Raw genomic sequence first — 144179 nt, forward strand, 5'->3', positions numbered from 1 at the left:
TTGTAGAAAAGTTTGTGGTTTATTCCAGGCTTTGATTTGCTGATTGGTTGTGTTTATCATAAACCGCAAGGGGATGTGAACTGCCATGCACTGAAGATCTTCATTTATATTACTACAGCATCCAAATAACAGTGTGGCTTCAAAAGCCTCCTGTAACGTGTAAACCACAGTCTAAGGCATTTCTACTCTATTACTGAAGAAAATGTAGTAATAAACTTTTAATGGATTTAGGTCAAGTCTGACCACTGTAGAGGAAAGTATATAATAGCTTTATGTACTTCTGTATATAGGTGTGTTCATGCTCAATAATATTTCTGATTCAGCCTCCCATTTAGTATAATTTCATTAATTGATCTCTGGGCTCCCACTTAAGGAAAAGTACAGTTCCACCAAAGGCACCCACAAGAGCTTTTTATATGCTGAAGGCCCACACAACATTGTTCTGTAATCAACACTAGATGTTAAAAAAAATCAGAATGCAGAAACAGAAAGAAACAGGGAAAAGGCAGTCCCTAGTACTAGGGGAAATTGTACCAGCATAATCAACACTCATCCTTAGTAAGGAGTGTGAAGGTGATGGAGAGGAAATGCAAAATGCTTTATACAGCTTCCAGTGCCAGCTGAGCAGCTACATATAAATGTCACGATATTTCTTTGCCTCCAAGACATTCTCTGTTTAATGAAAGTGTAAAAGTATCTCTGCTGATTAAGACAATGCAGATGTTTTGCATTGTGTTGTTAATATTTTTAACAAGAGATTTGAGGTTTTGTGTAACAATGGCAAAAACTGACAAACATGCTGTCATAAGCTTTTTTTTTAAAAAGGGTAGGGGGGTGTGGAAACCACTATTCACACCCAGAGCATGTCCATTATATATGATGAGGAAGGTGAATGGTCTATGAGAAAAAACCTCATCTATGAGAAAAAACCTCATAGTGACAGACAGGGCTGCAGTGTACTTCTGTACAGGGCCAAAGGAAAGGTCAGTGGTGGGCAGAGCACACTTCTAATGGCAACTTACACAAGTAGTGATAGGGCAATGAGAAATGGTTTGAAACTTTAGAAATACTTTTTTTTAAAAAAAGCGTGCAAGTGGGGAAATTTAGATTAGATGGTAGGAAGGAATTCTTTATTCAGAGGGTAGTGTGAAACTGGAACAGATTGCCCAGAAAAGTTGTGGATGCCCCATCCCAAGGCCAGGTCAGATGTAGCCCTGAGCACCTTAATCTATGGGTGGCATTGTTGCCCATGGTAGACAGGTCTGGAACTGAATGATCTTTTAAAGTCCCTTCCAACCCATGCCACTCTATGATTCCATGATAATGCTGAGGCTAGCAAAGATCAATTCCCAAATTTTAGCACTGCTCATTTTTGCAGGATTTTGTCATTAATCGTTTAATCATGCCTTGAATTTTCAATCTGTTTAAAGGCATTAAATATTTAATTAACATTATTAATTCCATTTGTTACAGCTCCTCAAAGCATGATTTCTGGAGGTGGTAAACATTTAACATTGTTTTGCTGAATGGAGGTCCTATATAGATTTTTAAAATACTGATAATTTATAGATAACCATGAAAAGAACTAGTAGAAGGTTAATTTTTTTTACTTTGAGAATGCCTATTTCACAAAGTCTTGTTAGATTCCTGAAGGGCATAATTTTAATGCTGTGCATTCATCTAGCCAGTGGGAGGAACTCCTGCTTGGCACAATCACTGCTCAAATCTCAGCTTGGCACATGAAAGCCATTGAAGATCTGGACCACAACATCTCTGAATAGGATTTTGATGCCTGAGTCATGCAGGCATTTAAGCATTTCCATCTAAACCTTTTACTTTTGAAAAAGGTAGGCAGGCCTATAGAGCTCCCTCTTGGTGAATCCTGAGTAAGAATCCCACTAGGTACATGGAGCTACTTGTGGAATTTTCATTAACAATCACACTGAGCCTCAAGGCTCAACAGATCATTGTGCCACAAATGCTAGATTTCAGGGTCCCCTGCACATGTGAAGGAATTGAACTAATAATGCTGATGAAGAAGATGTGAGTGTGTGTGCCATTGTTCACAAGAAGCAAGAAAAGATGCTGCTTTGTAGTCTGGACCTGTGTTTTTACTCAGGAAAACACCTCTGACTGTGCTTGAAGAATTTGGAACCAGTGGTTTACCAGAATGTCGCCATAGCTCCACAAGTGTCTGCAGACAACAGCCACAGTTCCTGCTTAGAAATTACAGGCCTGCATTAAAAGTTAAAATTAGCAACATCAGAGAAAAAAAAAATCACATATCCATGTCTTATGGCTCTTTTTCTTTGTTTGAAAGCTCCCCACCTCAGAAACCATGGCAGGAGCCTACTGTTGGCAGATCGTGATGGAGTAACCCCAGCAGGCAGCTAAAGCCCAAATATCCACTCCCATCAAGTGGGATGGGAAAGACAATCAGAAGTCTTAAAGGCAGAAAAATAATGTATTGTGATAAAAATAGTTTAATCAGTAAAGCAAAGTCTGCATGGGCAAGCAAAGAAAACCAAAGTATTCATTCACCACTTCCCCTTAGCAGGCTCTAGGAAAATAGAGCTCCATCTTTCCGTCTTTCCCCTATAATCATCACCAATGTACAAAACATAAATTAAAATTTCCTTCATAAATCTTTTCCAGCTACCTGGACCTTTTTGCTCCTCTCATGTTTAGTCAACTAATATGCAGACCTGCTTCTGATGTTTGGAAGACTAATAAACTTGTCATGTGAGGAGGGTTGTCCAATGACTTCCAGTTTCTCATCAGTAAATCCAAACTTGGTCTTCCTTGGCCTAAATGGAGGACTGGAGAAGGGGGAGAGTAAGCAACTTTTACTGCACTAATCAGCCCACATCTTCAAAATGAAGACTGTAACAGTCTTCATGGCTGATGTTCTTCTATGTGCTGAAAGCATGAACAGCATTAGAGTTCCTAGCACTAAGCTATAGCCAGCACTGTAGATTTGGAATCTGCATTTTGCAGAGAGCAGCACTCATCTGCTTGGGCCATTTTTAGTGATGAGCTAAGAAGCATCAATAAGCAGAGTGGAATTTATGACCCAGTTAGCAGTGATTATGACTACTTATTGGAAAAAGAAGTTTTGGATTTTTTTTTTAACCAAAAAAGGAACTGACATCTTACTTACAGAGAAGTTTTCAGAGATTATGAAGTTTCTACATATCCTTTGCTTCATCCTTTTATGCTTCTGGGCGTATTTGAGTACACACGTACCCGTAAGTGCATATATGTATTTCTGTATTTATGTATACACACAGCAGGAGTATATTCCATTATTGGTAGGACTGCTGTGAAATTCTTTCAAGAAAAGGCCAGGACTTCCTGTGGTCATATGCATAACTCTAGAAAGCTCTGCAGGTTTGACCAGAGAAGCAAATACAGAGGAGCAAATGCTTGTCTTACAATTTTCTCAGGAAAACAATCTAATCCGATTTTGGAGTCTTAAAAAAAAAAAAATGCTGCTAGATTTTTTGGAAGCTAGTTCAAAAACTGAACATCACCTGTTAAAAATGTGGTAGTTCATTCTTTGTGCCATCTAGCCTTGACATCTCCTGCCTCTTTTTCAGTTTTTCTGCTGCAAATAAAATAATTCTCCAGTACTTCCTGCAACCCAGAGGAAGTCCCTGTACATTTTTAAGTTGCCTCAGGGAGCTCCATTTGGTAAAGCTGCACAGGTCCTGAAGTTTCTCACTGGGAACAAGGTCTTCACATAGCATCAGAAATGAGGTGAGAGCAGAGATGAAAAATACGTACTAGTGGAACCTAGTTGGTTTGCTGGAGTCAAATAGAAGAGAGATTTGGTTTGTGCAAGAATGTTATACCACAATCTCTCAGAGCTTCATAGTCCTCCATGTTGTAAATCTTCCTGAATTGTAGAAGAGAAGAACTGGGGTGGAGAGTGGAGATTACCAACTGGAAACAGCTGGGACATGACATGAAGTCTCATAATTTCTTGATCTGCAGAAGACATGGCCAACACAGCAGCAGTTCCAGAGTACAGTTTATTAAATCAAATTCAAGAGGATTTTCTTAAATTTCTCTTCCTGCAGGACTGTCTGAATTGATTCTGGATCTTGTTCCAGTATCAAGCTCCTGCCATTTGCATCTTCTCTACAGTCAGTGAGGTACAGTGAGGCTTGTATAATGGAAGATATTATCAAGTACATGCTACATTGGATTTGGGGGACTTAGCTCTACCTCATAGCTGGGCTTGAGAGTTCTTATGCCATCTTGGGCACCATCATCCTGACCTTCCAGCAAGAATCCTTGCACATATTTATGGTCAGAGGGAGTTTTAGGAGCTTGTTCTTTCCTAGACTCAGTCAAAGTCTTTCAGCTGTGTGTCACACACAGAGAATGAAATGCCGATACTGCTGCTCCCATTTAAGCTGATGCTAGTTTTCACCCAAGTTTCAAGCATGGGAATCATAGTGGTGATCCTGAGCCTGGCAAGATTGTGGCTCAGGCACTCACCAGTCTTTGCTCTGCCTCTTTGCTTGCCCATGCCTTAGTTCAGTGGAAAACTCCAGTGAGGGTTTGTGCACCTCATGGATCCTGTGATGCTCTCTATAAAGTGCCCAGTACAAATGACTGACAGGCCTATCTTCAGGAATCTTTTGGCTATATGTCACAAACAAATCAAATGGCCCGAATCATACCTGTGTGTGACCTCCTCCCACTGCCCACTGGGATGATTTGTCTCTCTGTCCTGTCTATTGCTCTGTATGTACCCATGGCCCTTCTCACTGTGGACAGCTGCTGTCAGACCTACTTGGAGCCTGAAGTGAGGTTATTTGCACTAATGCATTGTGATGACTTGGCCAGGCAGATGTTTACAGGACAAGCATTTTCTGCAGGAATTTTAATTGATTCAAGCACCAACACCTTCCCAAAACAGTTAATTCAGGACCACAACAGTTGCATTTTCTTTTCTGTCTCCTGGACATGATGATGTAAGAGGCAGACACTATAGCAAACACTGAGTGGGTCTGATGTATTTCTTGGCACAAATGTGGAACCCCAACTGAGCTCTCCTCCCCACATCAATCCCCACAGCGAGCTCTCGATGTCTCTGATTTCAGCAAGGTTATTTCATCTTTGTGAAAAATATGTCTGATGCAGGGATTCTGGACTCTCTTTTGATATATTATTGACCACTGATACAGGAAATTGACCTTTGGAGACCCTTGAAGATTTGTATTCTATTGATACACAAGTGAAAGCTCTTGCTTGGGAGTATTTGCTCCTCACTGTCTGGATACATTGTGTGTTCTGTCACAAAACCCTCTCAGAAACTTGCATGCAGACTCATGATCTATCTATTATCTGTTACTGCAGTACCTTGCCTTGCACTCTGAGTCACTAAAGGCTGCTGCAAATCAAACATCAGCAAACAAACATCTTCTAACAAACATCACAGGGGTTGAGCTGCTCAATCTGTTTCAGCACCAGCCGTTATCACATTATGTTACTCATAACCCATGCTGATAAAGTGTCAAATGACATTTTGTTTTAGGTACTAATCAAGGAGTTGTGGTCCTTCAGTGTGTCCCTTTCATCTGGTAAGCAGAGTGGCTTTGTAAGGGCTCAGTGGAAGAACAGACATGCTGACAGTGATTCCAGCTGCCTCAGGAAAAAAGGCACTTGTTTGGCCAAATTCATCTAGAAAATCTACTATTGTGAGATATGACAGGGTTATACTGATCAGGAGGGAAAGGCACCTTAGTCAAAGAGGAATTAAAATATTCATTATATCTCAAGCATGTCATCCAGTGAGGGTCTTTTTAGAGCCTTGTCCTGCCTCCTTTAATCGAAGTATTTGCAGCACCTTGCTCTGGAAATGGTTTCACAGAAGAAAAAGGGCTGTCCACAGAGAGAACCATTAAGAAGTTGGGTAAGATACAGCACACTTAACCTATTGTACACTTCACTGCTTAACTGTCTCCACACGTTGACTGAATGCACCTGAGGGGTCTTTCTGAAAGTCAAAGCAGACAACATATTCTACCTCCCCACAGAACTATGTACATACCTCGTGGCTACAACTGTATACCACTTACATCACCCTAAACAGCCAGTCTGTGGCCATCTGGAGGATCTCCCCTGATCAAACCAAAAGGGGTTTTTGTCATGAAGGAGAAATTCAAATGGAAATTGCTCAGCAATGGCAATTTGTGACAGAGGAATTACCTGGCATAGTTCACAGGAAGATTTAACAGCAGAACTGGTTTAACTGGTTATCAGCTTTTTTGCTCATATGTCAGCCAATACTTTATCACAAAGTTTTCTTTTAGTTCCTTCCTCTGTATTTCTTGAAAAATGGGTTCTGGAATTGCCTGGAGTTTTTTCTTCTCCATCCACAAGGAGGTTTGTTTTTTCATTAATTCTGGATGGAAAATAGCTATCCAGACTGTACACATGGACATTCACATATGCTCATGCACACACAACAACACCCTCTCCCCCCATTACAGATATTTACCAAACTCCAACAGGAGCCTTAGTCTGAACCTATATTAACCCACTGAAATTAACTGGCTTTGAGAACCCCACACTAGTTCCAGAAGTTTGTAAATAGCAAAGCCTTCAAAGACTAGTAGGCAAAATAAGCAATGTCAATCTTTGCCACCTCATCCTAGATTTGTTTCTCTGTATGCATGGACATGATGGGGTCTCACTGGAGAAAAGAAGGAAACTCAGTACGGGTTCTCCTTAAGAGAGACAAATATTCTCCTGCTCTGTTGGCAGAATCCTTTCTTTTCACTGAATGCAGCCTGTCAAAGCAAAAAAAAAAAAAAAAAAAAAAAAGCACGTGCACCAATGAAATATGTAGCTCTGTCAAGTGAAAAGATAAATATCACAGAGTAATCAGTGTCTCTATAGTTGTGTTTTCTGGTTTTGGTGGATGAATAAATAATTTCTCTGCTTCTTGCTAAATATGCCTAAGAGTGAAATGCAGCCTCCAGAGGCACTGAGAGACAGAGCCTGTCAATTCTGAATGTAGACATCTTGTAAATTCTCTTTGTGCCTCAGACCCACACAGTCACTGATGATGAGTTCTGTCACTCCAACCTATTTTTAAATTCCTGGTTTTATTCCTCCAAGAAACTTTAGCCTGGGATAGGAGAAATTACTTCAGTGTGCATTTGATGGGAAACTACACACAAAGCCTGTAAAACATTAAACAAGGCAGATAATAAATTCTGTTACATATAAACAAAAACACCAGTGCTAATATTCTTCAATGCTCTAGCTCAAGCTTTATTACTCTTGCCTGTCCTCTTCTTGCTCTGTAACTAAACTCCAGTCACTATAATTGATAACACCTCTGTTCCAAACCAAATGGCTGTTCATTCCTCCCTCTTTTCCCGTACCTTTTAATTCTTTAGGGAAGGTACAATGATATTTAAAGGCATTTGGTGGAAAAAAAAAAAAGAAATTTGGCCACAGGTCAAGACTGCATACTGATTATTTCTTTAAACCTGGCTCTTAAGCTCTGTCAGTGAATAAGCAAATAAAAACCTAGCTTCCAGAGTACTCCTTGCAGGTCTTCCATTGATTATACATACATTTCTTATACACTACGATGCAACATCAGGAAGGAGATAGTATTCTCACTGGCAGGTAATCATTTAACAATTGATGTGTTAAATGTGATATATTTTTGACATGGAGAGAAAAACAATATGCAAATATAGCAGAACAAGAATATAAAAGCTAATAAAACAGAACACAATATTACAATGAATCATAGCATATAAGATGTAATATGCCAGATACAAATGGTGTGAATTCCGTAAAAATATCATACCAATGATGTCCAGCAGTTTGTTCAATTTCTCTTGTGATTCAAAAAATTCTAGCAGGTATTATGGCTGATTGCAATAGTCACTTGTTTTTGTTACATAATAGCCTTTTCATATCTATTTTTTCAGGTTTCTAGTTTTTCAAAATGAGAGCATGTTGTGTTCCATATTGGTCCTAAGGCTACAGGCCAAACTGAAGTCCAGAATTCTGCCAGCATTGATGTGAGCTTTTTGATATTTGGACCTCACTGTTTGCAGAATTTACCAACTTTTGTGGGTTTACAATGTAGAATATCAGACTTCTCAATGCAAGGGTTAGCATTGTCTGATACATGACGCTTCCTATCTTTGCAGATGTTGTCAACACTGTCTCCAGTTATAACACCTCATCATCAGTGTATTAATAAAGCTCCAAGGAACACTTAGTATACTTTCTAAACAGTTACTTCCTGTAGTATGCAAACCGAATGACAGCTTTCACATATTCATTTATCAGTTCCTAGTGGAGGAGAAAGAAGTCTTGGATTGTATCCAAGCCTCAGTAATGACTAGTTTCATTCTCAGTTTCCCTTATTCCTTTCCCTTGAAGTCCAGCAAAGTGACTCTGGTTTTTTTGAGTGATAGGTGTTGAATCCTCTCCTGATTTCCTGAATACCACACCAAGATATTTAAAGTATACTGCTGGTGTTGTTCAGTACATGCATCCTATTCATTAAGAATATTAACTATAGCACTTTTCCTGGGAACAGCTGCAGTGAGTAGTTCAGGGACACTGTTCAAGGCTCTGCAATCTACTGGCAGTCACCATGTGCCATGAGATTACCGTCAGCTATACAGGGAGAATGAGACTTGATAACAATTCCCCACTCCTCTAGTTCTTTTATCAATTATGATAATATTAATATATCAGTTCTTCTATCAACATAAATTCAAAATAATATAAATTCAATTATCTAATTCTTTCATCAATCCACAGGTGGATAGCATTAGAAGGAAACTTGCAACGTGAAATATCAACTAGATTGCTATGGGATAAAGGAGCAGCTGCTCGCAACAGATTGACAGCCAGGGATGTATTTGCATAAGGCAAACTGTGAGTCAAAGGGTGAGGTGCCCCTTTTTCCACTTTCCCCATGAGACCACCCGTGAGTGTCCCCTGAATACACACTAGCTAAAATCTGAGCAGGAGATGAGTGAACATAGTCCAGGAATCTAATTGCCTAAAGGTTAGCTTTTAAATCTGTAATAGCAGGTCCACTTTTCTTCAGTTTCATGTTCCCTTCAGTCTGGCTACACTCTTCTACTATTACTAGCTATGACAATCGTGAAACTTCACATTGGGTTTAAATATTAGCCACCATGTCTAACAGTCATTTGAAAAAGCAGGTCTGTATTTCTGCTACTGCTTGTTCAGAAACAAAGGGATGCATGAATGGTGTTTTACAGTGTGGGATAAAGCTGCATTACGTACTACAAACAATGTCATATTCTCCACTGTAACATGGAAGAGCTTCACAACATTCCTCTTTGATGGGCATTTTAATATATCTGAAGACTAGAGTATAAGAAATTTAGAGTGACTGAAGCTGTTTTACCTGGGTTTCTTGTGGAAAACCTGTGCCATCACAGGTCAAAAATCTTATAATCTACATAGAGCCTGACTGTCAGGGTTAATCCACAGCAGCTACTGAAAGGATGAGAAACATCCTGCCACTGACAAAATAAAATGCATGATGAAAACACCTATCCTTTTGACTGCACTGTCCCTTCCACACTGTATTTCTCATACGCATTCGAACCATGTATTTTTCCCTACAAATCAAAACTTATTAGAGAAAAGTCACTCTAAACCAAAGAAGGGTTAGTTTAGATTAGGTGCAAGGGGCTTAAAAAATGTGGGAAGAGAGTTTACCACTAAAAACTGAGGTAAAAAAAATGTTTTCTGTACTAGACCAGTTGTCCTGTCTTATTTATTGGAGGCTTACATTTTCTTTGGTCTCCTTTTCTGACCACATACCTGTGGAAGTCATTATTATTCTTATTATTGTGGTAAAGTTTCTTCTCTGGTTGGGCTATCACCTGGATTAAGACCTCAGTGCACTCCAGGAGTCTCCTGGCCTGTTTACGGGAGACAGAGGTTGCTGTGCTATTTTCCCAGTAGATGTCAGAGTAGTTGAAATCCCCCATCTGGATCAGAGCCTGGAGTGTGAATCTTCCTGTAGCTGAAGTAAAAACACTTCATTAACATCTTCCCCGAGGTCTGGGGGCCTGTAGTAAACATCAACCATGAGGTTTCCCTTGTTGGCTTGACCCCAAATTTTACCTATAAATTTTTACCCATTTCGCGTGTTCATTGCTGGTTTTCCATGGCAGCTCTCTGTAGTTCACCCATTTTCCACACAGAGGGTACCATGATCCCCACTGCTGCCCACTCCTCCTTCCTTGCCTGTCACTTGTGAACAGCCTATAGCACTGATGCAGTGCTCCAGCCGTGCAGTTTGTCCCTCAGTCACATCTCAGTGGCACTGATTAGACCACGGTGTTCCAGCTGCACAGAGGTTTCCAGCTGTTGCAGTTACCGTGCTGTGGGCATTGCTGCAGGGGCGCTTCACCTGTGCTGCAGATTGTCTCCCCTCTTCGGACAAATACTCCCCAGGGCCATTGAGGCATTCCCCAGGTCAGTTATCACATCAATTTTCAAGGTCCATTATCAGTTTTTTCAATCTTGCCAGCCTTGCAAATTACTTGCAGTAATTTTCTTTTTCTAATGATCAGGAACTTCAGCAGCACCAACAGAAACAAAACAGAGATAATGAAGGATTCAAATCCCATTGCAAAGTCTGGTTTATGCAAAGTTTTAAAACACCACTTCAGAGGCTATCAGATTTAAGAGATGCTCTGGGCACAGTGATGTTTAACTTTTTCAATTTCTAGTGAAACAATATACCTAATCCCACAGTTTTCAACATTGTATTACAGTAAGACCCTGAATATCATACATGTAGACTTCCATTTTTTATTGTTTTTTTAAGCAGCTTTGCAAGTTTGTAAACTTTATAACAAAAATCACAACAAAGGAGAAAAAAAGCTTTTTATAACTTTTCCCTGGATCTGTTCAATATAAACTACTAAGGAGTGTAATTCTGGATAGCCAGCAGTATGTTTATTTAGAAAAATGAGTTAACAGTTTTTTAAAACCTTAGACAAAACCTTGTGTTTAAGTACCTGAGGACCTTAAGCAGATTTGAAGGCTTTTTGTACACTGCCAAAAGCTTGCCTATTTTCCAAATATGGCACTTAGCCTAACAGGGTATTAGACTAAAGGTAGTATCTCTTATCATACTTGAGTAAAATGACTCCAGGAAAAAAAAAATTAAAAGCTTGGATCTAGCTTTTGCAATGATGTTATCTTGAAAAAGCTTTATTTAAATTTAGAACTAACAGGAAAATGGAACACCAAGGATCCAGAAGCAAATGAAGTGCAGTGCACCGCAACTGTCAGGTTATGTCTGCAAGACTCCTGCCCCAAATTGCACAGAAACAGCTTTCCTGAACTTCCAGACAGCCTGTAGTCTGGAGTGTGCATTAGACTAACAGCTGAAGTAACTTCATACTTCAGAAATACCTCTTCTTTACTTATTTCTGGAAGACAATCTACATACAAAAAGATTAGAAAGATTGTCTTAGCTGAAGGACTGGTGCTATTTTCACACCTTTTCCTGTAGGGTATACTTAGTATTCAAATCTGCCATTTTTGGAGGGCTCACAAAAAAGGAAGTCTGTGCCAAAAAGCACTTTTAGGTATTACCTTCAACATGAGAGTAGTTTTAAAGCAACTTCCCCCCAGGAAGTGAGTGAAAAATGAATCATCACAAAAGCAATAGTGGCTCTGTTCATCACTTTCTGCCAGCTGTGAACTGCCAAGAGTTTCATGCAGGCTGCATGTGCATGCCAGAGAGCAGCAATCTGAAAGAAGTGTAGACACCTCGGAAAGGTGAAGTGTAAGGAAAGTAATTCAGACCCTCATGTTTCACATAATCAGGAAATAGGAGCTGTTGAAGTTGTTTCCAATTTCAGGGCTAGAGACCTGAAACACTCCATGAAGCTTAGACAAACAAATGAAGAAATGTTCTGAACGACCTTAAAAATTGTTTGGACATAAGAATCACATCAATAGTCTGCTACAAACCCCAGAGTTGTTAATCCTCTGGGGAGTCATGATCACCTGCTCCCACATTGGATGAAAACCGCAACCAAATGATATGGAGTGACAGAAAAAACTGGCACAGTGGGGCAGGCAAATGCAGGATTTGTGGAAACATTTCCCACTCATAGCATGACACAGGAGAAGGCAGCACTGCTGTGATGTGCAAAATGAAACAAATTCTCTGCACATTTAGATCTCAGAGAATTACTGTTGCTCCACTGAAGACAGCAAGCACACCCCTCTGGCTAGTAAATTTCGCTAAGCATTTTCTTTTGTTAATGCATGTGTCATTTTTCCCACTATTGCATTCTTTCTGAGAACCAAACCCGCTGGGCTCACTCCACACACGCAGCTGTTCCTCCGCATCGCAGAAGCGCACGGACGCACCACAGAGGCATTTCCCTCACTTTCAGAGAAACTCTTAGCTGCGTCTTGGCTGCGTTCCTGGCGTCTTCTCATGCCAATGGATTTGCTCGAATGTTGTTCGTCTGACAACGAAACTGGCGTCACCGTGACAGCTTAAGGAAATCCCTGTCCTTAACCTATCCCTTTACCGACATCCTTGACTCTTTCGCACATTTACCGGCAGGCGCGGTTTGTCCCTGCGAGAGATCGGTACCCACCGCCCCCCGCTGACGCCTGGATGGGGCGGTCCCCGCTCCCTACACGTGCCTCTGGGGGCTGGCTCACCCCTCGATGGCACCCTTTGCCCCTGCCCCCGGGCCGTCGTCCCCGGAGCGCCGTGCCGAGTTGGGGAGGGGCGCCGAGCCGGACAGCAAGGGCGAAAACCCGCGGCGGTGCCCTTGCCCGCGGCGGCGGAACGCGGGACGGGGCGAGGATGGTTCCGGGCTCTGGGCGCAAGGGTTGCTCGGGGAGGGCTGCGACCCGCCGAGGGTCCCGGCAGGGACCCCGCTCTCGCTGTCCCGAGGAGGCACCGCCGCAGGGCGGAGCAGCCGCGCCTGTGCGCGCCCCGCGGGTCGTCACGCTTTGCGACAGCGCTGCTGCGGGCGGCAAGAGGCCTTGGGGAGGCGCCGGACTGCCTGCGGGCCGCTGGGGCTAGAGGCAGGGAGGGAAGGAGGGAGGCAGGGAAGGAGGAAGCAGGCGGGGAGACTTCCTCCTCCTCCTCGGCGGCAGCAGTAAGCAGCTGCGCGGCTGGAGCAGCCGGCACGGTTGGGCACCGGCCCCCCCGCCGGGCGGCGGGCTGCGCCCCGGCCAGAGGCTCCCCACGCCGCCCATGCCACCCACGCGTCCCCGCTAGCGCTGACCGCTCCGCTGTCCCCGCGGTGGGGCTGCCCCTGGGGCGGCGGCCGCCGCCGGCCGGCCGGAACGGGCAGCGATGCCGGTGGCCGCCCGCTCGGCAGCCCCCGGGGCGCAGCCCGACGCCGGCTTCCATGCCCCTGCCCGCCAGCGGGACCGCGGCGTCGCTCCGCGCGGCGAGGAGAGCGGCGGCGAGCGGCACCTCCGTCAGGCCGGCGAGGCGGGCCGGCGCGGCAGATGGGTGGCTTCTTCCGCCGCCCCCTTCCTGCCTGCCTTCTCCTCCTCCCCTCCGCCGCCCCCCGCCTCCTCCGTTGCCTCCTCCCCCGCTGGTGGGGCCGCCGTCGCCGCCTCCACCTCCCCCTCGGCTGCCTCCCTTCTCCCGGCACTCCCCCAGACCCGCGCCCGTGTCCGCTCCTGCTCCGGCTTCCCGGGACTCGCCATGAGCGGCGGTTCCGGTCGCTTACCGCCGCCCGCCGCCCTCTGCCCGCCGCCGCCCCTCCACGGGCCGAGCTTGCCGGAGGCGGGAGCGCGGAGCCAGGGCCGGGGCAGCCCCGCCGGGCACGGCGCGCCCCGCGGCGCCCCGGGCTCCAGAGCCCCGCCACCAGGTGAGCAGGAGAGGGGCCCCGGGGGACTGGGAGCGGGTCCGGGCGTCCCACCCCCGGCTGGCAGCGCAGCCGGCCCGCAGGGCCGCGGAGTTGCCCTCCGCAGCGCCTGGGGTCCGTCCCGGGTGGGCACCACAGGCGGGACGGGACGGGACGGGAGGGCAAACTCCCGCTGTTCTGAACACGGCGAGGCGAATCGCGGCGGCAGCTGGCGGCAGGCCATGTGTCGCCTGGCCAGCAGCGGAGTGCTCGGGGCCGCCTTTGAGCCGGTGCCCGGCGCGGCGATGGCTCTTTCCCCGACGGTCGGTCGGGATGCGGCGGTGCGAAGCGCGGGCAGCCCGCAGTGCTGGCGCTCGGGCGGGCGCCTCAGGCTGTGGCGCTGCTGCCGCCGGCGCTCCTCAGCCCCGCGCCCCTGCCCGCCCGTGCAGCTCCTGGGGTTGCGCTGTGCGGGGCACCGTGTGCCTGTGTCTTATCGCACTTTGGTGTGTCCTGGGCAGCGCCAGGGCCTCGGCGGTTCTGCCGCCCTGCCTCCGTTACGCTGCGGCCGCCGGCCTTCTGCTGCCTGTCGGCTGAGCCCCGCTCCTGGAAGGATTTTTGTGTGTGTGAGAGAGAGGGAGGGGGCGATGTGTCCGTATCCGTGCCCGGAGCCAGGCTCCGCCCCTCGCAGCGGGCTGCCGGTAACTGCGGGAATTCACGGAGCGCAGTGACCGGTCATAGCAAGTAATTTCGTGGTGCTCCTAAATGCTGATTGCAAGTCAGACTTTTGCCTTGTGAGACCCCCACTGAGTGTCTTCGGGGCTCTCATCGTCAGTTCCACAGACGTGTTTTTGCATTTCCTCTTAGAAACCGCTCCGCAGCAGGGTCCCTCTGAGGAGCTGGTTTCGAACATGTGGTTCGTTCATCCTGAAGCTTCGATGTTTTCAGGATTGTGGTCCTAACATATGGGTTGATGTGCTTGTTTATAGTCAAACACAATAGCCGCTTCCAAGGCTGTGCTGGAGTTTCCCACATGCTTATATTTAAACGCGTGTCTGTGTGGTTTTGGGATCAGGGCCTTAGATGTTTTCCTAAGCTGTTCTTTGTGAATGGCAGCCAGAATTAAGTTGTTTATGCGTATATGAAGTTACTAATTAGGAAGTGGTATGGGAGAAGGTCAGAAAACAAGACATTGTTCTTTGGGCCTGGAGGGTGAAAAAATGAGGTGTCTAATTAAGTCTTTTCTTAGAATATATTTTTAGTGGTGCTTATGTCTTGGGCACTTAGTTGGGTGTTTATACTGATAGAAATCTTGCTCTGAAATGAGGTAGAGTTTATAGACGAGCTCCTCTTGAAATTCGTGACTGACAACATAGTAAAGGATTACTTACAATGTGGAAAGTTGAGGGAGAACTTGAATTTTTACCTTTGCATTGTATTATATAGTGCAAAAGCAGCTTTTGCTGTGTCCTGAGACACATGGTACATGGGGCAGATTAGTCCCTCCCAGGCCTTCCACAAAAATATATTGGGAGAAAAATATTTTTCCAGTATACATTATTTGGAAATGGTGGTTTTGTCTGATGAAACTCTGTTTCAACTTTTTGTTTTAAAATTGCATGGGCATTCCTGGTATAGATGATAACCTTATCTTAATGCCTGATCTCAAAACCTCTCTTAATCTTCTTAAGCTCTCAGCAATCCTATAGACAAATTGACCTAGTATGCTACTGTTGGGAGATAAAAGCTTTTGTATTTTCCATGATTTGGAAAGTCACAGTAGAGAAAACTATAACCTTTACCATATAATATATTCATCACAGGCCTAGTGTACAAAGACGTTAATGTTGGATTAAGGAATACTGGATTTTTTTTTTTCTCCAGAAGGGGGCTTTTTTGGGGTTTGTTCTGAAGTTTTGGTATTCACTAGTATAGTTGCTGTGTTTAAAAGCCCTTAAAAGTCCCGTGTTAAATGGCAATTGCAATAACCAGAATGATTTTGCTCAAAAGAGTTCTTGCGGACACACAAATTGAAATATTAAGTTTTACAGTGTACTTAAGTCACAGTAGCAGGTCAATGCTTGTTACTAGTCATTGTCTGAAAAATATAAAGAACATTTTCAGATAGTGTGATATGTGATTCATCTTATAATTTTGAAATAGTGTCATAATTTAAAGACAAATCCAGGAGATTTCTAGATTGGGCATGAGAAATGCCTGTTTCTTTGCTTGCTTTTCTCCAAAGCAAAAGACTCTTCATGGAGGTCTATCTTTTTCAGTCAAGTATTGGTCACCAGTGGGAAAAACGATGAACTAAACTCAGGCAGCAGGGCCGAAGTTGGACTGTTTTGCTGAGCATACTCTTCGTTGTAGTCTTAATCCTAATATATTAACTTTTGATAAAAACCTGTATTGTGACCTAATCTTCAAATGTCGAGGGGCAGTGAAATTGCTGTACTTTGCATGCAAGGTTAGGAGAATGTTTGGTATTTCGTTTCTCCTAGCAGAAAAATGTGCAGTGGTAGTTGGGTCTCTTTTGGTGTTGTTTCTTTTGTGTTTTTTTTCCAGTATGTGTCAACAGAATGGAACATCTCCATTCATGGCTGTCAAATGTGAAAGGATATTGGACTAGAAATGCTGATGATTCTTTACTTCATTTAGAAAATTGATCCTGATCTTAAAAGGCATTTCACTGTCCATGAAGTAATTTGCCTCCAGTGGGGTACCTGCGTCTCCTTGGTGAAATAAAGTAATTCACCTAGAGGAAAGGTTGTCAGCTAGGAAAAGTATGTCTGTAGTGGAAATTCTTTTTCTTTTGTATGTTTATTTGTTTAGGTTTTGCCTTTTCATTTGTTTTTTGGTTTTTTAGGTCTGAATTGACATTCTCATTTCTGGAAGGAAAGATGGCTTTTGGAAGTTGTGCTGTATCTAACATTTGGTGTTATGTCCATAACTGGCGAAAACAGCTTTTCTCTTAAACATCTTTGTTACTCATATCAGCTATTTGGATGTCATCTGATGAACTTTGCTATGTCTACTTAATACTGCTTTTTCTCCTTCTGTGGCTAAGTCTTTAGTTAGTTTAATTGTTTTTTAAGGTACCCACTACGTTAAGTCCTATATTAACAGGGGTAATGGAAGGTGCTTATTTTGGCTGATAACTGTGTTTGCTAAGTCTTTCAGTGTGAAGAAGCTGAAACTTCTGTTGAAAGGATTAATCCCAGTTTTCAAGCCTAGCTGATTGTAAGAATGTGAGGAGTTGGACTTCTTGTGAAGATCATATGAAGTGTCAGTTAAATGCAGTAGAAAGCAGAATTATTAGTGATTCTGCTTAATTCTGTATATGCTGAGCAGTTGAACTAGAATTGTATGTTCATAGTGACACTTAAATTTTTGTGCTTTTAGCAGTTGTGCATAGTTATACCATCTCTGTGTGGTATTTGTGGTTTTGTTCTCAAACTGGAGAGCAGTTGGTGTGGCTTTACAGTGAGAGTCACATTTAATTCTGGCATGCCTGGTGATAGACGCTAGTTTTTTTATTTATGACATGGTGGTGCCTTCACAGCCTTATAACCATATAAAATAAAGTGAGATGGAAAAACAGCTTCTTGGTTGGAACAGGTGAAGCATATTCAGTATGTGGAGACTTCTCAAGAGTTATAATTGATTTTGATAGATTAAAGAAAAAATAAACAAAAAACCTCCCGCTGAAACTAGAAAGTATCATTAGAGCATCTCCATTTTAATTTGGTCAAAGTGTGATGTAAAAAAATGGGTTGATGGCACTTCTTGTTTGGAATTACCACAGTGTTGTAAATCTGTAACTTTGTGTGTTTGAACATATTCTGTTTTGCACATGAGATTGCAATTACCTTTAGCATACCAGAATTGTTTATTATAATGGTGGTATGTTAGTTCTGCTATTTTCGAATTATAAAGGAAGATAGGAGGCTATATCTTCACATAAATTAGTTGTACTTTTTAAATAGATTATAGTAATTACAGATTTAATGTTAGCAGACATATAATAAATTTTTGTTTCAAGAAGTTAGTTATAAGATATATGATCTGCATATTTATCGGATTTATTTGGGAAATAAATACAAATGTATTTCCTTAACAATTATTTTCAGATAAGGTGTAATGATTTTAAGCCATGCTCTGTGACTATCACTTTTTTATTTTTATTTCTCTTTTAACCTGTAGTATTTACAGAATCTGGAAATTTTGATTTTATGGTCTGAAATTGTTCTTTGGAGGTGTGCCTTTTAGGTGCGAGCATCAAGGCAGCTCAAGTGGATGCTAGCAAGTGTTAATATACTGCCATACCCTGCCCCCAACAGAAATATTTAAGGATAAAGTGAGGCTGAAACAAAATTTTTTAAAAGAAAATATAGAATATAAAATTAATATACAGTTCATTTGATTGTAGTTCACAGAATATGAACAACTTGATTGTTGTCTAATCCGGTATATTTTAGATGTAAAATGTGCAAAAGCATGGCAATTAAAAATTCAGAATATTCTCTAAAGTACAAATTTCAGTTTAATAATAGCAAGAAGACCAGAGATATGTCCTTAATTTGGAAATGCATGCTTTGCTTTGTAACATCTGCTTATGAAATAATCTAAATTATCCTTTTGGTCTAAGTCATCAAAATACTGAGCTTGAGAATTATATTTGCATTGTCACAGAAAGGTTAAAATGAAAAACTGTTTTAAAGAATATTAATGGGCATGATTGAGAACACTGTAAATTCTTGGAAAAGCTGTGTTCAATTAAAAAATAATGGTGGGGTTCGGAGTTTTTTCTTTGCCTTTTAATGTTTAGTTTTGCTGCTCATACAGCCCTTTATTCACCCACAAATTATCTTGGCAAAATGAAATCCACATGCAGACAGAACCTTTTTAACCAATTTTTTTTTTATTTCCTGAGAAAGATAGGCTTTAAATCTTTTTCAGTGGATCGCTTTGCAGTTTTTTTGTTAGTTCGTGCACCCTAGGTATTTTAAATGATCTCGTATGGCATCTGCTTCATATTAGAAGTTCAAATGGAGATGTGTCATCTGAACGTAAGGGTTGTCACTGTTAATGTGATGCAGGATGTGGATGGGTGAACAGGAAGGTACAGTACCAGAATAAGAGAATGTTACAAATTTTTCAGAGTCTTGGTTTTCGGTGGAATAGAGTTAATTTTCTTCCTGGCAGGCACTTTGGGCTTGAGCCAGTGTGTGGTGATGGTGGTATTGTGCATCATTTTTTTCTCTTGGGTTTTATTTCTGGGTCACCCCTTCCCCTCACCCCCTCATCTCCCTATTGATTATAATTATATCATTAATGTTGATTTGGTATTTTATTTTATTTCAATTACTAAACTAGTCTTATCTCAAGACATGACTTTTACCTTTCCTGATTCTCACTCACATCCCACTGGCAAAGGGGGAGAGTGGTGGAGAGCTGCTGCAGGTACCTAGTCAGGGTTGTAGTCATGGCACACTGAGAGCTCCCTTTACATGAATATTTCAGTAAGATAGTACTTTTCCCCGCATTTGTTTTACTGGGTTTTGTTTTGTTATGTTATACCTTTTTAGTGCCTTTTTTTTTCTTTACACCTTCTTGCTGCATTCTTCTATGCTTGTTCTAAACCTTTCTTTTCTTGTTTGTGTATGTGAAGTACAGTAAGTGCTTGGTTGTTAGAATTCCTTGCATAAAGAAAAGATCCTCCATTCTTGCTAGGAAAAATAGTCCTATTCTTGTATTTTAATGACTTAAAGCTTCTTTCAGGAGGTTGCTTGATGTGTAATGTAGGGCAAAGAATGCATACTTCACTTAAAGAAAGATGCAGGAAGTGTTTTAAATAGTAAGTCATAGGTATTTTCACAACTATTTTAAGCAGGCATGACATACAGTGTTTTCTGAACTTCTGAAATGCACACACATGCTCCAAATGTTCATTCTAAAAACACTCTTCTTTGGATTTTCTCAGTGGAGAGCCTGGCATCCCAGCCCTAAGCTCCTGAGTTGCTGTTCCTATTGTCTCTGGCATTGTGTTGAGGTTGAGTCTCTGCAGCATCCCTCTCATGCAAGCCCTTTGCAACCGCAGTGCATGAAAAAGTAACATCTGTTGTCAGTCTCAGGGTGGGAAAGTGTGTCATCAAGATGTTTCTCTAATGTCTTTTGTAATGACTGGGGTTCTGCATCCAGACAAATAATCTGTGTTGCTTGTTGCATTGTCTGGCAGCTGGTGTGGTTTTCTTGACTATGGACTGTTATAATAACCAGCCTTCACTGTAATATTTCAAAGCTCATATCTCTAAGCATTTGGGCTTGGTCACCAGCTTCTAGGACAACCCCAAATGGGAAATTAAAATATTAAAGGAAACCTACTCTAGCATTTCAATTACTAAAACCAAATGAAACCCAAACTTCCCCAAACAACAAGAAGATAATTCCAGCAAAATAACCCCCTGAAAAGCTTAAAGCATTTAACTGAATTTCTGTTCATCTGTGTAAGATTCACACGTGTGGCACAATGGTGTGCAGCCAGTATCAGTAAAGAATATTGCTTAAATTGTTAGAGGGTGTTTATGATTCTTTCTGATATCCTTTAATAACAGGAATTGCATTTCTTCCTATGATACTATCAATCTCTACTTCCAAAAAAAGTTATTTGTGCTTATGCACATTTTTCTGGAAGGAGGGTACAAGGAAGGTAGTGATGTTATAAATTTTCTGCCAGCCTATGGAGGAGTAAAGTATGAATTCTGTGAATCTTATTAAAATACTTCATAATCTGCATGCCTGGAAAAATCCATGTTAGGAACACTCCCCTTAAATAGTCTAAATAGCACTAAAAGCCATGCACTGTATTTGTTTGCATGACTTGTAGTTGTGCAAGAGCCCAAGGAATGGCTGTTAAACCACGAAGTATGGCTAGAAACATTGACTGTGTGTGTAGAACAGTTTTGTCTGTTGGAGAATACTTGGAACAGCCCCTGTGCCGTGTGATTGAACCTGCACCATGGAACAGCAACATACAGTTTGGAAACTTTTGCTGCCTATTTTTTCAGCATAGCTGAAAGTTATCTCCACTTTATCTTTTGCTGCTTGGCACCTAAAGTACATTCAGGATCTGGAGTGAAAATATTAGAGATTTATGTTTACTTTCTGATTGAGTTCTTGCTCTGTGAAGTTTTGGCTTTTAGGCACATGGATACTTCTGCTTTCATTAAGAGCCTTTGCAAATGTTTGTGGGATCTGGATTGTGGTGGATTTTTTTTCTCCCTACCTACAAGTCAACAGTCTAAAGTGATTTTTTGAATTTCCATTAAAAATGCTATCATCTGCTTTTTTAGTGTATGCAAGCTCTCTGTATATGTCTTTTCCGTGGCATCGCTTTTTTCCTGTTTATAAGTTGAAATGGCCCAAAGCCAAGCAGAGTAAGCAGTAGTTTTTGGAAAGAATTATCATGCAGATTTAGTAGTAGGATATCGAGCCTTTTGGCACAGAAACCCTGTGAGTCTGTAATTGTTGTGATTTGTGTGTGGTTTTGAGCAAGTTTACATAAAGTGTTTATGATATGATCTGAAATTTGCTTTTACAGCTTATTTTGGAGGTTGGCTACAGGTTAGACTTCTCAGCTGTTTCAGAAATGCATTTTGATTTTTGGAGGCTTGGAAGTGAAAGCTTTTAGCCAGCAGTATGACAAGTGTGTCCTGGTTTAATCATTGAAGACAAAGTGTCTTCAAACTTAAGAAATATGTGATTATGCTTATAAAGATGAGCAAACTGAGGTGCACACTGCAGGGATGTATTTCAAAAAGTTAGAGTCGAGATGTATTTGATTTTGTTTGTCACAAGGCCCTGTTGAGTTGGAAAAAGTGAATGAGATAGAAAAATACTCTTTTCTTTATTAAAACTTTAATTTTTATAACACTGGCAGTGTCTTGTGCCTGTACAGTATTGATTCTGCTTTTATGCACTGAGATACCAGAAAATATTAATAATGAAGAATTTGGACACTGAGGAAAAATAACTTAAAGGATTTGTTACATTTTGTCAGCTTTTTATTTTATGAGGCGTTCTGAACATGAAGGATTGGGGAAAAGCTATGAAAGTTGTAAATATGGTAAAAATTATTGGGTGGGTGGCACCCATTCAAGGATAGCAATCCCTGACATAGTGGTGGAGCTCGCTTGCTCTAGGGCAGCAAGCTGATGTAGGGGCTGTAGCGTGGGACCTGTGAGGAGAGGTAGAGGACACCAGGATTGCACAGCATGGTGAAGAGACGGCCCAGGCTGTGAGGAGAGGTGGAGGACACCAGGATTGCACAGCATGGTGAAGAGATGGCCCAGGCTGTGAGGAGAGGTGGAGGACACCAGGATTGCACAGCATGGTGAAGAGATGGCCCAGGCTGTGAGGAGAGGTGGAGGACACCAGGATTGCACAGCATGGTGAAGAGACGGCCCAGGCTGTGAGGAGAGGTGGAGGACACCAGGATTGCACAGCATGGTGAAGAGATGGCCCAGGCTGTGAGGAGAGGTGGAGGACACCAGGATTGCACAGCATGGTGAAGAGATGGCCCAGGCTGTGAGGAGAGGTGGAGGACACCAGGATTGCACAGCATGGTGAAGAGATGGCCCAGGCTGTGAGGAGAGGTGGAGGACACCAGGATTGCACAGCATGGTGAAGAGACGGCCCAGGCTGTGAGGAGAGGTGGAGGACACCAGGATTGCACAGCATGGTGAAGAGATGGCCCAGGCTGTGAGGAGAGGTGGAGGACACCAGGATTGCACAGCATGGTGAAGAGACGGCCCAGGCTGTGAGGAGAGGTGGAGGACACTAGGATGTGTGCGCAGCATGGCTGAAGAGATGGCCCAGGCTAGATCCCAAATGAGAGATCCCAATGGCCTCTGTTCTCTTATGGCGCATGAAGAAAAGATAGTGCCAGACTTTTGCATGTGCTGGTAAGGTGAGTCACTGGGAATAGGGCTCAGGCAGAAATACCTAAATATCTGGCAGATAATTTTAGGAAGAATCTTTCTTCACTCTGAAGCAGAGAACTGTGGACATTATGGACCTTACAACTTTGGAGAGATTCAGAACTTTGCCAGGCAAGGCACTGCTCTAAATTGACCTGGTCTGAGCAGAGGGATTGAACTATCAGGTATCCAGCAGTCTTTTGCAGCCTGAAAAACTTTGTTATGTGTAGTGAGCATGTTATCATTAGCCTGGGGATGCCTGCTTCAGGCATTTCAAGTAGAGAAGGAGCAGCAATTTGCAATTTGGGACTGGTTTAGTTGTGCACGGTCAGAAGTGATGGTGAGAACTCAGTTTGCTGAGTGTCGCCTCAATCTTGTGAGACTGCTTTTTTTTCAACCTCGATTTTTTTACATGCATCCTCCTCACACACTCAAAAGTCCCTCTTGTTATGGGTATTTAATATATAAATGCTTCTGGGTAAAGCATCAACAGCTGTTTATATTTAAAGCAGAGCTATACTTCTGCCTCTCATCCCTTTTCATAACTTACTTGCTGGTTAATGTACAAACTGTTTTCATCTGACAAACAAAAATATGCGCTTCAATTCTTTATTTTTGAGTCCAAGAAGTGTAGGGGATGTTGGGTTCTGTCTTTCCTGGTACAACTCTCAGAAAGTGCCAGATAAATTAATTGAGAGATGTGTTCAGCAATGAGAGGGATTTTTCTTCCCAAGCTTGGACGGTATGTAAAAAAATATAAAAATATATTCACTGATGTATTCTTACCCTTTTTTGTTAGTCTTTATCAAACCAGTGTTTGTAATATGATGACTCTCCTAGTGTTTTTATAGTATTTTTAAGGGAGAATGGTACAGACAAGAATTTAGTCAATAAGATAAAATATGAACGCAGCAAAAGGTAAGAAAAGAGTGAAAAATCATGGTATATGACCTCCTCAGGCTGCCTTCCCATGCAAAAGTGAAATGGGCATTCTTAAGTAAAGCTGTCATACTTGTTCCCTTAGTCCTGTTTCTCTGTTTCTCTCTCCCTTCAAACTTGAGGGAGGCTTTTTAGCGTTTTAAAACAACTTATAGTAAATCACTGGTTAAGTACCAGAAAAATTAGTCTGCTCTCTCAAGCAAACAGCTTGAAGAGATCTGATGCTGTTTTGTGTGACTTATTGATCTGTGGACACAGGTAGTTGCTGGGCAGTTAGACAGTATTTTGCTTCCAAACAGCTGCAGTGTGTGGTCTCTCTGACAAGGACGCAGGAAATAAAGGAGGATCTTGAGAGCTTGGGAAACCAAAGGAATTGCAGTGAATGGGAATTGTAAGGATTTGGAGGCAAAACGTTTTACTGCTGGAGAAAACATAAAAGTATGCAACAAAATTCCACTAACGCAGATTTTCATTATTTCTGATGTTTATGTAACAACTGATTTCTTTTGAGGATCACTCTTAAAACATCTGTGCCATAAAAGAGAATTTTTAAAGCAAGTGAGTTGCCCATATTGTTATGGACTTGTTTACTGTGAATTAACTGAAGCATCATTGTATCTCTTGTTTATGAGCTTTGTGGAGGCTGTGTGGCAGGGTGGGTAGTGAAGCAAAACGATGATGCCAGAGTGTTCTGGAGTTACCAAGTCTTCAGCTAGGTTGGGGCAAAAGTGGTTTTAGAGCATTTTTTAAAAAAGAGTAGTGTCAATTGTTTCATTTATTATTCTGTAGTGTTACATTTCTGCATTACATCAAGTTTTTGTTTTCTTAATTATCAGGCATTTTTTGAATGCTACATTTTCTGTTTGTGGCTGATGTCATAGAGAGGTAACTGTTTCTAGAAGTTAGTTTTTGTGCACTTGTGTGTTTCTCCATTTTCTTCTAGTTTAGCCCCTTGGGGTGTTTTTGTCTCAGGTAGCAAGAGAGGTAAAGAAAGAGTCTAATAGTTCGGATTAGCAAACAAGACATAGATCATTCTACCACTGTAGAATGCTGTAAAAGAGCTTTGTTTTCAAGGCACCATATGTAACTATGGCCTTTTATGTCTCTGTGGATTTTCAAAATAGGGTTGGTTATCCAGAAAAGAGATGCCTGAATGATTGCCTTCTGGAGTGGTTTTAATTTTGATCTTCTAAAGATCTTAAATTTACACAATTTGAAGAAGAAATGTTGTCTAAGGTTTACTGCATCTCTTTAAGAAGAAGGTCTAGCATAACCATTAAAGATCTTATGATCTCTATAGAAAGAAGTAGGTGAGAATACTTTAATACTGGTTAGTGCAGTTGATATGACTGTTGTTGAATATCTGCATACTGACATGCTTTGATATTTATCATGCAGTATCTTTGGAGTTACTGATTAGGGTGCTAGAAACTTACGCTGTGCTAACTCAATCAGTGTATCTGAAGGGGCAAGGATGGTTTTCTCAGACATAAAAGGGACTTTAAAATGCTCATTCTGGCAGAGTTTGTCCTATTTTGAGAAACAAGGTAACTCAACAGTACGACCATTTTGGTCTGATAACCCCATTGTTCTTGGGTTGTATACACAGTGCACCTGGAAAATTGTGGTTAACAAATACACTTGTGTGTTCTCTTATATAGACTATCAGCTTATAGATGCTTGAAATTTCAAGTTCCTAACAGCTGTGTGTGGTACTGAAAACTAATTTTCAGCCATGTTGGGGCCTATGTGGTGCCTGTTTGGAGAGTGGGTGTCAGCTGCCTCTTCTTTGCAGTCAGTCCATGTGATGAATTGAAGAGATGATTTCCTATAAAACGTTTGTGTTTTAAGCCTTTACCTTGCTTGCCTAGCTCTTGGTGTCTTGGGTTTGCTGCTCCTTGTGTTTAAAAACTTTGTGCACCCCTCAGCTCTTTTGAAGAGTCATGCTGGAACGTCCTGGATCGTTCTTACAGCTGTCCAGGCATTTTCTTTGCTTTTGCTACCTCCTTGGCAGATTAAGCTTGTCTATTTCAAGGCTATTGCTGGAGGAATAAATTTAAAAATGCAGTGAAAAATCTTTCACTGGTGGGCTGAATTGCACCACTTGCAGATTATTACATTCAGCATTCTTCTGACTACTGAAGCTTTTTATGTTATCATTGGAGCAGTGACATCAAAAGAGAAGAGCTATCACAAAGTCTTAAGAGAGGGGAGACCAGGACATGTGGTTACGTATTCTCCAGGGCTGCCCAGAGTGCTCAATGGAAAATACAGTTAGCAGGCTGAGGGTGAAGAATCATGTCCTGGGAGACACATTTCTGGGACATGAAAATGATTCTCAGCGCCGGTAAACAAAATGCTGTCTTGTTTCAACTGCTCGGATTCCTTGTGAGGATTTTATATGAACTGCAAAACTGGGCTTAGAACTTTCTTTTTATGGTGTTACCAAGAAACACTTTTGCACTTGAAGCAAGCTGCTGTTGTTACGACTGTGTTATGAAAGAAGGGGAAGTAGACTTTGGTTGTTGTATGCATTTAAAAGTAATGTGGCAGTCTGATCTCTGGTTAAATCTGAACTTGCAGAGTTCTGCTCTTGCTGTAGCATATTTTGTTTTGGAAATACTTGGGCAGTGAATGCTTAAATACTAAATTTACTCACCCAAGCACTGCAGATGTTGCTTTCCAGAAAGCATTGTGAAACAGAGCAGATGGAGGCAGGTTTTGAGAAGCAGATTTGCTCTATTGCCTTCGGAAGTGTAGACATAATTCTCAGCATCAACCACAAATAGTCATGCTTCAACTTTGCAAATCAAGTATCATGAGTTAATGTCTGATCTACTGGTCTGTGTTGATTTCGCTCTTTATGCTGATGTTTAACAAGTCATGTGCTATTGTACTCTAAAGTCTGTATTTGTAAAGAGAAGGGCAAGAGAAGTTCTTCCAGAAGTCCAGTGGCTGATCTTCATTACTATAGAGACGCTATTAGAAATATTTGTTTTGCTTTGAAGATAACCCAGAAGCTGTTGAAATTGAAAAGGGTAGTGTGCTGAAACAAAAAATTGATACTTCTCAAGTCACAAGGTTGTTACTCATTTGAACTCACCACTACATAAATATTTCTGTTGACTAGTCTCTATTTTTCCACTGGCTATTAATTTCATTAACATTCTGGTAATCTTAAAGAAGGCTTGAGAGTTCAAAACTGGTGAATGAGATGACTGATGTTAAATCCAGCGTCTTAAGTTCTAACATTTTTTCTTTTGACATGCATACTTTGAGTTTGTTTGCTTCTAGAGACAAACAGCACATGCATGTGGAAATGCTCACAGACGGATACACAAACTTAGATACCTCATATATATAAACAGTAATCTCTGTATCTCTAAGAATATCTGCCATTTGGTAGTGGCCACTGTCCTTTACTTCTAATTGCCTCAGTGCATTATGTAAGGTATAAAAAAAAGATTTGCTGAAACTGGCTCTGTGGTTTCCTAGAATTAATGTGTGTTGACTGCCTTGTAAACTTTCAGGGATTTTTTTATGAAACTTGTCTACAGTATGCGGTACTATAGCTAATAATTTGCTGTTGGGACTGGGTGACCCAGTTACTTTGAAACTTCTTTTCCAGTTCTATATGCTGGTTACTGAGATCTTGTGTGCAGCTGAAATATGCTTAAAAGAAAACCATACGATATATGTGTCTTCCAATATGTGTATATAGTTTTTGTGTAAATGTTGGAGCCCTGTGTTCTGGACTGGAGGGAGGTATGCCTTCATTAAGAGCAACAGTGGTAGTTTGTTCAGTTGTATAAAAATACTGGTGATAACAATCCCCACCAAAAGAAGTTAATCTCTAAAAATAACCTGGATATAACTGCAGTAACTAGTCCTCTTTCTCAAAGTTTTCATGTCAAAGGGGTATTTTGGCTGCTAAGCTGCTGGACAAACAACTGAAAACTGATGAGCTATGTGGATATGTCACAGGTACTGGCTGACGTGCATCTGTGTTGCTGCTTTTGCTTTCAGATGTTACCATGAGTATCAGTTGGAGCACAAGGAGCTATGGTAGTAGGAGAGTTTGGGAGAGCTGGGTCTTGTTTACTTGAGAAAGGTAAGAGTGTGATGGGGTTGTGGGAATTCCTGATGGAATAGAGTGAGAATGGGTGATAACTAGCCAGGCGAGATCACCCAGCAATGAGATGCTTTACCTTACTAAGTCAAAGAGGATATCACAAGCTGAGAATTGGCAACTACAGAGAAGGAAATACTAAATCCACATTGTCTCTGTAGCATGTAACTGAATTAGGAGGTATGAAGCAAATCTCAGAGTATAGTTCATTTCTGCAGAACATATAAGACAATATAGAAACTAAAGTAAAATTCAGTGAGGAAAGAAGGTTATATTGTGATGAGATAACTTTGAACACAAGGTGCCCACCAAAGCCACTCTAATCACTTACCTTCCTCATCTGGATGGTGAAGAAAAAGTATGACAGAAGGTTCAGCAAGTATGGTCACTGCAAACCAGACTTGGTTCAGAGAAATTAATTTAATTAACTGCCAATGAGAAGCCAGAGAAGGATAATAAGAAATAAATACAAACCTTAAAACATCTTTCACCCACCCCTCCCTTCTTCCCAGGTTCAACTTCAGCTCCAGATTGTTCTTCTCTTCCGAGTGGCTCAGGAAGATGGGGGATGGGAGCTGTGGTCAGTTTGTCACACTTGTCTCTGCTGCTCCTCCCTCCTCAGGTACTTTCTGTGAGGTCTCTCCCAGCTCCTCTAGCATGAGTCCTTCCCATAGACTGCAGTTCTTCATGAACTGCGCTAGTGTGTCTTCCAGCATGGTTACAGCCTCCATCAGGCACCTCCTTAGGTGTGGAGGCCTCCGTGGGCTGCAGGAGATCTCTGCTGCACCATGGACCTCAGTGGGCTGCAGAGGGGATAGCCTGCCTCATCATAGTCCTCAGCACTATGGCTGCAGAACAATTTCTGCTCCCGTGCCTGAAGCAGAATTTTCACTGACCTTGAGGTCTACTTCGCTGTTGTTGTGCAGCAGTTTTTCCTCTTCTTAAGTATGTTCTCTTAGAGGCGCAGTCACTGTCACCGATGGGCTTGGCCTTGGCCACTGGTGGTTCTGTTTTGGAGCTGGCTGCACTGGCTCTTGTACATAGAGGAAGCTTCTGACACTGTCTGATGGATGTTACCCTGTAGCCAGCCACCAAAACCTTGCCACACAAGATGGTCTGAAAAAAATTTCTTATTATCCACATAAGTAACCAGTACAGACAGACGTTGCCTGTATGTATGTGTTGTCTGACCTTTGTCTACACAATGATTTTGATGTCATGATTTATCCACAGCTCCAAGACAGTTGCTTGAAGAAGGAAACACAACTTATTTCAATAGGGGGTCCTGGAGCAAGATGAGTTATATGATGAATTGGGTGAAAAGGGTAATGCAGGGAAGTAGAGTGAATTCAGCATGTTTTATTTTCTGGTTTGTGATTGCTTATGACTTAAACTTTTCTGCCTAGAAAAGTTCTACAGCTGAAAAGGGTAATGTAGTTGGCCCTAAAGGCAGGTTTTTCTGGGTTTCACATCCTATACCTTGCATTTAAAATTGAAAGCGAACTGCATTGCAGCCATTATGTTGAAAAAAGAAGTATAAATATACAGAAGGAGCTAGATAAAGGCTGTGAATCCTACTAGATTACTCATTTGTCAGAAATAAAGATGCTCTTTATACTTGTAAGTTTGCCTATAGGGAGCGGTCTGGAATTATTAAAAAATAAAATAATGAAATTCCAATTGAAATGCTAAACCACAACTTCTTGATGTAGGTAGAGATTCATGTGTCATGTCTTTTGCTTAGCTTTTTGGGGATTTTGAACTTTCAACTTAAGATTGGAGGCTTTCAAAAAATTGTGGGGGCTTTGTGGTGGTGTTTATGTGTTGGGTTTTGTTTGTTGGTTTGGTTTGGTTTGGTTTTTTTTTGGTGTGTGTGTCTGTGTGTTGGTTCCCCTCCCTCCCTACCCACCTCTGGAGAGAAAGCAACTGCAGAGCCAACAAAGCTGCAGAAATAATCCAGCTGTATAAGTGGAATGGAAACAGTAGTGTTCAGACTAATCTGTGATTTTCAGTAAAATCTACTTATGACTGACCTGCTGCTTTGCCATTTGATTGAAATCTTTGCACTTTTTCTGTTGTCTTTGTGAATCTGGTACCTAGCGTGTTTTTGAGCGTGTTTTTGCAACAATCTTCCAGGTGGATTATGTCTATCTAATACCCATCCTCTGGTAAAATGTCAGTGGCTGTGATGTTCAGAGTAAACTTCAGAAAGCAGTTGCATCCATCACAAGAATGGAGGGAGCTTTGATAATATTGATAATATATTTTCATGTAAGGACAGAGGTCAGCAAGGTTGTTGACAGGAATAGAGCGTAATAAGCTTTACTCAGCAGTGAAACTATGTTTCTGGAAGAGTGCATGGGTTTATGAGTAAGGAGAAAAGGGAAATGACTGCTGTCCTAGTGCATGTAAGGAAGTGCTCCTTTCCCAGTAGCACTTGGTTTGCATACCAAGGAAAAACTGGTATTTGAAAGCATCAGCTGGTGTTGCTGTAGCTGACCCAGCTTGTATTTTGTACTGTGGTGAAAATGTGCCCATTTCTAGCCTTTCCAAAGTGATCAAAGACATCTGTATTGTTTAAAGAAAATTTTCTGATTTGCGTTTGAAGGGATCTGTTTTTCACAGAATGAGTGGGTATGGGGCCTCTCCAGGAGCTCCTTAGGTAGACTGTCCCTCTGTGAATCTTTCATCGTGATGATGCGGCAGTCTCTTTAAAGAACACCATCTGAACCCATTGCTAGAAGTGCTTCAGTGTTTCCTTTTATTGAGTGTGATACTGTGGACCTCTGGGACAAACAAAGGAATAAGGCAAAATCAAGACATGTGCAAGAGCTGGTTTGGGTGGTGTGTTAGGTTGGCCTTGGGTGCTCAAGGGAGATAAGGACAGCCTTGGTCTTTTCAGAGTTCATAAAGCATTTGGCTTGTGCATGTATGTTTTCTCTGCTTCATGTCATCAGGGATCTACCTTTTTATTAGCTATGTAGAATCAATACAAGGAATATCCCAAAAACTGTGTTTCTAGGGTAATAGAATGTATTCCTCATGTATTTTTAAGGTGCAGCTAGGAATAGCAGAAATAGCTGCACATTATCACGTGGCTTCTGACCACTTTAGAACCTACTGCTGCAATTTAACACTAGCAGTAGGTGTTAACTGAGGTAAACCATTGTCCAGGTCCACTGTGTTTTCTGACAGATACATACCTACATCTGGAAGTGTTTCCCTCACTGGTAGTGCTGCTCTAACATGGGATCAAGAAAAGAAAGCAAAGAGATTGCAACCACTTTTTTTCTGCCTGTGTAGTAACTTCCAGGTGGTATTTGTTTCCTCCTTTCATCATTCATTGTACCTATTACAATCCATTTGATACTTTTTAAAGGGCTACTAGGATATACATAGTAAACACAAATGAGTGCTTTGTAAAAGTAAATAAATAGTGGTGGCATTGATTTTTTAAATTTATGGCTATTTAAAAAATTCACCATGTGGAAACAGTGATAGAGATAGCATCAGTGATGAAGGTACATATACTTGAGAACTTGGGAGGAAGAGAAAAAGAGAGTAAACTTGTTTTTTCAGGAAGAAAAGCCAGATGGTTCATGAATCAAAGTCAATAGCTTATGCAGTCTGTAACTGCAATTTTGAATAATCCTCACATACCAGGTGACTGAAGCTAGAGACCTCTCAATTTGAGGTACTGATCCTTCCTGCCTGACCCTAAATAATATTGCAAAGCATAAGTTTGCAGCCTGGTAAATGTCAACCTCAGCTGCTGAATGTAATTATTACCTGACTCTGCAGTATGGTTTGGTCATGTAGCTTTCCCGCTTTACAGTAATAGTACAGGGTTGTTGCTCTTTGTCTGGTACTTGGCATGCTTTTTTCTTCATGGTGCAGAATCCTTTTACTTACATTTCTGTTGTGCTTGGAGAGGCTGTATTTTGCAGAAAAGAAAAACTGTAATCAAGCAGACTACTTTCAGACTACTACAGAAAGTGTCATATAGATTTTATCTGACCTGGGATCGGGAATGTTCTTTTGCCTTGTTGTTCAGGCACTTACTAGTCTTATAGGAACTACTAGGACTGTGAACAACTGCTTGTCTCCAGTAATTACACAATGTCTGTTAATGGGTTTCTTCTGAAAAGGTCTGCTGTCAGTCCTGTTGATGGTGCCCTGTTCTGTCTTGCAGCTTTACTGATACCACACAAAAGTACTGAAGAGGTTTCCAAAACCTGGAACCTGTCTACAGCTGGCCTTACAAGTCTGGAGGGGAATGTTTGTAGAAGGTGAACAATGGCTTTTGGAGCAAATTGTTCTTGTTTCGTCAGATACTGGCTAGTCATAAGCCAGTATCTGACAAATACAAGCTGACTGTACCTGTACCATCATATTACCAAGCTTCAAGAATCCTGGTCAGGGACTGCCAGAGGGGGAAGTTCTGCCAAGCATATTGTGTTCAGTGGGCTGGACTGTTTTTGAGGCACAGTGAGTGTTCTTCATCAACGTTCTTTTTGGCAGTATTATACTCACTCAAGCAATTTAAAAGCTGAAGAGTCCAGGTCTGTGTGCTGTCTTCTTGCTTTTCCCCACACTCATCTATTTAATCAGTGTTCTCGGACTAATTACAGATTCTTAAGAATGTAGTTATCAAGGTACTGGAAAACCCTGAGGTATTTTTCAGTCTCATTCTGTAGTCTTAACGGGACTACAGAAGGGGAGAAGGCAAAAGGAAGGTTTTGGTTCACAAGTGTAGCTGGAATGATCTTTCTCCTTGTGTGGACTCATTTTTAGTTACTGGCACTGTATTTCATCAGTCACTTTATTTGCTCCTCACTTGCTATTGTTAAATACTGTCATAATTCTGTTGTATATTTTTCTTCCATTTGACCCCAGGTCATGCCTGTTGCTGATTTTAATAGACTAGGAAATGAGAATTGCTTTGAAATGGATTGCTTTGAAACTTTGAAGGCCTTGTCCATTAATTGCAGAGCCATGTTAGACGGATGAGGATGAACACTCCTTAGTTGAACAATTCTGCCCACACTTAATCAAGTATATTTGCTGTCTGTGGAACTGGCTGGGTCATGTCTTCCACATTGACTTTACTAGCAGTGTGCTGCTCTGCTTGCTCCTGAATAGAGATGTCCTGAGGATATTCTGGAAATGTGGAGGCCATGCCCTGGCAGTGGGAACAAAGGTTGCACAGAGTAACTCCCTCTGATTTCAATAATGATTTTGTCTTCTTGTTCCTCCTTTCATCTCCTTAAAGGTATTTTTTGGCCCTCTCCCTGCTTCTACTTATGAAGTTACTTAAATTTGATTTTTCCTCTTTAAAATGATAAGTAACTGGGTCAACAGCCTGGATTTTTAATTGCTTTGAAAAATTTGGAAGCTTTTACAGTAACCCATCACTGCTTCTTCAGGATGACTTAGCAAATCTTCTGATCTCTCCATCCTCTGCTTTCTGGGAATGTGTTCACTCCACATTCCACTGCTGGGATTGCCTTTTTTCCATGTCATTCCTAAGAGATATCTTAATAGAAAATCTTGCTGTTAAGTCAGAGTGTACAAAGCTGTAATTGCACTAGAGTGGGATGGAGTTTGGAAGATCTTACAAAACCCCCACAAATCAAATGTTTTTTTTCAAGGAGCGCTTCCAGCTGTTACTGTATTCCAATTTTAGATTGTGTTTTTGCACCTGCTTTAGAAGTCTGGATTCTGTCCACTAGCTAAATCAACTTGTTGCTTCCTTGAAATTAGCAGTACCAAAAAGTATGCCTCATGTCTGCTTTGTTTGTGTTCTAATCAGAGAAGAAAAGTGGTAATTACACTGCAGGGTAAATAACTGTAAATTTCTTAAGTAAGATTTGAGCAATGCAATTGAGGAAAAAAAATGTCCTGAATATAACTGGCTAGTTACTAGTATTAGTACTGCTAGTAGTTAGTAATACTATTAACTGGTAGTAGTACACCTAGGACAGTCTCCGTGTTCTTAGAAGTCTGTTTTTTAGAGACAAAGTGAACTATGTTCTGAAAACATTCCTGTAAATATATTGACTTCTCATTGAAGTAGTGTCACAAAAGAAGAATGGACTAAGCTTGTATGGGCTTTTGCAGTAGTCCAAATGCTGGAGGCAGTATTTATATTTTGCATCTGCACTTGAGCTGGTGGGAAGAGAAATGGCAGAAGGATTCGCTCTGGGGAGTTGCTGTACTTCATGTGCCAACCATGTCCTTCATGTTTCCCAAATAAGCTTTGATTGGAGTTCTAAGCTTTCTGATACATACACAACATCTGCTTGCTGTCCAACTTAAGAAACAGGTGAATATTTGAGTCTTCTGATAGATGAGGAAGCTGAAGTGTTCTCCCTGATTAGCATTTACACTTTCAATTAAAAAGAAGTCTTTGGTGAGATGTACATTGTCATTAGCATGCTAGTTGGTCTACATTATTGGCTAGACATTTAATATCATGTTGTCAGGCTTATATTATTTGGCAGTATGCCTCAGATACAAAGGAGGATGAGTGAAATAAATTTTTAAAACTGCTGCATTGGAAGAAATGGATGTTTTGATATTTCTGTACAACGGTATAGCAGATCTAGTCAGAGAAGCAAATGATTATTACATATTTGGGGTTAAGAGAGACGGAAAAATGAACATTTAAAGCAATTATGTGTGATACCGAACCCTGCATGCTTCAAGGATGAGCTTCCAAGGGTACTCAAAAAACTTGTGTTGTGTGGTTTAATTTCAGCTACAGCCATGAAAGCATATCATAGGACAACTTTCCTGTTTCTCCATTTTGAGTTAGAAAAGATTATGTAATGATCACAGTTCAGCTCCTCAGTATTCAGGCGGCTACCTGAAGTTTTTCCACTGCTGTTTTTCTCCTGTGAGCAACACGTGCAGCTTCTTGTCCCTGTAAAGCCATAAGTTTTAAAACATCTTCTGTAAATTACGGAATGGCAGGTTAAATATGTGATTATCCCAAATATTATCTGATGTGTGATTAACGCAAAAATCACTGTCGTTATTTGTTAACTTTGAACATTATACTTCTATGATCTCTGTTTCATGTGAGATACACTTAGTGCTATTTCCAGTTTTTCCTGTGTGAAAGCTCCTTCTGGGTAATTTCTTTTAGAAGTTTTGCAAAATTGCCCTCCTTAATTTACATTATGCCCCTTGACCTTTGCCTTGTCTTTCAATGTGTCTTTCCTGTAGTCTTCAGAGATATTCTTCTTTGTCTGGTCACTGACTTTCATACTGTTACGTAAACCTATGGCTTCATGTTTTTGGGCTTAAGTGTTGTGTCCTTTAGTTACCTCTTCTCTAAGTTAAAATGTAGTGGTCTTTTTATGATCTCTTCATGTCCTGATCATTCTTGCTCCATGCTGTCTGCTGGCTTTGAGCATTACCTTTGATTCTTGCTTCTCTGCTTTGGCCTCCTTTATAAATTCAGCTCTCCTATAATCTTCACACCTCAGTTGCTGAAAGCTGGGGAAGAAGAGAAATATATTAATGTGGAACTAAAATATGCTGTGTGTTGCTGCTACCAGCTTACTCTATCCCATCCTTTTAAGCCTTGCTCTGGCATTGCCCTTGTAGCCTCCTAGTGAATGTGGTAAGCTGTTGCCCTCAGCTAGCCTAGCTTCGAGTAGCAGACTTTGTCTAGCTTAGATATGCTGCACTGAACACTAGGCAAATAACCAGTTACAAAAAAAGGTGCTCATCCCAGTACCTTGATAATTAGCTTCATTATGTGTACAGTTTTTTCATGTAGGGAGTGAATCAGAAAGCATATTAATTCTGGAAAAATTGTACAGTTGGGTTCTTTGTGTTCCTTCATTTCTGTATCAAATATCATCATTTGGAGCATACAAGACTGTCCTGACTGTAAGCAAAATTCACATTGTACTTTTAACTTCTTTCCTCATTTTGCCTAGTAATAAATAGTGAAGGCCAGGTCTCTGTCACTTATGTGTCACCTCTCAACAAAGTTTTGAAAGTCTGAACTAGCGATCAGTATGTGCAACAAATAGCACTTGACTCCCTTCTCTGAGCAGTGCTGAAACTTATCTTTTGTCTTCTCTCAGCATATGGTATCTTCAGGTTTTCTCTTTGAAGTTAATCAGACTGTTAAGTTTGCAAGAAACAGAATCTTTAATGCAAGAGTCCACCAATGTATATAATTGGTTTTTTGGAAGAGAAGCGTTTTTGTACAAAAACTTAATTTGCTTATTTCCAGTAGTTAGTCCATAGTTTTGATCACTGTATTGTGCTACAGCTTTTTCAGATGAGAGAACAGATAGTGAACAGTGTTGTAATGAATTTCCTTAATACGAATAAATTGTGCCATTGGCTTTAATGCTCCACTGTAAGAGCAATTTGGATAAGCATGTAAATTCTGTGTTTACAATAATTACAGCTTTGGCACTACATTCAGTTTGTTTTGTAGTCAGTTATGTAGGGTCCTCTTCTTGGTAACTGTGCTGCTCTTACTTAAACTTCTCAGAAAACAGCAAGCCGAAAAAAGGGAGCATTTGATGTAAAGCTTTTAAAAGGTTTTCAGGCTCTAATGAACCTGTTCAAAGTTTGTAGCTGTTCCTATTTCTTGTCACATATGTGACAGAATTAATTGATTGTGCATTGCTAAAATGGTGGATTTAGAACTCCTACTCAGCAAGTTTCTCCCAAATTATGCCTTTTTGAGGAGGAAGAAAGAGTTAGGGCATAGTCATTTCTAGTTCTTGCATTGCACTTTTCTAAGTTAGCTTTTAAATTGAGCATGGCTTTTGATTGTTTGAACATGTGGGGTTGGATAGCTAACTGGTCTTTTACTGTATGTTTCTTTTCCTCTGGTATACTACCTCCTACTGAGGATAAAAATGCCTTTTTATATTTTGGTGTTGCAACTGAGAAGATTGCAAATGCACATTGAAAAATAAAAAAAAAACAATTAATGGATTTTCTTCCTTGTTCTCTGAATAGGCAGACAGCAGTATGATTTTATAATTTCATTTTCTTTGGCATCAATATATTCTTGCCCTAAATCAAGTGGACAATATATTATGTTCTTGCATCCTCATTGTGGATTGCATGCTATCTGGAGAAGTGGCCAAAATAGCTGAAATTTAAAGGAAAAAGTAGTAGCTGTGTTCCCTTCTGTTATGACAGCTCTGGTTGTGGGATTGAGGAATAGAAGCAGTGAGCACAAACTGAAACACAGGAGCTTCCTTCTGAACATCAGGAAACTGTGAGAGGGACTGCACTTTGGAATAAGTTGCCCATGGAGATGTTGGAGTCTCCCATGTTGGAGATACTCATCCGGACATAGTGCTGAGCCGCCTGCTCTGGGTAGTCCAGCTGGAGCAAGGAGGTTGGACAGGATGACTGCCTCCAGTGGTCTTTTTCACAGCCGACTTGTTTCCACAGTAATCATCAATGATGGCAGATTATTTCTTCCACATTAAAAAAGCTGTCAGCATTTTTCTCTGAAGCATGAAATGAGAAGTACCTCCAAAAAATGTTATCTTTGTTCCAGAAGTGCTTCCTTTTCTAATACTTGGAAGTGACTTTTGAGGCCTTTCAAATTAAAACATTTTACCAGAAATTGATTTATACTAACTTCAGAAGGTAAAAATCAAATATTTGTTAAGTTTTAGTTGTGGGCTGAAGAGGAAAGTCAGTTTAAGTAGAGTATCCCAGCTTCTGTTTTGGAGAAGGCATCTTCCCATAGTAAACTCTTTGGAGGAGAGAGACTCCTGAAGCGAGTACGTATTTATGCCAAAGCATTTGTACCTTAGCAATGTATTTGACAAATTTAAACTTTAATTATTTTAAGAATATCAACTGTTGCAGTAATTTTGAATTTAAATAAGAATTGTCAGCTTTTCAGAGACTGGAAATACTGTTTTGAGGCTGTGTTTCGTAACATACCAGATGAATTTTATGAAGGAAGGTTAGGGGTATTCTTTGACTGAACAGCTTTGATTTGAATTTGTCATCCTGTTCATAACTTTTCATGTTGCTGAGAAGCATAAGCCCTTGAAAGCTTTGTCAGTAAGCAAGTGTAATCTAACTTGTAACCCACTGGGAAAATTCCCACTTCATGAAGAGAAAAGAAGTGACACAGGGTTTTGTACAGTGAGAGTGAGAACTACCTCACTCGGACAGCAGCAGCCCTCCAAGCAATCCTTTTTAGCTGGCTCCAAAAAAAACCCCCCAAAACAATAACTCAAACAAAACAAAGAAAGTACAAATTAACAAAAAATCCAAACAAAAGACCCCCAAACAAACAAAAAAAAACCCAAAGCCAAAACAAATCACCTGGCTTTATTGAAAAACATCTTGTTTTGTTATGACAGTCTTTTTGAGGGCAAGGTCATATGCTTATTATCCCATTGAGATGATAAGGTCTTGAAGCTCTTTAGTTTTGTGTGTTGATAAAAGGAGATTTTAGGAAAGAAGAAAAAAAAGAAGTTATTTGAAAAATGAGGTATTTCTTATGAATCTTAAAGTGAAAATCTGTATTCTGCCTCTGGAGTGCCAAATAGGTGAGGTAGTCCAACCAAGGTGCACATTCAGATGTGTCAGCAGTAAAAATTGCTGATAATTGAAAATTTGTTCATGTATTCTTTAATTAAGTGCTGAGGTAGTACTTTACCTTTCAAGAACCTTTCCCCTTCAATATGAAAGAAGAACTGCCATAAAAAGAGCTCATGTCATTCCAGAGTAATGTACAAGACAAAAAGATCTGTTGAGCAACTTCTACCAACTGTCACTTCTCCACATAGTTTTTGTTAAGTACCGCATATATGAATTTTAGGTTTTAGCAGCAAAAATTACTGGGGGTAGGTGGCGGGCTGGCAGTCTGTGAAGCAGTTTGCCATCTGGAGGTGGTATAAGCAATCTGTTCACCAGGGCTTTCATACAGAAATGAACTCTGGACATTTTTTCAGAGGACACTGGCAAAAGAACAGCTAGACAAAAGCGAAGCTCATCAGAAAAATTACCCACACCTTGCAACAGCTGCATGGTTTCCAGCCACAGAGATCATAACAAATTCATCAAAAAATTCATGGGCTAGCAAACACGGTGTTACTGAAAAAGGGGAACACTTTTTGTGTGCTGTGGAAATCCAGTGGTCACTTCTGACCTGGCTGTTTTGTGCATTGCTGTCAAAAAAATATCAGCTGGATGTCCTGTGTTTGGTAACTGGCCATTGCAGCTACTCTGACTGTGAAAGTTGTTCAGAAAACATGAGGAGAGAATAGGGGATTTTTTTTTGTGTCTGTGGTTGTTGGACTTCTGGTTCTTTGCTCCAACTTTCTGATAACTGTCTAACCTATGTAATCAAATGTTGACGAGGGTAGAATTTATGTTAGAAGTAATCTAAAGCCTTTTATTCTTCTTAGAAAACAAATGTTTTGCAACAACTTTTTGAAGGTTTGTATCAAACTGCTCATTTACTCCAGCAGAAATTAAGCAGACTGAAATGGTTCATTATTCTATTGGACTGGTATTTTCTTTGAGCTCTTTAAGAACATGTCACCAAAATTCTGCATCAACAGTTAAGGAACATTAGTGGGCTTTTGGATAAACTGGAGCTCCAGCTGAGTGCAGTGACAAAAGCTTGACTGAGCTCACTTTAGACTGCTCTGTGCATTTTTCCTGACCGCAGACATGTTACATACATGGCTCTTTGATTTGCTAGTAGCAGTTTAGGTTTCTGATGGCCAGTGTCCTCCTTTGCATGGTAGATTCACTGACAGATTTACCAGGCTGTGGAATTGCCAGGTTTGTACGCCACAGCTGATGTGCAGTGACTGACTACTGCCATGGAATAGCAGCTTTTAGTGCTGTCTGTGTCCTTTTCTATTTAAAAGGATTTAAAGTTATTTGTACAGCATTTTATTGCTCTTTACCTACACAAACCCCACTTCTTTCAGTGCAAGAGTCTGTGCATTTTATTCGAGAATGTTAGTGTAATATCGTAAGCATTTCTGAAGTGTTGGTGAATGTGTTGCATTACTGTAGAGATGCTTCTGATTGTAGTCTGTGTCAGGGAAAAGCCTTTTCTAGTGCTCTAAACTTTGATAAAAGTGAAAGAGACTCTCCAAACAACCTAGGGGCTTCCAGTTTATCAATAAGACACAAGCCCAGAAATTCTTGGTGTTTCCCCAACAGTAAAACAGAACTCACTGAAACATTGTAAAAATCAAATGATCCGAATGATTTTGACTGATTGGCAGATTTCAATTTAAATAATGCTGAGTTTGTCCCAGGCTGCTCTACTTCTAACCCTCAAATTATGATTCATGTTTTCTTGCCTTTAATGCTCTTCTGCTTTCCGTCTGCCCAAACAGCTGACTTCAGTAACTGACTTCCACTGTCATTCAAATAACATGTGGGGCTTTCTTACTATGTCAGGTGCACTGTTTTGCAACCCTTTAAGACTTTCGGATTTTTTGCTGAAGTCCTTCTCTCTCCCCTCTCCCCCCTCCACCCCTCCCCTCTTCAGATTACTGTTTTCTACTTGGCAAAAACAGGAAAATCTTCATATCATTCAAATCTTAGCTAAGGGAACTCTTCTGAAGCTGGTTACTGCCCCATGGGTTTATATGTAATTTTTGAGTACTGGAATGGCTTAAGTTTGTACGTTGTTCTTATTGATTAGAAGTCTTGGTTTTTATTAGCTGTTTGTCCTCTGAGGAAAAAACACATTTAAAAGAAAGATCAGTGGAAGTCTGAAGAGGCAGAGCTCAATCACATGTCTTTTTCAAAATTGTTTAAAAGTTAAGTATGCTTGACAGTAGTAGCTATGTAAATCAAAAAACTGTTGCTTTTTCTTTGGAGACCATGCGGACCAAAAACTAGAAGAGGTCAAGTGCATAGTTATTGTACCAGTCTTGGCTTGTACAGGGAGATCTTGCTCATTACAGAGCAGTTATATTAGCAACCTACCTGGGACTGTTGAGCTGTTGGTAAGCTCTGGTCCTTCATTAGACAGTTTTAAAAATTCTTAAAGCGTCCCATAAAGCAGTTTGAGTTACTTTAAGCCTACATTCTAGATGTGTGCAGTGTGGGAGGCGATTAAATGACTGAACCCTGCTGTCCCATGCTGTGAGTGAATTCCTTCACTTGCAATGTCTCCTGGCCAAAAGCAGGCATTCACTCTTCTAAATGCAGATGATAAAACTAAAGCAGAGCAGGATCATATTAAAGGTCTGTATGACATACCAAGAGAAGATAGCCTGCAACACAAACAAATGTGGATTCTGTGAAAGTGTCAGAGGAACTGGCTTAGAAGTTATAAGGCGGTGGCGGGGAGTCTCCTTAGCAAATTTTTTTTACTACAAGCTTATTACAAATTTACTTATATGATCAAACAAATTTTATAAAATATTTACAGCTTTTATTTCACCTTGGCTGGAGAATGACCTTGTGATATGGCTCTTTAATTAGTTAAGGAAAGAAACAGAACAGCACAATAGTTCCCATTTGGAAAGACATAAACTACATTGTTCTAAGTGGGATAAAGTCTCTTGAAGCAGTTTCTGGGTACATTAAGTAGGAGGTTTCATTAAACTGAATATCTTCTATGATGAAATTACAATATCTATGAATGATGGGAGAGTAGAGGCTGTCATCTGCCTTGATTCTTAGCAAGGTTTTTGCTGTGGCATCTCCCGTGGCATCATTGCACGGGGTTGGGATGGTAAAGTCTAGATGAATGAAAAACTACTAGATGAGATTAACAAGGACAGTGAAGGTTCTTGAAGGAAGCTGTCTGAAGAATGACCTCATTGCAGTTTCAACTTCCTCGTGAGAGGAAGAGGAGGGGCAGGCACTGTTAATCTCTCTGTAGTGACCGGTGAAAGAACCCAAGGGAATGGCCTGAAGTTGCGTCAGGGGAGGTTTAGGTTGGATATTGGGCAAAATTTCTTCACCCAGAGGGTGGTTGCACACTGGAACCAGCTCCACTAGAGAAGTGTCTGTCCTAAAATCTGTTTAATATCTTCACATTTCCTTGTTCAGCTGTTGGTCATGCACATCACTAAAATTTGTGAATGACTCCAGTCTGCGTTTGCAGTTTGTACACTTGAAGTAAGGGCTGCCGTCCAGAACAATCCAGACAGGCTAGAAGAGTGTACCAACAGGCATGTTGTGTAGCTGAGCTGAGACACAGGCAGTAGGAGATGCTGTTTGCCTCAGACAGGAGCTGACTGGCTGGGGAATTGCTGTGCTGAAAAGCTCTTAGGGATCCTGGGTGACGGTGGCCATGCATGAACAGAATGTGCTCTGCAGCTGATAAAAGCCAGCAGCATCCTGGGCTGTATTAACAGGAGCCTAACAAGGAAATCAGACCAAGCGATTCCTCTTTAGTTATCCCTTGTTAAATTGCGCCTGGAATACTGCATCCACTTTTGATGCCCCAGTACGAGTAAAAATGATGCAGAACTGTCTTGAGCTCAGTAGAGGACTATGAAGTATCACAGCATCTGGGGTGTGTGGTCTCCGAGGAGAGGCTGAGGGACTGGGGCTTGTTTGGCTTGGAGGAAAGACAACTGTAGAGCAGGGATCTGTAGTAACAGTCTGCCTACATTTATAAAGAAGTTGCTTACAATACAGGTACTGACTCTGTACTTGGACATAGAGCAGGAGAATGAGAGAGTGATCATTAATTGAATCAGATAGTATGGTGAATACCACGAACTATTTTTAATAATAGCTTTTTATGCTCTTTTTGGAAATTCTGTTATTATTTTTAATAACGGCATTTCATACAGTGTTGTCTCTAAAGTGGTGTGGCAAGCTTTAAAATACCACATACTTGCTTGGGATGGTGTAGCCTTTTCTGGAATAGATGGCTTCCCTAGTTAGCCAAAAGTAAGCTGTGTCATTGTGCACAGATCAGAAAAGCATTGGTGTTGGAAGGCATGTTTTGAGATCATCAAGTCCAACCTCTTTGCTGAAACAGGGTCATTTAGAACACGTTGACCAGGAGAGTGTCCTGAACTTGGATTCTTTTTAATATCTCCAGATCCTGAAACTGATTTTAGTATAGATGCTATTGTAAAATTTGATGTGGAGACAGAGCCTCTCTGTGACAGCACAGCTTGGGTGGAAAAAAACTACTTAAAAGTCAAGTAGTCCAAATAAGTTCAGTCAGCATTATGAAAAAAAAAGCAAACAAAAACCCAACAAAACCCTACACCAAAAAAACCACCTTAAAAAACGTCTCCCAAAGCAAACAACCAAAAATACCCCAGACACAAACAAAAAGCCCCAAATAATACCCCTTCATACATCATTTCTTAGTGAAAAGAGCCTGAGAAAGGGTAGCTTTTTTGCCCAAATTTCACTACTGTTAAGACTTTTATACTCTTTCCAATTTGTTTTTAAGCATGTGTATCCTTTGTTGTGGTATATAGATAGAATGCAGATGTTGCTTCTTTGACCTTTACAAAGAAGCAGTATTTATCTGCACTATTTCTATGAACTGTAATAATGAACTGTTATGTGTAACATTTAAAATCGACAAGTTTAGAAAGCAGTTGGGAGAGTTTGGAGTGTTTTTTCTAATTTGTTAACTTTAAGTACGTGATGACAGTTGACGGATGGAGTCTTATTATTTGAAACTTTAATGTACTTCCTCAGATCTTTTCCAGTGATCTGTTTTGTGTGTTTCTTTCATGTATCATTTAAGCAAGGATAATGTTGTTTTTCTGCTTATATGTGCAGTTACAAACCTACTCAGCAGCTGGTGTAGATACTCACATAAAACCTGAGTGTTTTTCACTATTTTTTTCTCCAATTCCATAGCAAATTTGGCCTAGTTTTTTAAAACTTGCTCAAAAGTTCTGTCTTGAGGTATGATTGTGAGTTTTAATAGCCAAAATGCATTTAACTGTTGAAAAGTCAGGGAGTCAAACTTCCTTGCTGTTTCTCTACCTACAGAGCTAAGGAAATGTGTCGCTTTGTGCTTAACTCAGACAAAAGGGATGCTGACCCTAATGTACAGATCTCATTGACATTTTCTAGGTTTGAAAAAGGAATTGTAAAGAACTACAATGTGCCTGAGTGCTGCCTGAGTTGTGTGTCAAGTGTGCATGTCACTGCAGCCCAATTACTGATGTTATCAGCCTACCAACAGGTGCCCGCCAGCGGAGAGGCTGCTGCTTGTATACACAGCGGGGAGCATTGTGAGGGCTGGGAACCCTTAGACCCTTCAATGGCAATTGCAGGAGGACATTTTTCACCCAAGGAGACTAAATAAACGTGGCACAGCTTTCTAAATGGAGGCTACGTATATACTTACTTGAATGCTGTTGGGATGAGAAAGGAGAGCTTGTATTAGGTTATTCCCAATGTAGCTTAAGAACATGTAGTTCCAACCCTATTGTGAATAGAGACAACTTCTGCTAGACCAGTTGTTGAGAGCTCTGTCCAGCATGGCCTTGAACAGGGATGGGGCATCCACAGCTTTTCTGGGCAAACTGTGCCACATAACCCTCACAATAAAGATTTTCTTCCTAATATCTCATCTAAATCTGCTGCCTTTGAATTTCAAGGTGTTGCCCTTTGTTCTGTCATTACACACCTTCATAAATAGTTTCTTTTCATCTGTCTTGGAAGACTCCTTTTAGGTGCTGGAAGACTCCAAACAGGTCACCCCTAAGCCTCCTTTTTCCCAGCTGAACAATTCCAGTTCTCTCAGCCTTTCAGAAAGAAGTGTGACTATTCTGTCCTGGTTGTAGAATGTTGAAGGAATTAGGGTGTGATTTAGTAATGATGCTGCATTCACTTACTTTATCTGTTTCATGTTATTAACATAGAAAGGAATTTCCAGAACTGAATCCTCAAGAGAATATCTTAGAAATAAACCTGGTAGCCAAATTATTGTTACACATGTTTCTTCAGGCTCCTGTCACATGCTAGATGGTCTTTTAGACTGGTACCGAGAGACAAAACTACTGCTGGTGTAGCTTTTTCAGTGGATTTCTTCATCTGGACATAATCTCTCTGACTGCCCTTTGCTTGTCCGTATACTGCATTCAGTTGTGTTTCTATCCTCGTTTTTTAGCTATGTTGTCATGATTCCTTGCTTATTTGGGAGTTGGGCTGTACTCAGATTGTGTGTGTGTATCCGTGTGTGTGGCTTTCAGTCTTGCTGTTCCTGCTGAGTAGAATACCAGTAAGCTATACAGTGAAGATGTCTTTGGATTGTCTTTGGCTAAGGGAAACTTGGAAGAAGTGAAAACCTTGAAAAACAATTCCGAATGCTGGTGGCATTTGGATTGAGAAATTCCTGGCTAAAGCAAGTACCTCCCCTAAACACAGCCAAGCACTACCCACAGTGTTGTCCCTGGATGTTGTATGTGCTGGTTTCAGTCACCATATTATCTAATTTATGTAAGTGATTCTCTGCCTTTCCACATAATTTGGAATAATTTGGAAATACAATTTAGCTTCCTTATAGAGTGTTTTTTACTAGCTAAAGGTTAGGTTAATTGTTAGATTTCCGGTCTTTAGGAAACCCAGTAAAATATTCTACTCAGTTTGTGATTTTATAATTGTCCATCAAATGTTATAATTAAAAATCATATTGAGGGTCATCATGTCCTGCATGCAACAATATTTGTGTGTGTCTGTGTGTGTGTGGGATTTCCTGATGTACAATTAATCACTGAAAAATGTGATTTATACAATGTAGTAGTCAAAGCCTAACAGAAGTTCTGTACATTGCTGGGAAAGACCTTTCTATTTTTACCTGTATATAATTTTGTCATTCCTTTTATATTTGGTTTAACATGAGGAGTTGTGGTAGTGTTGTCATTTTAAGGTTTGAATGTTTGCTGAGTTTCATTCAGCTTTTCTGAGTAAGCCAGGGTGGTAAGAATGGTTCATTGCATGTAGTCTACTGAAGCTGCTATACACCAAGGTTTAGTTTTGAGTTTAGACATCCAGTTTATTTCTCTGATTAATACGTCTGTGCTGGATCTACTGTACTAGTTTTTTTCTTTGGTCTGTATGATAACATGAGGACCTTCATCTTGGGCCTCCTTTCTTCTCTATAAGATGATGAAAATGTTATTTGCACTTGGTTTAAAAGGTTAAGGCGTAAGAACTAAGAAAGTTTATCAGCCTGATGAAGATACTTAATTTTGAAATTTTGCTCATGAAAAGCAGGTGTGGATGTGGTTTTCTTACATCCCAATTATTTGTAAAAGCAAAAAAAAAACCTACATAATAGGCCTAATCTCATTTAGTTTACCTTCTACAAAATAACATCAACTGTAAAATCATATTATATTTCAGAGACCCATTTTTCTGGCCATTTTTCACCATCATCTATTTCACATTAAGGCCACCATTGATTTCAGTATCTTTTCAATTTCTCTTGAGTCATGGGCTTGCTCTGAAATTTACTCCTATTCTTTAAGATGCATCCAGAGGCAGAGCAAATTAGAGCAATTTTTTTGTAGAAGCAGAGGAGCCCATTTCAGTACTAAAATTCCCAATGTTTCATAAACTGTTCAAATGCACACACCTTAAAACAAGTTTTCACGTTTCCGGCAAGTGTGAAAATGTATGTGCAAAATGCCAAAAATTCAAGACACATGTCACCAAAGTGCAGAAACGAAATATTTGCTCCTCTTTATCAGTTCCCAGTCACCTCCCTCTACTGATGACATACGTCTTTAAAGTGTTGTACCAGTTGTCCTAAGTTTGGGGTTGGTTTCCTGAAGTCCCCAGTGAGAAGGTCGGTGTGCACTGGAATTTGTCCAGCTGAGCCTGTTTGCTTGGAGTGGTCAGTCAACTTGGGCAAGGCACCCTGTCTGTCCCACTTGGGTTACCAAAAACTTGTGCCAGCTGTGGGCTCCATTCCCAGTTTGCAGCACCTACTCACACACCCAGGCGAGGTATTTCTACCTCTTATTCTGGTTTGTGCAAAGGAGGGAGCAGGGTGGTAGCCCACAAAAGACTGGCTCCCCAGTCATCAAAACTTTACACGATTTGTACATTTTAACAAACAAACATCAGCATTCATTGCTTACAGACTACGTGACTTTCATTAATTAGTGCTCAACCCCCTATTTGCCATGCTAATTAGTCTGCCGGTGCAGTTCTTCCCTCTGTCTGACTCTGGGGTCTGGTTGGAGTAGGTGGTCACTGAGTTGGTGGCCACTGCTGGAGTTACCTCTCCCCCAGTTACTGCTCAGGCCTGACCTTACTCCTGGTGGCTCTCATCCAGACAGGCCATTCATCTTGGGATTGCCTTTCCTTCTCCCTAAAACAAGCACTAGACAAGCATATAATGTTCACAATGCAATTGCTTAATCATAGCTGTCTAGTTATGATCTACATCTACTGATTGACAACAACAAAAATTGCAAAGTTGGCTTCAGATCTTGAGAGGCTTGATCCAAGATGTGCATATGCTTTTGTTTGGATTCTGAGATCTGCAGCTGGCCTCCATCATGGGAAGCAGTGCAAGGGTATGTGCCGATGGGGTGGGTGAGCTATGGGGGGTCACTGTGAGGAAGTAAAACATCCTTGAGGCTCTGTATAACTGGTCTGGGCATAATGGGAAGCAAACTGTCCCAGCCTACTGTAACAACAATAAGTGTTCCTGACTGCATACTTGATGAGGAGATCTGGGCTAACTTGGGTCCTCACAGCAGAGTTTTCTCTTGCCCTACACAGGGTTACAGCATTTTCCTGCTAGCTCTTGAGTATACCAGGAGATCTCTTTACATGTCACAGTTACTAGAAAAATCATCTTTGTGTGCTTCATTGTCCCATGAAGTCTGTGTGAGACAAAATACCTAACTTTACTTTCACTAGATAGCCTCTGAACTTTTTCTGGTCATTTTTATTTTGTCCCCTCTCACATTTACATCCAACCTTTGAACAGTGGGGGCAAAGAAACCCCAACAAACCAATGAAAAATAACCAACCATGTGCTCACAATATTTTTGAGACGAGATGGTTGTTTTCATTCATTCTCAGTTTTTCCTTTCTCAGAGTCAAGCCTCCAAGAGGCCTTGGTATGAGGAAGGAAGAGACTTTAGAAAGGATATTGCACCACAGATTCTGTTACATGAGCATGGGTTTTCAGTAAGTAATTTTAAGCCAGGTATGATACACAACCAGAACAATGTAGATGAAGAATGAGAGAGGATCTGTGTGACGCTGCAAATTGCTCAAAAGCTTTTTAGTGAATGTTTCTGGACAATAATATTGTAATGAGGGAGAAGCTTGCATTTGTAGAATGCAAGCCTCTTCTGTCTGAGCGGTGATCTGTGTCAGAACACAAGGGGTGCTGCTATGTTGTGCTTTGAAAATTGGGAGGATGCTGATGCTGAGGGCATCTCAGTTCCAGCTGAGTTCTTCAGAGCTACCTACAGCTGCCAGAGACAGTAATTTTCAGGCACACTTGCAAATATTCCTCTTTTTGAAAAAGAAAGCCTATTCATACTGTTTAAGAAGGTGTGTTGGGGTTTCTGTATTGGTGGATTTCAGTGGCAAAGAGTGGCTTGCAATAATACTGACAGTTTGGCATTTAAAAAAGCAGTTTCTGTCCTAAAAGCTTGAGACTTTTGTGGGCTTCCAATGGTAGTCTTCCTGTTGTTCTTCTGGTGCTTGCAAGTCTTATTGCTGGTGAGCTTTTCCTTTACTAATGCCATTCCTGCATGGCCAGGCAATGTATGTAAATGTTTCCTTTGTAGCCTAACTTTGCTTTCACCTCCTGTATACTGCCTTTTAGCAATGGAGTTCCACCATAAGTTCTTTGGCTGAGCTGGTTTTCTGATATGTGTACTTCACATTATTGGGCTGGACTGTTCTGTGCTCGGAGAATGTCCTTTGACCTGCTTGCTTTATTGTGATGCTTTACCATCATTGCAGCTTTCAGTGGGATCATAGCTACCAGTCACCAGATTTGCTTTCCAAAAGTCCATGGTCTGTACTCCACTGCTCACTTCCTCTCTGCCCCCAGGGTTTAGAATTCCCCTATGTCATGGGCATTCCCACTGAGGCTGCCAGTCATTTTTGTATCCTTAATTGGTACTTCCCAGCTAGTGAATCGCAGATGTGCTTAGCTGTACACCAGCCCGGGTTAGCCTGTATAGGAGATACTTCTTAATTGGAATAGAAATTCTTTCCCTTCCCTTCCCTTCCCTTCCCTTCCCTTCCCTTCCCTTCCCTTCCCTTCCCTTCCCTTCCCTTCCCTTCCCTTCCCTTCCCTTCCCTTCCCTTCCCTTCCCTTCCCTTCCCTTCCCTTCCCTTCCCTTCCCTTCCCTTCCCTTCCCTTCCCTTCCCTTCCCTTCCCTTCCCTTCCCTTCCCTTCCCTTCCCTTCCCTTCCCTTCCCTTCCCTTCCCTTCCCTTCCCTTCCCTTCCCTTCCCTTCCCTTCCCTTCCCTTCCCTTCCCTTCCCTTCCCTTCCCTTCCCTTCCCTTCCCTTCCCTTCCCTTCCCTTCCCTTCCCTTCCCTTCCCTTCCCTTCCCTTCCCTTCCCTTCCCTGAAACTTCCCTTCCCTGAAACTTCCCTTCCCTTCCCTTCCCTTCCCTTCCCTTCCCTTCCCTTCCCTTCCCTTCCCTTCCCTTCCCTTCCCTTCCCTTCCCTTCCCTGAAACTTCCCTTCCCTTCCCTTCCCTTCCCTTCCCTTCCCTTCCCTTCCCTTCCCTTCCCTTCCCTTCCCTTCCCTTCCCTTCCCTTCCCTTCCCTTCCCTTCCCTTCCCTTCCCTTCCCTTCCCTTCCCTTCCCTTCCCTTCCCTTCCCTTCCCTTCCCTTCCCTTCCCTTCCCTTCCCTTCCCTTCCCTTCCCTTCCCTTCCCTTCCCTTCCCTTCCCTTCCCTTCCCTTCCCTTCCCTTCCCTTCCCTTCCCTTCCCTTCCCTTCCCTTCCCTTCCCTTCCCTTCCCTTCCCTTCCCTTCCCTTCCCTTCCCTTCCCTTCCTTCCCTTCCCTTCCCTTCCCTTCCCTTCCCTTCCCTTCCCTTCCCTTCCCTTCCCTTCCCTTCCCTTCCCTTCCCTTCCCTTCCCTTCCCTTCCCTTCCCTTCCCTTCCCTTCCCTTCCCTTCCCTTCCCTTCCCTTCCCTTCCCTTCCCTTCCCTTCCCTTCCCTTCCCTGAAACTTCCCTTCCCTTCCCTGAAACTTCCCTTCCCTGAAACTTCCCTGAACCTTCCCTTCCCTGAACCTTCCCTGAACCTTCCCTTCCCTTCCCTTCCCTTCCCTTCCCTTCCCTTCCCTTCCCTTCCCTTCCCTTCCCTTCCCTTCCCTTCCCTTCCCTTCCCTTCCCTTCCCTTCCCTTCCCTTCCCTTCCCTTCCCTTCCCTTCCCTTCCCTTCCCTTCCCTTCCCTTCCCTTCCCTTCCCTGAAACTTCCCTTCCCTGAAACTTCCCTTCCCTTCCCTGAAACTTCCCTTCCCTTCCCTGAAACTTCCCTTCCCTGAAACTTCCCTTCCCTGAAACTTCCCTTCCCTTCCCTTCCCTTCCCTTCCCTTCCCTTCCCTTCCCTTCCCTTCCCTTCCCTTCCCTTCCCTTCCCTTCCCTTCCCTTCCCTTCCCTTCCCTTCCCTTCCCTTCCCTTCCCTTCCCTTCCCTTCCCTTCCCTTCCCTTCCCTTCCCTTCCCTTCCCTTCCCTTCCCTTCCCTTCCCTTCCCTTCCCTTCCCTTCCCTTCCCTTCCCTTCCCTTCCCTTCCCTTCCCTTCCCTTCCCTTCCCTTCCCTTCCCTTCCCTTCCCTTCCCTTCCCTTCCCTTCCCTTCCCTTCCCTTCCCTTCCCTTCCCTTCCCTTCCCTTCCCTTCCCTTCCCTTCCCTTCCCTTCCCTTCCCTTCCCTTCCCTTCCCTTCCCTTCCCTTCCCTTCCCTTCCCTTCCCTTCCCTTCCCTTCCCTTCCCTTCCCTTCCCTTCCCTTCCCTTCCCTTCCCTTCCCTTCCCTTCCCTTCCCTTCCCTTCCCTTCCCTTCCCTTCCCTTCCCTTCCCTTCCCTTCCCTTCCCTTCCCTTCCCTTCCCTTCCCTTCCCTTCCCTTCCCTTCCCTTCCCTTCCCTTCCCTTCCCTTCCCTTCCCTTCCCTTCCCTTCCCTTCCCTTCCCTTCCCTTCCCTTCCCTTCCCTTCCCTTCCCTTCCCTTCCCTTCCCTTCCCTTCCCTTCCCTTCCCTGAACCTTCCCTGAACCTTCCCTGAACCTTCCCTGAACCTTCCCTGAACCTTCCCTGAACCTTCCCTGAACCTTCCCTGAACCTTCCCTGAACCTTCCCTTCCCTGAACCTTCCCTGAACCTTCCCTTCCCTGAACCTTCCCTGAACCTTCCCTTCCCTTCCCTGAACCTTCCCTTCCCTTCCCTGAACCTTCCCTTCCCTTCCCTGAACCTTCCCTTCCCTTCCCTGAACCTTCCCTTCCCTTCCCTGAACCTTCCCTTCCCTGAACCTTCCCTGAACCTTCCCTGAACCTTCCCTGAACCTTCCCTGAACCTTCCCTGAACCTTCCCTGAACCTTCCCTGAACCTTCCCTGAACCTTCCCTGAACCTTCCCTGAACCTTCCCTTCCCTGAACCTTCCCTGAACCTTCCCTTCCCTGAACCTTCCCTGAACCTTCCCTGAACCTTCCCTGAACCTTCCCTGAACCTTCCCTGAACCTTCCCTTCCCTGAACCTTCCCTGAACCTTCCCTTCCCTTCCCTGAACCTTCCCTTCCCTTCCCTTCCCTGAACCTTCCCTTCCCTGAACCTTCCCTTCCCTGAACCTTCCCTTCCCTGAACCTTCCCTTCCCTGAACCTTCCCTGAACCTTCCCTGAACCTTCCCTGAACCTTCCCTGAACCTTCCCTTCCCTGAACCTTCCCTTCCCTTCCCTGAACCTTCCCTTCCCTTCCCTTCCCTTCCCTTCCCTTCCCTTCCCTTCCCTTCCCTTCCCTTCCCTTCCCTTCCCTTCCCTTCCCTTCCCTTCCCTTCCCTGAAACTTCCCTGAAACTTCCCTGAAACTTCCCTGAAACTTCCCTGAAACTTCCCTGAAACTTCCCTGAAACTTCCCTGAAACTTCCCTGAAACTTCCCTGAAACTTCCCTGAAACTTCCCTTCCCTGAAACTTCCCTTCCCTGAAACTTCCCTTCCCTGAAACTTCCCTTCCCTGAAACTTCCCTTCCCTGAAACTTCCCTTCCCTTCCCTGAAACTTCCCTTCCCTTCCCTGAAACTTCCCTTCCCTTCCCTGAAACTTCCCTTCCCTTCCCTGAAACTTCCCTTCCCTTCCCTGAAACTTCCCTTCCCTTCCCTGAAACTTCCCTTCCCTGAAACTTCCCTTCCCTGAAACTTCCCTTCCCTGAAACTTCCCTTCCCTGAAACTTCCCTGAAACTTCCCTTCCCTGAAACTTCCCTTCCCTGAAACTTCCCTTCCCTGAAACTTCCCTGAAACTTCCCTTCCCTGAAACTTCCCTGAAACTTCCCTGAAACTTCCCTGAAACTTCCCTTCCCTTCCCTGAAACTTCCCTTCCCTGAAACTTCCCTTCCCTGAAACTTCCCTGAAACTTCCCTGAAACTTCCCTGAAACTTCCCTGAAACTTCCCTGAAACTTCCCTGAAACTTCCCTGAAACTTCCCTGAAACTTCCCTGAAACTTCCCTGAAACTTCCCTTCCCTGAAACTTCCCTGAAACTTCCCTGAAACTTCCCTTCCCTGAAACTTCCCTTCCCTGAAACTTCCCTTCCCTTCCCTTCCCTTCCCTTCCCTTCCCTTCCCTTCCCTTCCCTTCCCTTCCCTTCCCTTCCCTTCCCTTCCCTTCCCTTCCCTTCCCTTCCCTTCCCTTCCTTCCCTTCCCTTCCCTTCCCTTCCCTTCCCTTCCCTTCCCTTCCCTTCCCTTCCCTTCCCTTCCCTTCCCTTCCCTTCCCTTCCCTTCCCTTCCCTTCCCTTCCCTTCCCTTCCCTTCCCTTCCCTTCCCTTCCCTTCCCTTCCCTTCCCTTCCCTTCCCTCACCTGCTCTGTTGTTTTTTCAAGGAGATTAAAATCATTCATAAGAACCAAGGTTGTGATCAAAAGCAACCCTCAAGTTGTTTAGGGTGCCCTATCTATGTGGGAGGTCTGTAAAAATGGCTTTTATCATGATGCCACGTTTCCTGACATCTTTTCTGATGTGGCTCCATAAACCCTCATCCACCTGTTGTCCCCTAAAAGAGCTTCATAAATCCACACTGATCTTTTGCATAAAGGCACCCTTTACATTCATCTTCCCTGTCTACATTTCCTGAATAGCATCTGTTTGTCCATCACAGCTCTGTCATTCCTGCCAGATCTCAATTATTCCAGTCACGTTGTATGGTGACTGGATGCAGAGCTCTTGTTCCTCCTCCTGTGTGTTTTCAGACTGCATGTGTTACATGTACACTTCAGACAGGGGCCCCTTCAGCCTGTAGTGTTGCTGCTTAAGTGCCTCTTTTTCTTGTTGCTCAGGGTCCTTTATTCTTTCTACTGCTACTCCCCAGTTCTTCACTTATCTGTGAGCGTCCCTTCCTAGCTGGAGATAATGTGAATTTGAAAGTAACTTGGCTGATAAAAATTGATGTATTGCCTTGACTGATGCTGCTGTGCAAGGAAGTAAGTGGAGAGCATAATATCCATTCACACTGACTATCTTCTGCCTGTTGCAAACACTGGTACCTCCTCTGTCAAAATCTTGTGTGTTTGTGAGTTTTTGGGTTGTTCGGTGGTTTTGGTTTGGTTTGGTTTTTGGTGTTTGTTTTGTTTTTGGTTTTTTTAAAGATTGTTCAAGAAAAGGAAGTGAGGAAAAGGAAGAGAGTTTGGTGACCAACTTCAAATCTCAAAAAGAATTAACAGTTTTATGAAATGTGCTAAAGGCTATTCCTGTTATTAGGGTTGTATTAGAGATTGCTGCTCATACTATAACCTCTTCTGTGGCAGGATTTATCACTTTGCAGTGAAAACATACTACAGGCAATAGAATTTGGCATTCCTGGCCTGAGTCCAAGTAAACGCTAACGTTTGGTTTCTTTGTTCCTTTTTTAATTTAAAAACATAATTTTCTTTTGATTTGAAAGATTCTGAGTAGTAGAGGTTTTGTGGATTTGGCTGGTGTTTATAGTTCCTGCAGCTATATTCTGTTTGTATACAAATTGCTGGGTAATTAATAATGTGATCTAATTTGTTTCCATTATATGTACACAGTGTTAAAATTGAACTTGAATGTTTACTGTTAACTAACAGTAAAGCTTATATTGAGAATGTATTGGGGTTTTTTTAAATATCCATTGGAATACATTTTCATGTTTCCCTATAAACACACAAACACACCATGCACACACACAATTTGTTGGAGTGGGAGAAACAGAGCTGTGACTTCAGCAACTTCAGTTTGCCTGTGAGTGCTCTGAACTGATTCCATTTAGACTGATAGCATAGCTTTGCCTTCCTGGGCTGCGTCTCCTGCCATCTGAGTGCATGCACATTTCTGATTGCTCTTCATTCTTTACAGTCCTTCTTGCTGCAGTCATTGTGTAGTGACCCAGTGATTTGAGCAGGTGATTAAAAGGAAGTCTCTATTTGTGAATTACTTTGCAAGAGGGTGTTTTTGAGAGAAGCCTGTTCAGCAGATGTTTACTGTATAATGGTAGGTAGCTCTGCATCAAATTCTAGTTTTGTTTGCTAGCTTCTAATGTTTTGGAGAAGTGCAGGTGAACCTTTTGTACCCATAAGTGGCCTACCATGTGTAGGTTGTGGAGAGAGAGTTTGAGTAGGACTATAAACAATAATTCATTTTGTAGTGAGTTGTGGGGGTGTTGTATGACATTTAGCTAGAACAAGTTTACTGGTGTGTTTAGGAAACCAAGGTTGCAGCTCTGAGGCAGTTCAAATTGGCAAAAGCATATTTTGCTGGGAAAAACTGCCTCAATTTAAGTTATGAAAAACTGTCTCATAGATAATTTTTATCTTTAACTTAGGATTGCTTTTGAAATGAAGTAGTGTATATTACTTACTTTTAAATTATGTTCATGTTTATGTGTATTGCCTTGGCCTTTTAAAGCTGATGTTAAAGTAATAAAGTTAAAATTTGTGTCTCACTAATTTTAACTTTTTTGACATGTGTTGAGGCATCTCACAGATTTTACAAACTATCAAATGGGCAGGTATAGCTACACACACACATTGAAAGAAAGAAAAACATGAGCCTCCCTCTGCTTCATTTAGGATTTTAGTTCATTTGTATGGTAGCCGAAGGCACTTTGCTCTCAGCCTAATGTCTGTCCAGTTCAAAACCATACCTAGTTTTACTGAGTTTTAGTTACCCTGCAACACCAGGTGGAATAGCACTGGGAAGGATTCACAAGCAAACTGTGCATTGCTTGTTTTTGTGAATGGAGCATTTATGGCTTCTTGATTTTCTGTTCCCTTATTTTTCCTAGGTATAGTGAAGTGACAAGACTGTTTCAATTATGATAGAGGACAGTTCTGCATTGGGTAACTTTTGTTAGGCAGTTTCTCTAGGTTATAGACTTAAAGTAGATGCGATCCTTAGGGTAGAAAGAAAAAGATTTCTTTATATCCATTATGCTTTTGATGCTTAAAAATGAGCAGTAGTTTAAGTTATTCTTCTCATGCTACACCTCTGTTTATAGTAGGAGGGCAAGGGGATGTACTTCTCATAGCAGAGAGTTGCACTGTGGCAACTTTGGTCAAAGTCACTCCAGATGTCCCATTCACAATTGAGCTTGGTAGTGTTATACCAGCTTTTCAGGTAGCACCCCTCTTGGTCAGTTAGTGACTTCGGAGCATGGAATTAAAGGATGTCTGAGAAGACTGGATGCATTCAGAGGAATATTTCTACTGTTGTGTCAGGAGTCACTGAGCAGGTCTGTTGGAGACTGATCATGGAAACTAGCTGCAAGATCCTGGACTTTCTGTGCACATTCTTGGTCATGGATCTCTCTCCTCATTGTGTGTGACCCAGGCTGCTTTTGCTGTTGGCTGAAGAAGTAGTGAAGTAGCAAAGAAAGGCTCAGCACATGTGTGGTGCCTGGCAATGAATGTAGGTGCTGTAGGATTGACAAGCTGTGTATGAGAGGAGCCTGGTAATTGGAAGGCATCTCAAATGTCAAACATCTATGGGTTAAATATCTGATACAGTTAACAGTTCAAACATTTTTACAGAACCATTTTTAATAATCATCTTGTAGTTATTTTAAAATAATTTATATTGTGGTTTCATAATTGTTCCATTCAAGGTCTTTTGTTTATCTGTAGTAGTGCTTCCAGCAACTACCGAACCTCAGTAACAAACCAGCAATTTGCTTTACATTTCAGAGAAACAATCTACTTAGGTTTTTCAGCTTCATACCTTGAAAACAAATGCTGTTGTAAGTAAAGATATGATGTCCCTTACTTTGTTGTTGGTTTTACTTAGCATATGTTTATGCTAGTATGCCTTACATCTTGCTGCTTTTGAATTCATAAAGGTTGTACATGCTTTCTGTTTACCTTTAACATGGGAGGAAAAAAGCCTGAAGCAAAACCCATAGGCTGCCACAAAAATGCCTTCACAGGGAAACTGAGTTAGGCTGGTTTTAATTTATTTAAATTGCCAATTAGGATACTTCTTTGATTCATGGTTTTCAGTTTAACTTGGAGCATTCATCTAGACAAAACTGGAATCTTAGTAGTCAATAAGTGTATTTCCTATTGAACATAACATTTGAAATCTTATTTGCTAAATTTTGTGAGGAAAGGAGGTAACTTACAGGCGCATTTAAGGAATTTATATAACTGCACATTATACTGGCTTCTTATGTTCTGTGTTTTAGGCTTTTGAAAAATTGTATGGTTTACTTTGTTTTCCTTGATAAGATTAATTTTTATTTCTTATTTGATGATGGGCTTCTATTTAATAGAAACATAAATTATATTTTGACAACAAGCTTGTTAAAACAGTCTTGAAAGGCAGATGTGTTTTGTCAGTATGTTGAAAATAAAGTGGCTTTGAGAAATCATGAAAGTAGAAACAAAATGATTTGGAGAAGATGCAAATTTAAGCTTTTTTTTCTTGATCAGTAGTATTTGTAGAACTAGTGATTTAGCATTCACTTGCACTTTGCCTTCTTTTTCTGGTATGTAAAAATTAGACTGTTTTCTCCTATAATTTGTAATACATTTCCTTACTTTGAATGGGCAAACTATTAAACTCTTTTCAATGGGAAGAGGAACAAAAGGCATCAACTTCTGAAAGAAAACCCTAAACATCTCTGACTTCATTTGATTGGCCAAGAACGTCCTTCAGAGACTTGACTGGTCCTAAAAGTTCAGGACTAATTTCACTCTCTGAAGTATTTTATTACCTTTTGGTTTTTGTTCTAGACAACTTAGGTTTGAATTTCTAGTACATTTGAAAATAGCTTTGATTGAGTTTAAATTCAGTATCTTAATTTAAATTTTTGTATTTTTACCTGCTGGTTTCCAATATTCAAAAACTTCCTTGGATCAAAGATTGTAATCAAGGTTGTGCATACAATTTCGTTATTGGCCCATCATGATTTTTCTTAGACAGCATATTACTATGGCATTCAATTTTTCTGCATTTTTTGCCCTTTGTTGTGAAAGGGTTTGGAATAGAAATGGTCTTCTGAGAACTTCTCAGTAATCTTACGTTTTAAAATACTGACAAGTAGAATGTACTTTCCAAAAAATGGGTCTGTGTGGCTATCTCAGTGGACCTCCAGGTAGAAGAATCTTTCTGTATGTGTATTCTGTATGCTGTGAATTAATGAGAAATGGCCTGTATGCTGCATATTTTATAGAGCCAAAGGGAGCTAACCTTTACCTCTGGTATTACTCATCCTGTTAGTTTTGATGTTCGCTATATTAGGCCATTTGATTCCAAATATTTAACACAGACAGATGGGTGCAATCCAGCTTGTGTTGCTTGAATAGATAATTGACAGAAAGGTAAATTACCTTGGTAATGGATATTACCTGCAGTGATTTCAAAATAGCATGTTAGTTAGAGTTAATTTTGTTAATATGCTCTTTCCAAGAAGAAAAGATTCTTTTCTGTTGAGAACCTTCAATGTGTTTTAGAAAATGCAAGGATTATCAGAAGTGAAAAACTTAATGGAGTTTAAATTAGTTATGAAAAGTAGAGGACTGAGAATAGCGCAAATTTATGAGGGATGGATCTGTCACTTTTCACTTGTCAGCACATGCAACCGGCAGATCCAGGGTCCCAGAACTATTGTTTATTTTGAGCTTTTTTTGTTGATGTTGATATTTGGCTATGCCAGATGGAAAAATGAAGTGCTATCTTCTGTGCTCTCTCCAGACGGAATTGCTATTGACCAGTACTGCAACAAGATTATCCATTTATTCTGAAGTATCAAAGCTTCCAGAGTTTCTTTTCTAGAGTTATTAATGTCTAACAAAGGTAAAATAAATGTAAACATTTGCTCCTATTTACAAATTTAACTCATTCCATGGCTGGCAGATTTCTAATCTGAGTGTTGAATATGTACCAGAAGAATGCTTATGTTAACATTTAATGATCTTGCTGAGACATGGTAGCCTGTGGAATGTAGATAGACCAATTTCTTTGTTTTTAAAAGAGAAAAGCCAACGTTGTGCAATAAATGACTTATGATAATGACTGATCCAGCCATAGTGAAAAGTTGCCCTATTTGGTAAAAATACTCAATAGGGGAGTGTGGGTGTTCTTCTTACACTGAAAAATAAGCATATTTAATCCTGGAAAGTTTTCACCTCTATCCTAGGGCATATGGTTGTTTTCAGAAGAGTTTTTCTGTCTGCTGGTATTGCTGGAAAAACGAAAGAATTTTTCCTGTGTTAAATTTGGGAGGACTATAGAAGATACATTCTGCAATCTCCAGGGTCCAGGACAGAGAGAAATGCATTTTGGCTCAAGAAGTGAACTGTATCCTGAAATGATTTTGCCCCTCTTCTCTGCTCTTATGAACCCCAGTGGGAATTCTGCACCCAGTTCTGGGGACCTCCATACACAAAAGGCATGGACCTATTGAAATGGGTCCAGAGGTCAGCCACAAAAATGGTCAGGGGCTGAAGCACCTCTCCTTGGAGGAGAGCCTGAGAGTTGGGCTTGTTCAGTCTGGAGAAGTCCTCTGGGAAGACCTTACTGTGACCTTTCAAAAGTACGAACAGAGATTTACTGCCAAGGCTTGTAGTGACAGGACAGGGAGCAAAGGTTTTAACTGTAAGTTTGTCAGAGTACTTCTTCCCTGAAAAATTTCTAGTTACCTAATATGCCTTTCAGATTTCAAACTTGGCACAGGCTTGACCTCCTGTTCACTGAACATTATGCCAGTGTTCTGATTTACTCTTCTTATGGATGTCCTTTTAAATTAACCTTTAAAACTCAAAATCATCAAAATAGAAACCAGATTTCTGAAAGGCTGGAAACTGAAAGCAAGAAACCCGATGCTTTCTGCCTACCTGATTGCTGGCTGAATTACTTGTAGTTTTACCTGTTGGTTATGCCTCTAATAACTGTCTCTGACATTTGCACCAGAACTAAAACTGGGGATTATATACCAGTTGATATCCTTCCTCAGGATAGGCAGTGCAGAAGAAAAAGGTTTTGAAAATAAGCATAGAGTGTGGACAAAGGCAAGTGAGATATAGGTGATGACAGGGAGGGAGAGCTGTGGAGATGCCTAGGCATCTTGGGAAAGGAATATCAAGATTGGACATAGTAAGCGGTAGTGTATCTTGGTTTTAAAAGCCAGAGTACACAAAAACAAGTTGCAAAGAGTTCCCCATGACAGAATTAGCACAGAATTGTTATTCTGTAAAGCTTAATGTAATTTACTTACTGAAGGTTACTCCAAAGACTTAGAATCTGCTTTTTCAGAGAAACATTCGTCATTTGATGATATGTAAATATCAAATTTTATTCTTATTTTCTCAGAAGCTTTTTCTTATTGATGATAATGATGCTGCTGCTTGTGATAAACCAAGTTGAGGTTCCTCAGAATGTTTCTGTCTTCAGAAAAGCCTTGTCAGCTTGAGATAGGACACATTCAGAAAGGGAGGAAAACTGTGATATTGTGGGATTGAAAACACAGAATCACAGAATTTCTAGGTTGGAAGAGACCTTTAAGATCATGAAGTCCAACCCATGTTCTAACACCTCAACTAGATCATGGCAGCAAGTGCCACATCCAGTCTTTTTTTTAAAGACATTGAGGGATGATGACTCCATCACCTCCCTGGGCAGATGATTCCAGCATTTGACCACTCTTTCTGTGAAAAACTTCCTCCTTAATTCTACCCTGTATCTCCCTTGGTGCAGCTTGAGACCGTGTCCTCTTGTTCTGTCTGTTGTTGCCCGGAGAAAGTTGCCTGGAAAAAATCTCTATTATAATTTACCACAAGCAGCGCTAGGTTAAAAGAGGAGTTCTGTTGACCTTCTGTTCTTTTCCTCCAAAGTAACTTCTATGTTATTGTCATAGCTTGCTTTGTTCAGGGGACAGAAATATTACTAAATATTTTCTATTAGTTTTTTGAGAAGTTGGTGTGGTGTCTCAGGCTTCTGATGGCCTTATAGTCTGCATGTATGAGAAAAAGACATAAAGTGTTGATTGTTAACATGGTTTTCTTTGAAACAAGACTGGGACAAATGCTTACTAATTGGAGCAAAACCGAGAAAGACAGGAAGAGAGAAAGTTATTTCATGGCCTGTCAAATGTAAATTAACTTTTTCATTTTGTTGGGGCAAGTAATTCCTTACTGATTATTAATGTAAGTTGCAGTTGTAAGCACTTAATGGGCTGCAGGGAGGTGAGGGATGTGGAGAGCTCATACACAGTAACAGAGCACTGTTAAACTCACTTCTCTGGATTCTCTCTTAGACCAGTTTTGATTGTGTTGAGGTTTTCACGTTTCATTAAATAAGCTGTCTTTGGAGGGAGCTTGGGCTCTGTGTTGTTTGAAACAATTTCCTAGAGGTTGCTTGATCATGCACCTTTAACCATGCTTTCAGAATTAATTCTGTTTCAAACAGATATTTGCAAATTCAGTTCCTAAGTAGGAAATACTTCTTTATTACCCTTCGCTTTATGGTTAGATTGAATATACAGTGGAAAAAAAGACAAAAGAATAAATAATTGAGGTGCATTTAAAACTTTGTTTCTGGGATTACACTGACATTGTTCTTTGCTATCTGTGTCAAAGACTACAAGAATTAGTACCAACGTTATTTTTACCACTGAAGCATTCGCTTCTCCAGGGTAGGCTGGATGGGAACTTTAAGGCTGTTATTAGGAAAACCTGATCAAAACTGAAAACCCCAACCAAACAACTACCACAGCCTTTCTGCAGATTAATGCTAAATTTCATAAGTGATACCATCAAGAAACAGGCAGGGGGTAATAAGGTTCAGAGTTAATACTATGCTTCTATGCCTGTTTAGTTTTTTTGTGGTAATGATGGCTGGTTTATGTTCGTATCAATAAATGTAAGCCATAGAAAGCCCTTTATTGATTGCATCCAGAAAGTTTTTGTAAGCAGTTTTTTATTTGTTCGAGACTAAATGAAATTCTCAAGAGTAGATTGATTTCAAGAAAATCAGTTTAATAATGTAGTTACAAATAGAGAAGAACAAATGCTTGAAATTTCAGGTAGCTTTTGAAAAATAACTACGATTCAGGAGGCACAGAAATTCAAGACAACTGAATCTTCAAAACCAGTAATTCAAAATCCTATAAAGATGGAAATAGAACAGTATAGAGGATATCTGTGTGATCTTTTATGCTTATACTGGGCCTTTAATGTAATGTAGTTGTGCTTGGTATTTGCATCTCTTGCTTCAGCTCCCACACAGTGGTTGATGAAAACTGAATTCCAGGACAAGATTAAAAGATTTTATCTTTTTAAAATGCTTTGTGGCTTGCCAGTTTTATTCTTTGTTCTACAATTGATTTACTTTCAGTAAAAGTCAGCCTTGAGTTATTGAAATACCTGTTTTATCTCTTTTTCTAGCTGTTTACATAGTAACTGTGTTTGGATGCCTTTTGGGCTTATGGTACTGCTGTTTGCCTCCTTTTGAAACACAACAAGAAGAGGCAAAAAATTTCCTTCTTTCTAAGTAGATACTGGATGTCCTTGAGGAGAGGCTCCTTATGAAAAGGCACTGCTATATTTTGGTCCTTCAGTACTATTTTCTGTGATGAGTTTCACTACACTCTTTGTCTATAAATGAATGTTACCGTTCTCTCTGGAATGGCAGTAACTGTGCATTGAAGGCTGTGAGCATCCTTTACTAGACTACACTTGCACAGAAGCAATCCTAATGAAACAGCCTTCAGGGAACAGCAAGGAAACTGTGACTAGCTACTAAGCAAAGCAGCCACAGAGACCGGCACCACAAACTGGAGATGTTGTTCAGAGTTTCTTAGCAATAGTGTCCTTCTCTTGCAGGATTTTAATGCAGAAAGGGCGTTTCCTTTTAGCTTGTTAATGAACTATTAATTGTTTTTGTTATGTCTCAGAGATAACTCCAGAGCTGTGAATCTTACTGTACACAGGGGACAATAGAATGGAAAATAAAACATTGCTTGTCTTTAATCTCTGTGTTTTAAAGCATCAAGCTTTGTGTCTCAAGTATTCTTTGTTAGGTGGGTATTGTAAGAGTCCTGCAGTACAGCAGTTAAGAGGAAGTGTGTTTTTGTGCTTTAGCTGCAAATGTCATATATTTCAAGCTGAAACTTAAATTTATGTCAGTTCTTCAGAAAATTACCTCAGAATGATTTTGTCATGAGAGAAGATCTAAAGAGAATGAGAGCTTAGAGGGGGAGGAACTGGTGATTATGTTGTTCACTTGGTTCAAGTACCTGAGTGCCATGTCCATGGGAGTAATCTCTTCTGAATCTGTACATCTTGTCTGCAGCAGCGTGGAATAATCTGCAGAGTGTACAGGTAGATTACCCCTTAAGAAACATGTACTGATTGTGGGACTAAGTCAGTTTTTGGAAAATGGTTCCCTTTCCCACACAAAAGTTGGCTTATATATTAGGTGTTATTTTTGTATGTCCTTAGAGCAGTTGAGATGGTTGAGATTCATGTACCTAAAATCAATAATCCCATAGGCACTTCAGGCTTTCTTTTGGACACACCCTTTTTAAAAGGGTTAAAAAAAGGGCCCTGAAATTACTGACCAGTGAACCTCACCTCTGTGCCCAGCAATATCAGAACAGATGCTACTGGTAGCTATGTCAAATCATAAGGAAGACATGGAGGTGCCTGGAGACAGCAGCGCTTCACCTAGGGCAAATCATGCCTGACTAATCTCACAGCCTTCTATGATGGAATCATGACTGTGTCAGTAGACCAGGGAAGAGCTACAGATATCTCCCTGAACTTCTGCAAAGCCTACAGTATGGTCCCACACAGTGTTCTTGTTGCTGATTTGGAGGGAGTAGGATCTGATGAATGTACTGTGTGATGGGTAAGAGATAGGTTGGCTGGCCATGTCCCAGAGTTACAGTCAACAGTATCCAAGTGGAAACCAGTAATGACTGGTGTCTCTTGGGGGTCTCTACTGGGACAAGTACATTTTGATACCTTAATCAATTGCATAAAATAATTGAGCAGAGCCTCAGCAAGTTTGTGGATGACACCATGCTGAGTGGTGCAGTTGATAGGCTTGATGAAAGGGATGCCATCCATTGCGAGATAGCATTGCGCCATGTGAACCTCAGAGGGTTTAACAAGGCCAAATGCAAGGTCCTAACCCTGGGTGAGTGTGATTCCCCATTCCCATGGAGACTGGTGAATGAATTGACTGAATACAGCCCTGCAAAGAAAGACTGTGGGTGTACTGGTGGATTAACATTCACATGAGCCAGCAGTGTGTGTTTGCAAGTCATGGTTTAGAACCATGTCCTCAGCTGTTGGAAGAGAAGCATGGCCAGCAGGTCAAGAGAGATGATTCTACGCCTTCTACTGCACTCTGTTGAGACCCCCATCTATTGTACTGCATCCAGCTCTGTGGTCTTTGTGGTTTTAAATGGAAAGAGGGTAGATTTCGGAATATAAGGAGGATAGAAGGAAGAAAGTTAACAATGAGGGTGGAGAAACACTGGAGCTGGTTGTCCGCGTGGATTTTGTGGAGAAGTTTTAGAAATTCCATCACAGAAAGTATTAAAGGCAGGTTGAACAGTGTTTTGAGCAACCTGGTCTAATGATAGCTAGACTAGATGGTATTTAAAGGTTCCTTAAAATCCAAATGGCTCTATGATTCTTTGAAATCAGTTTGCACCCTAATGAATGAGCAGTGAATTTTCTCAGTGGACTTGAACTGTCATCTGATGCAGGTTTTTTGGTTGCAAAGTTCTTAAATGATTTCCTGGTCCTGATTTATCGTCAGTCTTTCATGTTTGATACTTGCACAAGACAGCTGGAAACAGTGTGATTTTTATGAACTTAGTTCATCAGAAATAGGAGGATACAAAGGTAACAGATAGGGAATCGTCAAATTAGCTTATCTGACACAAATAGTACTTTTGCTGTATTTATATAGTTCTTTTTCTCCAATTGTGACCTTCTACTGGGAACCAGACTTAACACCTTGCTAACATTTTGTTGATGCTTGGCTGTGTAGCCTCTTCAGGTACAGTTCATGTCTTGACTTTTGAGTGTTAAGAGCACCAGTAAAATATTGGTACTGTGTTTATGGGTGTAGTAATATTTCTACATTAAGCTGATTTCCTGAAGGTTTATTGATGCTGTAAATTTTTTACCAGATGATTTCTTGCTGAACAGCTCCTTGAATAAGCAGGAGAAAATGATCCCCAGAGCAAAGCACTGCTGTCAATAAACCTACGGAAAACATTCCTTGCCTTTCTATGTGCACTGTAAAGATATGAAACCTCAAATTTTAGAATACTTCATGGTTATTGAGTCTTTGGTTATTCGGTAATGCTGCACTATTAGTTCAGGAAGAAATCTTTTGATGTACTTGATACTCGAGCTGTAGGGTATGTGGGTAAGCAAGTTGCTGGTGATTTGAATCCTTCAGACAATCGTGTGAAAGTGACTCTTTTTTTTTTTGCAGGTATGCGTTTAGCTTAAAAACATGCAAATATTTTCAGAATTTAGACCTTGCAAGATGAAGTTGGGTGGCTGCCAAAGCAGTGGCCTCTCTCCTTGTCCCAGACTGCTGTGGAGGGGATGAAACCATCTGGTTGACTCTGTGGGTTACCAGGCCATCTGAAGTGTAGTTATCCTCATTCTTCCCTAAAAAAACATGTAGCTGCTAAAGTTAGTGGAGAAGGAAGAAGGCAACTGCTAGGCCACAGTACTTCCTTGTATGAGGTGAGGGGGCCCTTACTATAAGTGTGTTCGCAAGCATAGTGTTAAAGAAATTTAGATGAGTTTTGTTCTCATCTCCATTAGGTGGTTTATTGCATGTCTTGTGTGACAGTCTGGAAAAATAGCAGTGTTAAGGTCTGGGATCTTGCTCTTCGCCGGTTCATTGTTACCAAGCCTTGTGGTCATCTTCACGCCTTAGGTCTTAGGTTGGTTTTGGTGGGGGTTTCTGTCAGTTTTATGGTCTGTGTTGAAATATGGCTGTTACAGTTCATAAACCACAATCTATGGCTGTCTACTCTAACTATTTATTTAAAAATAATATTTAAGTCACTGGGTTTCTCTTTACTAACTATTATTAATGTTCAGATTTTTAGCTCCAGGTTTTACTGTAATACCTCTTTGACTTACACAACATAGCCTTATAGTTCAGATAAAGTTCAGCTTGCATCCTAACAATTCAAGCTACTGATATCTACTTCCAAATAATATAACAATTTCAACACTAAGGTAAATGGTATGTGGATGGGGTTATATTCAGATGGCTGCTATAAGGGCCATTTTGTGGACAGTTCCTGGAGTAAGCTGTCCAGTTTGTACCTGTAAATTTAAATTAAATGTTCCTTGAAGTAAAGGTGTTTATGCCATCTTGTAGAGACACAACAGAAACTTGAGGTAAAAAGATCTTTCTTCAGTTCTGATTTTTAGACGAGTTTTGTTTATGAAGCTGAGACCTGCTTCATATTCAGGCTTTTTGCTGTACTAAAGTAAATTTATCTGTTCTTTTTTTAAGCTCTGATATTGTTATATGTCAGACTTCAGGGTTTTAAAATACAAAGAACCCTTTAGGTTGCTCTCCTTTTCTCTAGAAGTGTCTTGGAGGTGTCATACAGTCAGAAGTTTGACTGGAAGATACACTTTATATATATGCAATTAATGTAGGCCTAGATTTTGTTTTGAACTCTCAGTTTTGTCATTTTCATCCCATTTTCTTGCTGGTTAGTAAGCATGGTGTGTGTTTCTCTGATAGCTGCAGAAAAAAGAAAAGCTGAGAGAGCTTTTCTTGCAGAGTGTTACCATGCTTCCTGACGATTACTAGATATCTAAGTTTTCACTGGGTGTGTGGAATTGACGACAGCACTCCTTGGCTGAAAATTACAGTGGGGAAAACAAGTAAGGTTGACTCGGTCAGGATATGGAAGGGGACACCAGAACTCAGAAAACACCAGCAAATCTATGCTGGTTGCAGTTTGACAAGAGCATGGATTTCTTGACAAGTAGAAGAAGCAGGAGAAAAGGAAGGAGAGAAGTTCAGGAGGCATTTAACCTTCTTTTTTTCTGCTTTAGTGGCTTTAGGCTGCTTCCTGGCTAGAATGTGTTCCAGAGTTTTATCACAACGCCTAAGATAGGTCTTCTCCATGCTGAGGAGTTGCTTTAAATTATCAGTGTTGTGTCCCATACCATGCAACTGAAAACATTAGCTCTTCCTACAGTGTAATAGATTCTTTCATCAACTTAAGGTAAAGTGGATGAAAATCCATGGGAATTTCAATTTGTTGGAGTTTATAAAAGGAGGAGTGGAAGGAAGAGGGGAACAATGGCAATCCTAGTATGAATTCTATGCAGCTAGCATAAATGTATCGTGTTTCTTCTTTGTTTTGCACACGTAGAGAAAAAAGTTTTAAGGTATTATATACTTAATTTGCAGCCTTGTTCCTACTTGACCAACCTCAGTAGCTGTATCTTTTATTGAACTCACCACTAACTTTTCTGTCGTAACAGCAAAGTATTCTGTTTACCCCATTAACTAAGTTCTTTGTTGCAGTTTGAAAGATTCTTGGTTTAGAAGGTGCTTCTAAAATCTAAATAATATGCCACAGGTACAGGAACATTGTTGACTAGTACATTATAATAATCTGCAGAAGTGGTTTGCATTATTTTGTTGGAAGGTGAGGAAGATCACAGATAACTTAACCTCCCTTCCTTGTATCTTTTCAAATAGACTAACCATCCAAGGCTGTACCTCGCCAGATATACGCCATTCAACTCACAGGTTTTTTAAAGGGAGCAGTTAATTAAGAGTCTAAGGTTGATCCAATTCAGACTTTGTTTCCATGCATTTCCTACTTTCCAAACTCTAGTCTGCAAATCAAACACTTAGCCCAGAACTTGTCTGATTCATGCAAGTTAGTAAGACTGAAGAGATTCCCTCTATAGATAAAGTAGGTTTAATAGTATAGGTATTTCCTATGAGACTGATGCTGGAGAGTCAGTGAATTTATTAATCAGCATCATTCACTTAAGCAGTGAGATACTTCCAGTAGCACTGAAGTTTCTGAATTAAAAGATTTGAATTCACATCTCTTTTTCCCTTGGACCAGCATTGTGTGTGTTTGGATGGTTTAAATTGGCAAGCATGACACTGGCCTTTCAAACCTGATACTGATTCTCTTTATTACAATGCAGAAGTTAGACAGAACCATGAAATTCTGAAGATTCTTTTTGCTGTTCAGTTTAATGTGGGAGTTTAGGAAAAAAAAAAAAAAGCCCCTTTCCTATGGTAACTGGGAGGTGTAGCAGTGTTTCTTTCTTGCCTGTTCCAAAAGAATGGATATTTTTCCTGGAGGGCAAGTCATAGTACTAAGCTGGTATCTCACTTTATTTGAAGAAGGGTATGCAAAAGAATTTAACTGTGTTTAAAGAGGTTATATATATATATATATATATACATAGTGCATCAATTGAAGCGCATTACTCTCTACCCTGTCTGATACTGGTAATGGTGAAGGGATGCCTGATCTGATGTTTCATGTATGCCTGCTGTGTTTTGGTGGTGTCTCAGCATAAATTGAGGGTACTCTTTTGTCACCCAGGTATTGGAAGCTGTGAGTCTGAGAAAACCTGACTGTTACAAAGTGCCCTGTTACTTGCCCAGCATGGAAATTGCTTTGTGGGAGAGAGGAAGTTCAAACTAGGATTAGGTTTGAGAAAATGATGGGCATTAGACCTCACAGTTGCATCTCCTGAACACAGTAGCAAGGAAGTGCATGTGGGAAGGTGCTGTGGGCAGTGGCCTGTGTGCTGTGTTCTGCTCCTTACATAGGAGTCTTGATGGCATTTTCCCAACTCTCTGTCAGCTTTGCAGAGATAATTCTTCAGTCAGAATTAAAGCTTTGATTGTAGTAGCCCTAGGGTAAGCTAGCCCTGGACTGCAGTTGGTCTTGAGTTGGTCTGAAATTCCTGTCAATTTGGGGATATGAAGGCAGTTTAACGGAGTTTGTATTTACTCCCTGCAGTCGGTGCAATGCAAATTGGCTTTTGTTCCTTTCAGTCCTTGGGCATCTCTAACGGTTAAACAACAATTGAAAAGTCTTTGGCACAGACTAGAGAGCTGCTGAGGTCATCTTTTGAGATTCTGACTGTGATCTTCCTTGCAGGTAGGTGAAATGTGATTAACCTGTCTTCAGGTTTGTCTCAGTGCAATCAGTCAGAAAGACAATGCTTTAAAAACATAACTCAGTTATTAAAAACTGCTTTTATATTTTATGCATATAAATGTAAAAAATATTTTTAAGATCAGAGAAGTCCTACAGGACTTTCCTGACCATTGAACTCAACATTATAGATTGCACTGTCATGAAGCAGAGCCTTTAGGTGGTAGTCTGCTGTGTCAGTGTCTTCAGATCTGTTACCTCTGCTGGCCCATTCAAGGGACTGTACTATCAATGCTATCTTTGATGTAAACCCTTTTCCAAAGGCAGCTTTTGGTGAGGCTGTTGGTGAGGTCAGCCAGCTCACTGGTGCAAAGCAGCCAGGATGTGTGTAATGCCTTCACTTCTCGCAGTTAGGGATTGTGTCTTATATTTTGTTATTGTACTGTAGGGTAGACTGCAAATGAAACAAATGTGTCATAAAGGCCATGAAAATCCTTAAGAGAAAAAAAAAAGCAATTGGTTAGCAGGTTCTCTGCTAACTGCGAAATAGTTGAGTTTGACTGAAATATGCAGATAAAATCCAAGCTAGAATTTCTTTTTGGTAATGTGAATATTGTTAGAATTTAAGGTATAGCATCATGAAAACTGATGAGCTGCCCTGGTGTATTATGTTGCATTAACTAACTGGAAGCTCTGCTACTGGAGCTATGTTGCTTCTGCTGGTATCTGTTATAGCTAGAACAAAGTCAGCTTATCATCATGATGGTGCATGCGATCACGGTTTGTGAAAAGCCTGTCTGTAAAGTACATAATATAGCCTGTAATGCAAGGTCCACATTTATGAATTTTAATTTGTTAGAGAGTAAGTCTTAGGAATTTAACCTCTTGAAATTCCTTTCATTATCCACATGCGTGGATGCCTGAAACAAGTTTATGTGTATTTTTTGTAATTTGGCTGAATTTACCTATTTTTTGTTGGCTATTTCCTTATTTTAGACCAATTCAAAAGGTTGCATTTTACATCAATTCTGCCTCTGGTGTAATGGTCAGAAAGATATCAAGCTTTACCTTTAATACTGTGTTCTCTTAAGTTTTGTAGCTTGCTTTGCTTTTGAGCTTGAACTGATTCCAGTTCAAGAAAACATGTGGAGTGCTTATAGTGAAACACTTGCAGTTTGCTTACGTCTAAATCAAGTGGGAGGGGAGCACTGCATATTTCGAACAGTTTAAAACTAGTTCTTTTTTCCCTTTTCACCTTGAAACTTCAACTGTATAGTGATTTCTTCTTTGCCTTCTCTTCCTACAAAAAATACACAGTATGATCATGCATTACTGTTGTTCAAGCCAGTAAAATGACCCCTATTGCAAAATAATATTTTTTCTGAAGTGGTAAGTCAGAAAGAAGCTTTGTGAAATATTTTCATATATTCTTTGGACAGAAATCTCAGGACTGGAGTAAGCCTTTGTAGGGATGTACTGTCCCTTTTGTTCCTAGGCTTAAAGAAACTTGTATAGAAACATTAAGCAGGCAGAAATTCCACTACAAGAAAATTGTACACAATTAAAACTTTGACCTTGGAATTCTCCTCTTTTAGTCTTAATGTATTGCTGGAATGAGGCTGCTGGTTTGTGGTTACCAGGTAGTACAGTATATGAACTTGAATTGCATAGCTTCTCCTTATTTTTATATGCCTGTATGTACTTTAGTGCATTTGTTTGTTTTGGATTGATGAGCTAGCTATAATTTAATTCTGTTTAAAATTCTTAAAAAATATATGTGAAGACATTGGCACACTTATAAAATGTCTCTGATGCTTGTTCTGTTATCAAACCTAGCTGTTTCTTGAGAACTAAATCTTGAGAAAAGAAAGTTTGCTATATTTACCTTTATTTTTAGTGTTCACAGAATTTGGGTTATCATTTTAGTTATTTTTTTTTCTCCCTTCCCTCCTTGTTTTCCAGGTAGTATTGGTACAGCGTTTCAATGCCACACAATCCATCAAGATCACATTTGTACTGATGACAGTGACAAGGTGAGATTTATGTGAATGTTTCATTCACAAGATGAATATGCATTGCAGGGTTTTTATATATTGCTTTTACTACACAAACGTCATTGTTTTGCAGATATAGCAGTCAGTTTTCAGAGTTACTTTTTGAACTGTCTCTATCATAGTAAGATACATATTTTTCTCCAGACAATCTTTTAGACAGTTAATGAGAAATTTGTCTTTAGTACTGTATTTTTATTTTTGCTTGTGTTCTTTGCCATATTGACACCCTCAGTTAATAAATAATGGCAATGGCTTTGCCAATTTCTAGATAAGGTAACATGTCTTGTTTCTTCTGACTTTAGAGATTAGAGCCTAGCTAAGTGTTCAAAGCTTTTTGCTTTGTTTTGTTTTTTTCACAGTAGCCATATTTTTCTCTTTTTGAATTGAGAATTGAAGCTTTTACATGTTAGGACTTCTGTTCTGTCGTGCATCTTCAAAATAGCAACCTGTCTAGTAGTGTGCATGTGTTTTCCTAACCCTTTCTGGCATATTTGCAGATTAGCTTGCTTGGGGGTCAGTAGAGTACTGTGTATTAAATGTTCAGTGATACTTGGATCACTACTGTAAGTGTGGCATGCAGAAAAGAGTAGTTTTGACATTGAACTCCTTGTGAGACTGGATGTTGATGGTTTTACCTTAAGTTTTATTGTCTGTAAATACTGCAAATTGATTAACTTTAGTTCAACATGTAATGTATCTTACACTGTAGGCATGTATGACACGTTCATAGTAAACTAACTTCTTGGCTTGACATGTCTGGGAAGTGGTGGGTATTGGTCAAATTCTAAATAATTTTTCTTGGGAAATGAAAAAATCTATGGGGCACTGTCTTAATAAGTACACTAATAATTGTGCTTTGAAACTCTGGAAGAAGTTAATTATATAGTTGTTCCAGCTTATTGTAGAGCTAGAGTTGTTTTCAGAAAGAGCTTCTTTTACTGTTCTACTCCCTTCTCTCTCACTTTCCTTCCTCTAGTTTTATGGGGAGTGTTTTGTTTGTTTCTTTGTTTTGTTTCTAGGTGTTTTAGGGGGTTTTTTTTGTTTGTGTGGGTTTTTTGGGTGTTTTTTGTTGGTTTTATTTTTTTGTTTGTTTGTTCAGGATTTTGTTTGTTTTTTATTTAGAGTGTTTATATTTGTTTCTTGTTGGGTTGGTTTTTGGGTTTTTTTTTTTTTGTATGGTTTAGTGTTTTAGTTTAATTTTACTTTTAGGTACCACCCTAGATTTGGTTACTGGTTCATCCTACAGATACTGATCAAACATGCTATCTAGAGCATGGCTAACATTATTTTAAATTTCCACTTCATAATCTGGCTAGCTATATTCAACAGTATTTACTGCTTTGTTTTTTGGGCCTTGTATACTCTGCACTGGAAGATTCTTGGATGAGGAATGGGGTGGGGGAAATTTCATTTCAGAGCCATCCTAATGCTAATGCCTAACCTAACCATTTTCCTTTTGTGAGTCATTACATGGAATACCATTTCTTGTGTTACACTGATTGCCTTTCCTTAGTTTTATGTCACATCAAGGCAATTAAAGCTTGTTTAAATCTTGATGGAAAATCTGTTTGATAGTTGCTTCACTGGTTTGGGGGCAGGGGAGTAGGAAAGGGTGTGGCAGCTTGCCTGGTATAAATTTCAGGAGAGTGGTTGTTTGGCACACCACCTGCCTCCATATTAATAGAGGAATTAGGCCAAATGTTATTTTTTGCATATTTAGAGATGGTGGAAGAAGATAGTCTTTCTCCTTAGGGATGATTCTGCACCAATTGAGAAAGAACTTCCAACTATAAACTTTAGTTAAGTAGGACCAGTATAAAAAGCAGAAAGAATGTGGTTTTGGCTCTCTTTAAGAGACACGTTTTTCCCTCAGGTGTCAGGTTTATTTGGTAAGGGTTTTGATTTCTCTGTAAGAATATGTGAAGCTGTCTGACATGGATTTTGTAGGAAATTCTAGTTGATTCCTTGATTAAACTAGTCACTTGTTTGGAAAAACAATGAACCATCCTCTTGTGCAGATCTCTCTGGATGGCATCCTGTCTTTCAGGAGTGTCAACCACATCAGCTTGGTGTCATCCCTAAATTTGATGAGGGTGCACTCGGATCCTTTTATCTGTTTCACTAATAAAAGTATTGAATAACACTGGTCCTGGTACAGATCCCTGTGGGACACAACTTGGCACTGATGTCCATTGGGACTCTGAGCTTTTGGTCACTGCCCTTTGTATGCCCACTGATTGGGGTTTGTTGGTTTTTTTCCAAAGGATTTGTGTATATGGATAGACTTTTTTTAAATCATAAGTAATGCTTCCTTAAAGTAGCCTGTGCTAGGGCACAGTTGCAATCCCCTCTCACTCCTTGCTTGTATTCACATATGCCTATATTCTTGTGTTAGTTTTGGTCACAGTTTCCACTGTGAATTACTTTGAAAATCAGGTTCTGATTTATTCTGCTATTACTGAGAGATACCACCTATTCATTTTGGTATGAATATAATTTAAATTATACTAAATGCTGGATTTAATAAATTTTTCTACAAATGTATTAATTGTTGGGGCTTTTCATATTCATTCTGGAAACTTTATGAAAAGCATGCATTTAAAATAGTTTGACATACATTTGATTAGCCAACAGGCATATTTCAGCAAAGTAATTTACTACTTTTTGCCTGATTGTGCAGAACCAGTTTTTGCATTTTAGAAGAAATGTAAAGGTTAGTATTTGACTGGTAATCCACACATATTTTACAGTATTTTCTCCACAGGCCCAGATGTCATTTTCTGTACAACAGCATGAGAAAAGTTCCACACCACACATGCTAAAGGAATGTTGCAATCTTAATGAAAACAATTCCCAGGCTTCCAGTCCAATTACTTGATTTTGTTGACTTGGCACATGAGAATCTTGAATTCATGTTCAGTGACATCAGCAGAAAACCAAAGTGTAGATTTTTCATGTGTGGACTCACTGCATTAAGTGAACTTGTCTCATTTTGTAGCGTCAAAAGCAGTGCTTCTTGTATTACAAAGAAATCTAATATAGCATAAGTATAAAATACATTTCCCATTTTATTTGGTGTAGTAAAGTGAATAGAATTAAAATTTATTTTAAAATAATTGTTGCTTTGGTGGTGGGAGCTTTTAAACTTCAGTGCATGAGTCAGGGCAGTGTTTTTCCATGTTTTTCATTTCTTTGATTTTTGCTTTAAAGTAGAAATATTAAATAAAAACTGAAAAAGTCTCTTTATTGAGCACAGCATTTAGGGAAAGGTACTTGTAAGAAGGAACTGGTATTCCTTAGTATATCATTTTAATGCTCAAGCAGTGGATTCCTACTAGGGTTAGAGATATATCTCCATATACTCTGCAAGTATATCATCCTGCAGAGGCTTTCAATTATACGAAGTTTATTAGCTTTTAAAATACTTTTTTGTCCCTTGGGTGGCTGTTTCATCAGTGGTGTGCTTCTGTTAAAGAACGCTGACTCATTTTGAAAAGAAAATCCAGAGATGCAACCCTTAACTACTCTTGCAACATCCCTTCTCACAGACCTCATCAAGTTACCTATTCCATACAGTTAAAAACCAGATTGGCCACCTAGTAGTAATGACAAAAAAAAAAAAAAAAAACACTGGAATTTTTTCCAGGGAGATTTCTGGGAAAAAATCCCCTGGAATTTTTTTTTCTAGTACTAAGGGGTTGGTAATTATACTTTGCTTTTCTCCTTTTTAGCTTATTGTAATTTATTTATTTTACTTTCACAGTATGTAAATAATTTTTTTTTTCTTTTTAATACTTTTGACTGAAATACATAGCTACATGATTTATTTTACTATTTCTAACCTTTAAATTTCCTAGCTATAGTTGGTGCATCTTCCACACACATTTTGTGTCACCTGCTTGAGGTCACCCTGCCTTGACAGGGGAATTGGATGGGATGATCTCCAGAGGTCCCTTCTAACCCTAACAATTCTGTACTTCTATGGACTTCCTCCCATTTGCCTGTCTTAACAAAATTGTCATGGATGTGAGCTACTCAGTCTGTAATAAAGAGGCCTGTCAACTCATTAAAAAGATGTTTTCACAAGAAGGGAAGTATTTTTAAGTTCTAATCCTAAAGTAAAAATTAGCAGCTTTCTGTTCCACTTTGGATGGTGCAGCCTACGAAATTCACATGTAGTTGAACAAAAAGCGATTAACGAATTCAGGTATTTGGAGGACCCATCACATTTATTTGTATATGATGTATTATATAGGACCACATGCACCTCTTGTGGGGAATGTGTGAGGGGCAGTACATAGAAAAATGGGAATATCAGGAGGAATTTCTATTGTCCCCTCCAATTTCAAAACTGGAAAATTTTCTTGTCCAATTAGGACAGGTCAGATTCATTCTTCATGTGGTGTATTGTTGTCACATCCGCATGCCCACACACACTTAGTCCCAGTTCATTCTGTCTGTGTTTATTGAGCAGCTTTATGCCTTTTTCATTTTACTTTTGGCAGCTGCAAGGATGTCATTTACCGATTTTCAACCACTTTCATGCCTAGTGAGTCATCTCCTTTAGAAAGTTAGTTCTTTATACCTACAGCAAATGCTTGTTTTCCTGGTTTAGAGTTGGGAAAAAACCTTAATTACGCTGAGGTAGAGAGTGTAGGGAGGTTGGAAAGGTGAAAAGTAAGGCGGTAGTATATTATTTGAGGGGAACAGCTCGAGTAAATCAGTTCAGTGAGGCTCCGTTTGCTGCCTTTGCTGATCAGGGCTGCATCCCGAGCCGGCACCCTTGTGGCACCGTCAGCAAATCCTGTTTATCCAGTGACTCTCGAGAGTTAGGTGAGGGTCGGTCTCCTCAATCGACAGAAGCGGAGGTGGCCTCAAGCTCAAGGCCTCGGGCTGGACGTGAGGAAGGATTTCTTCAGCGGGTGGTCAGACACTGGAACGGGCTGCCCGGGGAGGCGCTGGGGTCGCCGTCGCGGAAGATGTTTAAGGAAACACTGGACGTGGCACCCATTGCCACGGTCTGGTTGGCAAGATGAAGATCGGCCCCAGGCCGGTCTCGGAGGTCTCTCCCGGCGCTCTGCGCTGTCGATCCTGTGAAACCGAAACTAAACCGGGGCCGGGCGGGGGGGCCGTGCCGTCACCGCGGCGCGCAGGCGCGTTGGGCCCGCGGCCGCACCGGGCGCAGACAAAGAACGCCTCGCGCCGGCCGTGGTGTGACGTCATCGGCCAGCGGGGAATGATGTCACCAGCCCGGGGGGCGGGGGCCGCGCTCCCGGAAGCGCTGGCGGAAGGGTCGGGCCCGGCCCGGGGCGGCCGCGGCGGCCCCGAGGTTGAGGCGGGGCAGCCCCGCGGGAGCCGCGGCCGAGGCGGCGGGGCCGCAGGTACCGGCGGGGCCGCACGTGCCGGCGCGGGGAGCGGCGGGGGGCGGGGCCTCGGCGGCGGCGCCCGGTGCCCGCGGCTCGTCAGCCGGGCGGGGGAAGGCGCGATGTCCCGGCGGCGCCGGCCGCCCCCCGTACAGGTAGAGGGTGAAAGAGGCCGTGTGGCGTGGGCCGACGGGGAGCCCGAGCTCCTTCCACGTGGGCGGCCCGCGAGGTGGACGAGAGCTGGGGAAGAGGTGTAATTGTCTGACGTTGTTAAAGCTGTTTTATCTGCTTTGGCAAAAGGCAGAACCGGAACCTGAAAATTACCGGCTTTCTGGGACTGAACTGCTGTGTGCTGTCTTCAGGACAGGCAGGTTAATGTGCAAGGCGGTAGCAAGTGTTTCTGAAGCAGTGAACGTCCTCCCATCCGTGTAGTAAAATGACATCTCTAGGTGTCTGTAATCCTCTTAAATTAGTCGAAAGAACAGCTGTTTAAGGGAACACTGATTTAGCAAGCATAAATGTTAGGGCATTCGGTATTTTTTTAGTGCACGTGACTTAATTCCTAAGCAACACAAACGGAATTTCTTTTTTTTTTAATGCTTGAACTGTAAAGTTATATCTTTTATCCTTACGAAGTGTGTTTTTAAACGTCCTGTGCATTGAGATCTTAAGTGGGGGCACCCATTTCAAATTGTAACTGCTCAGAGCAAGTAGCTTAGTTATTATTTACACAGAAGTTCATTGAACTGGAAGTCATGACGATGTTTATGAATGTATAGTATTTGCATTTTGAAAGAGATTTTTGAGGGTGGTATTTGAAGCAGACCTGTATTTTCTGGTAAGTTCTTCACATGTGGAGTGGGTCAAGCAGAATGGTAAGATGAACAGGATTAATAGAAGTCTGCCATATTCAAGTACTGAATTACATTAATATTTAATTCGATGTTGCTGATGGTGTGCTTGTTCTTAAATGTCATTCACTGAAGCAACTGCTTTGGTTTCATGTGCCAAATTCATGCTATTTATCCACATCCTGGGGATCTTGCTGTCTGCTGACCCAACAGACTCCTTAACTGCTTTGCAGCATTATATAACATTACCTTTCTTACATTCAAGGGGGTATTGTGGCTGTGGTATTAGAGACTTATTGCTCTGAGAGAAGAAAAAACTCCTTTTGGATACTAATGTGTGAAGTAAGAGAAGGGAAGGTGCAGTCATTAGACTATGAAGTCTGAGATGGAAGAGCGGATAGGTTTTGTGGCAGGTTTCATGGCTGGTGATAGTTCATAATCCTTACCAAATCTCTGGGCAAAAATGAACTATATGCATACATAGAGTAACATGTGAAGAAAGTTTTCAGGGAATTGTAACTTGGAGTTATGCTACTTGTGAAAAGTGTCAATTGTGAAAAATTGTATGTGAATAAAAGGGTCTTAAAAAGTAAAGATTTAATGATCTCCTTTGTAAATCTTACTTTGTTATCTCATGGATTTACAGAGTAGGTTAAACTTCATTTGATTCTTACCTGGTTCACTTTGTGGGGCTTTTATAATTAACCAAAGTATAATAAATACTGAATTGAAGTTGCATGTTGTTAAGTCCTTGCTTTGTACCTGCACTGGTGTTGAAGTAACAGTATATAATTGACTTCTGAAATACAAGGATTTGGCTCAGAAGCTTACATTAGTTGAATCACTTACTGTTGTGATTTGTCAGGTTTATGTATCAGCTATTCTAAATATGTTTTTTTAATATGGCTTACTGACATTATAATAAGAGAGAATTTTTATGATTTAAAGTGGACTGTTGAGGAAGTCAAGTTATTTTTTCAACTTTTTGCTTAAAAAGTCTTTAAGAGTTGTGATGGTTTTTATGTAACATCTTCCTAAAATATAAAAATTGTGTGATGAGGGAGGGAAGTTACTTCTTCAGATCTGGCTGCTGTTGAATTGTAGTCTTGTACAATGAAACTGGTCTTGTCATAAGTCAAATTTGTCATACGTGTTTGTTTGTAGAGACTACATGGTCTGAATTGCTGGGGATCTAATGAGAATCTGTACAGAGCAGGTCTTTGAGTTACAATGTTCTCAGGTTGTCTTTGTGTTATTTTACCATCCCCACCTTGCTTCAGAAGGATGGGAAAGGTGGAAATAAGGGTAGAGGAAGTGTATAGAACTTCTTTTTTCCTAATTTTAGTCAGAAAGTTGTTTTGCCTGTGGGAAGAGTGATTCTTAAAACTTGTGGAAGAAGATACAGGCTTGAGTTAATCAGTTCATATGGAAGTAGAACTTGTGGTTTCCTTTTCTATGTAAGAATTTATATCAAGTTAAATTATCTAATACAGAATATTTAAATTCTGCTGTGGGCAGAACATGATGACATCTGTGATTTAACAGGATGGTTTTAATATTTTTTACTCTTCAGTTTCACATGGGAGTGGGTAGATTCCTCTTCTAATAAGTTCTTTAAAGATAAGGAAACTTGTTTTGCTTTTTGGTGCCCTCTACTGATGCCTTTGTCAGAACATTGAAAACTGGTGCTGGTTTTGGCCTTTAATAGCAGTGCATGCTATTAAAGGGCAGCAACAGCTGCCCTTTAAAAGCACTGGGAAGGGGGAAAAGAGAAAAGAAGCCCTTTTACACTTTGAGTGTTTTGCTGTTTGCCTTCCGACCAGATTGCATTGGAACTGTACCTCACCTGGTAGAAAAGTAGGTAAGCAGCAGACATCGGACTTGCTACTGCCTTCTGTTGGCATTGTAGCAGTAGAAAGGCTGATTTGCTTTTCTCCTCTCAGGAAAATAGAGACTTTCTTACTTTAATGTATGCAGTTCCTGGTTCTCAATAAATACATTCTGGGTTTGCTGTCTCAGAATTTTTTATCTTCTTGTTTATTTTTGATAACTTTGCTTTTTTTGTATTTCCCACTAGTACCTCAGTTACTACAAAAAATAACCAGTGCTTCATGTGAGCACCACTACATAGGCTCTGCTTTGCTTACTTTCTGTTTAAGTAGCTGTTTCATCTCATCAGTCTTGCAGTTTTGTTCCTTTGCAAAATCTGTGAACACCTCCATTCTAAAAAAATTCAGAAATTGCAGTAAGTCAGGTACATTCTCTCTACAGAACCTCTTACCTTAGCCTTGTGGTCTGTCTTTGCCAGCTTTGTTTATTTCTGACTGAAGTGGGTATTTATTTTTTTTGTCACAGTGCAGTAACTGTAAATAGTGTGAGAAGGGATGGGAACATTCATGGCACAATTTATGGTGCTGCTGAGCAGATGCTCTGTCAGTCTTCATGAAAGCTTTAGGAGATGACTTTTTAGACAAAAATTGGGGACTTTTCTTCCTTATTCAGGTGACCTTATTAGATGACCTGTTGGGACTGTTCTTTAAAAAATTTGTGGTGTGCTGAATATTTTTGATAAACCTCATTTTGAAAATCTAAGTCTTGGAAATTAATCTCTTGCAAGACTGTTTTGTTTGCAAGTACTGAGGGGAGGGCATTTTTGATCTGTCTTCTGTGTTTGTGTCTTGGTAAAACATCAGAACTGAATACAAAGCAAGATGGGAAATGAAGAGATGGGAGACATAAAAGACTAGAAAATTCATTTAAAATAGCATTTGGAAGGCAAGTGAGTTCCAAGTGGCTCTGAGAAAAACATTCAGAGATGGGCACAAAGGACCTGGTAAGACCAATAGGCATTTAGTAATTTTGTATGTGAAGCTCTACTGAGCATAGGTTACAGATCATATGTGACGCTTTCTTCCTCTTTTATTTAATTTCCTTACTGTATCAGAGAACAGCCAGAGTACTTTTTCTCAAATTCAAATACAAAGACCTAGTATAGTTCTTGTATTCTTTGGGTCTGCTTTCTGTAAGTGACTATTTATGTGAATCTGTTTGTTCACCATTGGGCAGGACTTGAGAGTGTTTTATAAAAGGACATATCTCACCAAATTTCTTCATGGTTTTAAGTTCTTGACGCCTATTTTTTCCTCCTTATAAAAGGTGTGGCATAAGGTTTAAGAAGTGAGTCAGCAAACCATGCTTATTTGAGTGTGTTTGGGGAGCAAGGCTGATGTTCCTTTGCCTATCATCTAATGTGTATCGTGGTTTGTTTTTTATTGACCTTCCTTTGACTTCATATGAGAATAATCTTGTTTTCAAAAGTAAATGGAAATATCTGCACAAGTAGGAGCTGTTTTTTGAAGTTGAGAATCTGCAGTGTTTCCTCCTGTGTTCCTTGTTAACTTAGCAGAAAATGCCAATTCTTTCTTGGTTTTGTCATCTCAAATAATTTGTTGCTTATATTGAGGAGTGAATTCTTTGCCCATTACATGACCTGTTTGATGACAGCCTCCCAACATGTGTGTTTTGCAGGGGCAGAGGAACCAGCCACTGCTGCAGTAGTTAATATGTTTACAGGGCCTTTACTGGGTCTGACACATGTAAAAAAGGAAATTCTGCAAGCTACTAAGGGTAAAAGGTGTGTGTAAATCGGAGCTCTAGAGAAGAACGTTTTTTTCCCCCTAAGCTTTTTAAAGCAAGTCTTACTAATTTATCCAAGCTGTTAATAAAAACTAAATTATGTGTATGTATTTAAATCAAGTAGACTCTATTATGTAGCACATTGTCTAAATCGGATGAGCTTTGAAAAGAGTAAAAGAATCCTTTAGATTGAAAAGGACCCATAAGATAGATGATCAAGTCCAGCCATTAACCTTGTACTGTCAAGTCTAGCACTAAATGACCTCCCTATGTCTTTTTATTGCCTCCAGAGATGGTGACTCAACTGCTTCCCTTGCTTGTTCCAATGCTTGACAATCCTTTTTGTGAGGAAAATTTTCCTAATACCTGATTTAAGCCATTTCTGTTGCAAGCTGAGGTCATTTCTTCTTGTCACTTGGAAAACAGATCAACTGCCACCTTGCTGCTGCCTGTTTTTTCAGGTAGCTGTGGAGAGAGACAAGGTCTCCTCTGAGTCTCCTTTCCTCCGGGTTAAACAACCCCAGCCTCTTCAGCCGCTCCTCATAAGACTTCTGCTCCAGACCCACCACGTTCCAGCACCTCAGTGCTGGAACCCTCTTGTTGTGAGGGGCCCAGAACTGGACACAGCACTCGAGATGTGCCCTCACCAGTGCCAAGTCCTGCTGGCCACACTATTGATGACACAGGCCAGGTGCCACTGGCTTTCTTGGCCACCTGGGCACACTCCTGGCTTGTGTTCAGTGTTTGTCAGCCAGCAGCCCCAGATCCTTTTTGCTGGGCACTTTCCAGACGCTGTCCCAGCCTTAGGAACTGCATGGGGTTGTTGTGATGCAATGGCAGGACCCACCACTTGACCTTGTGAACTTTGACCTCAGTGCATCCTTTGACCTTTGGTACATCCTGTCCAGATACATCCGCAGAGCCTTCTTACCCTACAGCAGGTCAACTTCTGCCCAACTTGATGTCCTCTGCAAACTCACTGAGGAGTCATTTGATCGCCTTGTCCAGTCTGTTGATAGAGATGTCATGCAGGTCTGGCCCCAGTACTGAGTCCTGTGGAACACCACTTGTCACCAGACACCAGCTGGATTTAATTCCATTCACCACGATTTTCTAGGCTGGGCCATTCAGCCTGTTCTTTACCAAGGAAAGAGGACATCTCTGTAAGTCATGAGCTGCCATGACCTGGAGTCCTAGACTGTGCTGTTATTGAGGCTATTTCTGCTGTGTATCAACATTCTGTAGTGTAAATAAATTATTTTTTTAAAAAAGTTTAACAAAATATTATCACATTGTGCTTGGTGACCTGCTGTGTCCAGCCATAGGTGATGAAGAGTTTACTTGTCCTAAACTGTGTGAGGGGCAGAGTTAAGCCTTGGTATTTATTTCACCTTTGAAAATTTGCTTTTGTGTGTAAATTTCTATAGAATAAGGAAATAATAAATTAAGCATCATAAGTAGAAGGACAGAACTGATGCACAGGGTGAGAGGTTTGGTGTTGGAGGTTGCTGTGACCGTTAAGGACAAGGGTTGTAGTTGTGCTTTGTGCCATTTGGGATGTGTTTTCTCCCTTGCTCACTGGCATCTCCCCATAGAGAAAGGAATTTGAGGAAGGTTGAACTTAGCATGCCTTATTCTTAGAATTAAGTATCTTGACCTTTGAATTTTCAAGCCTGTGTTTAAATACAACTCTTTTAAGCTGTATCCTTTAAGAATTGCTTCTCTTGGTTTTTTGATTTTTTTTGCCCGCTAATACCAGTGTGAGTATATTGAAGAGCATTCTGTTGTTAACGTGACAGTTTGGTTGTACTGATTAGGTAGGTAGGTTTTTGTGGATTCATTGTGTAGTTTCTAAAACAGATGAAGAGTATTTGTTGGGGCTTCAAATTTCTAACAGTAGAGAGAGACTGAAGCAACGTAGAGAGAAAATTGTGGTATGAACTGAGAACACGTAAACTACATTACGCACAGAAATTTTTAACAGTATGGTGTGCTGACCAGATACTTCCATCTTCCTGTAATGCAGGTCAGTATTGTGATGACAAGCAACAGTGAAGGCAGGCAAGTGTAAATATGTGTTGTCGCAATAGAGGTTGAGTTATTATGCCATTAGTCCTCTCACTAGGAACAGATTTCAAATGCTGACTGATCCTTGTGCCTATTGCAAATGTCAGTTATAGTAGTGTGAGTAATGTTTCCATTGGTGTAAATGTTTGGATGTTCTTCTTTTGATACTATGTCAACAAATATGGTCAGCATAACATCCATTAAAACAAATAAAAGATGTCGGTCTTCAGTGCTCAAGTGATAGCTTGTCCATTTACTTATGCTGTGTTTCATATATGTGTGTGCATACCAGTGTGCATCTATATATCTGTAGTTTAATATAGGGAAAAATCTTAAAAGTGGAAAGAGTATGATTTTGGTTTTTTAACTTGTAATGAATGTCCTAATTAACCTGTCTCCACTGAGATACCTGTATTGTTAATTTCACATGTCTAAATTGCAAAATCATTAGTGAATACACACTGAATATGCAAACTATGTGTAGAGTAGTCTTGGCTATTAAGCAATTTTGAGCCAGATTCTCTTCAGATCCCTGGTCCCTTCAAAGCAGGAAGAGCAGAATTATGTTTAAAATTGAAAAGGTGATCTCTTTCAGATGTGCCTATACCTGAGCACCTTGTCTTGATTTCCCCACTTCACTCTTGCCCTGGCATTTATTTTAAGTATGTCAATTTCAGCACATTTTATGACATTTAAAGAAATTATTTTACAGCAATGAATACATTTTAATGGTACATGTGCAAAGTTTTATGTGTTTCAGCTTTATATATAGGAAAATGATAGTGATGATGATGATAATGATGTGTAATTCTGTAGTATAAAATTTGTCTTCTGCTTACATATGAAAGAGTGGATCAGGACTCTGTGGAGGCCCAGAGAAAGCTTTTAACATCATCACCTGAAATAACACTTTCTGTATTGTGTAAGATGGTGCAGATGTCAAAACATGGACACTTTACCTCAGATCTTAGTAGGCATTTTGGAGATTGACTGATAGAAATTATCAATGGAAAATATTTTTTTAAAGTCTTTTTGGATACTAGTACTGTTTGTTACATAACTCTTTCAATTTTCAGTTTTAAGAAAGCTTGAAATGTTTGCTATCATAGTACATACTAATTGCACGGAACATCTGCAGAAATAGCACAATTTTTTTTTCCATTTTCTATCACACGTATCACTGACTAAGTTGAAAACTGCAACCATAAATTGAGATTTTAAGGTAAACTTAATATTCTTCCAGCAATTGGATTTTATAAAATAGGGAGGTGTAGCTGAGGTTTCCTCCCATATTGACATTTGGTTGGTATTTTTGGATTGAGAGTTAAAGATTCCCATTCAGAAGAAATACAATGATGTGATACAAAAATAAGTACTTGCTAACATATTTGTGAGTTTGGAGCATTTAAAGTGCTTTGATTCATTCCTGCAAAAGATGATTGCAAAACCTTTTCATATTTCAAAGGATTGTTTGCATGCAGCAAGTACTGCAAGCAGTTACAAATACTAATTAAATTTAATATTTGAAGATCTTTGAGATGGTTATGTGCTGCCTCATTCCTTAAACCTGCTTCACTGTTAGAAAAGGAGGTGCTACAGTTGTGATATATGGGTTTTACTGTCCATTTTGTATGAGCTAGAGAGCTTGAATATGAGAAACATGTCGTCATATTAAAACACTTTTTTTTAATGCTGTTTAGTTCTGTAGTGCTAAATATGATGCTAATATTTTTACATTTTTCTAATGCCTTTATGTGTTTTAAATTCATGTGCAGCAAAGTAATATTCCAGTGTTTGGAATGAAAATTTGGTATCTAATAATCAAATTCTTAGGGCTGTTTCAAGTACTTACTGTGTGAAACTTCAGCAGTTCAGATGTAGTTATCTCTTAATGTTGATTTTTGTATATCCTAAATACTCGCTTAAGTGAGAAATGCATTTCAGAGAAAAAATGGAGAAAACACTGGAAAAACACAGAAGTGTCAGTCTGATGTAGAATAAGCAACAAATCAAAAATGCAGCTTATTAATGGTGTTTTGACCATAAGTAAAGCAAGTCTTTATTGGCTGTCCTGTGTGTCAGTGTTTCTTTTTTTTTTAGTAGGAGCCCAGAACTGCGCACAGTACTCCAGATGCTATCTCCTAGGACTTTTGCAAGAATTATCTCATTTTGGCCTTTCTTTCAGTCACCTGTTTTTTTGTTTTTTTTTTTGAAACAGTTCTGTAGATTGCTATGTGGTTTGCTATTGCATGCCTCAGATCTTCACAGATAAACTTTGCATGAAGTATTCCTTGTCAGTTCTGATTGCTGAAGAACAAATTGGCTTTTGTGCCCACTGTCAGTAAATAATGAATTAATCTTGTTAGCCAGAAATGAATTATGGATGGCCAGAAAGATTACTGAGGCATGTTCTTGGTACAGTTGTTACAGCTATAATTTATACATACCATCATAGCCTTGAAAGACAAAGAAAAAGAGATGAACTTGCACTTCTTTTTACCGCATCTGGTAATGTTGCTCTTGTTTCACAAATTGTGTTCCTTTTACTAAATATTGTGGAAAGTTCTGCTGTTCCACTCTCAGAAGGGCTCTTTAATTCAGAAAAATTACTTAGAAACCTGATATATATATATATAAAACTGCTACAGAAGATTTTGTACCAGCAGCCTGACACATGGCTATTGAACTTGGGTTTCCATTTTAAGGTGTAGTGGCTAGTTTTCTTCTTACCACATACTCAGAAGCAAGTTAAAGAAAATATTGTAGGCTTCATTTCAGAATGATGTGCCTTGCTAAGCACCGTTCTGTCCAAATTGATGTACTTTCTTCATAAATCAACAGAAATATCACCAGGAGCATGAAGTTTTTTAATTGCCTTTTTTTTTTTTTTTTTTTTTTTTAGATTTTGCTGTGGCTATAGGAAACAGTGTCATGCTTAGTGTTTTTTGTTCTCTGTGGAATTTTCATCCCAAGTGCTAGTTACAGATTCATTTTCTTAATTCTTGAGAGTGTGAGAATTAAGACAAAAAAATTAAGAAAAAAGTTCTGAAGTGCAGAAAGAAATTATCTTCCTTTGTGAATACGCACATGTATCTAGTGTTCAGTGGGGAACTGTAGATACAGGAATACTTCACACCTCAAGGGTACATCTTGAAGTACCCTGAAGTCCCACATGAGTTGCACTTTGCTTCTTTCACAGGAAAAAGGCTTCCAAAAGCCTTTGGTTTAGCATCTGCCGAATCACAGCAGCTGGAGTTGGAAGGGACTTCTGGAGGTCATCTGGTCGAGCTCTTCTACTGAAACAGGTTTAGGTAGAGCTAAGTGCCGAGGACCAGGGAGAGAGGCTCCACAGCCTCCATGAAACCTGTGCTGGTGCTCAGTCAAGTTACTCATGTTCGCATGGAGCCTGCGATGTCTCTCTGATGAGGTAGCCCTGAGCCTTCTCTTTTCTAAGCTCATCAGTCAGTCCAAGGCTGTCTCAGCCTTTTTTTTGCACAAAGGGTGCTCTAGGCGCTTCATCATCTCTTTGACCCTTTAGTGGAGTCTCCAGTATGTCAGTGTTTCTCTTGTGGTGGGGAGCCCAGAACTGCACACAGTCCTCCAGATGCTGTCCCTTAGGACTTTTGCAAGAGTTGGCTCATTTTGGCCTTCCTATCAGTCACCTGCTTTTATTGAAACCGTTTGCAGATTTGGGAAGGTCTGCATTTCTTTGCCAACTTTTTATTAGACCAGATTCAGATTTCCCTTACTGATCTTTCATCAGGAAGTTGTCTAGCATGTACCCAGTCAATCAAGTTTCCAAGTTTTATCCTGGTCACAACTCTGAAATAAAAGCTTGACTAGAAAAAAAAAATGCTCTGAATATTACTTATAATGAGGTTTTTAGGTAAAATTTGAATTATTAAAAAAACCCGAACACATGAAGCATTTTTTACATGCTAGGATTTCTGTCTAGTGCTTGGCAGATGCAGGGTGTCAGTATTAGATGCATGGACATCAATATTAGAATTTTTATTTTCTCACCATGTACCCATTTACCTTGACTTCATGACTGTGTTATACCAAGATTGTTCTCATCATCAACAGCTGTAACAGTTTGCATTTCTTACTGGAGAGGTCACTGTATCTGTTCAGATGTTCTCTTATTCATGAAAAGAGATATAATGGTTATGTGAATGGTGGTGAGTTGAAGCAAGGGTTCTGAATGCTCGCTACCCTGCAGAAGTTGAACGAGCAGTGTTACATGCTCTAATTGGACTGGCACGCAGTTGCCAGAATGAAAAATATCACTGTGTTGGCCAATGCAGCTAAGCCAGCAAAATACTTTGGGCAAATCCAATTATACTAGCAGAAGATTCTTATTCCTGGTGTTTATTTTGTCGGCTGAAGTTCCTCTAAAGAGCTTTTGCCAGTGAAAGACGTGTGTCATCACAGTATGATTCTGCCGGCAAATCTTCATACGCGGACTGGTCCTTTGTCGTGCAGCTTTGAGTCGAACTGGATAATCCTTGTTTATTTTGTCTTGAAAAAAGCACACCAGTTAGGCTTGGAAGTAGTCCACTTTTTCATAAAATCTGTTAATTTTTGCCAGTTTTGTGGCACAGGGCTTTTAATTTCCTGCCCCACCGTTGCTTCTTATAGTTGCTCCTTTCTGGTTTTATTTAAAGCTAGAATTTTAAGAATATATTAAAAGGTAATGTCAAACTTCATGATCCGCAAGAGTTTTTCATCTGCCAGCTTACAAGTTAATAAGATGCCACTTTTTCATCCTATTCTTTTTTTCCCCCCCTCACTGTTATACAAAATGTAGATGTGGATCCTTCAGGAATAAGGCAGGACAATAAGCATGTGAAAGCTTTGGCTTTCATGAAAGCTGAGTCACCACTGTGGAAGCCCTGGGACACCACTGCTCATCGAATGGGAACCTGATTTGGAGTGAAGCTCAAGGGAAAGCACAGCAGGGAAGGATGATAAAACCTGTGCTTATTAGTACACCATGAATATGCAGTGTCCTGTTTTGCTCATTAGGGACCTGGCTGATGAGTGCAGGTGCTGCTCTCTGAATTCCAAGATCTGCAGCTGGCATCTGTTGTGTATTGAAGTACATACAGATGGGGGTGTGTAAACTATCCTGGGTTATCATGGCAAAAAGATAAAATGTCCTTTGGACTTTGCATACCTGGATGGAAGAGACAAACTTTCCTGATTTACCATAACAAATTAATCTTGTCCCCTACACCAACCCTTTGATTCTCATTAAATATTCCTGTTTAGGGCGAGGGTGAAGGGCTGTTGTTTATTCCAATATTCTTAGTTTTACTGTTTTCAGAAGTAATCTTTATTTCACTCTTCCTGGACTGACCAAGTGATTACAGTTGTGCTCTGTATTGTTCGTGAAAGAGTTTTGTGGTCTGTAAGGAAACATGGAAGGAGAAGACCCATCAGCTCGTGTAAGTTGTGTCTGGTCAAGGAACATTTGAATGCCATAAGGGGATAAAAAAAAAGGAGTAATAAATAGGAACGTTTTTAGGCACAAATCTCTTGAACCAAAAAATAAGGGAGGTAGATAAAAGGACCAAACCTGATCAGTCACTTATTGAAGAGGGTATGTGGAATGTAGCCATGTTTAATTCAGTGAGATTATTTGATTGTAGACCTCATTGCATGGCACTATGAGAGAAAGGAGAGAGTCATAAACAGCTTATGGAGAGAGTCACAAACCTGCCAAGCAAACTTAATGGAGACAAACATAAGAAACAAAACCTGGTCTGTCACAGTAACTGATGATGAGCTATCGGAAATGTGTGCACAAACAAGGATTCTGTGATTTATCAGGATGCAAACCTGAGAATCTAGGATACTGGGGCAGGTCAGTGAGACTATGCCATCTGAAAAGGTGATTTGCAAGGGAAGGGAGTTGGAAAAGGGACAAAATGAGGCCAGACAGAAAAAGGGCCGATACAGATGAACTGTGGCTAGTCTTTACTGTTGTTTGGCTGAGCCCTGTGCCTGATCTCTGCAGTCTGTCCTGTTTTATTAGATCTCTTCTTAACTGCCTCTCTGTGTAATTTCACTTTCTGTACCATGTGTGTGAGTGCTGCAGGGGCTAGGTGAGACCAGCTTGAGTAGAAACTAGGCCAGCAGCTGGAGTCCCTCTGGAGATGTTGGCAACAGCCAGGTCTGCATTGCCCGTGGTAGAAGTGAGTGAGGTTCTTGGTGGCAGGAGCTGGAGGGGCTGTAGCTATCTGAATTATTTTGTTGGTTTCCTACAGAATTTGTATCTATAGTGACAGCTACAGGGGAGTTGCGTGAGCTTGTAAACTCTGCGTTGTAATGCCACACCAAAGTTAAGCTTCTGCAGCTTCTTGTTTCTGTGGAAGAGATGGAAGACAGTAATGCTTACAAAGCCATCTGGCCTGAAATGGCTTCATCTGTCACATAAGTGATTTCCCTTGCCTTGGTTTTAGGGTTGTGGGCAGAGCTTATTCGACCTTGGCCAAAAAATGTACTTAGGATTAGTTTGGTCTTGGATTATGAACAAGCCACTGCATTTGGATGTAACTGTCTGTTCAGCCCAAGAACTTACTGTTACTGTAGGTACCATCAGACTAACCGAAGTGTTGAAATGTATTCATATTACAGTTGTTAGAATTGTTGGAGCAGATAGGATATGCAGAATACTCAGTTTACTGTAGTTAAATTTGAAAATGCTTATAAATGTTGATGTTTACCAACTTGTATTGATGCCTTGAGAAAGCTGACCTAGAACAGAGGCTAGACAGAGTTAAAGAATAAAGTAGGTGTATGTTAAAAGTTGAAAAGAATACACCTTGGGCAGTGTAAGAGCCTGGCCAGGGCTACACCAAGATAAACCCAGACTGATCACCAAACGGATGACCAGTTACAAGGTCCCATACTTCCTTAAATTTTGATCTGTTTGCATATTGGGGTTAATTGCCCAATTACACCTTCAGATTATGAAGTCCCATTCTTCTTGTTTTCTCTCTACAGTTCACCCTTGTTTATGCTCTTGGGCATAAACTTGTTAATGGTTGTCCTTGGTCCCAAGCTAGAAAAAGAATTGTTTTGTCTACCTACTCTGTGAAGAGAGCTTGCCAACACTTGATATGAAGCTCAGAACTACACACCTAGGCAGCACAGAATCTGAAAAATATTAAAGCTCAAACTTAGGGCTTCAGTGTCATGGGGAAAAATACTTTCCTTTTCAGTATGCAGTCATGAAGAGGAAACATGCAGCTGATGATTCCTGGTCAGCCTGTGGTAGGGTTTTATAGGGCATGCCGATCAGATTATCCTTATGTAAAGCCTTCTATGGGCTATGCATGAGAATATTCCTGAAGTATTAGTTTGCTTTTAAAATACAGGTTTTTTTGTGGGCTACAGGATAGATGTACTTTATTCTCTGAATTTGAGATGGAGGGTATGGACTAGTTTCTTGTATTTTGCAGGACCAGTAAGTGGAAATATATAGGAGTTGGAGAGGAAAATGATTTTCAGATATTTGCAGTAATGGCTTTGCTAATAATTCCATTCTGTGATGGTTAATAATCAGTGTGTGGCTGCAGTATTTATAATTTTACTGGAAAAGGACAGTGGCAAAAACACACCTCAAAGGGTGTTGCCTTGGTGAAAATACCTTGTTTTTCCCCAAATAAAATGGAAAAGCTTTCAGATAAAACATAACTGCAACAAACCTATACAGAAACAGAACGAACACTTTTAAACAGTGTTTTACAAACAGGCAAACTCTGTATTCACCTTTATTACCATTACAGTAATGATAGTTTATGGGGTGCACAGATGAGTATGAGACAACTATACTCCGTATGTCAGTGAAATGATATCTTTTGGGAATGTCAGTGGAATGCCCACTTTTAGGGATGGGATTGTGTATTTTAGTGGTCTTGCTGCTTCTTTTACTAGTAAAAGTCACATATGCTACAAATAGTAGCATGCTGCTACTTTTACTAGTAAAAGTCTGATGACTTTGTCCTGGTACTGCTTTCTTTAAATATGAAGTAATCTATATTCCTGTTCTTCATGCTCTTTTGGTTCAGTGTATTTTAAAGAAGGGTAGTGAGTTTATGTTGTTAGTTAAATGCTAGGTAGAATGTTCTTGATAACTGCCATCAGTCTGTTCTTGTTGCATGTTGGACCCTGTATACTGTATGGTTGAAAAAATTAAGAATAGTGCCAGAAAATATTTTGAGTACGAACAAAAAACAATAAGAGCCATTTGGGATTTGGAGACTTGTCATTTTGGAAAGTGTCGTATATTCCACAAATAAACTACTAAACTTAGTGGCGAATAATAATAAGGTAAGCTCAAACAACTGTCTAAAATACTGTCAATATATAGTTATTCCACACGCTGATTGAAAATAATATGAAAACAAAATTATACAGGATTTGTGTCTTTTATTAGCTCCTTGTACTTTTGTACATGCTAGTATTGATACAATTACCACATGAGAATTGGTTTCTTATGAAAACTAAGACAAAACATGGGATCTTCAATTAATTAGGTCTATATTGCAGTTTTTATAGAATCTGTTTGCAAATAAGTTGAGCTTAGCTTTAGGTTACTTCTTTTTCAGTACAGAAAAAGACACAATTACATTTTAAATCTCTGTACATGTGGTTCCAAAAAATTGTTTTACCTTTATTTTCATTCGAATGGGAAACAATTTTGAGTAAAATTACTGTTGCTTACTGCAGAGGGCAGTTAGCACTTAGAGAGTTTGAAATATCTGTGAGCGTTAGTAATCTGGAGTGGTGATGAAGGCAGCTGCTTAGCAGTTTACATCTCCACAGTGTTTGGAGTGGTGCACTCGTGATGCAAAAGGAAAAAAAAATAATAATAGAGGAGCCGTCTTTCTGTGGGGCAGGGTATATTAGTGTTAATGCTTGGGAAGGGTGTCACATTTAAATTAGGGCAGTACCAGTGGGAGATCCCCAGCCAGCGGCAGGTATAGATTGTATTAGGATAGAAGTGGTTATTGTATTCTTTCAAGATTTTGTTTTCTGCCACCTTCACTAAATCCACTTTTTTTTCTTCCTCCATTTGCCATTTTCTTCTGCACTCACAAAATCCCAGCATACCTAATTTACCAGCACTTTTATTACCTGTCTTTCTCTTTGAATAGACTTAGTCATCATGGTGAAGAAGTTGGACCACAAATCATCCTTCTCTCACTCTTGTAGCACAGTTGCTGTAAGATTTGTCCTTTGGCAGTGTTCTCTGAAATCTGATAAAATATGTGTTTTCACAGAAGCCATGCTCTCAAGGCACTTACTGGGTATGTCTTCCAGTTGTATTTTTTTTTGGTGTTGAGCAGCTCAGGGCTAGCAACCTTCTGGAAGAGTCACCCTTTACCTGGACATCTACTGTCATGAACTATGAGGTGCATACCTGCCTTTTAACCTACTTTTCTCTAAAAAATTGAAGTGCAGTTGGTTAAGGAGTTCAAAAGAGATTGAGCAACAAGCAGATGCATGGGTTATCTGGATAGTTCTCTAAGGAAGATGACTGTTTTAGATAAGATACAGTAGGGAAAAACTACAATCTGTGTTAAAGTATTTGAAGACAAGAGACTGAAAAACTCTAAAATTTTGTAAAAAATGGCCACAAGTCAAAGAGAGGAAAAATACCTTTTGTCTCTTGAACACTTGAACAAAACTTCTCATTCTTAAAGGAGTGTCCTTGCACTGCAAAGAATGCTGGAGTACAAACTGTATGTTGATGGAAACCTACCAAGAAGCAACTAAATACTGTTCAGAAAACAAAATGCTCCTGTAAAGCTAAGAGGCAGGAGAGGTCCAGAATCCAGTCTGCAGATAAGTGTGAAGTGAGGCCTCTAACAATCTAGGGCGAGGGGGCAGTTCTGGAACACAAAGCCATTGCAGGCAAGTTGTTTTCTCTGCTTCAGCTATCTGCAATTACATGCAGATGTGATTGAAATAGTGCAGTGATGGACTAAAACAGAAGTGGTGGAGTGACTGGACAAGCTAGAGGCCAACTAAATACTAGAAGTTTGCTTGCACTAGGAATTCTGACAGAGAAGTTCATGTGATGCTTGGACTCAAGGGTAGTTCCACTGGTAGTTCATGTGGTTTTAGTTTTTTGTTCAGTTGCTGATCTCTGCAGTTTGATGTGTAGTTTTCTGTATTTTCAGTTGTCGTGTCTATTAACAGCATGATGTATTTTAATTTTGGCAGAATAGTGAGTTGGAGGGGAGGGATGTTTATTGCATTTTATGCTGGCTTCATAGGCATTGGTGGGAGCTTCTGAAAAGAATGACAGCTCTGTCTGTTCGATAGCATGGACACACAGTGGAAGTTGTGTTCGTAGCCAACTGGGAAAACATTGCTTGGAGGTGAATGACCTTCGCATCAGCCCTGGAAATTTCAGGCACTATGAAGGAATAGGCCTTGTGGAGTTAAAATTTAAGTTTTAACTGGAGATTGATAATTTTTTTTTCAGGTTAGGTGTATGAATGGTTATGATTACAGGAATAACTAGAAGGATGAAGCATCTCTGTGCTGAGTTAGCAGAAGTAAAATAGGCTGCAGTACAGAGCAAATGTCAGATTAGCTAGGAACAGACCTGATAGGAAGGAGGTCCAGTGCAGAGAGTAAGCTCTGTATACCAGCTGCTTACTGACTAGTACTGATTCCATTGCTGTGAAGTGTGTTTATACATCTTCCCATGCTTCTGTAGCCTGTAAGTGCTATTGCAGGAGGAATGTAAAATAGATGATAGTTTACTTTCTTCATGTTACTCTTTTCTGGTAGAGTTTTGATTTTGCATGGATGTTGGAATTTAATTTTTCTAGCGGTTAGGGAACCATAAAAAAATCAGCATTTATAAACAAAATATGAAGATGAGTGCTTGTAGGTGCTAAATTTCATGATGTCTTCAATTTTCAAGGAGTCACTTGTAATGCTAGGTGCAAAGTAATACTCAAGTATGGTTTGCAATTCACTCATCTGGAGGTTGGTTTTGTTTTTGTTTTGTTTTTATTTTCTTTGCACTGGTGTAGAGTGAAGACAGTCCTAGTCCCAAGCGACAACGCCTTTCCCATTCCGTCTTTGACTACACAGCAGCATCACCAGCCCCATCATCACCAATGCGACCATGGGAGATGACATCAAACAGGCAACCTCCTTTGGCTCGACCCAACCAACACCACTTCTCAGGGGAACGATGCAACACACCTGCACGAAACAGGAGGAGGTAAGCAAGCTGGGTAGCTTGGGAAAAAAGTTCTTATTCTTTCTGAGTTTAGCTCAAGGAAAGTGTGTTTTGGGTACACTGACTAGATTACACATGTTAAACATGCTAACATTTCCTTTGAGCTGTAATATAATGCAGTTGTGACTAAAAGGCTACTGGAAGTATTTCAGGCTTGTGCATCATCTTATCTGAAAAGTCAGCTTGAGGAAAAGAGTGCTCCAAACATTTTTTATTATGAACATAATTCTCTATTACTCTCTGCTGAGGTAAAAAAAAATGTAGAAAAGTGCAAGGAAAAATGTTTCTCATCAGGGTACTTTTAAAGGTGTTAAGAATTACTCGTGTAATACCATCATTTTCACTACAGTCACAATTATTATTGTACTTAAAACCAATCAAAATAAAGATTAGACACACCAGCTGGGGAGATGAGAAGGTTAGCATAGTGTCACATGTTTGCTGAGGTGGGTGATTCACGTGTAGTAGTAATTAGATTTTCATGTTGGTTTTAGCTTGTGGCTCATTAACTTCTCAAAGCAGAGATTTTGGAATAAGTTCTAGTGGTCATGGAAGAGAGAAATTGGAACTGGGACCTGGATGGATGACACTCTAGCAAAATATGAGCTCACAGATTTTTTTTTTTGCTATTCTAGTTAAATTATCCAAAACAGAAGCTTTCATTGCCTCACATTCTGCCTCAAATATACTGAGTCACCTTATGCAAGCTAAAACACACTGTCTCTGTTTGCTTCTAAGAAATGTTTTTGCTTGGTTTGTACTAAAAAAAAAAACCAAACGTGTCTGCCCTTTTTCATTAATATTAAATTTAGGCTTAAGATCTATTTAGCTAGTTTTCTTCAGATTCCACAAATAAAATTTGTCAACAATGGTCACCCAGTAGTTTTGCAGCAAGAGAGAGGTTACAGCATGCTATTTTTGTATCTTTGCTTCAACTTCATGAATTTGAAAACCCTCAGTCAGTGGCATGTAAAATGTGCAGCTCTCAATGCAGCTTGTCAGACTTAGGAAAGAGATTAAATTGTGAACTTAAAAGGGTTGTTGTGAAGACAGAAGATCAGACCTTTCATATAGTTTGGTACAAGGATGCTCTGTTAAGGGCATTTGGCCCACAAAATGATCTTGACCTCAAATGTTTTGAGCTGAGATGCCTAACTTATGTGTATTCAGTCATTTTTGTTTGGTGTCCAGTCAGCTTACACAAATTTCTTTGCAGTGTTCATTAACATCTGCAGAGTTAAACAGTGCTTAACTAACTATCTGTCTAGTTGTCTGGCTAAATGCTAGACAGCAGAATCTAGACAGTTTGGATATACCATGGGATGAAGGATAAGAGCAGAAATGTGTAAGGGCTGAATATGCACAGGACAAGTGTCTTGCTGTTCAGATGCAGTCAAGTGCTAATGAAGTAGTAGCCTGTGGCTTTTTATCTTCAGTCTGACAGGAACTGTTAGGTTGGCTGCAGCTTTATGAACACAGACATTACTCTTTATAGAGCCAGCTCACCTGCTCCTGGGTAATAACACAAGATTTTGCTCTAATCAGAGACACCTGAATGTATCAGTACTTTGTTTCCCTGCACTTGGGTCAGTTCATTTTTTAGTTTGGGTGCAGTGTTGCATTTGAGCTAGCTTCAGGTCAGTTCCACAATAACAGTGCACCTAGTTTCTTCTAGAACCAGCGTTTTTAGGGAGAACAATACATACATGTTTCTTGTTTTGCAGGAGTCTTTCTGAGTCTTAAGAGTGCTCTGGAGTCATACCAGAACTAATAGCCATTCTCATAGATCAAAAGCTTTAAGATCATTATGAGTGCCTCTGTTATTAATGCTTTAGGTGAGGTTATGCTTATGCTTTTGAAGCAATTTTTTTTGTTGTCCCTGCTTTGTTTTCTCTTCTCATTGCAGAATGGTTTCAGAGTTTGGCAGGCTTTCAGGTTTAAGATAAGATGAAAGGTGAACTCCAGCAGCAAATGGTCACTGAGCTCAAGGAAGCGGGCTAGGGCAAGTGCAGGCAAAACCTTTGAAGTGTGTCTAGTGTGGACATCACTGCCCTAGTATCATCAGCATTAACTCCTTCATCCTACCAGTTGACTCCTGTTGATCAGGACAATCTGTCTTGGGTATTTTTATTACCTGTATTTTTTTTTTTTATTACCTACCTTGCTATTTTGACCTTTCCTCTTGGTAACACCGATTTTGTACTGTGCCTAACACAAGAGTGCCCCGATTTGTTGTGGTTTTTAATTCTGATTTGTTGTAAGCAAACAAATACTGCATTAATAAAGATAGCCTTCTGGTGTGAATTTGCAGAAAGATTATTTTTGTCTAGATACTTATATATCTTGTCTAGATACTTAAATATCTGTACTTATAGTACATATAAATTATGAATGTAAGAGCATAATGCATGCCAGTGTGAAATAGAGAAGGCCATTCCAATTTATCAGTCATTGTGAAATGGGGGTATCTGTACCATTGCTGTGCCTTACCTTTCATCTGTGCTTCCTTTCCTCCTTGTCTTGAATGTAATTCTGAACTAAAGGGATTCAAGAATGTCTTACTGCAAAGAAATTACCCTTGTTACAAATACTAAGTTCTGCACATACTAACTCTGCAGTTATGGGTACCTTTTGATGGCTGTTCTTACCTGAGGGTAGGAATTCCTGCAACTTTTTCACCATTTTCATCCTGTCTCTTTGTTTTAACCGGGCATTTGCCATGTTTATAGTGTGCATGTAGTAACAGAGGATTTTTTGTGGCTGTTTTTAAAGACTTCAAGCCCAAATTCATTACTGAAGTTTATTAATAGTTTAGACCCATGTCTTGACAATTATTCTGAAGTAATTTCCAATAATTCAGAAGCTAATAAAGCCATGTATCCAGATATTCTGAATTTTGCTGACTGAAAGGATGGTATATTTATAATTCTGCACAGGAAAAAAATACAGCTTTGCTTTTTTCCAGAGAATGCTACATATTCATTAATTTTAAAAGATACTCCAGAATTTTTGCCAGCCTTTGTTGGCTTTTTCATAATTCTGGGTTCATGGAAAAGTAAAACCAGGCCTTTTAACTAAGACAGAGGCAAGATTAGTTTTATGAGAACTACTACCTTGTCTAAGAAGCCACCTTGTCTAAGTGCTGGTGGCAGTTAAAAGAATTTTGTTCTTCTGAAGCAGCTGTGCTGTCTTTTGTAACTTTTCTCTATTTTTGGAGCTTTTCCAAAGAAAAATCCTCACATAGGTATTTTTATGTTAAATTATTCAGACCATTTCTGTTTCATAGCAGGATATAGCAAATTTAAAACAACTGAGTACTCCAAGCAGTAGAACATCTTCTGCATTACTAGTTCCATGATTAGAAATTATATATGCAGTTTTACCTAAGGAGAATGTAGCAGTTATACCATATTAGTAATAAAGCAATGCAGCATGCAGCAGACACTTCAGGAGAGAAAACTGGATTTAAAATACACTAGTAAGAAGTAAAGTTTAGGTTTCTCAGTGGTTAGAAGAAAACAGTTTGTATGTTCTGCCATGGTTGTTTATAAAAATAAAGGTGGTTATGCATTTTAAAATTTGTTTTTTTCTTTGCTGTGTTACAGCCTGGCCTTAGGCCTTCTGCCTGACCTGTTGAGAATTACCATTTGTTTCAGTTCTAAGAGAGGCAGTAGTGTCAAAAATCTTTGTGAGGTAGGGTAGGAAAAGAGTGGCTTGAGACATTGTATCATGTGCTTACAGTTGCATCTGGGTAGCTGTTGATGTGGTCTCACTTTCCCCGAGTGTGTCTGTTTCATGCAGCACAAAAGTTGGACTCAGCCTGAGAAGTATCTGGGATTTGCCAACAGGTTGCAGGTTGATATGATTTTTATTTCATAATAGCAGAAATTCTGTTCCATGCAGTTGGAGAGGACATGTTCTACTAAGGGTCACAGATTCTTTTTGTCTCTTCTCTGCAGTTTAGGTCCTTTAGCCTGTTTCATAAATTGGAAACCATTTCACCCTATGTGGCTTTAATATGCTATTGCTTCTGGGACCTGTAACTTGAGTGTGTGGTGGAGATTGGAAGGCTTGTGCTGAAAGTACTGCAAGATCATTTTGTGCTCTCAGTGCTTTCCCTTTCCAAATAAATGAGAAGTGACTTGTTCAAAACTTCTCATCGTGAGTTTATCATATCTGTGTGCATCATTTTCTGGGTGCTGAACCTGAGCCAGTGGTCTCTGATTTCTAGAACTTTTAGCTCAAGATAGTTGCAGCTCTACTCAGAACTTGTGCACAATTATATAAGAATACATAATCAAATCCTACACCTGTAGATCGGTTGCTCTAACAGGTATGTGCTGTGGTCTAAGTCTGTCTACAGAAGTTCTCCACTCTGGAAAAGAAACAATGCCACGATCATAATTTTGTGGGACCTCCTGGAGAGAATTTTAGAATGCACTCAAGTTATGCAGTGGACATGTGAGAGCTGAAAAATTAATTTGTTTCTTCAAAGAAGTCTACTGTTTTGTCTGCTGTCACTAAGCAAGCAATCAATATGTGGTGTGGTTGAAACATAGACCCTGGGGAAATCTGTGATCATTTAATGAAGGATTTTTACTTAGATAGAATAAAGGCATGGGAATATCATGAAGATTGCTGTCTTGACTTTTGAGTACTACTGTGGCAATCCAAGTGTTATTTTTTTAATAAGGTAATATTTGCATTGCAGTTCTCCTCTTGGTTTCCCTAACAGCACTAAGTTATGCTTTGCTAAGCATTTCCATACTGAAAAAAGTGTCATTTATAAGGATTCTAGAAGTTCTGTCAGCAAAAAAAAATTATTCCAATCTACTAAACTTGTTCTAGTAAAATTTTCCAGTTCAAAAAATTCCTGGATATTTGATTCTCTTGAGGTTTTAGTTAGTAAGAAGGATTTATGTCATTTACGTAACCTCTAATTTTTTTAATGCATTTCCAGTCCTCCGGTTCGACGTCAGAGAACAAGGAGAGATCGTTTGTCTAGACATAATTCTATTAGCCAGGATGAAAACTATCACCATCTCTCCTATGGACAGCAGCAAGCAATAGAAGAGCCTCGAGCTTTTCGCCCACCGAATGTATCTCCTCGTATGTTGCACCCAGCTGCTCACCCACCACAGCAGAATGCAGTGATGGTTGACATTCATGATCAGGTAAAATTTTTACAGCACAATGAGAAGGCTGTTCGAGAGGTGGTGTTTGGTTTTAGGGGGTTTTCCCACCATCTTCAAGATCCCTCTCCTCACCAGATCATCTCGTCTCATGGTTGACAATGAAAGTCACAGAGCACTAATTTCTATTTGACTTCTTACAAAGTGGTGGTTTTTGTTGAATATTATGTGTATGAAGCATTGGAGTAGGCAGTGAAAAAAATAAACTCCAAACATTCACACTTTTAATAAAGAAGATTGATACTTAACAATTCATACTTAACACTTTGTCAGTACATAAATTGGCATATTTCTCTATGTCTCTGTCTCAAACCTTTGAAATGCAGTTATTTTGCTTTTGTATTTAGTTTCTTGCAAGAAAGATGTAGTGTGATACTTATTAATTATGTATTCTATTTCACATGAAAGGCTTCACCTTAGTTTAGGAGTCACAAAATAATACGGTTAGAATGTATTATTTAGAGGTAGAATTACAATGCCTATAGTTGGTTGTCTGTGTAGCAGCAGGAATCACAATAGTTTTGTTGCATAACTAAATCAGCTCTCCAAGCCTAATCAACTCCTCCTTAAATTATATGAAAAAGTTATATTCAAGTTGGTCCAGAAAGTAAATAATTCCTCTCCGTGACAGCACTTTGTATAGAATTCTGTAATTGAGAACCTGTAAAAGAGGTTTTGGGCCTCTCACTACAATAGGGACATTGCATTGATGGAGCATGTCCTTGGAAGAGCAGTGGAACTGGTGAAGGATCTGGAGCACAGATCATATGAGGAGTTGCTGAGGGAGCTGTGTGTTTACCCTAGAGAAAAGGAGGCTCTGGGAAGACTTTACCAATCTCTAAAAGTACCTGAAAGGAGGTTGTAACCTTAGCATTGGTTTCCCAAGTAACAAGTGACAGGACAGGAGGAAGTTGGACAATGGTAGTGTAGACTGGATATTACAAAAAATTACTGAAAGGGTGGTCACTGGCTTCCCAGGGAGGTGGTGGAGTCACCGTGCCTGGTGGTATTTCAAAGACATGTAGGTGTGGCAATTACAGACATGATTTAGGGGTGGCAGTGCTGAGTTAATGGTTGGACTTAAGGAGCTCAGTGGTCTTTTCCAGCCTAAATGGTTCTGTGATCCTGTTGAGGTAACCTTTGTTGTTGTCTACTAAATTAAGAGGCCCTAGCACAAGAACACTGCTTGCTGCATAGCTGCGAGTAGATCCTAGATGTCCACATCGGGAGCTGCACACGCACAGAATGCAGCTGTAACATCTGTGCTTAAAAGCTGGTTGGCATTCAGTGCAGATGCATAGCGCTAGTGTGTCACACTCTATGTGCAGAGCAGTTCTCAGCAGGGAAGTATTTGCATTTGGGACCAAGTGAAAGATAGATGCCAGTGCCATTCTAGCATCTCACAAACTTATATTTTTAGGAGTTCTGCTGGAGGTCTGAAAATGCTCTTGCTTTATGTCGTAAGCTCATTACAAGTCTGGCTGAACAGTTTTCCATTCCACTGCCAAACACCATCTGTGATTAGATGTATTTCCAGACTGACTGAAGTCTTCCATGGTGCTACTTTCCAATTCAGGGGCATGAACATTTTGAGAAGTCATTTCCTTATTATTATTATGAGCAACAAACATTCCAGGATCACATATAGCATTGAACTTAGGCCCAGCTTTTCATAGCAGAGCCAGAATTGGTTCACGTACAGTGTCTTTCCTGAACCTGGTTTCTGTCATTATTGATGTTTGAGATTTTAACCTGTGTTCAGTGATCTGTGTTCTATTTTGGTTTCTTTATTTGACTGTACACTACCAGTTTGGTAGTTTAGCTCTCTTTGCTCCTTCTCACCTTCATGAGGAGCTGTTCTTGTTCTGTTTTAAATAAGAAGGTTCTATTTTGCCTGATCATGAAGGAAGAGAGTACTTTGAAATAATTACTTTCAATTAATCTGTGCTTCCTGACTCTTAAACCTTTTCAGTTTTATTAGAGATTGAAAATGTTAAAAGATCGTTCAGTGTTATAAGAATCCAACAAAATTTCAAACAAACAAACATCCCATGTGGTTTCTAGGTGCAGAGTACCTTTGGATCTTGGTTTGATGATTAAATTTTACGGATTGCCACTAGTTAGAAAATTTGGTTATGTGGTTTCCTAATATGAGTCTGGACAGTTGGGGTCTGCTGCCTCTTAGTCTTGTTAACTTCTCCTTTTCAGCTTTCTAGTTAGCTGTTCTGTTAGTTAAGTTAGGAATTTAGCTTAAATGCTGGCTTGAAAATGAATCAAGAGAGTTGTCTCTTAGGAAGAAAGAAAATCTGGAAAATTGTTTTGTTGTTTAAAGATACAAATCTCTTGAATTAGTACTGAATCAGTCCCTTCAGAACTGAGAATTCTTGAGCTGCTTGTAGATTAGCTTTTTATGTGGAGTTACCACCTTCTTATTTCATAAGAAGGTTAATTTCATAATTATCTTGGGGAGAGAAGGGAGGGTAGGCAGGCTTAATGGTCTGACATGCTTCTGAGTGTCTGAGGTGCCACTGAAGTTTTAACATGTTAAGCTGAGAGCTCCCTCTTGCCCAGAAATTCTGAATTTTATCAGTAAATAACATTCCATTGATTAAAACATTTTAATGAACACAAATTACAACCATGCACCTCCTATTACACTTCCTTTGTGAATATATTATTTTTCTGATGTGTAAATAAAAGCTTGTCTTATTGTGCTGTACAAGAGTGTTAAGACTTTACAATAAGTTATTAAATACATTTTCTTTTCCTTTTGCTGCAGATCCATCAGGGCACAGTTCCTGTTTCATACACAGTGACAACTGTGGCTCCACATGGGATACCACTTTGCACAGGCCAGCACATTCCAGCCTGCAGCACGCAGCAGGTCCCAGGTTGCTCAGTGGTTTTCAGTGGCCAGCACCTTCCAGTTTGCAGTGTGCCTCCCCCAGTAAGTAGGTCTCTCTAACTACACCAGCTTCAGTCTGTTTTTCTAGTACAAATCTAAAATGTCATATGCACTACAATATACAGCGTCTAGTGTAGACTTTTGATGTTGGTATAATGTTGGTCTCTGCCAGCAGTGTGTAACTTTGCTTTTCCTGTGGTGCTTTCTGTGGAAAGAGTAAGCCTGTGTTGCACTGAAACAAAACCCTTGATATGACCCATCTATTTCTTTAGGCTGCCCATTGAAGAGTAAGGGTAGTTTGTGTTTATCATGCCCAGGTACCATTTATCCCCATCAGAGACAACAAGGTCTGCAGCATGATACTGGCAAGTCTAGATTATTTGTGAGAATCAGTTCCTTTCCTGTCAAATTGGTGAAAATCTGTTACATAAGTTGATGTATATCCCTGAGGCAGCATGAGAGACAGGCTTTTTCTTCTGTTTAGTGGTGATGGTAGTGGAACAAAGCAATCTCAGAATAAGTATCTACCCAGAGACTGGAACAATTCTTAGTAAATTCAGCAAGGAAAGATGGAACATATCCTAAGAAACAACAGAGAAAAATCTGAAAATTAGGGAAATCCATCCAACGCATACTAATAATCTTACCCTATGCTTTGAATAGATATATTACCTGTGTAATTCATAAAAAGTTTTCTAATTCAACAATGCAGTTTTCCTTTTAATACATATAGGAGTAAAGCTCTGGTTTTTGTTTTCAATGTACAACAGTTAATCAAGTGTATTGAGAGAATAGATCCAGTACAAATGAATATAAACAGTTAGGTTTCTGTAGCATCAGTGGGCAGACTTTATGCTTTCTTCTGTTAAAGCATAAAATTGAGGAATAGTTTTAAGTTAAGAGAGGACTCTGGAGGTTGTCTGGTGGTCACCTGCTGCAGTACCGGCTTCCAAGTATGGAGATTTCACAGAACCTGTAAGTTTCTGCTTCAGTGTTTGACTGTCCTTGTAATGAAGAACTTCCTTTGGATGTCTGGTTGAGTTTTCTTTGTTGCATCGTGGTCCCATTGGTCTTGTGCTCTTTCACTTTGCTTCTTGGGGAGGTCTTGGATTCTTCCTGTCCACTCTCAGGAAGTAGTTACACACAGGGGTAAGGTATTGGCTTACTTTTCTCTTTTTAAAGAAGAACAAGTCTAGTTCTGCCACCTCTTTTATGCAGTTCTCTCCAAGTCATTGGTCATCATGACTTTCACCAAGACCTGATCATCATGTTGTCATTGTGTTTGGCACTGACATGCCCAAAACCGGGCCCAGGAATTGAGATAAATGTTACAGTTTCTGAATGGAGGAGCAGAATCTACTAGTTTCACCAGTTGCTTTCTTAGCCATGCATGCCATAGGCCTTTTTGGGTAAGAACACTATGGGTATTATGTATGTGTCCGCGACAACTTCACTTTTTTGCTGCAAATCTGACTGCAACCAATTAGTCTCAGAGTGTCCTGATCCATGGAGTTACTCTTGTCCAGTGCCAGACTTCACATTTACCTTGGAACTTTAAATAGTTCCTGTCAGCCAATTTTTCCAGCCTATAAAAATACATCTCAAGGTAGCACGTGCCCTCCAGCATGTCACTTTGCTTCCCAGCTACATCTGTGAATTTCCCAGTTTCCTTTTGTCATTTCATAGTGACTGAAGGAAACTGGGAAATCTGTCTATCTCACTGCATGTGTCACTATGAAATAAACAAATGCCATTTATTAAACACCTTTATCAGTTTTAAAAGTTCTTCAGAGACCACGATGGCATCCAGAGGGACATGGACAAGCTTGAGAAATGGGCCTATATGAAATCTCATGGGGTGTAACAAGGCCAACCACAAAGTGCTGCACCTGGATTGTACCAACACAGGTTGGGCATGAGCAGATGGAGAGCAGCCCTGTGAGAAGGACTTGGGGGTGCTGGTGAGTGAGAGGCTGGACATGAGCCAGCCATGGGCACTCCCAGCCCAGAGAGCCAAACGTGTCCTGGGCTGCATCCAGAGCAGCGTGGGCAGCAGGGCAGGGAGGGGATTCTGCCCCTCTGCTCTGCTCTGGGGAGAGCCCACCTGGAACCTGCATCCAGCTCTGGGCTCCCAGCACAGGGAGGACATGGAACTGCTGGAGTGGGTCCAGAGGAGGGCCACTAAGATGGCACCTCTCCTGTGGGGAAAGGCTGAAAGAATTTGGTTTGTTTAGCCTGGAAAAGAGAAGGCTTTGGGGTACCCTAATTCAGATACTTGAAGGCAACCTAAAGGTATGGTGGACTAAGACTTCTTACAAAGGCATGTAGTGACAGAACAAGATGCAAAATGGCTTTAAACTGAAAAAGAGTAGGTTTAAATTATATGTCAGGAAAAAAAAGCTCTTTACTGTGAGGATGGTATGGCACTGGAACAGGTTGTCCAGAAAAGTTATGGATGCCGCATCCTTGAAAGTGTTCAAGGCCAGGTTGGATGAAACTCTGAGCAACCGCGTCTAATGAACGGTGTCCCTGCCCATGGCAGGGGGTTTGGAACAAAATGATCTTTAAGGTGCCTTCCAACCCAGGTCATTCTACAATATGTTCAAACTGAAGAAGTTTTCTAAAGCTTGAATGAATAAAAAGGTAATTTTCATTTCTTTCTGCTTTGAAGTTAGAGTCACCTCATTTGCTCTAGCTTTAAAAAGTGACATGGGCATAGCACAAATCAAACATTTGCAAACCTGTATAGGAGCTATGGTAATCTCCACCATGTAGAATTGTATTTCAGTGTTTCCCAAAGAATCTCATGTTTTGAAGAAGACTCTGAGATATTCTACCTGCAAATTTATCTTCAGCTATTTCAGAGGACAGTTTTCAATTTAAAAAAAAAGGTTATTAAAAGCATAGAAACATTTGTTTATGGTACTTATTTTTTAGAAAAATGATGTAGTAACTGAGGGAAAAGTATAGTCAGCATTTAAATTAAAAATAGTAGTTGGATCAAATTAATCTACTAGTATTCTGGTGCATTTGGAGGTTTATGTTTGGTCATGATCACAGCAAATTGAGATGATAGTTTCACCTCTGCTACTGAAATCTAATTTTAAATTAATTCCTTTTACCATTTTATGCTATTAGAGTCAATATGTAAATGTTTGCTGTGTGATATGACTAATAAAAAAAATGAGAGATCAAAACTGGGTGATTTTTCAAGATTTGATAATGAATATCTTAATTAAATGTTGTTGTAATTGTTAAAAGTGTAAAAGAAATGCCTGGCATTCTCATAACAGTTCAAAGTGCAGCAAAAAGGAGATTGCAGGTTCCTTGCTCCTCCATATATAAAGGTGGAAGTAAAACTGAACAATGCCACAAAGTACATTCCTCTTTCCCTGCTGTGCTTTCAGCATTTTATTGTTCAAACGTTAATGCTGAAAGTTGCTTTTTTGTCAGGTATTTGAAGGAGGAGAGAAAAAGAGCTATTTTCTGTAGTATCTGTCACTAGGGAGCTGCTTTCAGAGCATAGCATTCACCCAAAAGTGCAAAAGAAAGCAGACATGTGAATTATTCATAGTATATGAGGCAACAGGTTTTTAGGCACAGTCTGACAGCTGATTCCCTCATCTGCATCTAGAGCTTATAGTGCTTATAAGACCATTGCTTTGGCATGTTGTTTTGATGATGATATGAGGGGAAAATAAAATTACTAGGATAGCTGTATCTGTTCATCACTTGGGAGCTTGTCTGCTCCTGGAGTATGGAAAATCCAGTCTTCTGGCAACCCCATGAGCACCTAGCAGATATTGTACTATGCAGCTTCCTAGAGCCTGTTCTGTAGTAATCGCTGTTCCTTGGGTATTTGAATGAAATCTTATTTATGTGTATTTTGGAGGCTTTTTCAACAAGGGTAAAGAACTGTTCTGTTACAATTATATCTTTCCATAATGAATTCATAGAATATGGAACATTGTGTAGGTAATGTTTGTGCTACAAAAATGTATTGTTTTCATTGTATTTCAGATGCTTCAGGCCTGCTCAGTCCAGCACCTACCTGTCCCATATGCAGCATTTCCACCCCTCATTTCTAGTGACCCATTCCTTTTGCATCCTCCTCATCTCTCTACACACCACCCTCCTCACTTACCTCCTCCAGGACAATTTGTTCCTTTCCAAGCACAACAGTCACGGTCGGTAAGTAATGCTTCTTACCCCACTCTCAGTAGAACTGGTGGGCTGGATGGGCACATAGTACTGATACCTGATTGAGGAGACAAGGATTTTCTTTCAAATTGTAGCCGCTTGTTGTGAAGATGAAAAAATACTTCTGAAGTTCAGAGTTTCACTTCAGGTTTCATCATTGCCTGTGCTGTTTGTCCATATGCTTTTACTTCTCTCAGAAAGATGGGTATTTCCTTCACCATTAGGTATTTCTTTCCCAGGAAGCAGACTAGAATCCAGAGGAGGTTGTGAGAGCGTAGTAGGCATCTCAGAAAAGCTTAGCAGAGAAAAAAGCACAATGTTGCTTTTATTTTAGTTTCTTTTGTATTACTTCATGATTAATTTTTAAATAACCAGTCCTTTCCCTAGGACATTTTCTTTACACTTACGAAAATTACTGATGTTGCTTAAGCAGATTTGGGTTCATGAAATGGACTATGCAGACATGGAAAAAATGTGACCCTGTGACCCTGTTTTGGATTTAGAGGGAAATCAGGTTTACAGTTCTGGCCTACCACTCTTTCTGTGTGGTTATCTGAGTACTTATCCATTTGTTTGCCCCGGTGAGTAGAAGATGCAGATATTTCAGTAACACAGAGATAGGATATAGCTTTATTATTGCAAACATTGCTGAGACTCCTTCATGCCATGACTCTGGTGTGGATAGGATTGTAATCACCTCATTACAGTGATGGGAGAACAGTTTCCATCATCCTAACAAAATGGTTCTTTGTGGTAGAAATCTTTGCGAGACTTAGCTTTAGAAAATTTATGGACTCAGGTTTTACCTTGAGTTGCTTACTTAGATTTTTAACAAGGCTTGCCTCTCTGCTTTCAGCTTTGCCAAAAAGCTTGCATCATAGTGATTTAAGAATATTTTGTTCTATATAGCAGAAAAATAGTAAATTCCTTTGGTTCCACAAGGTGGCTTTCTTAGCTGAATTTCTTGAAATGGTGAAATTCAGTATCAATAACAGAATGGTGTGTTTGTGAAACAGAAAGAATTCCTAGTTGTTTCTTGGGCATTTTAACTAGATTTGACAAGCAACAAAACCAATCTGGAATCCCATGCTTCTGAAACTTCAGGACTGCTTGTTAGCACTGCTTGCATGACCCTCCTAGGAAAGCATCTGCTTGCTTTCTGGATATCATTATCAGTTTCATCTGCTGGAACCACCATGATTCCCCTCCACTTTTCAGTTTTTCTGGCACAATTTCAGTTCTTGTCTATGGTTGTTTATTTTTTTCTCTCGCATAGTTATACAGTGAGAGCAGCCTGGCAAGAAGGAGAACAAATATTTGTCCTGAAAAATGCAAGATACAGGAAATTACAGCCACTCCTATATTTGCTAGATCGCATAAATTCCTGGCCTATATGCATGGCTAGCTGGAAAAGGTGAATTTATATCAAATGTGTAGTGTTGTCTTTGCTATTTTGGGTAGTGTTAATGACCTAGGAATTGCTCACAGAGTTACTATTAAATTGATCATGGCAGCACAGAATATACAGCTGGGACCGCAGTTCTTTATTCGGGAGAAAATTTCATCTCTGTTATTGCAACAAAGACTATCTCTGTTTCTTTTGTAGCCGCTTCAAAGGATAGAAAATGATGTAGAATTGCTTGGAGAACATCTTCCTGTAGGAGGTTTTACATACCCTCCCTCAGCCCATCCACCAACGTTGCCTCCCTCAGCTCCTCTTCAATTCTTAGCCCATGATCCATTACACCAGGAGGTGTCATTTGGGGTAGTAAGTATTGTTTTCTATGCTACATTCTCTTTCACACTGCATTGACATTCTTGATCTTTATTCTGTAGTACATTTTGTTGAAAAGTCATGCTTTTGCAATCATATTCCATTATTGGAATAGCTGTATATTTTGGTATTCTCTTTAAGCCTAAGTTAATCAAGTTAAGAGTAATTTAATGAGACCAGCAAATTATTTCCAGTAACATTATCTGCAGAGTGCAGCAGCATTTACTTAGAAAACTTTCCATGTCTTCCCATAGTCCAGGATTTCTACTGCAGGTATAGGTTAGTACAGTTCAGAAAAATTGTTACCACTTTTAGTTAATTCTTCATCATATGTTGAGTTTCCACAGCTCAGGAAAGCCAGAACGCTTTAAAAACAGTTCTGTTTAAGCAGTTGTAGAGTGCTTCCATAATTTAGACTACACCATATATTATAAAGATAGCCACGTTCTAAAGCTTGATTTAACTCAGCTTTCAGGGGATCAACAGACAGTTCAACTGCAGCAGTACAAAATAAAATTAAAAGGGATGCAGGATAAAGTCTATGTTGAATTTTGTTGAATCATGTGCTTCTGTGGTGTGTCCAGTGGTGCTACTTCTAGGATCTTTGTCTTGTACTTCAATTTGCAATTATACTAGTCTTGAGATTTGTCATGGTTTTGTTGTTGTGGTTTTGTGTGGATCACTTCTTTAAAAAAACCAAAATTCCGCCTCTCCTGCCTGTGTGGTGCTGGGAGAAATAGCTAGATCCCAAGTTTAGATGCTGAAATTTTTATTGTCTGACACATTCATCAAGTTGTCAGTGGTTTATGGGCCATATTGTTATATAAATTTTAAATAATTATTAAATTTTAGGCCCTGCAGCTGCCTAGAATCTGCAGATACTTTGTCTTCAATTATTCTTCTTGAAATCACAGAACCTAATCAAATGGTTGCTTGCAGTTTTCATAAAGGTTCAAGTAAATGTCCACCATTTCAAAAAGTGATCAACTTCTCCTAATCTAAAGGTTTTCAATGAAGTCTTCATGCACTATGAGACACTCTGGAGTCCAGGATACTTGAAAGCTTCTATAAACTGTTTGTATTTTATTCAGTGTGCTTGTTAGATAAATTAATTAATCATACATGTTTTGCTTGGAGTCAGACCTTTTCATTTTTAAGTTTGGTTGTTAAATCAGATAGGAAACATAGTTACCATTTTCTGCAAATCGTAGCATTTGTCCTCACTGATGCTTCAACTCTGTGTTGTTTATTGCAAAGGAGTAGAATAGAGACATATTACAAGTAACCATGTGACCTTTAAGTAATACTAAATTTTTACAAAGCTTTATTTGCATTGACATTAGAATGGAATAGATGCATTTCTGATTCTTCTTCATTCCGTGAACACAATAGTTTCTAAATACATTTTCGGATTGTAGAATTCACAAAGCAGTAAAATTAATATTTCATATGTCTAGTTTGAGACTCCAACCAAAAGGAACCTGGCTCTTTTGTATTGTTCTTATATTCATATGTTCATATTCATACATTAATTTTATGTATGACCGTGGCTACCTAATTATAATGTTTCTGTTGTAAAATTAGGGGATTTTAGGTTAATCATTGGGAGTGCTGGGCTCTTGTGCTTTCAAGTTTCAAACATGTAAGAAGAAAAATGTGTTTGTAAAGGCTTAAAGTGTTCTTTGTTTCAAAAAAAAAGTCTTAAGGCCCTCAAATATGAATTTAATAGGGATACATGTATTTTGAAAAAATTCAAAAACATTAATTGTAGAAAATACAAAACCAGTTTTTAGTAAAAGATTTTAGTAAAAGATGACAAAAAGCGCCCTGATTTATCCATAGAATGAATGCATGGAAACTTTGGGCTTGAGTGTCTCTCTGTGTGTGGTTCAGCTGCAGAAGTTGTTCTGATTAAACCTTCTACATGCACCTGAAAGGCTTCAAGCCTTTAAGCCTAAATATAAGTATATACCACTGCTTAAAAGTTAGGTATTTTTAAAAGAGATTTTTTAAAAATTCTCATTTTTAAAGAGTTTTTTAAGGGCTTCTTTACTCAACTGCTTATGCACAGCCCTTAGCACCTGAGCTTTTTATATTTAGAAGAGCTTCAGCAATTCATGTCCTGTTTCCCAAACTGTACTGACTGTAGACTAAACACACAAAAACTTGTAGGGATTTCTGTTGTATATTACCACTTTTTCACATTAATTGATATGATTGTATATTATAGATGGGAATAGTAATTTCAAATTGAGGCTGAGATTCTGTTGGATTTTAGCAGAGGCAAAATTTTTTAAATAATGCTTTATTGAAAGTGAATGTCATTATTTCATTATTGATTAAGAATAGAAAATGTAGAATGATATGCTTACAGGATGGCTAAGGTTGGAAGGCAGGTCATCTGGTCAAGCAGGGCCACCTAAAACTGGGTGTCCAGGACTATGTCCAGCCGGCTTTTGAGCATCTCCAGGAAGGCAGACTCCACCATCTCCCTAAGCAACCTGTGTCAGTACTCAGTCACCCTCAGAGTAAAGTGTTTCCTGATGTTCACACGGAGCCTCCTGTGTTTCAGTCTGTGCCCAGTGTCTCACCACTGGGCAGAGCCTGGCTCTGCTTTCTTTGCACCCTCCCTTCAGGTATTTAGATACATTGACAGGATCCCCCCAACGAGCCCCCTCTTCTCCAGGCTGAACAGGCTCAGCTGTTTCAGCCTTCTTGCACACATGAAATCCTTCAGTCCCATCTTAGTGACCTTTGTTGGACTCTCCCCTGTATGTCCAGGTCTGTCTTGTGGTGGGGCGCCCAGAACTGGACACAAGTTCCACTTCTGCAGGTTGGAGTTGAAGCTTATTTTTCTTCTTTCTTGCAGCCTTATCCACCTTTTATGCCTCGAAGACTCACAGGGCGCAGCAGATACCGATCACAGCAGCCAATACCACCACACCCTTACCATCCCAGCCTATTACCTTATGTGCTGTAAGTGAAAAGTGCATTTGTTTGCTTCCATGTAGGCTATTAAGAAGTCAGAAAGCATCTTGGCACTTTTTATGGTTGGACTCTACCAGAGACCAGGCATATTTCACCTGTCTCAGAGGAAAACTTTGATTTATGTGTAAACTTTTCAGCCTACTTTTAATAACCAACACCACTGAGCAAGAAAAGATTTAAGTGAACAGTTTCGTCCAATGTAGTTTTGTAGGTATTTTGAGGTGCAGCAGCCTCTTGTTTCTGAACTCTTGGTAAAATCTTCAACAGATTTTAAATCATAGTTCTATGATACTCTTACAGAGGCATAATTACACTGTAGGATCAAGTTATAGGAGTCTTCATTTATGGAATAAATTAATTTGGTTTGGTTCTTGATTGTAAAACACAAGAGTGGGGACTTCTGTGATTTGTTATTCTTTATTGGCTTGAGTGCTACTCTGTCACAGCTGTCACATTTCTGTTCTGCCTCTGAGTAGCTGTTTCTGGAAAAGATGTGAGACAATTAACATTTAGGAATTATCTGTAGTGCGTTATGGTAGACTCTGGAAGAGAGTTTAGGTCTATGACATGTATTAGTCTTCTGTGTTCTGTACTGGAAGTAAGAATTAAATGTTTGGAAAAAAAAAGATTAAGTTTCTGGTGGCAGAGGTGACACTGACAAGGAAGTAATCAAGCACTGGCACCAGATCTTTAGATTCTCTCTGTGCAATGTCAAACGTGGCATAAGAATGGCTCCAGAAATCTGATTCAGCAAAGTTGTTCAACTTTTCGTCTTGTAATCTGAGTAGTGTCATAGCTTCTTGCCTATTCATTGAGGACATGATGTGGCATAGTAATTCCTGATTCTACTATATTAGTGCTTTGAATTTGTGATTTCCATGTCTGTGGATGAAGTTTTGACCCATTGTACTACCTTGAGGGGGGGGGTAAAAAGACTTACTGAATATACAACCAGAAAAACATCTCTCTGATCTCTCAGTCTGAAGGGATTCTGCTTTTACCAGTACATGAGAAAGTGAATTTGTGCTTGCCTTCAGGATGGGTTTGTCTGGTACAAATCCTATTTATCTTCACTTTTGTGGTTTAGGCTTGCAGAAGTTGCAAGACTTTTATGTGGGAGATCTAAATGGACTTAGTATTCCTCTTTGATGGTCTTTTATCCACTTAAGGAAATTTAAGCATATTTAAAAGCAGAATGTCAATTTTTTGTCAGTTTTAGGTCTCCATAGTCTGTGATAATTAAAAGATGCGTTTTTGTAATAAAACTGAGCTTGGTTAAAAGCGTCAAGCGAAGCACGCATGCAGTTAAAAAGCACTCCCAATATCAGTAAGTTAGCAAAAAAAGCATTTTTCTGGGACTCTTTCACTTCAAATGTCTGGTCTTGACTTCAAACACAACATTTTTGCCAGTTCTGAGAACATGTTGATTTGAGAGGCATCAGAAAGGTTACTTTACCTCTGCCAGATGTTTCTGTGCTTCCCTTCAGCAAGATGCTGAACCTTATCCTTGTTTGCTCTCATGGTAGATCAATGCTCCCAGTGCCACCGGCAGTTGGACCAGCTTTCAGCTTTGAGTTGGATGTGGAAGATGGAGAGGTAGAAAACTATGAGGTTGGTGTGTGAACTACAACTGTCTTTAAAGAACAGATGTTAGCTCAAGCAATAGATAACATTTTATTATATTTTGCTTTTAATCCTGGTTTTGCTTTTCAAATAAATGTAGTGACTATGAAGACAGAATCCAAAAATGGTCCTTTCAGATTTTTTTGTAATACTGAATATTAGAAGTGTTTAGCTTTCTTTCTTGTCTGTTTCTCTCAGAATTCACCTTTCCAGGCTAGTAATCATTAAATTGTTCAACTTTTATGTTCTCCATGCTACTCTTCTCCTTTCAAAATTTAATTGATTTTAAATACCAAACAGAAGTGAAGCACTTTCAAAAGAAAAGGGTAAGGTGCTGGTTTTATGAGTGTAACTTTCAGAGTAGTTTTAATATCATAGGAATAATTAATCTAAACATATTTATAAAATTACCTTACTGCCTTTACATCTCGCCCTCTGGAGGGGATGGTAATTCACATCTAGAGATGCAGAACCCTCTTCAATATCCTAGATAATTATGGGGCTGTTCCGACTGTTGTTTCTTTGCTGGTTCTGAAGCTAATGGATTCCATTTGATTTCTCTTGAGTTAGTCATCGTTAACCCTGACTTCTGCATCTCTTTGCCTGTGCTCTCATTAAGATATCTGTGTAGTTGCACATCTTCAGTTTAACAATGAGTGCTTCTTTAATAACTTCTGTGGTGATTCAGAAACAGCAGTCTCTTGTGAGAATTTGGGCCCTAGGTTCAGTAGTGTAAGAAATCAATACCATTTGCAGCTTTCATGGTATCTTTTTCCTCAATTGATTGTCTATTACACTGATGTTGTTTCCTATGCCCCTCATGAAGGAGTGTGAGTTAAATACATGACAGATTTCAAATTATATACATGAAAGGATTTTAGTTGCAACCGTTGGCTTACAGAAAATTAACATAAAAATGAGCAGCCAAAATAGCGCCTAAAGTTTGATGATATGTATTTGTTTTCCAGATTGAGGCTAAAGTCTCCATATTTTAATTCAACTAGCCCAAGACACAGAATGGGAATCATAAACTGTCCCATTAAATTTATGGTTTCTCTCACAAGACCAAATTCACATATTCTAATGAAGGAAATTAGTTGACAATTTCTTTCTGACAATTACCAGCACTGTTAATTTCATAGCAGGTTGAGGTGATCCCTCAGAAGTGAATTATTTATTCAGTCACAGGACTAATTGAAAATTGGGTTCTTGGATGAATCTCAATCCCTCTGGGATGGGATTTCAAAACCACATCCTCTTGGGAGGTGGGTTTTGAAATCCCAGAGAAAATATCTTACATCATTACAAGGACGGTTAAGCTCTGAAAGACTTTCTAAGGAGCTTGTATTGTGTGGGAGAACTAAGGTTCTAAACGTTCATTGATAGCAGGGTGTTTTGTGCTAGCAGCTGGTGTAGTGAGATGTGATGGTAGTGCCCAGCACTAATGGAAACAGAGCCTGTTTGATCAGTGAATTTTTATATGTCTGATTTCCATGTTTTGCAGGCACTGCTGAATTTGGCAGAACGTCTGGGAGAAGCCAAACCACGGGGATTAACAAAAGCTGACATTGAGCAGCTTCCATCCTACAGATTCAATCCAAACAATCACCAGTCAGAACAGACATTGTAAGTATCCAGTGGTCTCTTTCAAGGTTCCATAATTTAGGTGGCCTGATTTTAATTTCTTTAACTTGCAGTCACAGCAAGGTAGAAGAGCAAGAATACCTGATTTGTGATGTGAAAGCACAGTAAATTAAAAAAAAAAAAGAAAACACCCATAGAATCCCTCAGTCAGTTCTCAGTTTCCATTGTCAGATGTAGATCACTGTAGCTACTGAAGGAATAAAATAGCTACTGTGTTGCAATCATACCTCTAAGGTTTTATATGGAATGCATATTTGTTGTTCTTATATACCAGATACATTTGAACTTCATTGTCTTTTTTAGATGTGTGGTGTGCATGTGTGATTTTGAGTCAAGGCAGCTACTTAGAGTCTTACCCTGTAACCACGAGTTCCATGCCAAGTGTGTTGATAAATGGCTGAAGGTAAGAAAATGTAATCCTATCTTAGATGAAATTGATTATGTAGTTTTGTAGGAGAGGGTGGGGATATTTTGCTGTTATGCTTAATTTCATCTTGTTTTGTGTTTCTGATACTTAAGAAGCCAGCAGAATGGAATCACTGCCTACGTATTATATTATTCTAATAATTGATGAAGACTGTTTCTTCATAATATTTGGCACAATGGAAAATTAATATGAATACAGTTGTTCCATTGACAGCTCTTACTTTCTTCCATTTGCTTAAAACAGTAACTGTGCATTTGAGTATTACACATTAAAGAAGACTTGAGAAAAAGTAAATAATATAGGAGATATGATACAGAGTTTGGTGATGATGGTGGCTTCAACTGTTTTTCATAGCAAGAATGAGTACCAACAGATTTCCTTCCCCACTTTGCTGTTAATGTTGGTTTCTGGGGCAGATAAAGTGGGTTACATATGTACATTTATGTGTATGTATATATAAATAAATGTAATATATACAAATAGAAACTACAGTTTTACAAAATAATTTACCCATCCAAGAGGATTTGAGCAAAATAGAAAGGCTCAAGAGTCAGGACCAGCCAGGAAGAGTATTTATTAAATAGCAGCTGTGCAGAAGGTGAGAAGAACAAGAAATACAAGTAGATTATGGCAGACATTTCTACAGGCTACATTGAGCCAGATCTACTGCTAGCAAGGTATTGATTCCCATCTTGCCTCAGTTTTTTGACTATTTTATTCTATTCAGCTTTAATCCATTTAGTCTGTCATGTGGAACATTGGAAACTGCAGTGATCCTCTCTTGATATGGTCCCTAGAAAATTACAGATGGTGTTTGTTGTTTTGGAAAAAGAAATAAAACTCCCTTGCCTTTATGGCATGATAAATATGGCATCATATCTTAGGCAAGTGCTAAAATATGCAGTGCAGAGAATGAAAAAATCAAGTCACTATTCACAGTATTTTTTTTCCTAAGAAGATACCAAGAATAATGAGAAGGATTTGAAAAAATGGGTTGTCAAATTGCCCTTTAGCTACAGTACCCATAGTAGTCTAAGTCTAAAGCTCCTACAAAATCTAGGGCCAGTGTAACTGTTTGTAATGCTCTTACTTTTTGGTATAAATGGTTCAAAAGTGTTTGAATTCACATACGTGCATAAAAATGAGGAAGAGTAATCAAAACACCTGGTTGTTTTTTTGTCATACTAAGAGGCAGCATGCACACACTCCACATAATATTATTAGTTTTTCTCTGCTAGATGTATGAAGTTTTATTCACTTAGTACAAATTAAGACTAGAGTCTGTATGTATCAAAGTGGTGTTCTTCAGTGTTCCCCTTCTCTTCTCAATCAGCATCCACACTGTATGTGTCAGTCTTTCATTGCATGAAACTCTCTAAGTCAGTTGTGGTGGGGACAGTGAGAATCCAGGAATAGTATTCTCTCCGCTTTATGGAAAGAAAGAAAAAAAAAAATGTCACTTGACGTAGCTTGTGTGATAGTGGATGCTATAGGTTTATTATGTGGATTTTTTTAAAGACAGTTCATTCCAGGCTGTTAATGCAAAAAAAAAATATATATACCTCTGATCCATAGAACTCCTGATCTGCAGATTTCTGGAAGTTAGAGGAACACATCAGGAAAGTATCATACGTGTTTATCTTATTGCTCTTTCCTTACCTGACATCCCACTCAGGAGTTAGACAAGCATGTGGAGCTAGTCTCTTTTGGACTCAGTATGTTACTTTAAAAGTTAAAGGGTTAGTCCTTTCAATTGAAAATGGCAATAGAATTTGGAACTGCAAAGATTTTAGTTTAGTCTGTTTTCACAATCGTAGTGTATTGTTCTAGTAGTGAAATAGTTTTGCTGATGTGCCTGTCCCATCATAGAATCTGCATTTTCTCACAGATCTTCACCTGTAGTATTTTCTAAAGGTTGTCCTTAGAATGAGGTGCAAGATATGCAATCAAAATGTAGAGGGGTGCAGTTAAACCTAATAGAAGTTGCAGACCTGAGTGCAAAATAAGATAGAGAACTTTAAACCGTTCTAGTGTAAGTTCACTAAGACAATACTTTTACACCATGTGGGCTCAGTTACAGTGGTATGAAGATGATATTTGCAAATAAAGACTATTTTGCTTTGGAAGCTGTAACAAATTATCTGTAACACCAGTCTGTTTTAGTTACTGCCTCTGTCCAAACTTGGTTACAGTTACGAAGCTAATATCTGGAAGTGATAATAACTGGAAAATATTTTGTGCTTTAGTTTTGCTTCTGTCCAATTGTTTATGACTTTGAGAGCTTTGTTTTATGTATCTTGATTGTGTAATTATGTCCACATCTGCCTAATTCACATCATCCAGCCAACATCATAAATTCTACAAGGGAAAGTTAAAATTCTATCTTTCAGTACTTGTAATGTTATTCCATGAAGTAGACAAAGAAAACTATTATCAGTTAGTCACTATTTTTTACTGATTTCATTTAATTTCTTTGAAGAGTGTATTTGTTATCTAGGACTATTTCTAGAACTATGGAGTCAAATTAATTTTTTTTAAGCTCCATCATATGCCACTTCAGTGAAAGATATAAGTAAAAGGTTAGTGATTCAATCTGAGTACTTTAAAAATACTCTTGGGTTGCCTGTTGGTGATGATGGCAAAGTAAAAAAACTGTCTAAAAACATTTTTAGATAGTGGCTTGTATGCATGGAATATGTGACAACACTATCTTTTTAGGTGGCGAGCAAGTAAGAGGACGTGTTCTATAACAGTGCATTAAGCAAACTTAAAGACATGACAAGAGAAGATATAATACAGTGGAGGAAACAAAATAATTAAAAGGAGAGAGGTTATCCTTTCACTTTTTGTAGTATTCCTAGTTCCCATGTTTCACAGTATTTGGCTCCTTCTTACCCTATATCCTCTAGTCATGTATGAACACATGAGAAATGTGTTCTTCTATACAATAAAAATCATAATTCCAAAAGAGTACTTGACACCATGACCTATCTTCACCTTGAGGGTTGAGAACAATGTTAAGAGGACAACCTGCCCTTATTTTTAACCTACTAGGAAATGCTGTATTATATATAAGAAAAGACAAACTGTAACTATACTTCAACTTACTTCTGATAGACTAACACCAAAGCAGTGCAGTGATTTTTAGAGGATTCTAGTAGCCCTATAGTTTCATTATTCTAAATGCAGTTCACTTTAACTATAAATTTCTATAGAATATTTTTAAAAAATCAATTAATTGGGCAGCACTCTATAGTTACAGCACAAAATTAATTCTGCCTGGAAGAGTGGCAAGTTAGAAGATCATATTACAATGTTATGTCCTACTCACTCTTCTTTTGGTGTCAAAGGGTCATATAAAATGCCAGGAGGGGGAAATTAATTTAATGAAAGACAAGAGTGCAACTAAATTTAAAGCAGATGTTCATGTAGAATCTTGAAAAGTTACTTTAAAAGCAGTGGTTTGGTGTCCATGAGTATTCATGTTATCCTGGCAGAGTAGGTCTATGTCTGCAATTCCTGTCAGGAAGTTACTCCTACTGAATGCTGTTCTGTAGTGCAAGTGGTTGTTACTTCAGTACCAACCTAAGCAAATAGGTTTGATTCATTAATGCGCTGAACTCCATGTTTAGAACATGCCTTTTTATTTTAAACATTATATCAGCCAGGCTATATTTAGAATCAGGCACATGAAATGAAATTAAATGACTGACTAAGGACATTTTGAAACTGCTAGTGAAAAAGCAAGAAATATAAGTTTAATTGATAGTCCAATCCATGATTTACAAAAATTACAAAGCAATAAAATTTATGGACAGTGCTAACAGTTGGCAGCAGGAAAACTGACAGGAAAAAATATACTGTAACTTTAATTTCCATTACTGAATAATGCTTTTCAGTAAAAAATAACACAGTACTTTCATAGGATTGGTTATTTTTTTGATTTAAAATATTTGACAAAGAATTCTGAATTCTGGCCTACAGAGTCATACTTCTTGATACTCTTCACTTGTATTTTCATTGAAAAATCTGGTTGCCTTAGAAGACTTGGAGTACAGTGGTTGGTCTTGCAGTTTTGGTAACTATGAAATAGAAATTTGTGGCAGGGAAGAGCTCTCTTCACTCTTCCCTTTGCAAGGGAAGTATTGACTCATGGATGGTATATATATTTTTCTGGGCCTTTTTCTCATTGTTTGCTAAGATGAAAGTAGCCACTGTTTGAAAAAGGGAATGAGAAGGCAGAAATACTTTCACAGTAGCTTAAGGATCATTGCTTCTTATCTGCCTTACTTTTTAAGGAAGCTAGAAAAATAAATGAGTCACAGGACATATTTTCAATTTGTGCTTTACTAAAGAGCTAAATATAGGCCTGCTGAGGTGTGTTACTTGAATATCTGCTTGGACGGGTCATCTTTTCTTTCTTTATTTTATTCCCCTTCCCCTTTACTAAAAGCCCCTCCCTTTTCCCCCTGTTTGCTTTCAGCTTAGACCAAGTCTGTCTGATGTTTTTCTGTGATGATAACCAAATGAACAAAGTACGGTGTTATTCCTTATCAGTACAGTTTGTGACAATATGACATTCTCACACAAAATGTTTATTTGAGCCGAAGGTGTCTCAGTTTGTTTTGGTGGTTTTCTCTTCATCGTACAGTACAGGTTGTTAGTTATATCCATCTGACTGCAATACACTCTTAATTGTGAATCTGCATTAATGAAACCACCATCACTTAGCTAGAGCCTTATTTGTTGTCTTGCTTTGGCTTTAAAGGTAAAAGGCACAATTATTTTTTGGTAAATGTAATTTTGAATTTGCAAACTCACCACACCATTCAAACATAACTAAACAAGAAAAGACATAAGCACATTCTGTCTTCTCTTGAATTGCTGTTCAGCAGTCACAGATGTCAGTGTCACGTACACATTACTTTAACAATGTATTTGTCAGTCTGGTTAACCTTGTTTTGTTTTTCTGGTTTTACAGGCAAATCGCACCTGCCCAATTTGTAGAGCTGATGCTTCAGAAGTGCATCGTGATTCAGAATGACCAATCTAAGAGCACAAATCTGGTTTGGATGTTTCTGGTCACATGTATATATGAACTCTCTATTGAACTTACCTACCCATGTGGCTTCCAGCCTACCCTTTACACAAAAGGGTCAATGGACCTTACTTTGCACTGTGTGACTTAATCAATTATAAAGCTTATAACTAGTCTTCACAGTTACGGGATTGTTATACTAACAAGTGTGATTGGAACTCCAAAGATTTTTTTTTTAGCTTAATTTTGTGTGTGCACTAACATTCCCTGGGTTTTGTGTGATCATTCCAAGTATTGCTGCGAGATTACTGTGGATGTGATCTTTTAGCATGTGCTTTTATATAAAAGAAAAAGAAAAAAAAAAGTGGTAGCTCCAAACAATATAGCAATCTACCTTATATAGAGCCTTCAGATACTGTGAGTGGGGATGAATGGTATGAGTGTGTGTTTGCCTGAGAGAGGATGAATGAAGTGTGCTTGTGACTGGGTGTGCCTGCGTGTTTGAGAACCTATATACCAGCATGTATGTGTGTAGTAATAATTATGCTGCAATGTATAATCTTGTGTGTTATTTAAACAGTACTAGTACTGTACACTGGTTCCTTCCCTTGTGTTTGCAGTTGCACACTGAATGCAATGGGTGCAGCAATTACAGACATTTAGTATTTTGTCCCCAACGTACTTACAGGTGTAAAGACCTTTCTACCTACTACTATTCAAACAGCTGTTATGCTTCCCCTTCACTGGAGGCTTTAAGTGTGTACCACTAAAGAATGCATTGATTCTTCATACATGAGTAACCTTGGGGGTTTTATCATATGTTACAAAGTCTGGATTTTTAAATGGCTGATTTACAAGTTATTTTATCAATTTAGAGTCACAATATCACATTTAGCAATATTCATGTTTTCAATTGCTGAAATATGTCAATGTTTTTCTGTTTTCCTTTTAAATTTTTCTACCTGGGTTTACCAGTTATGTATTTCTTTCATGAAAGGAAGCAGGAAGTACACTGAGGGTGTCCTGGTCTTTTGGAAAAGCTCTTAACTTTTGCCCATTGTACTTGCTAAATACATAATCTTTTAGCTTATAAACACTGGCTTTTCATTCTTTGTCATCTGCAAGGAAGTTGGTATGTAACTAAAATAACTTGTAAAAAGTTACAATTTTATTCCTGCAACTTCATGAATAAAATGCATTTCTAGCGTTTTCTCAGAGAAGTAGAATTTCATATTTCTTTCACCCTATCACAAGAGGAGGTAGGTTTTGGTCATAACCTGCAGAACTCAGTTGCCCTGATGCTGCTTCTTTCCCTTCCTTATTTCATGATAAGTGTAATAGGAAGAAGGAACTCCTAGGTTTTTGCAATCAAGTTTCCAGAGTGCTCCACTAGAGGAGAAATTTGGAATACTTTCCAGAACAGTGCTGTGAAAAAAGGGGATAATGTCTATTCAAGTGCTTTGAATAATATTTTATTTGGGCTATGAAAAAAAATGAACTTTTTTTGTAATGTTCACACTGTTAACGTCTGTGATGTGTTCTAGCAAAATACTTAGGTCTGCATATGCCACAGTTATTAAAAGGATGCACTTTTTGCAAGGAAACTCTTCTCATAAATTCAGTGTCATTTCTGTGGTTGCAGTTGCAGCACAAGTGGCACAATTACCAGTATTGCTACAACTTGCTGCCAGTCTCAGCTTTAAGTTTATTCTTTATAATTTCTGATGCTTTTGTATGCTGCTATGCTTTAGTATCAGTTAAAATTTCAGTGTTAGAGGTTCTCCAAGCTGGTTTTCCTCTTTTAAGATTTTACAGACCAGTCACAGCTCTTGGTGCAGCTAAATAAAAGCACAATTTTGCCCTGTTTCAAATGGTTTTCCCTCTGTTTAGTTATGCAGGTGGTTCTCAAAAACAGTGATGCTTTCTGTACCTGTCCTTACTTAGGAACACTAAATAAACAAAAATGCTGTTATTTCCACTTCAAAATACTATCATTTCTTTTTCCTCTCTTCCAGTGGAGTTAAAGAATAGGCTTTTCACAACAGCACCTAGCAGGTTAAATTACATGTAATAAAATTTATTTTTTTAACAAATAAAATCATGTTTAAAAAGCATATGCCACATATGTCTTACAAAACTTAGCCTCTTTTATATAACTGCAAAAGAAAAAGAATCCATGTACAGATTTAAACATGACTAACATTTCTGTGTTTAGTATTCAGTTCAAAGCATAGAAAGAGGGTACTTTTTCTAAACTTGATACAAGTGAACAAGACACATACTTCTGAAGCTAAGGGAAAGTAGTTCTCTTTCTGGAACTGGAGAAATGTCCCTTTTCCCCCACTAAAATACAGTGAGACGATGGGGGGTCTAGGAGATGGAGAGTCTAAGTTGGTAAAATCCTGCACTTAATTGTTGCACTCTTATGGCTCATCTCTTCTGGAATTGTTCTTCGGTTTGCTTGGATGAATGGGGACTTGCTTCTCGTGGTCAGTGTGTACAAAGAGCACACATGCTTAATGTTTTGAATCAGCTCAGACAGGCTTCAACCACATCTTCTGTGGTGGCTGTCAAGGGCAGGGGATTTATGTTCAGCTCTTAACTGCCATGTATTATGCACAGCTGCCATGGTGCCTGACAGCACCGGAATTCAGCAACACTTCTTTATGTTCATTGCCTTTCTGCCATCCAGTTACTCTTTTCTTCTCCAAAAAAACAAAAATATACAACCTCCAATATGTTTGCTTTATCGTATTGGCACTGCTGTGTTTTTTTGCATAAACTGTCAATTTAATTTGACATTTTGGTGGATATCAAGGCCTACAGATAATTCCAGTGTCTCATTTTTTGGCTTTCTTTAGAAAAAGAAGTAAGGCCATGTGTTGTACGTCATTTTGTAGAGGCTCTTGAATGTGACTTCACAGCTCTTAATAAAATGCATAATACTTGGGATGAGACTTACCAACTGTTTTAATCTTAATTGTAGAAAACAGTTTCTGCTGAGTTATCTTTGGGCCTTTGTAAAAGCTGTGGTTTTTTCCTTTGGTACATTGTTACCTCATTTTGCTACTTGTGTTTCAGACTTGCTAATTATTATGAAAGCTTATGGGTTTTGTTGGAATCATATTTTTTAAGTGTTTTCTTTAAATCATATGCTATTGTATCATTTAACATGTAGTTTTAAATGTATTATAAATATCTGTAACCAAATCATTTGAAGGCTTGATAAATTTTTAACAAAATTTGTACATTTTTTATGAGAGTTACTAGTAATGCTTTACTAGGTAGTGCAATGAATTTTTATTTTTAATCCCTGTGCCCAATTTTGGAGTTGAGAGAGTTGTTCAGTAATAAATGTATGATGTACACTTACACAATTTTGTCCTGTTCTTTCTTTGAGAAGTGTATGGTTTTCTTTCATTACTGGGCGTATTTCTGTGCATCATTATGCAAATTGAAATATTACTGGCAACAGACACTTGTGTTGTAGGTGTTTTGCCACCTTAACTATAGCACACAACTTTTTCTTTATTCTTATGGTGAGAGAGCCTCAGAAACTAATCTGAAATGCTGTACCATATTTCTGAGGGTGTGAGAATTGAACTTACTCAAAGCCCTGTGCTCTAAAGATCTTATTTACTTAGCCAGAAGAAACTTCGCAGGGATGAAGGTGCTTCTTAGGCATACTGTTTGCACTGTGAATCAGCAGAAGAGATGTGTTACACTTGCAGTGCCCTGACAGTAGTAGGTGATACATCCTGAATTATAATGGTTTCATTAGCCAGGGTCACACAAGAAACTGGTAGTAAAACAAAACCAAAAAGAAAGGGGAAAAAAAAAAGGAATTGTGTGATTTTGGTTTTAAGATAATGTAAACTAAGTTGACAGATGTAGATTTTTAAGAGGTTTACATTACCATAGGACATTTAATAGCTGCATCTATAGCAGGTGTTCTAGGTACTGAGACACATTTGAAGATTAGTTCATACTTTTGAGAATCCTTATGCAGGTTCACACACATACCTTTTATATTTGGGAGATGCTGGAAAAGAGAAAGGTATCAATCTTTGATACCTTTGAGCTCAGATACTTGCAAAGTCACATTTTTTGCACGAGTATATTGCAGAGCAGCTTCCAGCATCATCAGTAGTTTGGCCATGACCAGTCCTAGCCTAAGAGCCGAATTGCCCTGCTTGTCTCTCCTCATCTGGTCTCTGCTCCCCACTTTTGTGTCACAGCATTTCAGTCTCTTCCTCAGCCTGTGCAGTGTCTGTCTTTGCTCAGAATCCTGTGTTACCACTCCTTGGGAGTCTCCTGGCATTCTCATTAATTACCTGACAATTTCTGTTGCTAACTTCTAGTAAATCATATCACTGCCACCAGATACCTCATCCTGTGTACTCTTTTGTGGTTCTGTTTTCCTTTCTTGCTTTCAACTACAGCCGACAGCTCTAGTTTGTCTATCTGGTGTGTCTGCTGTAACCCTCCTTCTCACACTGCAGTGCACATAACCATCTGACTTCTAGATGTGGTATTTCCTTGCAACTGATTTGCCTTGCAAATTTGTGATTTGCATGCTCACAGTGCTTATCAACTGATTCAGGAATGACAGCATGCTGAAGAAAAGATGGAGTTCCTGATTTCTTACTTAGTCTTATATGTGCAATAGACAGGCTTGGCTTTTCAGGAGCAGTGGCATTGCTGCAGCTTTTGTCTAATTCTGGCCTTTGCTAACCTTGGTAGGTGTAGATGTATTTATTTAACAGCATAAGGATCTTCCCTTATCTATGGTTCTTTGAGGAACTAGGGTACACTTCCAAATCAACTGCCCTTGTCTTTATAGGGGAGTTCAGCTTGCCAGAAATACACTGGGAGCCCTCACACACCTGGTACAACCCAGGTCATAACATTCTTAAAAACCTTGTAAGAGCTTTACAGAAGCAAAGGGAGCCAGCTGGAAAAGATTCCCTCCTTGACCTCTGTTTGTAAATAGAGAGGATCTCATGCATGGAGATTGGCTCCATCTTGGCCACAAAGTGGTTAAAATCTTCATTGATGTGAGAGAAAATCCCAGCAAAACCTCAGCTCTGGACATGAGGAGAGCAGACTGTTCAGGGAACTAGACAGTAAAATCCTCTGGGAGAATGTTTAGGCAGATGCTGGGGTCCATCAGTGCTGGTCACTTTTTAAACATCACCTAGGGGCACAGTAACAGGCAATTCCTAAATGTTGGAAGTCAGGCAGGTGAGGCAGGAGGCCAACTTGGCTGAGGAGACATCTTCTCTCGGAAATAAGGCAAAAAGTAAGGTATATGCCCAGGAAGTAAGGTCAGGTAACATGGGGAGAATGCAGAGATGCTGCTTCCCACTGTAGTGAGAAAATATGCAGCCAAAGCTCAACTGGAGTGGAAGCTGGCCAGAAATGGGGACAATAAAAACAGTCTATTCCAATGTATTAATTGCAAAAGGTAGTGTAATCAGCCTGTTACAGGATGAGCAAGGTCACCTCATGAACAGGGACAGGGGCAAGGCAGAGGTGTTAAATGCATTCTTTGCCCTGTCTTTAACACAGATAATGGGCCAGGGATGATGGACACCCAAGGGGGTTTCAGTGCCCTGAGCTGGAGGACCATGACTGTGAGAAAGATCCATTTCCTTTTGACCCTGAACTTGTGCAGGATCTTTTCCATCTGGATCCCTGCAAATCTGTGGGGCCTGATGAGATTCATCCAGGAATCCTCAAAGAGCTAGTTGATGTCATCACAAAGCCTCTCTCCATGGATTTTTAGTAGTCTTGGGAATTTGGAGAGGTCCAGATGATTGGAAGTTGGTGAACATTATCCTGGTTTTCAAGAAGGAAAAGAAGGAACCTCCTAAAACTACAGTGAAGTCTAATTTCACTGTCAGGTAAAATTGTGGAAAAGATTATTCTAGGAGTACTGAAAAACACTTGGAGGACGACTCAGTCATCAGTCAATCCAGCACAGCTTCATGAGGGGAAAGTCCGGCTTGTTGAACCTGATTTCCTTCTACAGAAACATAACCCACCTAGCTGACCAAGGGAAGCTAGGTAATGTAATCTTTTTGGGTTCCAGTAAAGCTTTCCATACTGGCTCTCACAGCATCCTGCAGCACACACCGGGGTGAACACATCACATGATGGGTGAGCAACTGGCTCATGGGTCATTGAATGGGGTGACATCAGACTGGTGACCTGTCACTGGTGGGGTTCCACAGGGCTCCAGCCTCAGCCCTGCGCTCTTCAACAGCTTCACAAATGACCTGGACACAAGACTGGAAGGGATACTAAGTGAGTTTGCCAACAACACTTCACGCGGGCCCACTGGAGCCTGGGCTAGCTCTTAGGGCTCTGGCGCTGCACCAGGAGTAGGGAACAGGCAGGGCTTGGGGTCTGCCCACGGCTGAACCTGAAGAGCCACTTGCTTTCCAGAGCAGACAGAGACAGTGACAGGGAGCGGGTGGAGGAGAAAGGAGGAGGCCCTTCTCTTGAGGTTCCACAGGGAAGAATCTATTACCAGCAAAGGGAGTAAGGTAAGAGAGCCCCAAGCACCATTCTGCACAGGTTTTTAATCAGTCTCGATTTAGGGGGTGGTTACAAACAATCATCCAACGGGGTATCTTCAGGGGCAGAGTGAGGGGAATACATCCCTGGTTTGGGACCCATCAGGACTCAGGGGAGGAGAGGGTAGGTCACATGGGCCAATGGGGTGTCCAGGTGTAGGGGAATTCCAGAGGGTGTCATGATCAGGGATTGGCCCAAGGGGAGAGTGACAGAGAAGGTTCCAGAAAAAGGGACTGGATTGCCTTCACAGGCAAGGGAAAAAGCTGGAAACAAAGGGTGGAGAAAGGCATGAGGGACAGCTTTGAGGGACGGTACAAATCAGGGGTGAACCAACTTTTGGGAGAACATAGGGGTACAACAGAACAAACCATTAAACAATAAACTAAAACAAACATGAACCGCAACAAAAGCAAACACTAAATTGAGAAAGCTGTCTACTCCCTCAGAGGCCTTGCAGAGAAACCTGGACAAATGAAAGGGCTGGACAGGCATCCCCTGTATGAAGTTCAATGAGGGAAAGTGCCTGATTCTGTGCCTGGGACATGGTAACCCTGTTGGAATTAGAGGCTGGAGAGTAGCTCCATGGAAGGGGACCTGGGGGTCCTGACTGAACATGAGCCAGCAGTGCCCTGGCAGCCAGAATGGCCACCCGTGTGCTGGGGTGCATCAGGCACAGCATCACAGCCAGGCAAGGGAGGCGATTGTCCTGCTCTGCTCTGGGGCAGCCTCCCCTCGAGTGCTGGGGGCTGTTCTGGTGACATAATATAAAAAAGACTTTGAGCTTTTCTAGAATGCTCAAAGGGTGGCAATGAAACTGGTGAAGGGTCTGGAGGTGAAGCAGCTGGAGGTCACTTGTTCTCTTCAGCCTGCAGGAGACTGAGGGGAGACCTCAACATCCTCAAAGTGAAGGGGCCAGCACTGATCTCTTGACTGTCATGACCAGTGACAGGACATGAGGAAATGGCATGAAGCTGAGTCAGGAGAGATTTAGGCTGCATTATCAGAAAAGGCTCTTCACCCAGAGGGCACTGGAACAGGCTCCCAGGGAAGTGGTCACAGCACCAAGCCTGTGTTCAAGAAAGGTTTGGACAATTCTCCTGGGGATGGTGGTGTGCAGGGCCAGGAGCTGGACAGAATGACCCTGATGGGTCCCTTCCAACTCAGCATATTCTATAAGTTTGTGAATTACTGCATCCACAAAGCTCTGTGCTTTTTCAAACACACAAATATTCTATTTGTGAGCAATCAGTTCTGAAATGCCTGTTCTGCCTAGCACAGTCTCACATGCTGGCCTTTGCAGTGGATTGCACTTTGCCACTTAACACATCACTGTGTCTCAAAGTGCAATTTCCAGTTGTGAAAGAACTCCAGTATCATCAGACTTCTAACACTTAGAACAAAATTCAGCAAATCTTCATTTTGATATGGATGTCTTGGAAAGGCTCATCCTGGCATCACTAGAAGAGTCTAAAGTTAACAGCTGTGCCCAAGCCAGCACAGTCCTCCATGATAAATGTCTTGGGAGGTACCCCACCAAGTTCCTCTGTCTCACTGTTTCTTCCCATACATTTGTGTGTGCAGGAGAATCATTTTCACCACACCATGTTTGCTAGGGTTTGAATAATGTTTATGTTTTTTGAGAGGTGATGAAGGAAAGAATATGGAGAGAGAAGTTAAGAAGCAATTCACGGCTCATTTGAGTACTAGGAGCTTGGGCCATCATATAGTCTTATTTAAAAACTGAAGATAAATCTGTGAGTTCAGCAAGAGAAACAAGACAAAACTGTAGTCAAAACAAGGAATGGAAATCTTTTTTTCATGTGCAACAGACTAGTAATGAAACGAGGTACATAGACCATAACATTCATATGGTCTACCATCTTCAAAAGAAATCCTTAGTGAGTAGCTGTGATAGTTTTGCATAGTAATTAGGAAGTATTTCCGTAAAAATTAATGAAACTATTGTGCTGATTGAAAGAAGAAAGAAGTAATTATGCACACTGGTGCTGTTAAAACACTTTTTTTTTGCAATATTTGAAGTATTGGTTCTCTCAGCTTGCTCTTGCTCTGCAATTTACTGACCTGCTGTTGATCATAGACTATCCCTTCTGTGTACAGAGATTATTTCTTCTCTGTTGAAATATACTTTTCCTTTCTACCCAGATCTAGTCCAACCTGCAGGGCCAGGAGCACTTTGGGCCTGTATGATTTAATTTTGCTTGGTCTTATGGCATTTTGCTATGTCTTTTCCTTCCTTTTGGCAAGGCCAAATTTAAAAACTAGTTACTGCAAACTGCTTTTCATCTTCCTCTGCATACCATTGCATCTTGGGCCAGCAAGAATAGATTTAAGGAAACAGAGCAGGGAAAGGAAGTTGCAGAGCATGAAAAGAAGTGATTGCATTTTGTCTTTAAGACTTCAGCATGGAGAATGATCCGTTTGCCACAAAAGGAGTAAATGCAGTTGAATATTACAAATGACACAGCATCAAAAAATAAGTATATCAGTTTTGGTCTTGGATGGTTGCTCACTCACATGCTAAAATAATTCTATGACCAGACCATCTGTCTGTTATTAATAGGGTGTCTCATTCCACAAATAATGTGCTTCTACAATGAACACAAAAGGATAGGAAACCTTACAACTTCTGTAGTGTTTGACATTTACTGACAAATATCAATACCAGGTGATGAGGGAACACAATCACAGTAATCAATCTGTATGGTCATTTAATTCTGTGTATCCTCATTTTTGTGTAATGTCCTCAACAAGGCAAGTTTCATCAGTTTACTAGTAGAAGAAGAGCGGAGCAGATAAAGAATTGTTGTGTGACTTCAGTTTACCGCAGGGCGGGAGCTAGGGATAAGAGCCAGAAGCAAAAGCCTTCGGGTTAACTAAAGGTCATGTGGGATGATTAGCTGCTAAATTCATCTTGAGGTAGCAGGTAGGAGTGCTATTTTGACAGAACTCCATACCTGAAGTGAAAGGTACAATCTGTCTAAATCCATTTAGAAAAGAAACAATGATCTGCTTTGATAAATCTTTCTCAGGGTATGAGACATTCAGAGAACAGACAAGATTTGCTGAATTAAGGATATTATTTGCTGATTAAGAAGACTATTCCTTGGGAAACCACTTATACCAAATGCCCCTGGGCTCTGGTTTTCCTGGCTTTGTCTTAGTGAGCCCATAATTATGCTTATGGTGGATTTTGCAAGATCTGACGCCAGGGGGAATCTCAACATCAAGTGTCACAGATCACAGCATCCCTGAGCTTCAGAAACACTGCTGAGTCTGTGGGCTAGAATTTCTGCCCTCATTTTATGGACTGTTAGGTAGGTGGCTCTGTAGGAGAGTGGAAATGGAAAGATAAACTTCCATTTAGTTCTTGTTTTGGGACCTGGAGGAAAAAAATGAGCCAAAGAGAGATTGAGAAGACTGTACCCAGGCACAAGAAGCCCCTGCTGCTCTGTGCCCTTTGGATGAGGCAAAATGCATTCACCAGCAGAAGGCTTCCAGTCTCCCTAGGAACTGCAGATGGCAGCAATTCAACAACTAATTCTTTCTCATTGCTGCCACTGCCCTGTGCATCTAACTGTGTCTCATGAGGAGCTGCAGTTTCAGAACACAAAACCTTCAAACACAGCGCGAGTTCTACAATTCCCAGTCCTCCTTCTTCTCTTTTGTCTTCCCCCACCTCCTCACATGGCGTTTCACCTTCAGTAGTGGGAGGGATCATGGTTTATTGCCAAGCTAAACCAGTTTCCTGCCCGTTGTGACACTGACAGCGCAGAACAGACAGAGGACAATATTGCAGAGCCAAGGACAATATTGCTGCCAATGTGGCAAAGCTCCTTGTGAGCTGTGCAGACAGCTCAGCCTTGCTGCCACATGGTACTGCTGGGGGAAACCAGTCTCTAAGCTCTTTCTTAGATGCTATGGAGGGTGCTGTGGATGTTGCAGAATTGTGTTGAATCTTTTACAGTGAAGCTCTGCTGAAGCTCTGTGGCACAGCCATGACATTGTTACATTAGGTAATACCTTTCCACCTCAGAGATATTGCTGGCATTGCTGTTAGGTGAGACTGGGAGTGCTTTTCTCCTCAGCGGGCTGTGCAGAGGGACAGGGTCACTGTGGCAAAAATGGGCTGCAAATTGACAGCAAGCAGACTGTGTAAGGCACAGTCCTCAAACAGAGAGTGTTCTGCTTGGCATCCTTTCTGCCCTGTAGGTACCAACATTCTCCATGAAAGCCAGACTCTGTGAAAAAGAAAGTGGTGTGTAGGAGCATATTTCATTTTGAAAGGGTGGTTTCCATTCATAAATGGCATCATTTCATTGACAGGACATCTAAATTATGGCAGATTGGTTTGGTTTTGGGTACAAGTGAGGCGGGACTAAATATGTATATGCAGCTGTGGCTACCACTATTTCACTGTAATAATTACATTATTGTTATGGAATAATTCAAGTTTTACATAGTAACTCATCTCTTGCACCTCAGATAGTACATAAATGGTACCTACATAGCTGCTGATATTCCTCGACTCTTTTTCCAAAAATCTGCAGTTGTTATCTGCCGCAGCTTGGTGAGCCAGTTTCTATTTCCCTGGAAATTTTCTGGGGAGGTGTGTTACATGCCTTTTGGGTAGGAACTTCAGCTGCTGTACTTTGGCCTCTGAAAGACAACCATCTGTTACTCAGGCAAGAACCACCTGCTCTGCAATTGGCAGTGTTGAGCAAGTAATACAAAGAACTGATCACCAGGATAATATGGGTAAGCAGAGAGAACACCTATTGTAAGAAAATTTCAGTTCCCAATGAATGCAGATGGATTTCAGTGCTATCTTTGCTGGGCTGTCCTAGGAGAGTGTCCTAGGAGAATGCTACTGTTCATCAATAACATGGTGAACAAGCAAAATAATAAAAATAGAACGTGAAATCAGAATGTTGTCATAAATAGAGGTAGATGGGAAAAGATAACACAGGGAAAAAAAGATCTTTGCCTTGTTGCCAGTTAGAGCATTCTCTGTAGCAAACAGGATGTCACAGAAAGAATCCATGGCTGAAGTAAGAGAAAAAGTAAGAGAAAAGAAGAAAATAAAATTAAGTCAGTACAAAATAGGGTTAGTGGGCATGTGGGATGCATAGATAAGAATGCCAAGCAGAAATTCTACATTTCCTTTCATTAAGCGGCAATCCCTTTCCCAGCTGCATATCCAGACTGTGTGTTTACATTGAAACTTGCTGTCCCTTCCTAGCTGTTTTCTTCCAACTAAACCACATGAAACCACATGAAATCTTCCTTGATCTGAGCATCTCCATGTTGGATATGCAGCCTCGATCCTCTCTGGGACTGGTGTCACGATCTGTCCTTAGGAAAGGGTTTCATGATGGCTCATTGAGTGATCTCAGAGTGCAAAAACCAACACGGCACAGGGGGTTTGCAGCAATAATCAAAAACCAATGCACCTTTATTGAATGACCACAGCAAAATGTGTTGGGGGGAATTGGGAAAAAGGGAAGAATAAGGAAAAAGAGGGAGGAAGAGAAAGAAGGTATGTAGCTACTGAATATAGAGATGAAGTCCATTGGTCCAGTCCAGCTGGATCCAGTTGGAGCCACCTGTTACACTGGGGAGATCTCAGAGATTCCAGTCGATTCCAACTCCTGTTATACTCTTTTTTGATGGAGGAAGAGGATGAATCTGGAAAATTAATTAAAACTAGTAAATAACAGTCTGTTGTAATTTTGGGGGGAAAGAAAAAGGGTACAAACAGTCCATATTCTCAGCAGTGGGCAAGAACCATTGTCTCCTTGGTCCACTGCTTGCACCTGCAACGTGCGCCTCGCTTTGGTCAGCTCGCCTCCCCACACAGCTCCTCTGGCTTGGGGGTTTCAGTCCCAGTCCTTGGAAGGAGGGGGTGTTTCCACATAGGGGTTTCATGTCTCAGTCCTTGAGGGAGAAGCTTCTCCCATCTCAGTCCATCCATCTTGGTGGTTGTAAAACAGGCGAGGGGTCTTCTGTGGGGACCACCAAAAACTACCAAAGGAAAAGTCCAGCCAGGCAGAGAGGTGGGGAAATTCCAGGGCCATTGTTGTGAAGCAGGTGCCATCAAAGAGAGGGCAGAGTGCCTCCTTTCTCCTTTCACCTGGCTCAGTGTTGCATAGAGCAAACACGCCTGTGAGCAATGACTTGGCAATGCCAGAAGCTCTGCTCAGGCCTCGGGGTCTTGGCAAGCAGCCATCTCCAACAAGGCCAGGATTCCAAACAGAGTCTTTTTGGTGGCCCCAGTTTTTGTCCTTTCACAACGATTGTGAGGCAGATGAGAGAAACTTCAGACAGAAACTTACAACTTGGAACACCAGGTGCTAGAGAATCCCTCTCCTGCCTGTGACAGCAGGAGCATCACTAGGGCTTTGCTGAGAGTTGTTTGCCTTAAACCTGGGAGCTGCCCTTAGCAGAATGTCATCTTCCTAAGCCCTCAGCTCACACTCAGTGAAGAATGATGCAGCTTCCTGTGCTCCAGGCCGTGGTTGCCCACACAAGGCACTTGGGTGACGTGGGACTCCTTGCAGTGGGGCGGGCAGGTGGGTCTGAAACTCTGCCTGTCATCAAAAGGCAAATAAGCAGGAAGTCTGCGGGGATGCTGGGCGAGTGTCATGTGAGAAGCAAGAGCATGTGACTGAAGAGGAAGGAAAGGAGCCAGTTCCACTTTAATTCTCTCCTGTCAGCTAGTTTTCAGTTGTGGTACTGTGCTTAGAAAGGTGGCTGGGAGACCAGAGAGCCTATGTAATAAAAGTGTTTGCTTGCAGCACAAAATCTGAAGTAAAGCAATGAATTAGAACTGATCTATTTTATGTAAGTATTGAATGCTGTGTTTCACAGGGGGTCTGGGACAGTGCTCCTCCTGCTCTGAAGGCTCTCAGTGCACAAGCCAAGGATAAACTCAGATAGATACTGCTAAGGCAAATCCTGGCCTTATGGCCTGAACTGTGGCCCAGGTGCAAGAGGAGATGTTCACTTGTCTGTTGTCAGCACAGAAGTACCTTATGCTACCCTACCTAATGTAGGGAGGCGCAGGAAGAGGGGTGAGGAGCAGCAGGGTTGCAAAGAGATGCTCTTTTGAGATGCTGAACACATGGCTGGGGATACTCGGGGATACCCAAAAGCTAACCTAACCCTTGCTGGCACAGGTAGCCCAGGATGGAGCAGCATCTCCCTCTAAATTTAACTGGGGAGGTTTTTTTTTAATCAGACCCCAAAACAGGGAAAGAGAAGGGAGATGCAGCTGAGGCTGCTAATGTGCCCCTATTCCCTGCATGTGTGCTGCCTCCCAAAGGAGGTGGGAGCTAATCCCAAGCCCTTACACTCTTCTTTCTCCCCTTTTCTGTCTTCAATTTCCTGTCCTCTGTCTGAGGTCACTGTGCTGCCAGCAACAGTTGTCTGGGCTGAGAAAGACTTGTTGGGTCATACTGTGGATGCCTCTGCCCTTGCTATTTTCAGGGAAAGCTGGCAAGGAACACCCAGGAATGCATTCCCAGGTGCCAGAGAGCTGCTCTCAGCCCTCACACACCCAGAATGAGCATGAAGTGCTGGTGTGTCAGAGTGCATTGGGGAACCTTGCCCAGACAGGGTAGCTGGCTGCGGTTGCAGGCTGGGCTACCGCCTCTGCAGAAGTTTTTCTGGAGAAATACCACCCTTGAAGGAAGATCCATGTCTCTTCTGCCCTTCCTCCCTCACCAGCTGATGGATTGGGGCTTCAGGGTTCAAAGGAAATGTTTTCAAGTCTCCACCAATATGTCCAATCCCATGGTATTTGGCAAACTGGGAGACTTTGGTGTTTGGTGCCTGTTTCTGTACAAGCAGCCAGAGAAGCAGCTCAGCGAGGCCAGTGGCCATGGCACGTACTGAGGTGCCAGCTTCTGAAAGGGTCATACAGCACCAGGGTGGAAAGGCTCAAGGAGCTGTTAATGAGCCCAGCTGTGGGCTTCCCAGGACACAGGAGACAGGGACATGGTGGAGAGAGCCCAGCAAAGGGCCACTGAAAGGACGAAGGATGAAAGCTGCCATGTCACAGTGTAGCAAACACCTACCTATTTGGAGGTAGCAAATAGGAGGGGAAGGAGTTTAAAGTTAAAAAAATCACTTGTGCTTGCAAACCCCAAATGCCCAGCTGTGGTGCACAGTAAATCGCTTCTGCTGTCAGGCATGCATCAGGGCTCTGGCTCCAGCTACAAATGCCAAATGCCCCCTGTGCCCCAGCCAGGCTCAGCTGCAGGCTCCCAGGGCCAGCTAGTGCTCTCAGGGCTGCTGCAAGGATTGCTGCCCTCCAGTGGGCCCTGCCAGCAGTCCCAGAGCAGCACATCCTGCTGGCACCCATGCTCTCAGGTCCCTGTGGGTCTTTCCAAAGCCAGAGGAGCCTTGGCCCAAAAGAGCCAAAGGCAAGACTTGGTGCTGTTGGGGCTGTGCAGAGCTGCCTCTCATGTTGGCTGAGGGGGCACCTGCAGCTCAGCATCCAGTGCTAGGGATTTTCTCTAGGGCCACCATTCAGCTCACAGCCTTCCCAGCTGCTGGGGACTTCACTGGGGCTCTACAATGCCTAGATGCAGGGAAAATTGCCTGCAGAGAAAAGCCCAATTGCTCTGGCTGTACCCAGCAGGCCTTTGCACCCACCCTCCTGTCCATGCTGGGCATCCTGTCTCTGCTTCCCACACCTGCCAAGCCTGATTGACCAGCATGCTTGCCCCAAGCCCAAGAGCCTGTACTTGGAGCTTCTCTAACACATGGAGACTCTTTCCCATCCCTCATAAGCAGGCAACTTCTTCTGAAGCAGAGGCAGATGTACTTGGAGCACAGAGCGAAGCTGTCACATGTTCTAGCCCTAAAGCTTGCAGGGAAATAATACTCCTGAGCCATGTTATAGTCTCTCACTGTGGCTCAGGTTAATACTGAAATCAAACCAAGTTAAATTTTTAACATAATTTGAAGCATTAGAAAGCAGGCAAGTAAGGTCCTGGAAGTTCATCAAAAGGGGTCTCCGGTGGTCATATTTCCTGAATGCTTCAATATTAAATGCTTCAAAGGTGACCTTCCCTCAGACTTTTTCTTTGGGCATGCACTGTTGCTTCCTGTTCCATAACTTGCTAAAAAACCACTGTAGGCCTCTTTATCTGCACTGATTCCAGTTACACTTATAGTCCTTTGTGCATACCTTTACACCCTTTTATCTTTTTTTTGTTTGTTTGTTTGTCAGTCATTAAGCTCAATTCAGCAACTCCAGGGCAGCTGAGAATTTCTATTATCTATGTTACTTATCAAGGAGTACCTGAACTTGGTCAGGATGACAATGAATCTGTTTTCTTTCTACCACAGGGAGCAATGGCAGCTCATTTTTCCTTTTCTTCTCTGCCTTGAGCTCTGACCCCCTTCGGGAGAACTCTGGGACTCAAATGAAGGTGGGCTCTGCCCAGCTGCCCTGCCCAGCTGCAGCCCAAGACTTCTCAGGAGCCTAGAAGTTCAAGCTCATGGACAGCTAAGTGTGTGTCATTGAGAAACCAGCAAGCCACTTTGATTCTGGATGTTTTCAAGCTGTGAGAGATCAGGACTGTTCTCCTGTGACAAGGAAGGATCTGGATTAGTGAGAAACTCCTGGAAGGACAGCAGTCCAGTCAGCATCCATTCATGGTGCAGAACTAGAGGCTGTGGTTACCCAAGGAGAACATGTTTATGCCCACTTTGGCTTGTCCCAGTGAGCACCTTACCCTGTGTTTTGTTTAACCCCAGCCAACAGCAAAGCCCCACACTCCCACACCAGAGGGATAAGGTAGAGAGTCAAAAGGGTAAAAGGTGGAAAACTTGTGTGTTAAGGACAGTTTAACAGGGAAAGCAAAAACCACCCAAATAAGCAAAGGAAAATAAGGAGCAGTCCCTCCCTCAGTACAGGCTGTGGGATGAATGAGTTGTGACCAGTCCTGCAGAGAAGGACCTGGGGATATCAGTAGATGAAAAATTAGACATGAACCAGCAATATGCACTTACAGCCCAGGAAAACAATTGTAATCAGGGCTGCCTAAAAAGAATTTGTCTTCCTCTGGTAAACCATCTGAAAGTAATTGCATAGACCTCAGCCTTGAGGGAAGACAACAGTACCAGGTGGGTGAGTAAAAAACCTAAGAGCAGTGCATTCCCAGCCTGTCCCCCTGTGTGGCAGCATCCCTTCTCTCTAGCACATTGACTGCCCCACACAGCTTGGTGACACTGGCAAACTTGCTGAGGGTGCCCTTGGTCCCAATGTCCGTGTTGCTGACAAAGATGCTGAACAGCATTCTCCCAACACAGACCCCTGAGGGGGTACCTGATCATCTCACAGTCAGATTCAAAAGGATGCTGTGAGGCACAGTGGGCCTCACTAAAATCCAGAAAAACTACATCCATTGCCTTCCCTTCATCTCCTAGTTTAGCTGGTGGTGACATCATCATAGAAGGATAGCGTGCTAATTAAACAGGACTCTCCCTTTGTCAGTCTACGCTGACTGTGCCTGATGATTGCATTATCCTTTAAATGCCTTTCAGCAGCACCCAGTAGGATCTCCCCCAAAATTTTTTTCAGGTACTGAAGTTAGACTAAGAGGTCTGTAGTTCCCTGTGTCATCCTTCATGGCCTTGTGAACTGTGATAACACTGACTGGTACCACTCAGCACGCACCTCTCCAGACTCCCAAGAACTTAGTAGGTGATGAGAGGGGTCCTGCTGGGACATCCACCACCTCCTTCATCCTTCTGGGATGGAACCAGTGTGGGCACAGAAAACCTACAATCTGTCAACTGGTACAACTGGTCCCTGACAATTTCAGTGTCTACGAATGGGAAGTCACTTCCCACTGACATGGTCCTCCCAGCTCCGAGGACCAGGCAACACAAGGTTTGTTGTCACTATGAAAAACTGAGGCATAAAAAAAAATGCACTTTTTTTACCTCTATTTACCTGGGATACTTTTCACTGCTTTAAAATGTGTGTGTTGAAAGCGCTTGCCAGTACACAGCCAACTCAGTGATACTACAGGGAAAGACAAAATTTCCATGTCGGTTTGAAGTAATTCTGACACTTCTTTAATGCATACTATCTTTGCACAAATCTTTGCACTTTCTTGCAGAAAGTGTATTTGGAAAAGTATGAGTTTGAAAATATATTCTGCTAAAAATTAGAAATAAAGATATACATTGATTTTTTTTGATAGCCTAAAATGATCTTCTGTCTTTTTAAATGAAATAGTGGATAGCTAAGCCGCAGAAGGATTCTTACTTTCATTTAGTTTCTTAATGAAAATGCCAAAAGAGAGAGCATCCACTGCCAGTAAAATTAGGAGTTTCAAAATTGTATTTATTTTTCAGGAACAAAAAATACTTGAACATGAAAACTGAACTCACGCAGCACTGATAAAACATTTTACTAACTGTACAATTAAAATACTTAAAATACACACATGTATGCATATGTTTTCAGAAGGTTCTCTTGACTCAGAATAAAATAGATCTTCCCTGTGTGGTGCCTCTGGAAATGCGTAGCAATGAGGCAAACAAAACCAAGACAAACTCTGATTTCTGCAGGAAAAATTATTTCTCTTCTTAAGCCGGTGGAAAGGGTGACTTGTATTGAAAACAGACCACTTTGATGGAGGATTCTTCAGTTCAGGCTTATTTAACATTCAGCCCCTGTGTGGCAGGGACTAAAGGCTCTTCACGGTGTACAGATGGTGTATTACTGCCACGCAAATTACAGTCCTCAATGTCTTTGCTGAAGTGGTGATTCCCCTTGGTTCTGAGTGGGCTAGTTGGTTGGTTTTTTGTAGATGGCTGCAAAGATGTCCAGATCTGCACCAAGACCTGTAAATTGTATGCTCAAACAAACTTCTCTCCTTTACCCCTTTACCCACCTTTTCCTCCCTTACCCCTCCCATACTTCACACAAACCGATTCCATGAAGATGGAATCAGAGCTTGTTTTAGAAATCTGTACAAAGAGGTAGAGGATGCTACACCTAAACAAAAGCTTGGTCTCTGTGTATTGTATCCTGCCAGTTTGCAGAAACACTTTGCAGAAAATCTTCCAGAAATGTATCCCTATTTTGTAGAAGGCTTATATTAGATCCAAGTCAGCAGAAGGAAAGTATCATTTCACCTCAGAACTAACAGGTGAAGACTCGGGCCCATTCTGACTCTACCAACACACTCCACCCACTCTTCCTCAGCTGGCTTTTACACTGAGACTGCGCTGAATGAGGAAAACATTATTACTTCCTGTTTTCTTATGATTTAACTCTTCTCTCCACTGCCTGTACTGGAGGATGAATCTTCTTGGCAAAAACAGCATGAGGCACACTCTGAGACATTTAAAACCTGTTTTGAAAGACTAAAGGTATTCCCTCCAGAGAGATGAATGTGGGAGTTGGATGAAAAGAGAATCTTCAGACCTCTCACAACAACAGTGGAAGAGTACTTTCACCCCCCACTGTTAGTAAAGTACTGGGGAGAAATTATATCTTATTTTGGTGCATTGTAGCAGCACCTGGTTGTCCAGTAATGTTTACACAAGCATTATTTAGTTTTATCACAACTCTCTTCTCCACCATAAACAATTTAAAATGCTTGAAAGCACAGAGAATCTAGCTCTCAATGAGGTAATTTGTAATAGGAAGTGCCCTAGGTATTAATAACTTACAAATTCTAATGCTGCAAGTAATAGGCCTTGAAATGTCCTTACAGCCAACCTTACATTTGAGTTTGGATAGATAGACTAGAACACCTGTACTGGGTACTAGTGCCATTCCTCTGGGACAGAAGATGAGCCCAACGTGCCTTAATGTTCTTATCAGCAACCAGGGCAAGAGGATGGAATATGACCTCAGAGTTTGCTGTCATTGCAAACAAGGAGGGTATGAAACAGAGGATGATGAAAGATTAAGTGGCAGGCAGAGTCAGTCTTCTGAGGGACTGTGAGGTGTTGCAGAAAGCAGCAGCATGAACTTCACAAAGATCAAGATATGTCTGGGTTTATCCAGCCCATAGAGTGACTCTGCAACAATTAAGACTGGGGATTAACTTTGCCAGAAAAGGAGCCAGAGTCCTGAGCTGAGTATCCTCCATCACCATGGTGTGGTATTGTGGTGATGAAGACCAGCCATGTGTTGAGGAGCACATTCAGTGCAGGTAGCTCAGGGTGCTGTTGCAATGAGAGCTGCAGGCTGAGCTCTGGATGGGAGCCTGAGGCAGGAGACCAGGAACTGCCAACCCTTGGCACGGGAAGGGGCACAGGGACCTGTGGCACCAGCCTGGGGACTGGACACCGAGACACAGCAGGAGCCAAAGACTCAGTTAGAAGACCCCAGACTTTCTGGCACACAAACTGTGAGGGTATAAAAGCCCAGGTAATCCTTTGTTCAGGGTTTCTCCTTGGGGCACCAGTTCAAACCCTTACTCTTTTGCTACACCAGGATTAAATTACTTGTAACCAGAGACCTGGCTGAAACCCTCAGGAGTGACAGGCAAGTGCCATTCCGAATGAATGAGCAATGACTGCCCAGCCCTCCACCAATCAGTCAGGTGCTGCATTCAGATGCCTGCATCCAGACTGGCGGAGACGCCTGTCCTGGGGCACCCAGCGCAGTGGCACAACCGATCAGGAGCTCTGAGGAGAGCTCTGGCAGCACCAGGGAAACAAAATGGGGTTTTCCCACTTTTTTGGGAGGGAGTGTCAGTCTGTGCTGGGCTGTATCCATACCCACAGCAGATCTCCAAGGTGATCCGTGCATCTCCTGACAGTTCTTTTTTGAGGCAATTCCTGCACAGACAAAACATGTCTTTAGAGAGTGCACAAAACATTATATAAAATAGTTCACCCTCTGTTGCTATTATGTGCACATGGTGTCTCCAAAATGGGGATTCAGGGAGATCTGCATATAAAGGAATGTTCATCTTCAAACTGTGTGTTGTTGTAACTATTTGAATTGATTGTTGTGGTGTAAACTTGAAATACCAAGAGCAGGTTCTCCAGAAAGTTTAGGTCAGCTGGAAACACTGCTTTATTTTTTGTACATATATGAGATTTCCTCTGGACTAGTACTTGCTTGTAATGGTGATAAGTCTGTGTTTATTAAAAACAACCAAACAAACCTTGTAAACATGAAAATGCTTGAAAGTTCTGTTATGGTCTTCAGGATATAGAAGATTAGACCCATTGAATCCGCAGAGAATTTTGGCACTTAATGCACTACAATAAAGTTATAAAGTTACTGGGCATATTGGTTCTTGTACAATATGTAGATGATCTGTCATGGCCTAATTGTGACATGAGTGTTTATAGACATTATGTATTTATGTATTGCCAAAAGAGGGAACAGCCTGCATCTCCATCCAAACTTTAGCTGAGCCAGAGATGAAGTTAAATATTTACATTTTACTTTGGAAAGGGATGATGAACAACAGGTCAAAAAAGAATAGAGGCCATAATTAGGCTCCCACATCCAGTCACAAAATCATGTACCAGGTTTGCTCAGACCTGTGGGATTTGGTTGGCCATAGATTCCTGCGGTAGAGGAATTGACTAAGCCTCTGACTGAGGAAACCAAGAACAAAGACATAAAGTCTATTGCATCGGCCCTGGAGAAAGAGTAAGTTTACACAGCAATAAAAGGAGCTCTGGTGATCTGCCTCTAGTCATGTGCTCCCAGATTATACAAAACACCTCAATGTGTATGCTCATGAATGTAAAGGAATAACCTGTGGAGTGGTAAAGCATAATTCAGGACCCCATCAGATACCAGTTGCATATTACTTAGTGAAATTAGCCTCATTTGCAGCAGAAGCACCAGCCTAAGTCAGTGGCAACAACAGCAAAAATATTAGAAATTAGTTGTTCCCCTTATCCTGGAGCAGTTCATATCCCATATGATGTGGAGCAGTGGGATGTGACATCTGCAGCCCAGGGCACACAGATATGAGCTGATCTTCACAATGGCAGATAATATTAAAGAGATGTAACACCTTGAATCCAGCGAGCCTAATGCCTCTCCCTGATGATAGAGAACGTGCTGTTGTGGCTCCGGTTGGCCAGAGTGAATGGCCAAATTTGAGACCCTGAGACCATGTATGAGAAGGACTGCTCAAGAGAAGAAAAGAAACAGTGGGAAGAGTGGGAGGCGACACAAGATTATGATGGAATGTGGTCTACAGAGGGGAAGCCAACTCTTCCAAAGAGATATTTAATCTGCGTGGTTAGAAGGTTTCACAATAAAGTAGATGGAGAGGCAGAGGCAACAGCTAGCCAAATAAAAAAAAAAGAAAAAATGGGTAGCTCCAGGAATTTATACCACTGCAAGAAGGATCACAGACAGCTTCCCAGCCTACCAGAAGTATCAGACCAAGCTCAGAGATAGGATGACTAACTGAGCCTACTTCCCTTTTCAGTGACTACAAATAGACTCTGTGGACTCCTACAGCTGCGTGTAAGCATTTGCCAGTGATAGCAGATCAGCTATCAGGCTGGGCAGAAGCCTTTTCAATTAAATGGCCACAAACCTTAAATTCAGCGCTGTGGAATGTTTGGAATGTTCTGTCACAACCCGTAGCACTGGCAGAAAGTTTCTTTGGAAGACACTCACCTATGTCAGGAGCTTATATTCCAGCTAACACCAGCCTTCTGGATGGAAAAGATGGCATGACCCAGTATTTTATATATAAAATACAGAAAGGGTTCAAGGAATGGAGAAAGTATGCGCAATAGTATCAGCCCAGCCTACTTGAAATAGAAGTAAATGATACACAACCTGCAAATGTAGTGCTAAGCAAGATAATCTCACAAAAAAATCAAATTAGAATCTAATGGGAGGGACTATATGCTGTCTTTCTGTGTTCTTATTTTGCTGTTAAAATTTTGCGTTAAGAAAACTGATACACCAGTCTCATATCCAACAGGTAGTGAATTATTAACAAGTTGGACAATAAATGAGTTTCAAGAGTTTTTCATGATCTTGTTTTGATAACACTTTCTACCCTATGACAACATTAGCCTTAATTCTGTTACTTGTAATAATGTTGTAAGTAAGGGCAGTGTAAAATGCTGTGAAAGCTTTCTTTTCACCTTTTAATATATTAGCAGATCTGCTCAATCCAAAAAAAGGGATGAACATTCTGTGCAGGTAGCTCGGGATGCAACTGCAGTGGGAGCTGCAGGTTGAGCTCTGGCTGGGAGCCTGCAGCAAGAGGTCAGGAATTGCCAATGTTTGGAAAGGCAAAGGACACGGGGGCCTGTCACCCAGCCGGGTGACCGGACACTGAGGCACTGCAGGAGCCAAGGACTCAGCAGGAAGAGCCCAGACTTGCTGTGAGGGTATAAAAATCCAGGTAATCTTTTGTCAGGATTCCTACTTGAGGCACCAGCTGGAGGTGTTACTCTGCTACAAACCATAAATAAATCTCTTCAGAGATCCAGAGGTCTGAGATGCTGCCGCTGGAAAGCTGGGGTTGAGCTCTTAGGGAAGCCCTGTCTGAGTGTGTGAGTGCGGGGTGTGTAGAGTCAGGCAGGGACGCTTTGGCTCACTGGAGAGAGCCCTGTGAAGCAGTGACAGTCCCAGCAGTGACAGTCCCTGGTGCTGTGACTGACAGAGTGTTCCTGAATGGCCAGACGGGATCCTTCACTTAACACACACGTTCCTCTGGACAGGGCACACACAGACTGCATGGGGCAAACCCTCCTGCAGGAGCTGCAAACATAGTAGTGGAACTGAAGCTTAGCATTTCAAAACCCACAGGCAAAGAACTGGAATTGTTCAGCCTCTGTCAGAGAATTCAGCACTGTCTACAGCTCCTGTATGGGCGTAGATTGAGAAGATGAGATTAAAAGAGAGATTTCCCCTTGGAAAGGCACAGTGAAACAACATGGCTCCAGTTGTAATGAGAAAAATGTAGATTGACAGTAGGAAAACCTTTCTTTCTGAGTTTGGTCAAGCACCAGAGCAGGTGAAACTGCGCCTGAAACTCTTATTTTATTAAAGCAGGCATTAGCACTTTTCTTTTTGTGTGTAGAACAAGAGCAAACAATCTACAGATATCCATAATGATCCCTAAGATTCCACGACTCTATCCTGGGGTCTGTATGAAACACTTTCCAAGGAAAAAAACCTGACTTTTGTATATACAAAAGGCAATTTCTAATTATTGTTTATGTTAGCAGCAGGCATGAAATTCTGCTTGATGCACGAATTTCAGCAAGACTGCCCTTGTTCCTCAGTACTCCACATTCTTATGTACTAATACGTATTCTGACTCCCACATGTTGCACCAAAATGCTCAGTTTTAAAATATCTTCCTATTTTTTCACATCTTGTGTGTGTGCACATGTGTTGTGTGTGTGAATACTCTGTACTGCTTTTATTCACAGGAAGAACAAACCATGTTAAAAAACTGGTATGAATTTGGTTGAATGTAGAGTTACAGCCAGTGAAGGTAAGTGTACAAGCTCTATAAGAGCATGAGCACTCTATTTTGATTTCTATAAATGAGACCATTCAAAGCACAAAATTCTAATTGAAAATTAGAAACTGAAAAACATACCCTGAAGACAATTTCCCCCCCACATTTTGTATCAGGTAAGTGTTTTGCTCAGCCATACCACTGAAGCCCACCCCACACCGACGCTGCTGAAATTCCACGTATCTGTCAGTCAGTTTTCCAGCCCGGGCCCCGGACGGAGGCAGCTCCCAGGGCACTGGCTGTCCCGCTGCGGGTCTCCGCTCCTGCCGGCACTGCCTGCCCGGCAGCCCCACAGCTGCGGCTCCCCGCTCCGGCCGCGAGTGAACCGGGCAGGAGGCA

At 40.6% G+C, this 144179-nt stretch overlaps 1 protein-coding gene across 2 annotated transcripts; it reads left to right on the forward strand.

Moving 5' to 3' along the window:
- The first annotated feature begins 13381 nt into the window (after nucleotides 1–13381).
- On the forward strand, nucleotides 13382–120250 carry RNF38 (ring finger protein 38). 2 transcript variants are annotated; one of them, XM_058044313.1, is made up of 12 exons: nucleotides 13382–13907; nucleotides 70656–70726; nucleotides 93728–93921; nucleotides 98900–99113; nucleotides 101911–102078; nucleotides 106057–106227; nucleotides 107843–108004; nucleotides 110880–110986; nucleotides 112525–112609; nucleotides 114126–114247; nucleotides 114569–114668; nucleotides 119674–120250. In XM_058044313.1, the coding sequence occupies exons 1-12, from the start codon at nucleotides 13382–13384 to the stop codon at nucleotides 119734–119736; spliced, it is 1983 nt and encodes a 660-aa protein (XP_057900296.1). In that variant the 3' UTR covers nucleotides 119737–120250. The 2 variants fall into 2 exon arrangements, with proteins under 2 accessions (XP_057900296.1, XP_057900297.1); XM_058044314.1 differs by lacking the exons at nucleotides 13382–13907; nucleotides 70656–70726 and adding an exon at nucleotides 76088–76128.
- The last annotated feature ends 23929 nt before the right edge of the window (nucleotides 120251–144179 follow it).

Source organism: Melospiza georgiana, chromosome Z, assembly GCF_028018845.1.
Source record: "Melospiza georgiana isolate bMelGeo1 chromosome Z, bMelGeo1.pri, whole genome shotgun sequence".
Classification (NCBI taxonomy): Eukaryota; Metazoa; Chordata; class Aves; order Passeriformes; family Passerellidae; genus Melospiza; species Melospiza georgiana.

Bases quoted from the DNA above. Each gene is read 5' to 3' on its own strand.
- RNF38 (XM_058044313.1), top strand. From the start codon at position 13,382: ATGCCGGTGGCCGCCCGCTCGGCAGCCCCCGGGGCGCAGCCCGACGCC. The intron at 93,922-98,899 runs GTAAGCAAGCTG...ATGCATTTCCAG, and splicing joins CCTGCACGAAACAGGAGGAG to TCCTCCGGTTCGACGTCAGA. The intron at 110,987-112,524 runs GTAAGTGAAAAG...CTCTCATGGTAG, and splicing joins AGCCTATTACCTTATGTGCT to ATCAATGCTCCCAGTGCCAC.